Source organism: Cydia splendana, chromosome 14, assembly GCF_910591565.1.
Source record: "Cydia splendana chromosome 14, ilCydSple1.2, whole genome shotgun sequence".
NCBI classification, from domain to species: Eukaryota; Metazoa; Arthropoda; class Insecta; order Lepidoptera; family Tortricidae; genus Cydia; species Cydia splendana.
The window spans coordinates 3707665-3819221 of NC_085973.1; the positions used below are offsets into that span (position 1 = coordinate 3707665).

The 111557-nt window shown below is 38.8% G+C and overlaps 6 protein-coding genes and 1 long non-coding RNA gene across 9 annotated transcripts; 2 read left to right on the forward strand and 5 right to left on the reverse strand.

Moving 5' to 3' along the window:
• Positions 1 to 2599: 2599 nt before the first annotated feature.
• LOC134797044 (zinc finger and BTB domain-containing protein 17-like) lies at positions 2600 to 9418 on the reverse strand. 3 transcript variants are annotated; one of them, XM_063769261.1, is made up of 6 exons: positions 9299 to 9418; positions 8286 to 9176; positions 7025 to 7142; positions 6161 to 6761; positions 4022 to 4188; positions 2601 to 3165 (listed from the first exon to the last, which is right to left on the reverse strand). In XM_063769261.1, exons 2-6 carry the CDS (start codon positions 9163 to 9165, stop codon positions 2667 to 2669), a joined length of 2265 nt encoding a protein of 754 aa, XP_063625331.1. In that variant the 5' UTR covers positions 9166 to 9176; positions 9299 to 9418; the 3' UTR covers positions 2601 to 2666. The 3 variants fall into 3 exon arrangements, with proteins under 3 accessions (XP_063625332.1, XP_063625331.1, XP_063625330.1); XM_063769262.1 differs by having other exon boundaries at positions 2600 to 3165; positions 7025 to 7139; positions 8286 to 9412; XM_063769260.1 differs by having other exon boundaries at positions 8286 to 9412.
• A 1289-nt stretch (positions 9419 to 10707) lies between these two features.
• Positions 10708 to 12426, forward strand: LOC134796937 (trypsin-3-like; the record flags this gene model as incomplete). The annotated part of the gene is made up of 3 exons (XM_063769131.1): positions 10708 to 10814; positions 11345 to 11579; positions 12340 to 12426. Coding segments are annotated over 3 exons (429 nt in total), but the record flags the coding sequence as incomplete, so codon positions are not given.
• Positions 12427 to 12846: 420 nt separating this feature from the next.
• Positions 12847 to 14060, forward strand: LOC134796855 (uncharacterized). The gene is made up of 2 exons (XM_063769063.1): positions 12847 to 13012; positions 13783 to 14060. The coding sequence occupies exons 1-2, from the start codon at positions 12863 to 12865 to the stop codon at positions 14053 to 14055; spliced, it is 423 nt and encodes a 140-aa protein (XP_063625133.1). The 5' UTR covers positions 12847 to 12862; the 3' UTR covers positions 14056 to 14060.
• Positions 14061 to 14547: 487 nt separating this feature from the next.
• On the reverse strand, positions 14548 to 19370 carry LOC134797051 (chymotrypsin-2-like). The gene is made up of 5 exons (XM_063769271.1): positions 19208 to 19370; positions 16810 to 17047; positions 16084 to 16318; positions 15442 to 15627; positions 14548 to 14735 (listed from the first exon to the last, which is right to left on the reverse strand). Exons 1-5 carry the CDS (start codon positions 19257 to 19259, stop codon positions 14589 to 14591), a joined length of 858 nt encoding a protein of 285 aa, XP_063625341.1. The 5' UTR covers positions 19260 to 19370; the 3' UTR covers positions 14548 to 14588.
• Positions 19371 to 21372: 2002 nt separating this feature from the next.
• LOC134797076 (anaphase-promoting complex subunit 1) lies at positions 21373 to 66663 on the reverse strand. Its single transcript, XM_063769299.1, has 26 exons — positions 66500 to 66663; positions 65917 to 66112; positions 65060 to 65377; positions 62904 to 64240; positions 62306 to 62498; positions 61779 to 61939; positions 59770 to 60492; positions 58485 to 58620; positions 57073 to 57246; positions 55012 to 55168; positions 53990 to 54142; positions 53391 to 53628; positions 52674 to 52836; positions 51599 to 51778; positions 50048 to 50218; positions 47816 to 48031; positions 46738 to 46861; positions 43765 to 43966; positions 35254 to 35388; positions 33589 to 33722; positions 33115 to 33220; positions 26400 to 26542; positions 24211 to 24385; positions 23298 to 23437; positions 22771 to 22873; positions 21373 to 21833 (listed from the first exon to the last, which is right to left on the reverse strand). Exons 1-26 carry the CDS (start codon positions 66521 to 66523, stop codon positions 21405 to 21407), a joined length of 6231 nt encoding a protein of 2076 aa, XP_063625369.1. The 5' UTR covers positions 66524 to 66663; the 3' UTR covers positions 21373 to 21404.
• A 4068-nt stretch (positions 66664 to 70731) lies between these two features.
• LOC134797049 (uncharacterized) lies at positions 70732 to 102004 on the reverse strand. The gene is made up of 4 exons (XM_063769268.1): positions 101757 to 102004; positions 76526 to 76660; positions 75280 to 75361; positions 70732 to 75136 (listed from the first exon to the last, which is right to left on the reverse strand). The coding sequence occupies exons 2-4, from the start codon at positions 76648 to 76650 to the stop codon at positions 73748 to 73750; spliced, it is 1596 nt and encodes a 531-aa protein (XP_063625338.1). The 5' UTR covers positions 76651 to 76660; positions 101757 to 102004; the 3' UTR covers positions 70732 to 73747.
• LOC134796856 (uncharacterized) lies at positions 77647 to 78478 on the reverse strand. Its single transcript, XR_010145013.1, has 2 exons — positions 78222 to 78478; positions 77647 to 78185 (listed from the first exon to the last, which is right to left on the reverse strand). It is a non-coding gene; the product is annotated as an uncharacterized LOC134796856 (long non-coding RNA).
• Positions 102005 to 111557: the final 9553 nt, after the last annotated feature.

A 111557-nucleotide genomic window follows, 5' to 3' on the forward strand; every position in this document is an offset into this window, starting at 1 on the left:
TTTATATGAATAAAATGTATTTTTTATAATTTTCTAAAAATAATTTATGTAGCTAGTCTTATGTTCAAAAACATGTTATTTGTAATGTTTATTAAAGTTCTAAAAGCCTTACAATTAAAAAAAGTTTTTGTTTTTTTAATACATATATAAATTAGTTCCCAAATCGTCATTACCGTACATGCAGTGTCATTACCGTCTATAAAAGAGTCATTACCATACCATGGTTGTCATCACCATCTTGCGTTTTAATTTTCCGAAAGCGATAACTTCAAATATAAGCCACAAATGATTGTATAAATACCATAAATATCCTCCATATATAGCCCCCTATTACTTTACCCAGGTAGAATCGTGTTAAATTAAACATTAAAAAAAATATATTTTTTGTATGGTGAAATTTTTTGTGATGAAATCCACCCAAGAACGGTCTATAAAAGGAAATAAGCATTAGGGTGGTATTCCACTTGTCCAATTTCTTTGTCCAATATCATTGCGTCTCTCTCTCATTAAGCAAAATGTTAGGCGCAATACACATTGGACAAATAAATTAAAACATTCATTGCCACTAAGTGCTACAGGTAACGCTTGCGGGTGCTTACGGCTTTTCGCCGTATGTAGCGCGTAGTCGCTACGAACAGTGTACCCGACTGTCGGGTTCTTGGCCCTGAAATTGGATAGGAGGAATACCACCGTTAGATGTACTAAAGCGTAAGTGTAATGATTTAGACAGACATACCATTTTTCAGGCCGTGGCCTTCCATTTTAAAAAGCCGGCCAAGATCATGTCGGGCCATGCTACTCAGTGTAAGGTGCCGTAGTTATCCTTCTAGCCATAGATAATTATAAGTAAGGAATACCTATATATAGCCAGAACTTCTACCTAAATAGGCTGCCTTGAACATTACGCAAAAGCAAAAGGGAGTAAGTACTGAGAAGGAATAAAGACTTATTGCGATAACTCAAAAACAGCTTAACCGACCATGCATGTGCGCTCTAGGTTTTATATTCACGAAGTTTTTGGACCCATCGTGGTATCGTTCAAAAGTTAGGGTACCACAATTTTTTTCTTTCAGAGCGATTATTTCCGAAAATATTTACTTCATCAAAAAATAGTTTTAAAAAACCGTCCTTCGTTTTAAAAGACGTAATTATCCAACGACACCAAAAATCCCCCATAATTACATTCTTTTAAAGTCCATTTCCTGAATTACTCGATTAAACTTTACGAACCAATACAGGCATCGTCGACGTTGGGGTCAAAACCGCCAGGCTAAAGTGGGACTGGGCAGGCCATGTACGACGTATGCACCCACAGAGGTGGGCTAAACTAGCCACGGAGAGGGTGCCACAATGTAAACGCCGGCAGGGTCGGCCTAAGAGGAGATGGCGGGACGACATGGTCGCATTTCTCAGCAACTGGACGGATGCTGCAGTTAATCGGGAAGATTGGAAGTCTAGGGCGGAGGCCTTTGCCCAGCAGTGGGACACTATATAGGCTTATAAAATAAACTTTACGTGTGTAAGAAAAATAATAAACAATATATTTGAAAACGTTTATTAAAAACAAAAAAGTATCCTACGAAGAATCAACTTTGTACATAAAACTTTTAAAGTTTTAACAAGTAATAAATACATATATTCAAAAACATTACTTTAGTCCACAGATTTAATCTTAAACTATAAATAATAGATCTACTATTATTAATCGTAACAAATGAAAAATAGTTTTTTTTTAAGTTTTTTAACTTGTAAATAAAAAGGTATGGCAACATTTTAGAAACTCTGCCATCTAAACAAATAAGTAACGAAAGTATACGAAACAACAAAAAAATAAAACAAATATTAAATAGAATGTGCACCTTGCACAAAATAAAAGAAATATAAAGAAGTCTTTGAAATCACATTCTGCCAATACACTCTTAAATTACGTAACCAAATAGGTACCCGTTTTAATAATACTTCATGATTTCAGTCTCAATCTCTCTAAAATACCTACCTAAATAAAAAAATCATAATACCAACTTAATTTTGCGGGTGGTAAAACTCGGAACTAATCTTACACCATAGTGATCTTGAAACCACCGCCCCACGCTAGCGCCACGAGAGAGAACGATATAACTTTGCTCTAGCGGTGTTTCTATGAACTATCCTTATCTAGTTCCTAGATGGCGCTAGTTACCTGTTGTGCTTACAAATTTTTAAATCCTAATTGTAAATAATAAATACTGAAGGACTGATGTTTAACTTTAACTTGATAACATGAAATATTTTGGCTTAATAATCAACTACATATAGGTATTGTACTTATTAATAACCTAGTACCTAGTATATCTTCCAATCGTAATAAGTAATAACGTTTTGTTTGTTTGGAGTCTTGAATATTTTCGCCAAATACATATCATAAGATTTGTTATAAAAAAAGGCTAAATAAATACTAATTCTGAGATAACTTGGATAATCATAGGTATAAAAATAAGATCTACTCTATTGCGGCAAAACATATTTGATACATATTTCCTATCTTGATAAGTACGCTGTTTTGCAGTAACAGGGCAGAAATATACAATACAGGAATAGTAGTACCTACACCTCTTATTCTAATTTATTCCTCTGACTATAATATCCCAATTGTAACTCTAGAAACCTATTTCTTTCATAGGACCAGCCTACTTCGGCCACAACTTCTTAGCGGGTGGTATCTCAACATTATGCACCATAGAGCAATGCTTTTTCAACTCCGTATACTTCCTAAACTTCGAATCACAGATCAGACAGTCAACAATCATCTTCCTAACATTATGTATCGACCACTCATGGTCCCACTTTTCTTTTAAAGTTTTGAAATAGTTGCAGCAGAATCGGCATTTGAATTTGTTTAGAGTGTTCGCGTGCGCGCATTTGATGTGTTTGTTTAGCATCGATTCGAAGTGAAACATTTTGTGGCAGAATTGGCAGGGGATCGGTTCGTTTTTGTTGTGGTATTCCATGTGCTGTATTATCATACGCTTAGAGTTGAATTTGCGGCCACAGAGGTCGCACTGGAGGTAGGTTGTGCCGTGGATTTTTTTGTGTTTGGAGAAGTTGCTGGAGTCGCTGAAGGATTTGTCGCAGAATGTGCACTTGTAGATGGTTAGTTTGGCGTGCTCGCGGAGGTGGGCTTTGTACCTGAAAATAATAACTTGTTTATTGCGACTACCCATAAATCCCTATTAATCTTATAAATGCGTTAAGGGTCAGTTCCAATAAACATAATAGGGAATATTACGCAAAAATCTGCATATTGGGCGCTACTACAGACACATACTAAGGGCACTCTTGCACATTTGAGCGAAAAAGATGCAGATAACAAAATTTCGATTTTCGCGTTTCTCGGTAGGCCCTATGGCCCTATGTAAACAAACCGCCTTGTTGCGTCAAAGTCATAGTGATAACCTGTCAAAAAACTGTATGTGTATAAGTTAATCTATAGTTTACAATGTGCTAGTGCTGCACTCTGGTGGCAAAACATTGCAGTAATATCCCCTATGGCTGACTGAGCCGACGCATTGACCCGTTTCGACATTGATCCACGTCCCTCAAATATGCAACTTTCTTAATACTTTAAAATTTAACGAACTTTTTAACGGTGATGCAATTGATGCAACCGACCCTGACTCCGTCTATCTGTCTGATTGTCGGTTACATTTACACACTTAAAATTTGGCACGAAATTTGTTTAATTCCTGAGAAGTGTTTAATAAACATAAAATCGTTTCATCATAAAATCATGCCGTAAAGGTGTGAAAAGTGGGTTGAATTTACCAGTGGCGTAGCTAGGCGTGGGCGAAGTGGGCCGTCGCCCACGGCCTCGCGCCCCAAGGGGGGCCTCGCGCGAGGCCCTTTCGGGCACAGTGAAACAAAAGGGCCTCGCAGATGTGATTTCGTCCACGTCTAGATTAGTTCACGCTACGCCACAGGAATTTACCATGGAAATGCTAATTCTAGGCTGTACGGCTAGTAATATTGTATATACGAATATTACCTGTCAACTTTAGTGAAGGTCTCCGCCTGGCAGACCTCGCACTGTATGTTGAGGGTCCCATTCCTGCTGACGGGTATCTTGTCCAGGGTGCTCTTAATGATGTGCTCGATCAGGTGACGTTTCAAGTCGCCGATGCGGTCGAAGATCTTTAGGCAGACGTCGCATACCTGAAGAAGATTGTCAAATGTGATCATCAGGCCATTCGAACGTGAAGGTCTCATTTTGAAATCGAGTTTTATGAGCTGAGTGTAGAGGGACCCGTGCGCGTTGGAGGGTCTGCCGTCTTGTGGCTTTACCTATTCGGACTAATATGTGCATAAATGTACATTGCCAAAGCAAGTGTTACCATCTACCGTTCTCGTCGGTACGTTTCCTTGTGCATAGTAGGTGCTGTTCAAAAGCGCTGGTGGCCTAGCGGTAAGAGCGTGCGACTTTCAATCCGGAGGTCGCGGGTTCAAACCCCGGCTCGTACCAATGAGTTTTTCGGAACTTATGTACGAAACATCATTTGATATTTGCCAGTCGCTTTTCGGTGAAGGAAAACATCGTGAGGAAACCGGACAAATCCCAATAAGGCCTAGTTTCCCCTTTGGGTTGGAAGGTCAGATTGCAGTCGCTTTCGTAAAAACTAGTGCCTACGTCAAATCATGGGATAAGTTGTCAAGCGGACCCCAAGCTCTCATGAGCCGTGGCAAAAATGCCGGGATAACGCGAAGAAGAAGAAGAGTAGGTTCTGCCATCTTGTGGGCTACATCGGAAGCATAAACGACACATTTACGCCTTGCGCCAAAAATCTGACGTCTCCTATGCTGCCCCCTATAGTTCATGCACGGAGCCTAGACGTTAGGAAAGTCGTAAGAGTTTAACATTTACCATCGTCAACACTGCAAATTCCACGACGCCATTTTCTATAGCTCTGACTAGACGCCGACGAGCGCGCGCACCCGAGCTGCATACATCGCTGTCATCGCCATTATTAGTAGCTCGGTACACGTCAAATGTCATCGGCCCACTGTTACTTTTTACACTGTGCCAATGTTCCAACGTGTTAGTACTTTTCAGTGACTAAACTTTAATTATTTTTTATCTTATCATTAACGCGTTTTGATATTAGGATAATTGGGAAAACATGTTTCATATCAATAGGTTGAATAACTCTTTATCATGTGATAAAAAAAAACAGATATCAGTGAACCTGTACGGTCAACTCGTTTGTTCGCAGTTGTTCCTTTGTGATTTTAAAACAAAACACAGACTGACAGACAAACACACTATAAGAGCTTATTTTTATAAGCGGCTGGGCTATAACCACGAACATCGAAAATCGAAGTTTCCTTTACGACCCTCTCTATCGCTGGACTGTAAGAGCGACAGAGATGCAAATAGACGAAATTTCGATTTCGAAGTTCACGGTAGTCAGCGTCTGGACTTTAACGCAGTGGTCTAATCGGTAATCATGTCAACAAACGACCTTAAGTTTTAGTTTAGAAATTAGTTTTGTACTTATGTCATTTCGGACGCGATATAGCGTCTAGTAAGATTCAATCCATACATATACATATACAAACGGTGTATTCCCGTTTGTCCCCGCCCCAGTGCGGGCTGAAATTGGGGTCTTATTAGAGCGGTTTCGCATTACGTTCGATCCGGATCCGATCCGAACCCGTGAAAATATGGTCCGTAGTGGCCGTAGAACTATTTCTATGGTAAGTTACGCACCGCGCATGTTGAATGACGGAAAGAAATCGGATGACGGAGATCGAATCTAGTGCATAACTTACCATAGAAAGAGTTCTACGGCTACTACGGACCATATTTTCACGGGTTCGGATCGGATTCGGATCGGACGTAGTGCGAAACCGCTCTTATTGACATAGAAACCGAAGTTGTTACTATGGTTTATTTTTTTATTATAATAGGTTTTCCCAGCATTGTTATGCGGAACCTATGAATTTTGAGTTATGATTTTAAAAAAAGTATGGAGCACGAACAAACAATCAGTATTTCAAGAACCGCAAAATAATTTAAATGTCAATGAGAGCCAAAATTCAGCCCACAGTATGATTTATATATGAAGAGAATATTCCCATCTGTGCCCGCGGGGACAAATGGGAATACACTATACAAATAAACTCATACCTTATTACACTTCCTGTACTGCCTCGTCTTCCCCTTCGATCCAAAAATCTCGTTCGACATAACTTTAGCTATAACAGAATCCGCCCTCCGAATATCTTCATCCTTCACACTGTTCACTTCATGAACTTCATCCGACTTCAACTCCAAATCAGACTTCAAATCCAAATCCGACTTCTCCGTAACATCCGACTTCAATTGAATAATATCAGATTCACAAGAATCGTCATCCAAAACACTTAAAGTATCAAAATCAGATTGATTATGCTCTCTCTCGTGCTCTTTCAGATCATTTCTTCTATTGCTTTTAAAGTTGCAATGCTCACACATGAAAATACAATGCGCTTTGGCTACATGCGTCCTCAGTCCGTCTGGTTTTGAGTAAGTCTTTGAGCAATACACGCAGCCGTGTTTGCGAGAATGGATCTTATTGTGTGCACGTAAGGTGAATTTTGAGGCGAACACTTTGTGGCACTTGCTGCATTCTAGGTCCGGGTCGCCGTGCGACATGCAGTGTTGTTCGAATTTCTTTTGCGATTTGATGTTTTTGCCGCACTCGGTGCAGAGGAATTTGATTTCGCCGACTGTTCTGCCGTCGTAGGTCCTGAAAAAAAAATTTTACAATCTGCTTACTACAAAAAACAACACTAAGCGCCACTTGCACCATTTCACTAAACCGGGGTTAGCCGGTTTAACCTGGAGTTACCATATGGTTACCAGTACATTTTGACACTGGGTTAACGGTTTAACAGGTTAACCCTGGGTTAGTGGGATGGTCGCCATCGCCGACGTGTTCTGCCAAATCCTCGTTTTTAGCTGGGCTGCGGCTCTAACCTCAACCTACACCTGAGTTTGGTAGCTAAATACCTGGGGCTAATGTGGTCTCCAACCATATGCTGCCGGAACTCTATGATCTGGTCGAAGATCTGTTTGCATTTGTCGCACTGATATTTCTTCTGACTTGGGTTTCCGTAGTCAGGCTCTTCTGAAAATTAGATGCCAAGATTTATGCCAAGGCCAAGAATAGAAAAGAATGTAGAAGAACGTAGGGGCTCCAGTGCCCGACACAGCTCCAATAATCGACATTATCAATCATAATGTCATAGCAATAAAGATGACAGCAAGGTGTCGTATATAATGGTCTTAACATGTCGATTATTGGGGTGTTTACGCTAATAATTAATAATGTTTATTTCTAAAACACAGGTGATATAAAATTGTCTTAATAGGTATACATATATAGAACTCTGTGCTTTACCTATTGACTTACAAAACAAGTGGCGCCATCTAGTAGATTTGAGAGTGAGTGAAAAGAAAAGGTGGGTACAATTTAAAAAGGCAGCCAAAAGCCAAAACATGTACGGAACCGAGACGACATAATGTCACGGCATAACAGCGGCACAACAACGAGTAACAACGCGACTTCATGTCAAAGTCACTACATCTATATGAAAACAACGAGCAATGCGGCTTTATCAATTCAATTCATTTATTCAAAAGACAACAATGGCCCATAATGGTTAGTAACAATTAAGATTAACAGTTTATTAGGTTTTATATGGAGATTGACAGTTTTTATTATTAACTTGTCTATGTTTTAAATAAACGATAGGAATACGTGCTTGGCCTGCTTGCACGAGTCGCTTAAGAGATTCAGTTATATCAAGAGAGAGGGTGCTGCCATCTATACAAACAGGGAACAAATCAATTGATTTTATGATTTTTTTAAATCAGTCAAGCTAATATATGTGTACTTTTACGACCACATAATCAAATCAAAGGGTAGTTAGGGTAGTAGTTTTCCATATACATACTTAAAATAGTTCAGCAAGCAATGTATTCATCATCAATAAAATTTAGGATGATAGATTGTTTTCATTCAGTTGTTTTTCTCCTATAATAACACAAAGTATAATATGTAACCAGCTTGTAATATAGACTTTATAACCTTTTAATTAACCTATATTTTGAATTGAATTTAATAGAAACTTGAAAATCAAATGGACCAAAAGCAACAATGGAAAACTTGTGATAAAAAAAATTAAGTGTTTACACTCTTTTGTTATATTATAACACTAACATTATCTGGCAGATCCGTTTTGAAAATGGTTAGAAAACATTCACTTACCATACACAACTTGTGAATTAACCTCCTCCTTCACCGAACACACCAAAAAAGGATCATTCATAGCAATCTTCTGTATGGTCTGACCATAATGAGAATCATGACCGAGAAACAATATGGTCTTCCGCTGCTTTGTAGATGACTGAATGTCCGATGACATCAATTGCTTCAACGCTCCATTCTCACTCGGTATACCAATATATTTCCTTTCCTCTCTAACTCTATTCTCCTTCTCCTGTAGAATCTCTTCAGGTAATTGGGAGAGAAACACACCACACTCAAACTCATCTTCTTCATATAAATTGAAGTTAGGATCTGTTGTGTTCTGCTGAGCACTTGATTCACTAACTTGAACTTTCCTGAACTTTTTATGTTCAAATTCATCTGTCGGGTATGTTGGAGGCTCTTTATTATAATTATACACATTTTGGGTGATGTACGTGTTGTGTTGTTCAACAGTTATGTGGTTAGTTCTAGTGTTGTGATAAATTGAGTAATGCCCTTGCTGATTTGTGTCATAGTGATTATACACAAATGGACTCCTAGCTGGATCTATCCATACTTGACTCTGATTATAAGCATCAGCTATCTGGTTTCCAGACTCATCCACCAACACAGATATTAGGTCATTATCATTATACTCAGTAGGAACATTTTCCTTTGTTTTGTGGCATAGATTCATATCATAACTGTCTATTAACTTCACATTACAGAAACCTGTATAAATACACATTTCATTCCCTTCGGTATCAGGAGAGGAAATATTCAGCTCAATAAATACATTATCGGAGACTTCACAATTGGTTTCCAAAGTAGTGCACTTTTTTGGCAGCAACAGTACAGGGTAACCTTCCGAATTCATAGTGGCGGTACCTTGGTCCATCTTTCAGAAACCTAGGTAATCAGAATAAAAACATATCGTGAACTACCGCGATTTACTTAATTTTCCTAATTGAAGGTGTTTTAAAGAATATTTTTGCAATTTATATAGTAAAATGCAGGTAAATTTCACTTACCACGTGTCTGGACGGCGCTTCGCTCGAAGGGGTAGATGAAGAAGAGATGAGCTTTTGAATTTCGAATGGAAGGTAGGATAAACTGAGCTACCCTCGTATTTCGTCATTTTGTTTAAATACATCATTGCCACTTCAGCCGTCACAAGTTCCAGTTTAATTAGTCTGCCATAAAATAATGAAATAACCGTCTTAACACCTTAATATTTTTTTTAGAATTTAAAACAACATATGTTTTTATAATTTTGAATTTCACTTCATCGTTTACATCGGTCCCGAACAAAACACATTTTCGTTCTGTAGTTAGATTTGCGAATTGCATCCTTATTACTATGCAATATGTATTGTTATGGTCGTAACACTCGTAAATGACCGGCACTGGCATGAACTTCTGACATTTGACTTTCGTTTAGAAATTTAAACGTCAAACTAAATCGATCACTACCATCGAAATGTAAAGATTCTAAAGTCTACCGTCAAAAATAAGATACAAAATAAAACTAAACGAATGTTATTTTTTATCAATTTCCATGTATTTCAAAAGGTGATTTTATAAGGGCAATCGTCCGAGTTATGGGAGCATCGACCAAATGTTTTATAAAACACCTTTTGACCTAAAAACAAAAAGGAATGATTCAAATTAGACGCAGCGCTAATTATCGGATTGAGACAACAATAACTGTTTACTTTTGAAGGACGCAAAGATAATCAGTAATCACAGGTAACGAGATAGTGGTAAAAATGTCCCTTGATATAAATAGCCGATGAAGTTATGGTTCATCATAACAGTGCTTGGAGTTAACCAAACAACAACCATGAATCCCTCAGTGTATCTATTGGTCCTAAGTCTTCTAGGATTATCTATGGGTAAGTTTCTTGATTTAATTTTAAACCATTGCATCAATGACTCATTGTGGTCCAAGGAAACCACTAATCGATTTCAAAGCTCATATGACGTTTATTGTGGCACTTTTCCACTTTACACTTTGTGTAGAGTTAGCTTATATGGACAGGGACCAACCCTGAAATCCCGAAAAAAAATTTACCCTCCCATAGAAAATGGCCCAGACAAAATGAATGAAACAGCCAAATTTTTTTGTCGCGTTTTCGGGGTTACTCCCATAGTAAAACTTGCTCAATAGAATCCCAAAACCTCCCTGGCAACCGGAATGCAGTTATTTTTTAGCCATCCTGTATATCTGGTTCTAGTGTATTGACTGTCTTCGTTTTTAGGTCTGCCGGTCGAAGACTCCTTCGACCTTCAGGACTCCTATTCATCTGGGCGGTACAACCCTCAGGACTTCTACGCCTCCTGGCGTGTCCCCGCGGAGTCTGCTGGACGTATAGTGGGCGGTTCGGAGGCGCCCGAGAAATTTGCCCCGCACATGGTGGCGCTTATGACCGGCTCCCAGGTTAAGAGCTTCCTCTGCGGAGCATCTGTGGTCAAGGATGACGTTGTCGTGACTGCAGCGCATTGTATTGAGGCGGTGATATCGTGGTGGACGGGAGAGCTACTAGAGTGAGTACTTGAAAAATACCATAAATGCTTTACCTGACTTTTATAATCAGCAGCTGAACCAACCACCAACTGAGGAATATGCCGTGCCCCGGACGCCAGGCGATCGCCATTATTTAGGCGAAATTGAACTTTACGGAGTCCTGCGTAAGTCCCTATTGCATTGGCGAAGCTGACGGCTGTAGCCGTCGTTGGCGTCCGTGGCAAGACTATCCGATGACGGCAACAGCCATCTGTGGCTGTCAAAAAGTTCAAAATAGTTGCGCGTAGGTAATTTTAAACAACTCACCCGCATAGCAACTTCTGCTGCTGACTGTATGTCGATGGTAAATAAACATATATCACGCCCGATGGCAAACGGTTAACCTAGCTCATGGACGCTTAACTATTGTAACTGCAAAGGTGTGACGACGTACGTGTTGTCGAAAAACTATTATAACCCCCTTTTTTCGAGAATCATTCCACAGCCGAAATATTCTAATAGGAATAGTTATGAAGAAAACTCACGCAACATTTTCCCTTTTTCCTTACAGGACATTCCACGGCCAGATCGGAAGCAACGCACTAAGTCACGGATACGAAGAGATCCGTTTCTCAGGACACCTGATCCATCCGGCCTGGGACCGCATCAACATCAAGTACGACCTGGGCGCTCTATGGTTGACCGAGCCGTTGTCGAAAAATTCTCCAGCAAGACCCATTGCGCTGAGCTTTAAGAAGATCGGTGGAGGCGAGCGCCTGACTGTTACGGGATGGGGAAGACTATCGGTAAGTCTTCTTCTCCCTGCCTTTATCCCACGTTATGTGGGGTCGGCACAACATGTTTTTCTCTTCCATTCTCCTCTGTCTTTCGTCACCTCAGCACTCACTCCTTTCTTCCTCATATCCTCTTTTACACAATCCATTGAATTAACGTCCTAAATAAATTAAGTTGTAGCAGTTGAACATGTAGATCCAACTGCTGTGGTCATGCTTTAAGCCATTCGCTCTTTTTGAAGTTTGTAGGTACAAACTGGCCACGTACCCGTGACTTAGGCATTTATAACAGTGGATGCGAGTCGCACGTAGCTCCAATGTTTTCGCGAGGCAACGATATGCGCGTATTATAGCGACATCCCGCTCGCACATCGGAGCGACGTTAGAATCGCATCCAGTGTGTGATAATACCTTATACCTACTGGACATAATCGTGTACCTAACTAGCTATAGTATTATAGTGGTATCAAGACTTGAAAGACTTAACTGATCGCTGTTTGACGCGGTAAACTTGGTAAAATACGCGTCCTCAAAAAGGTATCATTGTCAGTTCAATGTCTGTTTACTCTAATTCTGGGAGTAAAGTTTGTATTACCTAAGTATGAAGATGCACTTGAGTTTCTACTAGAATAAGACAAGATACAAGATCTATTAAGGTCTTACGAGTAATGATGTTCATAAATAAAGATTGTTTCACTGATTAGTCTGATAAACAGTGGGACTACTTTTTTTCCAATCAATATGAGACGATGAAACTTGGGTGTCCTTATAGGATGATGTGCTAGTCGTCGACCCTGGCAATCCTGGCGATAACACGGTAAGATTCAGATCCACACCAGCAAAGGAATTAATAATATAACTACTACTGCTACTTAGACACCAAGACTGGTGTGGCCGCATGTACTTGTAGCGGAGTGAGCCTCGCCTGGTAAAAGTGGTAAGGCAGTGTGAAACACCACGCTGCGTTCTAAGAATCAAATAGCGTAGCCTAGCTCGGAAAGCGGTTAAGTTAAAATTAGGACTAGGCCATGTCTGCCGACAACTAGATGGCTAAAGGGCTAAAATATGAAGAGAGAGCACCACAATTTAAACCGAGAAGCCGGCAAACGGTGGACCGCGATGCCAAGATATCTTAGCGTTTTTGAAGAGACCGGTCTTTACGAAGTGTGAGGACGAAATTAAACACGACGGCAGGCATTTGCTCAGCTGCGATGGGAATGGGACACAGTAGGCTCATAATAAATAAAAAGAAATAACTGTTGCAGGCTTGGGCAGAGCTGCCCGACAGTCTTCAAATGCTGCAAATATATTCTCTGACTCACGCCGAGTGCGAGGAAGAGATGCAGAGGGCTCAAGACGAGCTTGGTTACGCCGGTCCGGCCGTGGCTGAGAACGTCGAGATCTGTACGACGCACCCGCTTGGCGAAGGCCAAGGAATGTGCAATGTAAGTATTTCAACTGGGTCTCTATTGTTTCCCAAATAGTTTTAAGTCATAATGTATTGTTTGTCCGAATTTTCGTTAGTCATAATTGGTTAGTCTCAGAAACGCGTAACTTTTTAAGATTGCCATAAAACAAACCTAACCTATCTACAGAATAACCTTATGAAAATCCTGAAAAGTTACCGGTTTCAGTTTTATGACTAACGATAATATGACAAACAATACATTATGACTTAAAACTTTATGGGAAACAAAGGGACCCCATTTCAACTTTATAAGTACACCTGTTTGACCGCGACCACGACCAAAACCTGTGTCGAAACGTCGGTAAATAAAGGTAATAAAATAAATTCGCGATAGACCCGTCTATTTGAGGGAAAATACGAAGGTTGTTGTTGTACTTTACAACTTCGCACGCACGGGTTAACAAATTATACACCTGAACCTTCCTCAAGAATCACTCTATTGATAGTGAAAACCGCATGACAATCCGTTCAGTAGTTTTTGAGTTTATCGCGAACATACAAACACACAGACAGACGCGGCAAGGGACTTTGTTTTATAGGGTGTGATATTGGGCAAATTAAGAGGTATAGGAGTTAGTACAGGAAACTTACTGCTAAGAGGGATAAGGAACATCTTTCTCTGTCCATCTCAGTCTCAACAGGAAATGTCCTGCAAAAGGATAGATGTAATAACCAAAATTCTCATCACATCTCATCAAATAATTAATCAGAAACCTAGATATAATACAAAATGCTTTATGATTTCAGGGTGACTCAGGCAGCGCTGTATGGTTGGACAAGAAAATCATAAACAAGTGTACGAAGGGAGAGAAGTGTGTGGATGGTAATTGTGAAAAGTGTGAGCAGCGAGAAAAGTGCGAGGAGGAAAAGTGCGAAGGAGTTAAGAGGGTGGTGGTGGGTGCGGTGTCCTGGGGGTTCCCGTGCGCGCGTGGCTACCCCGACGCTCACGCCAGGATTAGCGGGTTCAAGGAGTTCTTGGGACCCATTCTGGGGTTGTCTGAGAGTGAATACGACGAATAGAACTGTAATTTTGAACTTCTTGGCAATTATTATTGTCATCTTGATGGTTGGGTGTTACTTTTTTGTTTTTCTTCCCACTGTCAGAATATAACTGTAATAAGCAGTCATCGTACATTTTATAGCATTTTTGGTGCAGCGGAGTGGTGTTAACGGAATTGGTATAGATAATTATTCCAACTGAAATGAATGGTAAATTAAGGTTAATATTAACGTAATTAACGCTAATTAATCATTAGGGTTGAAATTGCTACCACTCCGCTGCACCGAAAATGCTATAAAATTTACGATGTCTGGTAATAAGTAGCTAGTCAATTTTGTTATAATCCTTTGTTTTGTTTTTTGTTGCAGTAATAAAAAAAAGTAAACGAACTATATTTTTTTTATAATTATACCCATTTCATAATATAAAGCTGAAAATATTTTGACGATGACCAGACCGAAAAAAAATGCGCAAGATAGGTAGGAATGATTTGTAATACCATGTACACACGTGTTATTTAAAATTGAACCGTATTATTAAGCCACTAAGGTTATTACACGGCATTCTCAAATATCCAGTGCCTATACGCGCTGACACGTACGAACATGTCGGGTGCGCCGACCGCGCAAGGGAAGCCCCACGAGACGATACCGATCTGCTGCTGGGTGTCTGTGCGCACCAGCGCGCTGCCGGAGTCGCCCTGAAACAAAATAAGGTTATAGGGTTATTTTTAAATAAGTATAATTTAAAAAGGGTGAAGGTGGCGTATTTAAACGTTTGGCGGACTTAGGTAAGCCTCGCCATAGCGGCTCAAAACTGAGCTCAATAAACCTTAAGAAGAGCGCAACGCAATTATTCAACGAATCTTCCGAAAACGAATCAATAGAGTCCCTCGACTCTCTCAATAGGATGAACTCACATTACAATTACCGTGTCCGTGAGAGTGGAAGGTGCAGATCTCGAGGATGGGATTAACGGGAGGTGTCCTCACAATTGTATAGCAACTCGAACTCTATGGATGCTTTCTCTGCTTCATCTACGCTTGGCTTCTTTCGAGTGCCTAACTGACGCCCAATCGTCCCCAAATAAACGATAGAAACGACAGCGGTGGGGTGAGAACCGCAACAGCTTTCAAAGCTGAAAGGCGGAAAAAGCCCCAAACTCTCCAGAATGGAGGGTGTCGAAAGAACCCCATCATCATCTTTAGAGTGTAACCAAAGGAAAGCTAAGAAAGACCTTACAATGCAATTGCCGTGACCGTGAGAGTGGAAGTTGCAGATATCGAGCATCATAATCAACGGGAGGTTGTCCTGTTGCTCGAACTCCGTGGCGTCTAGCTCTGCTACTTACACGCTTGGGTTCTTTAGAGTGTAACCGAAGGAAATATAAGGAAAAAAAGAACTTACGTTGCAATTGCCGTGTCCTTCAGAGTGGAAGGTGCAGATCTCGAGAACAGGGTCAACGGGAGGTGCGTCCGTGTTGTACAGTTCCTTCCACTCTATCGCTGCTTTCGCTGCTTCATCCACACAGAGCTGGTTGTCGATGGTTTCCGTGTACAGCTCCAGGAGCACGGTGGAGATAGCGCCTCCTGCCTGTGGAAGTTTAATTTAGTGTTATATTTAAATTATTGAGGATTTTGTTGGAAAATAAATCTGTCAGTTCGTGTCTACCTAATCCCTGCTATAACAGTTAATTTTACAATACATATTGTGTACAATACGTATTGTGCCGGGCGCCTGCGTCGCCCTAATGTCAAATAGTTGGGCGGAGCCTTACGTTCGGGGTGTGCTTCGCGCGCTCCAGAGCCGGACGTCTTCTCGTGGCAAAGTCGAAATGAGCAAATAAAATAATTCTGATTCTGATTCTGAGTCTTAATAATTATCTCTTGAGGAATGGGAAATCTACCTGACAGATTGTCAATTCTAGTAGGTACCTACTTTTCCTTGTGTCCCGTTGCCCCGTCTAATGGACAAACAGCAGTATATCACCCAGCAAGTTCGAAAAGCAAAAAAGGCGACATACCTACCGGCTGGGTTATAAAAACTTACCCGGATCCTGCCCCATCCCGCGACCCTAGCGGCAACACCAGCGCCGGCCTCATCGAACGCCAGCGCCACAGGCCTCACGGTGCTCGAGAAGACGATGTCCGTCGTCGTCACCAGCAAACCTATGTCATTCTTGATGACGTTCGACACGTAGTGCTGGTGGGTGACGTTGCGCTCCAGGGCGTACGTCTGCCCGCCGAGGTTCCAGCGGTTGGTGCCCACGGTCACGCGGAGAGAGCTGGAAAGATGAATTACCTTAACTTAACAGTAGGTAAAGTTGACGAAATATATACCTAGTGCGCCGATCTTGTTCAAACTTGTTCGAGAGATCGGCTAATTTTATATTTCGTCAGCCTTATCTACAGTGTGCAGATTTTATTCTCATCTTCGGTGCCCTATTGATTCCCCGAGAAAAAATACGCCGATTTTCGTTTCGCAGACGATTCGCCGACGGGTCCTTTGGCAGAGTAACGTTCGGTAGGATTTCATTACGCACAGTACCTAATCATTTGCAAAAGTAGTCATTAGGCAGAGCATTGATACACAGATTTATCTTTCGTAGAACGATAGTTAGGTACAGTCTAAAATTCAGATTTAAGTATAACATTTGGAATATTATAAGCATTGGTCCAAAACTACCTAAATACCCACGGTATATTTTTTCCCTAGCCTATTTATTTTATTTTTTGGAGCAAAGCAGGCACATTTTACGGTAGGTATTATACATACGTAGCCAGACTTCCAAAGCTAAAGGCAGCTTCAATACAGTGCGCGGCCGTGAGCACGTGCCTCGGCCCAATGACGGAGCCCCCGCACATGAAGGAGCGGATGAGCAGCCCCTGAGACATAGCCACCATGTAGGGCACGCTGCCTTCTGGGGCTTGGGAGCCGCCCACGATCCGGGCGCTCGAGTCCGTGTGGTCGAAGAAGATGGACAAGTCATCTGGAGTTTGGAGGCGGGGGAGTGCTGGAAAGAGAAAGGATTTGTCAAAAGCAGCAGGGGGATTGTTTCGCTTCTCACGTGGATAGGTAAGGTTGAAATATAAAGTGAGCCGATCTCTCGAACAAGTCTGAACAACATCTGCTCACTTTATATTTCGGCAACTTTACCTACTTTGGGCTCTTCGGTGACTTGGAGCTTTACCGCTAAGATGTATCTTACATTTACTGAGAATGTTAAAGAAGTAATCCAGTTATGTGCCGGTATTATTAGGTACGGTGTATTTTGGCAAAGGCTGGACGAGAGCAGGGGTTAGCCCCACAGACAGTCGTGTACCTCTACAACAGGTAATAAATCATAGTGTTAAAGAACACCTTATGTGTTCTGTGTGAAGAAGTAGGGGTATTGTACCTATGATATTCAGGCTGTGTGTTTTATGAGTAAATATATATTATTACAATTTATATCTTGTTAGTGCAAAACCCCGTTTGTTGGTAAATAAAATTGTTGACGTCGTGCGTGTTACTTATGATAACGAAATATTTCAAAGATTATCAATGAAATACTAATTTGGGTTTATTGCGTTTCTATCAGCAGCTAATTAATCGTCAGTGTTATCTATTGATTATGATTACACGACAGCGTAACAAAAATCAAGCGCGATTATAACTGTGATTTGTAAATTTAAATTATAAATAAATAAACACTTAGGTAATAATTTTGGGGCCGCGTGATTGTGTTTTTGCTTCCAAGTCACGTGCTCATCTTAATATATGTACCTTGGCACCTAAATTGTGTAAAAGTGCTTAAAGATCTGTAGACATATAGATATAGAAAATTTTTAGACACACCCTGTCGCGAAAAAGTGGTGACAGATCTGTAACTTTTGCTTGTAATGTAGTTTTAGAACACATTTTTGATGCGACTAATAGTTGATGCTTAATGCAATTTACTCGTGCCCTTTACGTATACTCATAAGAGCTGGCGCGAGATTTGTACTGAACTGTCTACATTTTCACAAAAAAAATCGCACTAACTTTCGTGCAACGACCTAATATGGGCAGGGTTTTATAACCGCGAAAATCGAAGTTCGCAAATTGCGGGCGTCTTTCTCTGTCACTCTAATTACGCCTTCATTGGAGTAAAAGAGAAAGATCCCCGCAATTTGCGAATTTCGGTTTTCCCCCGGAGCCCCCCAGTACGTCGCAAGGCTCACGCGAACGGCGTCATTCCTCGTAGGCGTACGGGGTTCAAAATAATGGCTGAATTTACTCAATAGGGGTCATCCATTAATTACATCACACGTTTAGGGGGAGGGAGGGGGTCAAGAAAATGTGACATGTTGTGACAAGGGGGAGGGGGGAGTCATAAACTTAGTTACGTCACTTTAACTTCATCAGTAACCGAAAATGTATTTAAATTATTTTATACGCTAATTATCATTTAAATAACAAGGTTTTGAAACGATAATCATTTTTATTCGTTTAATTTTATTTCTCAATCAGTTTTGGGTTATAAAATTACTAATATTTCTTTTGTCAAAAATATTTTGATAAAATATTAAATAAATATTTGCCGATTTCGTTGAAGAAATGTGACGTCACACCAGGGGGGAGGGGTTAGCCAAATGTGACCAAGTGTGACAAGGAGGGGGGGGAGGGGTAAAAAAACCTAGAAATTCGTGTGACGTAATTAATGGATGACCCCATAGGAAGTAATTTTCTTTAATTATCTTTCGATGTCAGATAACAAGTTCACCCTATGTGTATAAGCTACGTGTTTATAAACTTTACTTTATAGAGTACTAGCGACCCGCCCCGGCTTCGCACGGGTTAGCAAATTATACACCTAAACCTTCCTCAAAAATCACTCTAATGATAGGTAAAAGCCGCATGAAAATCCGTTCAGTAGTTTTTGAGTTTTTCGCGAACATAGAAACAAACACACAAACAGACAGACGCGGCGGGGGACTTTTATAAGGTGTAGTGATAAATGGGTAGAGTTAGACCAAGACAAGTCTGCAACGATTTTGATAGCACACGCAGTGCATGTTATTTTAAATGTTAAATTCTAAGAAATTGTGACGCGTAAATAGGTAACACTTGCACTGCGAGTGCTATCAAAATCGTTGCAGACTTCTCTTCGTCTAACTCTATGATTTTAAATAATGAATCAAACTGCACTTACCAAAACTCCCAACGAAGAGAGATATCAGCAAAACTCCAATTTTGTACGCCATTATGCCTCCTGAATTCTACCCGCGTCTGTTTTGGGGCGACGCGACCCCGCCATTTATAACTTTCGATATCTAATTATATCTGGCGATAATCCAAATAGTTGATTTGTAATCAATGACATGACTTTATTAAGTTTTTATCTTTTTCTTAATGGAAAGTATAGAAAATTATTAGCAAATAAGTGTCGTCATATGTGGCGTTCCATGCCTAAAGGGTCCTTATTCTCCATGTCCAGGACGCTTCTTTGATGGAAAGCCGCATTTGTTAAGTTATCCATTTAAACTATGTAATAACTTGAATGTTGTTCAAATAGAACCCAAAACTGGAAAATGCAACTCTCTCAGTGATTTATTAATCGATTTACAGTACATCTGGTGCTACATTACGGCACCCTATGCTATAATGAGCACATTACGTAACTTCGTCGAAAATTTAAAGGGCCATAAGCGTTGTACAATACACGTGCGCATAGGTAATTCGCTATTTCTCGCACTTGTATCGTAAGTAACTATTATATATGTAATTATGGTGTGCTATGTATACAAACGGTGTATTCCTATCTGTCCCCGCCTCATATGGCGGCGGTCAAGTGGGGCGGGGACTAATGGGAACACATACGAATAGTAAGTATATGGTAGTAAACCTCTTAACCTTTTGAACACTACAGACGGCAATTGACGTAAACGCAAAATCGTGACAACGACCCCACTTTTAGGTTGGCATTATTTATTCACAAAACTAAATTTTACCCCCGTAGCGTCAGTGGCACGGCAAATGGATGCGCCGTTTGGCGTTCAAAAGGTTAAACGAACAGATCTAGCCTATGGCGGTCTTCACATTGGATGCGGATTAGCACGCTCCTCTGGTATGCGAGAAGGACATCGCTAATACCGTGCTTAGTGTTGTCGCACTCACACACCGGAGCGTCTTGTAGATTCGCATCAAGGCGCGTATGTTATTTTGATCACTAACATCAGAATACAACTATGGAACATCTGTGTACAGGAATAGTACTTAGTACAGACTTAGAGCGTTTTCACATTGTCCGATCCCATATCGGATGTCGGAAGACGCCTATGAAAAAGAAACAGCTGCAGGAGAGTGCCATTGGCGTTAAGTCCGGCTTTTTTGTGTTGTCTATAGTTTTTTAGTAATAATGCTTTATTAAATGTATAAATAAATACAGAGAAACACATATTTCTTACATTTTACTTCCTTCCGACATCCGATATCGGATCGGACAGTGTGGAAACGCTCTTAGTACGATTTATTTGTATAAAATGGAGTTCAAAAACAATATTTATTTCATACGCTTTATTCATATTTAAAAGCGTTTCAGTGATTTATAGTAAAATACTGTACACGATTTTGCTTTGTGCGCAAAAAACATACCCTTTTTGTAGTGACAAGACCGGCTTTCATTTAATTCTTGAACCTTTTGACCACTATATGTAGGTAATTGTTTAATACAATTGTATTAAAAATTAATGAGATTCGATACATTTTCAACAGATAAGCAATTACATTTCTGCTTTAAAACTTAACTAATTGAATAAAAGTAACTTATTCATAAAATATTACAAATACAACGACCAACAAAAGTAATCCATTTTTTTTAAATGTTTGAAAACAGTGGTACAGTCAGTCAACATCACAATCCAATCTCGTAACAATCTATCATCTCAGCATAGACTCAATTTTATAAACCGCCTCAACACTCAAACTTAACCCCTCCATCACCATAACACCCTCCAACTCACAATCCGCTCCTTTCAACACGTTCCGCGGCAAATCGTGAAAGATCAAAAACGCGCATAGAATCTTTTTTATATCGTCATCCGTGCTCGATATCTTTCTAGTACTAGGTAGTCCTAAGTACTTTTTTAAATAGGGTGTAATTTTGTGTTCCCACTGTTCCCAGCTGTCGAATATGTGTGCGACTTTCTGTTTGATGGCCAAGGTGAACTCGCTGGACATGAGCGGTTCGCTCTGGTCTCGGCCGTCGATTCTCATGTCGTTGAGGGGAGAGGAACGCCTTGACTTGCCAAGTCGTTGATGGATCAAAATGAAAACAGTTTGAAAATGGTGGTAAATACAATCAAAACCAATAATGACACAGCCTTTCAATTTATATTTTACATGTTTTATCACCTAAACATCGACTCAATTTTATAAACCGCCTCAACACTCAAACTTAACCCCTCCATCGCCATAACACCCTCCAACTCACAATCCGCTCCTTTCAACACGTTCCGCGGCAAATCGTGAAAGATCAAAAACGCACATAGAATCTTTTTTATATCGTCATCCGTGCTCGATATCTTTCTAGTACTAGGTAGTCCTAAGTACTTCTTTAAATAGGGGGTAATTTTATGTTCCCAGCTGTCAAATATGTGTGCGACTTTCTGTTTGATGGCCAAGGTGAACTCGCTGGACATGAGCGGTTCGCTCTGGTCTTGGCCGTCGATCTTCATGTCGTTGAGGGCGCGCTTGTTGTGAGCTTCTATTTGGGAGAGGAGGAGCTTCACCTGCCAAATGTGGTAGGTGGAGGGGTCGGATTTCATTGTTTTTATTATCTGAAAGGAAATACGTGGCTTTATTTGGGGCATTATCTATGAAAAGGGACCTTATTGTCGATGGCGCTTACGCCGCACAGCGTCGCGCGGCATTGTAGTTATATCGGAACTACGTTAATAATGGCGTAAGCGCCATCAACAATAAGGTCCCTTTTCATAGAAAACGTTACATTTTGTGATGGTTCAAGCGGATTTAGAGGTATCTTAAAACGATTTCGATCGAACTTGCTATATGGGGGTTTTCGGAGGCGAATCGATCTAGCGAGGTCTTATCTCTGGGAAAAAGCGCATTTTTGAGTTTTTATATGTTTTCCGAGCAAAGCTGGTCTCCCAGGTACTATAGAATTAACTGACAACAGTTACAAAAGTAACTACAATTCATAAATAGAGTGATATTACTATAACGAGGTCATTTCGCTGATTAGGCAGTTTAATATAATAGCAGTTTATTATAATAAGCCTTAATAAAAATTAAAATAAGTTGCAAAATTGCTGAGAGTAGGCAGTCTGTCAGTCAGTGAGATATTTTATGATATGCAATAAATGATTATGATTATGATTATTTTATTTCGCCGCGAAAATGGTCGACAATACTAATTTATCTAATTCGTTATACTGCTTTAATTTTTACATAGATTTTTAAAAAAAGGAGATTGGACACGATTGAAAAACGTTGTGTATACAATATTAAATCGTTTACAAATACGCAATACACATTGTTGTAAATTCCAGGCTTTGGGAGCAATATTTCGAAAGGTCCAGTCACCACCCGGGATTGTTATGCGATTTAGGGTTCTTGCTAAATTGGAAATTCTATAGCGCAAGTATGGAACAACCAATTTAGTTAGGACCCTAAATGGCGCGACAATCGCGGAGCGTTATGGTACATTGTGAAACCATTTATTTACTTATTTTTACGATAAAAATGGCAACTTACCTTCAAGAATGTGGTCCATATGGGTAACGCGCAGAGTATGTCTTTCACAACACACTCGTACGTCACCATACTGAGACTCTGCACGTATTCGCGCTCCTCGCGGCTAGAACAACATTATTTATTTAAACATTTTTTATGACGTATTGAGAGTGATGCAAAAGGAGGTCAAAATTAGATCAATTTGAAAAGTTGCCGCCGAATGCCGTTTCTCACGTTCTAATAACCCTTTGGCCGCTTCCGACAAGGTTCACGTTGAAGCGCCACGCAGGATAGGCGTGGCGTCTACAGGGTTAAAATAATATATCAACGATTTCTAGGCCAGAAAAAAAACAACAGGTTGCACTCCGGAAGTGCCGGCAGAAGTGAAAACTCAAAGTGTAACAGTTTTTCGATCAGGTCACGTGTCCGTCTTACGAAGCGTCTTACGTCTTACGCTGTCGCGAATTTACATTTTTTCCCCATCTCAAAAAGTGCTCAGCGCCGCTAAAGAAGTTTTCACTTCAAAAAGTCTTAAACCGTAAACCTACCTGTAAGTCCTACAGATGCACTGCTTAGGCAAAAAGCTTTCGTTCTTCAATCCTTTCCGTTTCTTCTGTATGAGCAGACAGTCTGCACATATGGACGACGTACTGTCTTTGGAAAGGTAGTGCTTTACGAAGTTGCGGACCTGGGGACAAAGATTATTAGATCAAGGGACTGCGATAGGTAAATTTAATGTTGTTTGAAATTCACGGTAGATGGCGTTACCCTAACTGTGGATCGCGCTATCCTTTGACCCCTATGGATTTTTAAAGACCTGAATATAATAATTTCTTGGGGTAATAGTACATAGACAGTGTCCTTAGTAGCCTTACCACGACTGCCTTTGCCTTATCAGTGTCATACTGACATATTCGCTAACGTCTGCGTAACTTACTTTCTATACATCTCGCTCGCACTAATATACCAGTACGAGCGACATGCATAGAAAATAGTTACGCTCACGCTAGCGAATATGTCAGTGTCAAACGGGCGGTAAGGCTACAGATAGGTAAAAACATCGCACACTAGTCGCAAACACATATTATAAATCGTGATAACAACATTTGAACACAGAAATTATAAGTTTAAAGAATATTGTACCTTATCATCATTGGTGAAGAGTTCAATATTCTCCGGCGCGACGGACCAGATGTTGGTGTTGTCCAGGGTCAGGGTCGGCGCCAGGATGGAGAGGAACCCGTGTGGGTCATCCAGGTAGGAGAGACAACCAGCGGGCTCAGCACGGTTCCATTTTTATCGACTATCACTATGCGCGTCCCTTTCGCACTTACATACTTGTTAGAACGTGACAGGCATGGTGACAAGGGATAAAAACGCGACCGTGCTAAGCCGCCAGCTCGCTGCTTTATATCGATGCACGGTATACTCTAGTAATGTTATGTTTAAACAATATTGTACCTTGTCATCATTGGTGAAGAGTTCAATATTCTCCGGCGTGACGGACCAGATGTTGGTGTTGTCCAGGGTCAGGGTCTGCGCCAGGATGGAGAGGAACCCGTGGGGGTCGTCCAGGTAGGAGAGACAACCAGCTCGCTGTTTTATGTCGATGCACCAGGTGTATTCTAGGAGTGTTCTGGAAAAAAAAGAGAATTAATTTAACACTTTCAGTGCCAAGCGCCCCATTTCCAATACAAAATGAAGACTCATACGTGTTATTGCCAATGAATGCTTATTTCAACTAGTCGCAAAGTCTTCCCAGCGGAGGCCGAAGCCCGACCGGTAGGGCCGAAGGCGCGAGGCCGAAAGCCGCGCTACAGGAAATAAGTGCTCTTCTTCGTGTTAGGGGCTATATAAGGCTCCAAAGCCTATGTATCACTGCGACCATCCCTGATCTATTGTGATCGCCATCTACTACAACTCTCGATCCAAACCTGCAACTAACAACAAACAGCTGCAGGATCTTTTTGACCTCGAGAGACTTTAACTCCTCCGGGCGCAATATGTGTCCGCCCAGGATTAAGTCACGAGTACGCATTAGGCAAGGGCGCTCTGTGATGATGTGCAAGGGCGTCTCCTCTGCCTCCATGCAGAGTCTGCACCGCCCTATGTCACGTTTCCCGATAGTGTGCATGTGCTTATTTAGGCCGCAATGCCCGGTAAGCACCCTTACCAAGTTGCGCAGTTGGTTCCTAGACAGCGCTAAGGCGTTCGAAGACGCCTTTTTGCTGAAGGCCTTGATAAGCGCTTTGCATAGTTCAAACCTGTTGTTTCTCTCCAGAGTTGAATGGTTTTGTAGTGACAGTAGATCTTTAGGGTGAGCCGCGTTAGGCTTTTGGTAGTACCACAATACGGCTCAGGGCTGTAGTTCTTCCCCTTAGCAGGGGCTAAGGGGCTCGCGCGAGTTCGTCGGCCTTTTCGTTTCCTACGATACCCGCATGCCCCGGAACCCAACGTAGAACAACCTTGTTCCTGGCTCCAAGGTTGTTCATTAGTTGCCTGCAGTTCTCAACCAGCCTCGATGTGGTGACATCAGAGGTTAGGGCTAAGAGTGCCGCCTGGCTATCCGAATGGATATAGATAGTGTGGTTGCCGTAGTTGCTTTGCAGATTGATTGACGCACATTCTAGAATGGCGTATACCTCTGCCTGGAATATAGAGCAAAAACGTCCTAGGTTTAAAGCTTATGCTTTCCTAGGCACTTCACCATATACTCCGCAGCCTACTTAGATCCGGATTTGGAGCCATAAGTGCTCGCTCGCGGACTATTTCTTACTAGCAAAAGTAAAACTGCACTCAATTCAACTGGTCCCAATTTCGATCTCGCTGGAATGTTATGGGCCAGTACCTGGGGTCATTGACCCTGACCTCCCTTTGTGTGTCTAGTTTCAATGATGATGGTGCTTTCGCGATCTATCACCCGGTAATATTTCACTAATAACTGACTTTTACACCGTCAGGTGACAACCAAAACTCACAAATTACCACCACAAGTTCATAGCCATAGTGAACTATATTAGTACTGAGATAAGGTTGATTTTTGTTTAATTATTTTTTAGTAAATAGAGTTTTGATTCACCTGACGACATATACTCATTTCAACTGGTCCCAATTTCGATCTCGCTGGAATGTTATAGGCTAGTACCGGGGGTCATTCACCCTGACCTCCCTTAGTGTGTCTAGTTCAGGTATGATGCAGGGCGCCTTCATCTCACAAACGGCGCCTTCGAGATCTATCACCCGGTAATATTTCAGTAATAACTGGCTTTGAATATACTCACTTCAAACTAGTCCCAATTTCGATCTCGCTGGAATGTTATGGGCCAGTACTTAGTGTCATTCACCCTGACTTCCCTTAGTGTGTCTAGTTCAGGTATGATGCAGGGCGCCTTCATCTCACAAACGGCGCCTTCGAGATCTATCACCCGGTAATATTTCAGTAATAACTGGCTTTGAATATACTCACTTCAACTGGTCCCAATTGCGATTTCGCTGGAATGTTATGGGCCAGTACCGGGGGTCATTAACCCGGACCTCCCTTAGTGTGTCTAGTTCAGGTATGATGCAGGGCGCCTTCATCTCACAAACGGCGCCTTCGAGATCTATCACCCGGTAATATTTCAGTAATAACTGGCTTTGAATATACTCACTTCAACTGGTCCCAATTGCGATCTCGCTGGAATGTTATGGGCCAGTACCGGGGGTCATTAACCCGGACCTCCCTTAGTGTGTCTAATTCAGGTATGATGCAGGGCGCCTTCATTTCGCGAACGGCGCCTTTGAGATCGATCACCTGTAAATATCCAAGTTTTTTCTCAACATAGTCTATCGAACACCCTAAAGTCATGCGCTTTTGTTTAGTTGCGCCTTAATATGTAGTACAAAGGCGAACTTATCCCTAAGAGGTATCTCTTCCAGACTTAAAATACGTGGTCACCACAATTAAGGTGCGTTCAGATCTGGCTAAAATCCTTCAAATAGGGGGTATTATTGAAATGATAATACTTATACAATACCGCGGACTGAACAACAGGGTTTTTAACTCGCTCCTATTCAAAAATAGTTTAAAGTGGTTTAAAGTGAACTGTTTACCATGTAATTTATATCAAATTAAACCGCAAAAAACAGTGAATGTGTATTTGGTAAAATTAGTGCACACAGAAGTTTGATTGAAGTACAATTAGCAAAAACATAAAACAAAACAAAAGTGCGCGCGAATCTAACTATCATCTCAACAAAACGCGTAAGAGATAAGAAATTCTGCGGCGCTTCCGCCTTTCTGGACTTGATGTACGCCACAGCAACTAGCTGCTAGTTCCTAGAAAAATTGGGCGATTTCCGAGAACTGACCAGCTGTGTGTTGAACTTTACGCAAGCTACACTATTTTGTGAATTTTATTCGTTGATGTTGATAAATGAATAAAATTGATCCCACAGGATCAAAAAACACAAAGAACATGATATGTGTTAAATGTTCATTAACCATCGCAAATAAAGAATACCTAAAATGCTCTATATGTATGAAAATTTACGATATAGCATGCGTTAACGTCGGAGACAAACGCTATTATTTAATGGACGCCGAGCACAAGAAGTCTTGGAAATGTCCAGATTGTAATAAACAGTCGAAGGCCAATACGGGTTCCGCTGTTAGCCAAAATAAGACCCCTGCGATTGGAAAACCGAACCTGCGTAATTATCGCCCGCTTTCTCTTTCATCTACGTCTCCAAATACGACTGGCTCCTCCGAACAGTCCGAACTGATCTCTGAGCTGCGCTTGTTCCGTGAAGAAATGGAAAAGATGCGAGTCGAAATGCACGAGTTCAATTCAGTTATTACCGGCCTTCGCGATTCAGTTAAAGAATGCAAGGAACGCATTGACGATTTGTCGGCGCGAATGGACATAGTTGAACGTCAGCAGAGTGAGAGGGTTTCCAGTGACACTGCAGATTTAGACCGCGAAATCGCCAACCTCAAACTTGATCTCAATGACCGCGATCAAGAGCTCCTCGGAAACGACCTGGAAATTGCTGGTATTCCAGAACAAAACAACGAGCAATGCGTACATTTAGCCCTCACCGTAGCTAATAAGCTTGGAGTCACCATCGAAGAACGCGATATCGTCAGAGCGGAACGAGTAGGACCCATACGACGCGAACAGGAAGTCGTTGCAGGCGCTCGGCCGCGGCCGCGGCCGCTCGTGGTGCGGATGACGCGCCGCGCGCCGCGAGACCAGTTGCTGAGTGCTGCACGAGTGCGCCGTAACGTCACAGCAGAAGGCATGGGGTTGTGTGAGCCCGCGCACCGATTCTATATCAACGAACGGTTTACCCGATACAATCGCCAACTTTTCCATAAAACCCGCGAGGAAGCTTCGCGGGCTCACTGGAAGTACGTGTGGACGCGCGATGGATTGATTTTTGCCCGCAAAGAAGATGGAACTTCTCGCCAACGCTTGCGTACTGAATCGGATCTACTTAAAGTTTTTGGCCATTATCAGTGTTAGTTCTACATATCGCATTCGACTGGCGTCATGTTACTATGCTTAAAATTTATATTACGAACAATAAGTATGTACAACTCAGCATCTCTTATACCATACAATTTAAGTTTATAAAAAAATCGTTGCTCAGTATAGGGCTGTTAAATCCAGGTTCACTTGGCACACGACATGACGAATTCTTAGTAGCTATGGAACGTCATCCAGTAGATATCATGGCTATTAATGAGACGTGGCTTCGGGAGGGCGAGGAGGCGCGCCGCCCGGCTACCGGCGGCGTCGGGTTCTACCTCAAGCGTGGCATAAACGCGCGCCTGCTCGCGCACCCGATAGCGCCTTCTATTGAACAAATGTGGCTAAGTATCACTGTTAATGGAATTAAGCTAGCTATTGGCACCGCATACAGGCCGCCGTGGCAAAATCCAGATATTTTTATCAGCGCTTTAAGCGACTCTGTCTCTCATTTTTCTTCTTTCGACCATGTTGTTCTGATGGGAGACTTCAACATAGATATGTCAAAAAACCAGGACTCAAATACTAAAAAAATAAACGAATTTTTGTATTGTCATAATCTTAGTCAATATATAAACCAATCCACCCATTTTACAGACCACAGCGAAACATTGATAGATGTTATAATATATGCTCTAGCGTTAAGGTTAGCGATATATGTGTAAATTTTATTCCAGATCTAAGTAGTCATGCGTTTATATCATGTAAGTTGAACATAACAAAGGCTAAAAACCCGCCAAGATGTATAGTTTACCGTCCAATCAAAAACATAGATCTAGATAGTTTTAATTCTGATGTTAATAATATTAAAAGGGAGAATGTTTTATCAGACGATGTTAATCAATCCGTAGTTACTTTTAACGCTTTTTTGCTAAATTTGTTTGACCGATATGCACCTTTAAAACGCATTGTATTAAAGGAACGGTCGTTTCCATGGATAACATATAATATTAAAAAACTAATGGCAAAACGAGACGAAGCACACGCAAAGTACAAACTGAGCGGCCTAGATACTCACAAAGTATATTATAAAGACATGAAAAAGGTGGTCATTGATGCCATATATAATGAGAAATCTGCATATTTCAATGAGTACATTACATCTCAAGTAAAAAATCCTCGCGCTTTATGGAAACACGTTAAAAAAAACATAGCTGACTTTAATAAAAAAGATTCTGAAATACCACAGCATTTATTAGACCCCAATGGCATAAATGACTTCTTTCTTGATGTTCCTGGCAAAAACAAAACTAGAATATCCGACTTAACATATTTCGAATTCAATAGACACAGTGATGCATGCTTTAAACTGCGGCCAGTAACAGAAACTGCTATCGATAAAATAATACGCTCAATTAGTACCCAGGCCCAGGGAAATGATTGCATATCCCTCGATATGTTATTAATGACCTTGCCACGCACGTTGACTACTATTACAGCTATTGTTAACCAGTCGATTATGACGGGCGTTTTCCCTGAAGCATGGAAAAGTGCTGTGATAAGACCTATTCCTAAAGTCACTTCACCAACTAATTTCAAAGATCTGCGTCCTATAAGTATTCTTCCTCTTATGTCTAAAATATTAGAGAAAACAGTATGTACGCAACTAGTAGAATATCTTGAAGGACAAAATATCATCCCCTCCAATCAATCGGGATTTCGAAAAAACCACAGTACAACAACTGCCCTTCTCGATGTTGTAGATGATATCCTCACTGCCCAAGATAGCGGAAAAGCTTCAATTCTTGTTTTACTGGATTTCTCGCGCGCCTTTGATACTATTAATGTTACTCTATTGCTATCAAAATTAACATACTATGGATTTGACCCTAAAACGGTAAACTGGTTTGCTTCTTATCTTGGTGAGCGCACTCAAAGGGTAGAATTAAGCAACTCACAGGGCGTATCAATGGTGTCAGAAAAGTCTATGGTCACCAGAGGCGTTCCCCAGGGATCAATTATGGGCCCTATTTTATTTCTAGTATACAGCGCAGACTTAACATACAAAATCAATCATTGTAAATATCACCTATACGCAGATGACTTACAAATGTACACTTCTTTCAAGCGTGAAGACACTCATTCGGCTGTCGAAAAAAAATAACCAAGATCTCAGTCAGATTGCACTCTGGTCTGAAAAAATAGTTTAGTTATAAATCCCCTAAAATCAAAGTTCATTGTAATCGGTACAAAACTTCAAATAATGAATACAATATCTCAAAATCCGCAGGTCCATATTTTAAATGAGATCATAACTCGTGTATCTGAAGCTTGGGGTACTAATAGACGAAAGGCTTCAATTCGAAAAATACGTCCTAGAGAATATCAGAAATTGTTTTTATCGCCTTACAGTTTTATATAAGATCCGTGAACACCTTAACATAGATATGCGTATTAAGCTTTGTGATTCACTTATCCTGTCAAAGCTCAATTATGCTGACACAGTAATAGGAGGGTGTCTATTGTCGCGTACAAAAATGCAAATACAGAGACTACAAAATGCCTGCGCCAGATTTTGCTTTTCGATACCAAAGCGTGCCCATGTTACACCATTCTTAAACAATAGTAAACTGCTTAAAATGGACGCACGCAGAACGCTACACCTTGCTTCCTTATTGTTTGGAATTATAAACAGCAAAAAACCCTCTTATCTCTTTGACAAGCTTACATTTTCTAGAATGCACGAAAGACAAGCCTCCCGTCTCATCTGCCCGCGACACAGTTTGACTAGCTTTCGTGGCAGCTTCCGGTATGCTGCCACGCGATGCTGGAACAACATTCCTCCGCCAATAAGAAATGCTGGTTCACTTTTTTCATTTAAAAGCAAATTAAAACTTCATCTTCTCACTAACCAAAATTCCCACTCCTAGTCACCTGTGTCTATTATTTAAATAATTGGCCAAGCACGAAGTCAAGACTACGGTGTTTAGAGCACCGTTCCCTTTCTCTATACGCCTTACTAACTCTATGTGCTCTATTGTGAAAAAAAAAAACACAACGACAGTGAAGAACGGAATTCTTAATTTGAATTTTTTCAGATAAACTGCAATAATAAATATGATTCTTACTGGGCACATTGAGATAGTCAATTGGTTGGAAAGCCCGTTCGAAATTTAAACTTATTTGCAATATAATAAGGTTGTATTTTGTAGATCTCTCTCATACTTATAGTAGGCTATTCAGAAAAAAAAAATATCCCACAAAAATAAGCAAGCAGAATTAAACTTTGTATCAAAGACATAAGTCATAAATTTCAATGCCAAAGTTTTAACTAAGGATCTTTCTCGCTAAAACTACTTCCTAATATGAAATGACCAGTGTAAGCATCAGTTAGCTAGCCCTAAGCAACCAAAGATCAGGCTGCAGTTGAAAAACTAATAAAGATAAAGTTAAGCTGATAATTTTCCCGCCGTCTCCATGCTTCTTTAAGTTGGGTATTGACTGGTCAGCTGCCTGTTAGCTATAGTTTTCGCGAAAATCGCCAGGACAGAGGTGAAAATTTTTGTATGAAAACTTGCAACTTTAAATGCATTTTTTATCGAAACTATTGCACTCTAAAATGAAGTCAAAATCAGTCCATCGACTCAATTTTTTGCAAGCTTTCTAATGGTACCCCACACGATTCTTACAAATAAAAAATAATTCAAGCTACTCCTCTCAACCCCCTAAATTTCCCCCTAAAATCAGAAATAAGCAGTTTTGACTTATTCACAGTGTTAGTGATGGTACTTGCCATAACTATTCCAAATTTTAGGTACCTACATCAAACGGTCTTTGAGAAAAACGCATTTAACCGATTTGCAAGACCGAAGTGATCCCATAAGAGCACCGTGAACAAAGTTTTGTACGGTGCTCTAAAAAGTTAGTTTATGCTGCGTAGGTAATTAAACTTTCCATTCATCGCTTGTTTACATGTTTTTTTAGAATAGTTGTGTTTATTGCTGGATATTAATTTTAAGACTACTTGCTCCGCATTGTGTTTTATATTGTTCTTAATATTTTTATTTCTAAATTTAAGGATTAAGTTTTAAGTTTAAGGAACCACTGAAAATCAGCGTCGTTGCACTATGTCTTATAGGTATTTAATATCTGTTAATCTTAAGATTGTTGTGTCAAATAAATTCTTTTCATTTCATTTCATTTCATTTCAAATGTTCTGCCGCCAGAGTGCAGCACTAAGCTAGCTAGTAAACCATAGAGTAACTTATACATACTGTGCCTTAAACTGTTTTCAGGGTTCCGTACCCAAAGGGTAAAACGGGACCCTATTACTTAGACTCCGCTGTCCGTCCGTCTGTCCGTCCGTCCGTCCGTCTGTCACCAGGCTGTATCTCACGAACCGTGATAGCTAGTTGAAATTTTCACAGATGATGTATTTCTGTTGCCGCTATAACAACAAATACTAAAACCAGAATAAAATAAAGATTTAAGTGGGGCTCCCATACAACAAACGTGATTTTTGACCGAAGTTAAGCAACGTCGGGCGGGGTCAGTACTTGGATGGGTGACCGTTTTTTATTGCCGTTTTTTGCATTAAGGTACAGAACCCTTCGTGCGCGAGTCCGACTCGCACTTGTTTGACAAGTTTTCACAGACAATAAACTATGACATTGATGCATCAAGGCGGTTTGTTAACAAGGGCCTACCGGGAAACGCGAAAAACGAAATTTAGTTGTCTGCCTCTTTATCGCTCGAATATGCAAGAGTGATAGAGGTTAGATAACGAAATTTCGAATTTCTTGTTTCGCGGTAGACCCCCAGATTGTGATTGATTGTGGTAGTGGCGCCCCCTGCGCAGAGTTTTGCGTAATATGTCCTATTCGAAATATTGTCATAGTGTCCATGAGCGTACCTGTATATGTGCGTAGCATAGTTTCCCTGTGCTCAAGTCTCGTGGTAAAATGAGACGGGGCTCCACGGCCAACACGTAGAGGTGCCTGAACGCTTGCAGGTGATATCTGGAACAAAAGTTTTGATGATAGTAAATAATTTTGGAAGGCAGAGGATTAAAATAGGTTCAATTGGTGATAGTGAGTGCTCTGTTTTAAGACTCGATACAGTTTTGCCATTTCATGTTCACGATGTATTGCCATTTTGGTAGAAGCGTTTCGTCAGTAGGTACAGTGCGGGTGCCAGACTTAGACCATCATTTGTGACTTTTGTATTGCTTTAAGTCAATGGGTCCCATACAGACATTTGATCCTCAAAACAAACCTGATCGACTGATATCATTCATAAAAAAAAATCAAAAAACTTATTATAGATATCTTGAACGTTACGTTATACTTACTTAACTTGAAGGCATCTTTCTACAAATTTTCAATACCTGTTGTCTTCACTGTGGGTGGGGAACTTGGGGAAGAACGCCGCCACGAGCGCGCCGATGGCCTCTGGTGCCGTACTCAATGTGCCCCGGCCTCCTCCCAAGAATAAGAGGCCTATTGTGCAGTGGACTGCCATCTGGAATTATGAGTAAATATGACTTTGAATGACGTAAATCATTTGTTGCAGTGCAGTCAATTTCGCCAGAAATCCTTGGAAAGTTGAGTTATGTTATAGAGAGCCACTCAGTAACAAAAGAGTGTATATTTTCCATTTTCGAAATAGTAACCTTTGCTTTTTTTCTAGTATTTTCGAGAACTTTCCTATTTTTCGGAACAACTTGCACAATGAATGAATGTTTAAGGTCACACGACCGAAGGGAGTGTTTTAAATCAACACGAGTTGTCCAATCCAATCCAATCGCACTAAAAATAAAATTAAATTTCTCAAACATGCAATGAAATAAATAAATAACAAAATCCACGAAACCCAAGTTTTATTTATAGAAAAAACTAAAAGTAAACTACACCCAAAATATAACCAACACGTACCTATATCATTATCACGCGTATGTTTTACACGAGTCGTGTATTTTTACTACCCGTATATTCTCATGTATCTTTGATTTTTTCGCCTTGTATCCGTCTGACTGACGTTTTCGTTACTTAAGTTTACATAGTCTTTCACGTTGATATCATGTTTCACATACATCGTTGCTTTATGCATGGAGTAAATAAGTATAATTTCCACAGTGTTGACGAATTTGTAGTTACATTCATTTAAAATATGCCACAAAACTGTTTCTAATAAACTGTAAGCCATTTTTCTTAGTTTTTCAACAAATAAAATTGCCATATACATACTTCGTCTTTGACTTGGCGGCAGAGGCAGCAAGTTATTAAAATCAATTCTGCTTACGCTGCCAATTCCAACACCTACGATTACAATTAATATTAATTTCATTATTTCGTCGGAACTCATATTAAAGTCAAAAAATCAACAACGCACCATAAATCCAATAAAACAGAATGAATATTTTTCAACTTTACCTCCATAACAATTTAAAAAATATAACTACGCGTGTTTGAGTAGACCTTTTTACCGCTAACGTTTAGATAAAATATTTTAAATGTTTTTATTTGTGTAGTTAAATTTATAATTTTAAATTATAAAATTATAGAATGTATTATTTATTAAGTTCATGTTGATTTTATACAAATAAAACTGCAAATTATAGCAAACATTGTTTTTTGTTTTTTTTTTATAGGCGTAGTGGCAGAGTGTCATTACGAACCATAAAGCAAATACTGCCTCTAGTTTTTTGTAATGGATGAATACCACGATGCTGTGTCACAAATATCTGTGAAATGAAAATTAAAAAAGAGGACTTTGCCGGCCTAGGCCTGCAAGATGTGTATGAAATTCCATTAACGACCTTTTGTCCTAGCCGCACCTGAAACGTCATACTTCGCAGCCTATTATAAGGAACATAACATCAATATTTCATTGCATGTTTGAGAAAATTAAATAAAACCCTTTAAATTTTCGACATAGGCACGTAATGTACCTACTAATTATCGCACTAGTGCGGTAAAGTAGCAGCATATGTAGTTATGAACTGTAATGAATATTATAGTTGAGTTAAAACGATTTTCATAATGATTGTTACCTGCCCGCCGTGTGTGAGCGCGGGCGCGGGCTTGTGCGCGGAGGGCTGCTGCGCGGCGGGGGGAGGCGCGGCCACGCGCGCGCGCAGGCGCCGGCAGTAGCGCAGCACCGAGATGTCACCGCGGCCCGCCATTATCTAAAAAAAATCGGTCAAGTGCGAGTCGGACTCGTCCACCGAGGGTTCCGTACTTTTTTAGTATTTGTTGTTATAGCGACTTTGAGATACACAATAATGCATAATCAAAGAGCGACTCTTATGCTGGATTGAAGTTATCTGGATAGTAGGTACCTACGCATCACGTTAGGGCAAAAAGAACAAGGCATTGCGGTACGATCAGTTTTAATAAATAATTCTGGGCGCTAAGCGTTGCATTGGTTGCCATGCACATGGCCTTGAGAGGCCCAAGGTTGCGCCGATACAAACTATTTGAAACGTTCGTTAAATAAAATCGTAAGTAAAAAGTATGCGCATATTAAATTAAAAATGTATATTGGTACCTAGATATATAATTATAACGCGGTATTGTCTTAGATTTATTATCAAATAGAAAAGACCATGACCATTTTGTGTCAAAAAGGAAAGGCCAACACTTACAACAAATACCTAAATACCTATGGAAGTGTCTCCTTAGACAGTTTACACACTCTTGCGGTTTCAGTATGTGGGTATAGTGTCATAAGCGCTTAATACCTAATCCCAATTTCAAGTGAAATAATCAGTTATCAGGCAAGTCGGTGCCACACGGGGTTAATGACCTCAATCATTCTGCTGATACGGATATGCAGTGGGCATTCCGGGATTCGTGTTATATTTTATATTAGGTACTTCCTACTACAATGTTTCTGATTTTAATAAATTAATGAAATATTTTTATATTACAGTACCCATAATAAATATATTAATGAACGTGGGTGAAGGTTCTAAAATAAACACTAAGCAAATAAATTTAAAATCACAACATGCGAACGTAATGGTCCGAGGAATATAAATAAACATATTTTCTAATAGAAATGGGTTAACAACGAATTCCTTATCATTAAACTCGAAAAGGATACACGACTCAAACAATAGAAAATCTCACAGTGACCTTCGACAAGCCAGGTAGTCGGGTAAATGGTTATTTATCAGTTTAGATAAGTATATTTTGAACAACACTATACTTATTTAAACTTTCACAATGTATTCATGTATTTAAGTTTTAAGATTTACCTCCGAAGTCCGAAGAGGACGGCGTTGACGGCGGCGACGGGGCAACGCCGTCCTCGAAACGTCGGAGGTAAATCTTGAATGACTTATAATTTATACGGAAAATTGAAACAATACGGTTAAAGTGTATCAATGATTTAGGAAAGTTAGGTAAGGTAGGTACCTATTGAATTTGTTATGATATCAAACATCAGAGGGACTACCATAACGAGCGAAATTTAAAGAAATTTCGATGTCGATGATAGGGCCTCCCGAATCAGAAATTAGGTTAGTTTAATTTGTATACCTACCTACTTATTATATGTTTAGTAAGAGGACGTTCAAAAAGTAACCTTGACCTTCTTGAGGGGTCGATTTTTTTTATATTGAAAATTAAAAAAGAATTGTAAGTGTAATTAGGATTTCTTTTTAGAAAACAATCAACTTGTAACTTTCGAGTTCATTTCATTATGCTCAGCTCAACTCACCGAAAAATCTAGGTATCGGAATAATCTCAATGCCCCTTTTACTCCATTAAATAAAGAAAAAATATTCTTGTTCATTAATTGTTCTGGTTCTTGCCAATCCATTCAAACTATTAACCGATTTCTTAACCCTTATTTTGGCATTGTAACACCCGTGATACATGGAACTTTAAAAAATCTAGCATGTTCACTTTATTATCTAATAAAATATTTTTCCATTAATATGTCGAGCTACCCTCCTTTATTATAGAAAAAAATAATGGACACAAGTGTCATTGTAAATTAATTAGTAATAATCAACATGGCGCCGCGGAAACAACAGATTTCGTTTCGCACTGAAAGTTTGGCACTTATTTCTTAGATAAGTAGGTACTTATATATTTTTCCATAATCTACATTTTGATGCATTTACTATCTGTTAGGGCATAAATATTTACATTGTGGTCTAATCTAAAAACATTTAATACACAGAATATTTACATGAAACTGTTATGTAGTATATTTGATACATTGCCAAGAACTCAGAAGTCATATCAAAAGGATTGTATTACATTGAATACATTGCCAAGTTGTCATCAAAATAGGTTTACTACGCCGTAGCCTGTAGCGCGGAAAAATATGTTTATGGCAAAAAATGCTTCCTAAGTATATTTTTTTTTTACTTTTTAATTATTTGTTTACTTTTCCTATTTTACACAACTTTTTGTTGGCGACTTTTTTGTAACTTTACGGGATCAAATTTTTCTTCCATGAATGTGTTCAGGTATTCGTAGATATAATTTATATTTACAGGTGTAATAGTCATCTGATGCTTTAGATTGGGTTTAATTAGCAATAAATGATGATTTCTGCTGCATTACATGTTTTATTTTTATTTAAACCCACATTTTTCTTCTAAATAGTATGTCGAGGGATTGGCATTGTATCAAATATGATACATATGATTTTCCGAAACTGGAAAATATTGGATTTTTTCTTTATTTTTTAATAGTCTAGTATGCTCAATAGGTGACCAAAACTAAAAAAAATACATATTTAAGATATTTTGATCCCTGCAAAGATAAAGGTTAACGATCTGTCTGGCCTAGTGGGTAGTGAGTAGTGACGCTGCCTATGAAGCCGAAGGTCCTGGGTTCGAATCCCGGTAAGGGCATTTATTAGTATAATAAGCACAGATATTTGTTCCTGAGTCATGTATGTTTTCTATGTATTTAAGTATTTGTATATTATATGTATCGTTGTCTGAGTAGGTACCCACAAAACAAGCCTTCTTGAGCTTACCGTGGGACTTAGTCAATTTGTGTAAGAATGTCCCTATAATATTTATTTATTAAAAATTTAGTTCATGTTAAAAATTTGCATTTTCGTACAAAAGGCAGTAACACAATTTATTTCATAGTATTTTAAAATTCAAAAACACTATACTCCTATTTGCTCTAAAAACAAATATTTACAGGCATATAACGTGCTTAATAATTTTCCGAATGAATATACAACGTATGTACCTACTTAATAGTTAGTTAATGTTTTAAATTTGACGTAAGTCGCAGGTATCAATAAAGCCTAAGATACAATTGTAAGTTTAACTTACGTAATTAGGGACAAAGGTATTTGGTAGAATGCGATAACAATATTTATATCTCATTCTGTAGTATAGCTGTGTCCCTATTTACGTAAGTAAAACTTACAAGTGTATCATAAGCCTAAGGATCGGTCTTTCGCGGTCCACCACTAACCGACTCCAGTTTCATTTCAAACCGTGCATGCTGTTCCTGTCGCCCCTATTAGAAAGAAGTCTGGTTAGAATAGGAGGGCACATGTCGGCACCACAGAATAACTAATAGTACTACCGTACAGAAAATTCACTCGTTCACAAAAGTCACATTTAGGTATAAAATTATACCTATACTCGCCGCCTGCAAGCAAAATTGAAACTTATATACCTACGTAACCGCGCACGAACCGTGAATCTTCCTTGCGCGTCGCAGTTTTATGACCGAGCTGTGAGCGTCGGCACAGGGTTGAAACTTGACAAGTTTTTGTACCTATACCTACCGATTTATTATTTTTAAGATTAATATGTACGAATACTACGAATTACAAACGTTGATTCTGTAAACATATTTTTTTTATCCGGAGATAGTATGTCTGATTCTTACGGAAGTAGGTAGGTAGGTATGCCACAGCCGTATTCCTTTGAAAATATATTGGCCAGTTCCTAATATTGTTTTGGGCAACCAATAATCATTTTAAATTGGTCTAAAGCGCTTTAGTTTTATGCAAACAAAACGAATTAGTTATCGAATTTGATTACTTAGTATTTATGTTATGTTTTAAAGTTTAAATTCACCTTTCAATATCGTCCGGAATTTAATAAAATGTTATTTCTACTTCCTTCACTTCCTTGTTCTTCAGACATCCGTAAACAGTACAATAACAACAATATCTTTTTCTCAAAAATGGACGGCAAAGTCGACTTTGCCGTTTAAAAAATAGGTTGCGAAGCGCGTAGTTTATGGTCAGTTAAAAATTAAAAAGTTAAAAACATTGCAGTCTCGATTTTGGGACTGCAATGTTGCATACAAATTCCATTATTTGTCGAGTTCCAAACTTTTTAAAAGTTGAAATGGCCATATCAAATGAAGGCACAGGCCCATTAAACAGCCAAACAGATGATTAGTACCGCGACTATTTAGCTGTCTCAAATAGGTTGGCGTATTTTCGGCAGAAAAATACACTTCTATTTTTTTATTAAAAAAATAAAAAGGCGGCAAAGCTAATTTTTTCAATTGTTTTTACTTTTTTCTGTGAAAATATATACGTAAGAAAGTTGCTTTTGTAAAATATTTCTATGATATTTATATTTCTTGCACCATTTTTGAGAAAAGCACTATATATGACTCGGCTGGAAGGCTACTTGCTGGCTTCGGATTCAATTAAACGGACTCCCAAGGTCGTCCGTTTAAAACGAATCCTCAGCCTGCAAGTAGCTACTTCCGAGCCTCGACAATAATGTACTATTATACGGATTAGATCGAGATATAGGTTTCGAAGCCATTGTGTATTTTCAATTTTGCGCGAGCGCCACATCGTGCGAGCCGAGCGGCAGCCCACTGCCATACGCCGGCCCGCGCGGCGCGCCGGCCAAATGTATGTACCTAAACTGCGTAGTGACACCCCCCTGACGGCACGCATGACTGGCGTTCTCGCCTATGTATGTACCTAGTTGTATAGTAGTTTACTTACGCACACAGACGCACCTTATAAATCTGAGTGTGCAGTTTTGGTCGCTGTGCAGACGCGGCCTTGAGAGGCTGCGCAAGGTTGCTCAGGCGGCGATACGAACAATTTGAAATCGAAAATAAGCACATATTAAATTAAATATAAATACAAACCTATAGACATAATACGCCGTATTGTCAGTTCAATACTATTACCACTAAAGGACTAATAATATAATCATATAATCGAGTGATATTGATCACTCGTAATATTCGTATTACAAGTGATCAATATCACTTAAGATTCTTAATTTCGCTCATCTATTTCATAAATAGCATGTCATCGTTTTGAGAACCGGTCTGGTATAGTAGGTAACCCTGCCTATGAAGCCGATGGTCCCGGGTTCAAATCCTGTAAGGGCATCTATTTGTGTGACGAGCACAAATATTTGTTCCTAAGTTTTGGGTGTTACGTACGTATATGTATTTTAGTATTTATAAAAACATATTTATATATTAAATACTGAGGTCTTATTGCTGTACTGTGGGATTTGACTTGGTCAATTTGTTAAATGGTGTTCTATCTAAGATATATAATTTTCAACAGACTGTCGAGTAACAAAATCATGCGCCATAAATGTGCTCAACATTAATAAATCGGCCCGTACTCCCCGTCGCGTGAGTCGCGTCGTAGTCATGAGTGCAGTAAGTAATTGTCGGAGTCCGTCCGTCAAAAAAGTTCGTCTGAATACCAGCGAGCCCAGCGGTAGGCAGGCCCCGCGACCCGCGAACACCGAATATTGCATGGGCATCTTTCTCTTTTACTCATCGTAATTAGAGTGGCATCAGTCCTACCAAGCTATTTTATAAGTGTTATTTAAACGTCAAACTTCTATTAAATTATGAATTAAAAAAAACCCTTGCACAGTCTGTGCTATCAAAATCCCTGTCAATTTAGCTTGGTCTAACTCTTGAAGTCTTACAAACTTCGATTTTCGCGGTTAAAGCCGATCGTTGTTTACAACTTAAGGAAATTAATAAACTAGTGGCGCTGTGAGCAACGTGGTTTCCGGTAGGCCCTCTGTAGACCTCGCGAGCATAGCTTTAAACTGAATAAAAAAATAACGCTACGCCGTTTAGAATAATTTGGAAAAACTAAATTACCAAAAAGTTAAATAAAATATTGTATGCTTTGCACTCGCTTGATAACAATACAAAATTTACGGTTGAGAATGTCTTTAGGCATTAAGTCCGCCATTTGTACTTTATTTCTGCAATAAAGTTTAAAAAAAGAAATAAAAATAAAATAATATAAAATTTAAGTGTAAAAAAATTACAAAAAGTTCACACACTTTACTGGGGATCGAACTAGATACCTCTATGCATCAAAGCAATTGTTTGCCAACTGCGCCAATATAGCACTTAGCTAAAGATACGAAATTTGGCTACTTATTCTCGAGTACTACATACCTACTTATCTAAATACCACCTACACCAGCGTTACTAATTTTTACATTTTTGCCAAACACTGTAAATATCTCTCAAAAAGAAAAAAAAAACTCTTATTATATTGATACGACTATTTGTTTCCACCATTTTGAAAAAAAATTCAATAATTGAATCGAAAAAGAACTATTTTATTCTAGATTTTGGTCACAAAATTTGATAAGAATCAGTTGAGAATTGAACCGAGGAGAACGTCCGAACATACGAAATTTGGCCCGAGTTAATACGGAGACCTTAGCAAACGCTTCGGTCAATAAAGGAGTAAAATGCGCGTTTGACTTGGACACCAAGCGAAATAAAAACTTGCATTATGTTTAAAAACAAAGCATTCATGTGTTTTGAAAGACATCGCCCTGTGATGTGAGTTTATTAATTTGTATTTTAACGTCAGGCAGGCCTACTTTAAAATAACTAGGTACTCATTTAAATTAGGTATGTTTATTCACCGATCCATTTTTTTACATTTTATACTAAGTACTTAAATTCCGAAATTTATAACTCAAATGTAATTATTCTAATCTAAATCAAACTTCACATCAAAAACGTAGGAAAAAAAAGAAACCCACACTCGTTTCGTTTTGGAATGATTAGGTACTAGAAACGTAGGTCTTACTAGAATCGTGGTGGCTCCATCTAGTGACATTATTCAATATTACTTCGACAGCTCGACATAATTGTCCTGCGCTGTTGCTCATAACGTAGCCAGTCGCAATATAATTGTGGTTTCAAATTTTGTAAATTATTGCATTGAATTCGTGTTGTTATTAATGTTTGTATTTCATTTATAATGATTTTAATTTATGACACTTTAAATATCTCTTAATCCATCTTAATATGTAGTATAAAAATTTCATAATGGCTGATTGTGACATTTAGCGCCATCTATGATATCGATTTGAGAATAATTATAACGCCTTCGGGATGGGAGGGCATGGTAATAGGGTTCCGTGATTAGCCTTTGGGTACGGAACCCTAAAAAACATGGTAAAATTTGGCAAACCAATTTTGTTAATAAAGGGTGCGATATTAGTTTTTCCATTACGCATAATTTTCTCTTTTGTGTGATGTACGTCCGAATAAATTACTCAATCTTATTATGGTCGACCGACTACAGTTCCGATTTTGTACCAATTTTGGTCTACAAGACAATAATCAAAGACAACCATTAGCATCACGCACCACAGACACTTTTTGCCCCTACTTCGAATCACACCCATCCCGACCCCATTCATTTAGAAAAAATCTTTACAGCCCAAAGTAGAAATCAGCATCCGAGACTTAATCGCCATCTATCGGCAAATTGAATCACTAGTTTTGAGCGACTTACCATTCCCGCCGACAGAAGACACACGCACAGACAAGCTTCTAACGTGGACCGTCCAGCCAACTCCGCTATACTCTTCCCCCGGACCGTAAAGAGAAGCCTCGTGTAGTGTAATGCTTGCTCAACAACATTTTATCGTCCCGACTTCGAATCATAGTCGTTCTAACGCCATTCATTTAGGAAAAATCTTAATAGCGCGAACAGAGATATATATAACTCCGTATAAGATAAATAAAGTCTAAGAAAAAAACGTGCCTCGGACGGCCAAGGAAAAGTCATTCTCGAATAGATGGCGCCATTACCTTTGGCCTATTCTCGGCTAGATGGCGTTAACGACACCGTTTGGTATTTAACAATTTTAACACATATCAGTGAAAGAACATGGGTCAGTATGGAACAATAAAAAATAAGAATCATTTATCCGTAAACATATTTTGATTATTTTATACATTTTCAATTTTATTTTAAGTTTTAATCGTGTGTCGATAGATGGCAGTAAATGTACCGTGACTACAAAATTGACAATGACAGGACCCCTCTATACTATCTATTCTCTTTGGCGCGAAGTAGAAATGAACGTCCAAGGGTTAACCGCCATCTATCGGTAAGTTAACTTAGCCAACTCCGCTATACTCTTCCCCCGGACCGTAAGGAGAAGTCTAGTTTAGTGTAATGCTTGCACTTCGAATCATACCCGTTCTAACGCAATTCATTTAGGAAAAAATTTAATAGCGCGAAGTAGAAATGAACGTCCAAGAGTTAAGCGCCATCTATCGGTAAATTAACTTACCATTCCCGCAGACAGAAGACACACGCACAGACATGCTTCCAACGTAGACCGTCCAGCCAACTCCGCTATACTCTTCCCCCGGACCGTAAGGAGGAGTCTCGTGTAGTGTAATGTGGCGTCTCTGGCGTCCTCGTCGCCGGATCCGGCGAACCGGAGGCCGAGCGCGAAGCACGCGCCGGCTACGATGTTGCAGTATGCTTGGCTGATAAAAAAAATTATAGATGTAGTGCATAACAGGAATGTTGCCAACATCCGCATCCGCATCCGCAACCGCGGAACTTCCACATTCTTTTCAACATCCGCATAAAATCGATGCGGAGCTTATGTGGATGCGGATGTCGAACAAGTCGGTACAGGAACGTCTTAGCGGCGGCGTAAGTGCTAGGTAATTTCGTCATTACATATAACGAAATCGTCTAGATCCAGAAAAGTCGGCCAAGTTACTGTTTATTAAATATAACGCACCTATATTCTTGCTCAAATACTAAACGTTTCGTTTTTTTTTTAATAAAAAAATACTAAATATGTTTATTATATTTGACGTTTTCTAAGTACCTAATCTTGACATCCGCATCCGCATCCGCGGATGTGAATCTTTAAATATTCGCATCCGCATCCGCGGATGTCAAAAAATCTGCACCCGCAGCATCCCTGGTGCATAGGTTTCCATCGTATTTTCTAGGAACATTTTATTGTAAAGGGGTCCACTGATTACCAGTCCGCCGGACGATATTGGCCTGCCAGTTAAACGCAAAAGATGACAGTTCCGAAAAACTGATAGGCTGATATCGTCCGGCGAACTGGTAATCTGTGGGGGCCCCTTTAGGTGACTAGTTATTGAAAGTTGGCCACTTATTGAAATAGTGAATAGAATCAGGCGTTACTTTGAGGAAATCTATATTAATTAAAACGAAAATATTACTTTGCTAATCCGCGAAAAGATAACGTGCTAGTCAATCAGTGCTAACCCGTTATACTTACTTGCGTATTTTTACATGCAATTAATATTCCCACCCTCCCACCGCAAAAATAAATATAACAAACCACCACCAAAAGAATAATCCTCGACACGTGTTTCGCCTCTCTACGAGGCATCCTCAGGAGTTCTTGACGGTCTGACGCCCGGCAACGGAATGACCTGTCTAGAATGGTCGGCCATATTTATACCTTGACCACTCCCCCTACTGTGCAAGTGTGAGTGAGATGGGAAAATTCGTAATAACGGCGATGACGCAACATTCAATTGTTCGTTAAGAATCATGCCCCTATTGTTGTACCTAATTATTTCCAGTTGTTCCAGAACACCCAAACGCAATCCCTTTTCGCAAACATGTAAAATATCTAGTGTCCGACCGAAACATGTTTTTTTGCCGAAACCGAAACCGAATGTTCGGCTTGGCTCTAATTTCGGCCGAAACCGAAACCGAAACCGAACCTTTTGTAGACTTGTTAAAATCGTTGAAAAAATGTCATAAAACCGCTTTTACACACATATTATGGGGCTGTCAACACCCAATGTCCTTGAAATTGATGATACTTAAGCAGTTTTTTAAGAAAATTACTAGAGTTAGACCAAGATAATTCTGCAACGATTTTGATAACACACGCAGTGCAAGTGTTATTTTAAACGTCAAAACTTCTGTGAAATTGTGACGTATAGATAACATTTGCACTAGTTGCACTGCATATGCTATCAAAATAATTGTAGAACTTTCTTGGTCTAACTCTATTCATTCACCATTCAAGCCAACATGTAGATACAGGGTCAACCAAAAACGCGAGCGCAGCGAGCGCGAATTTTTTGTTGACAATATCGCAAGGCCGGGTTCTTCACCTGGAACCTTCAAGATCTTCACCTGGGCCTAAACGTCCGAAGTGCCCCAGTGAGGCGAACTTTCATGCGAAGTCAAAGCCGTGCTTCAGGCTGCAGGATAAGTAGTTGAGCACAGACTCCAACCAATGTCAAATTCCGGGATTACGCGAGGAAGATGATGAGTTTTCTTATCATTCTTTTCCCCAGACCCAGTAACATACGACAGTGCTATCTCATTTACTCCAATACAATTGTATCTGAGTAGATGAGTGTCTAATTAGACAGTGTGCGCGTTATAGGTATTAACAGCCTCTTAAGACTGCATCGACCGTCTATATAGTGGTGCCCTCATTAGTGGAATTGTGTTTTATAATAAACCAATTCATTACTGTACCTATACATGAATCAGTATATGTAGGTACATATTAATATTGTTGTCCTACTTATTCCCCAACTTTTGGTCTTTGTCACATAGTTTAGTTTCATAGTACGAAGTACCATTTCGTAAGTTTCGGCCCGGCCGAAAGGTTCGGCCGTTTTTTGGCCGAAACCGAAACTACAGCCGAAACATGATTTTTTGGCCGAACCTGGCCGAAACCGAAACCGAAACCGAACCTTCGGTCGGACACTAAAAATATCAAAAGAATGATTCTCAGATAAAGTGTGACCTGTATCTAATAAGTGCTTTGCAAAATTGGACTTCTCTGGATGGTTATGTCTATATGACGCAACAGGCTCTTTATACCTAGTAGTGAAATTACGGCCCGTTTACCCCACATACACCTTATTGCAATCGTCAACAACTCCTGAGGATGCCTCGTAGAGAGGCGAAACACGTGTCGAGGATTATTCTTTTGGTGGTGGTTTGTTATATTTATTTGCGTATTTATTTTTGCGGTGGGAGGGTGGGAATATTAATTGCATGTAAAAATACGCAAGTAAGTATAACGGGTTAGCACTGATTGACTAGCACGTTATCTTTTCGCGGATTAGCAAAGTAATATTTTCGTTTTAATCACTTATTGAAAGCTTATTACTAAAATGAATTCTGTTTATAGGTGAATAGAATTCATTTTTTAGTATAGGGTGGCCAGTTATTGACCGGTGGCCAGTAATTAACGATTTACTCAACTTCCTTCTAATTAAGATTAGGTACTTACTTCATAGCTTCATAATCAATGTTCTCATCGGTGGGCTTGACGAAACAGTAAGGTCTGATGGTAGAAGGCACCTGGTTCTCGATCCACTCTTCGCTGGCTTCTATGCTGTCCCACATTATTAGGCCTGGTAACAAAAACAAAAAAAAATCAGCACGTATGGTTACATATTAATATACATATAGAGAAGACAGTAAAAAGCATTTCTTCTTTTTACTCGACAATGGCAAAGCCAAAAGGTCGTCGCGATGTAGGAATCGCGACGACCTGTCCAGCGCCATCTAGCGGACAATCGAGTCACCCTACCTCTAGCGATGACCCTCAGCATGAGCAGGCGTGTCTCAACTCCGCAATTTCGTCGCTTTAGCAGACAATTGAGTCAGCTACGTACGTACCTCGGGCAGGGGTGCGAAACTCATGACTTCGGTCAAACTCGGCTCCGCTCGGCTCAGCATTGCTCCGAGCAATTATTAGGGTTGGCACCACTTGACTTCCTTTTGCGTGCACGACCACAGATAAGATAATCACTTGATTTTTGACAACCCTAAATAGCCGAAAGGGATAGTGCCATATATTAGAAAGGGACAGCATGATTCGACCCTGAACCGCTGTCAAACTTCGTCTTTGTAGGAAGTTTCCTTTCTGTACGGTAGTACTATTAATTATTCTGTGCCTCGGGCTATGATTCTCAGCATGAGCAGATCAGGGCGCACGAAGTCCAGCAGGTAGGCGGTGGTGGGCGGCGCCAGCCGAGCGGCCGACAAATCACTCTCACTACTTAAAGATTCTAAGTCGACACTTCGTTAGCGCGATGTAGGAATCGCGACGACCTGTCCAGCGCCATCTAGCGGACAATTGAGTCAGTAAGTATACCTCTAGCAATAATTCTCAGCATGAGCAGATCAGGATGCACGAAGTCGAGCAGGTAGGCGGTGATGGGCGACGCCAGCCAGGCGGCGATGACCTCTCGACAATTACTCTCACTACTTAAAGATTCTACGTCGACACCTCGTTAGCGCGATGTAGAAATCGCGTAGACTTGTTCCGCACCATCTAGCAGACAATTGAGTCAGCCACGTACCTCGTGCTATGATTCTCAGCATGAGCAGGTCAGGGCGTACAAAGTCGAGCAGGTAGGCGGTGGTGGGCGGTGCCAGCCAACCGGCGATGGCCTCGTTGTTGGAACGCAGGTAAATGAGGCCGAGCGCTAAAGTGGCGCCCGGTGACGTCACGTCCAGGTTCACGCCGGAGCCGGAGCGAATGGACGAGCTTTGTTTGAATTTGTCGCGTTGGGAACCTAAAAAATAAAACATATGGTATAGTCGTTCGATTTGTAGCTGGCTCCGAACGGCCAATACTTTGTCTATTGTTAAGTAAAACGGCACGTGCTTCTACCTGAATCGGTCACTTCAACCGGTTATTGAATTACAACTCCTATGGAAATTCAAATAAGATTCAAAATAAACAAATGTAAAAATAATTTGCCACTTCTTGTGGTCCCTTTACGGTTACTGAGTGCCGGCGAGACGAGCGCTACAGAACCAGTCTAAAATGTGTCATCGAGATGCGTAACAAAGGCGCGTTATCGGAGAGCGCACCTACACTGGTTTTTTTGAGCGTCGGACTATCCCGCGCTCAGGTGCCAATTAGAATTTATACGACTCTTTTTTTGCAGGTAATGGCACGTGCGGTTTTGCTTAACAATAGACAAAGGATTAGCCGTTCGGGGCCAGCTACAAATCTAACAACTCTAACGAGAACCACCTGCCGGGCTAGCACATGATTGGCGCGACAGTATCTCGCGGCGAGATGACTACCCGTCCCTCTTTAATTAATATTGTTATAAAAAGACGGTTAGTTTATCTCGCCGCGAGATATTGTCGCGCCAATCATGTGCTAGCCTTACAGAGGCGAGGAAGCAAGTATTTTCTCGCTCATGAAAACATACACCTGAAAACGGGAATATATGTGTAGCTAAACTTCAAACTGGGGTAAATCCATTCGACCCTCTCAGCAAATATCTACCCTATTACCTTTTCTTAATACCAAAATCGCATAATCTGACAGATGGATTTACCCGAGTTTGAAGTTAAGCGACTCATATGTACTTGTTCTAACAGTCGATTAAAAAAAAAACTTATCACTTGATGACTCCTGGCGGCGTAGCACGGTCGCGTTTTTATCGCTTGTCACCATGCCTGTCACGTTCTAACAAGTATGTAAGTGCGCAAGGGACGCGCATAGTGATGCAAGATAAAAATGGAACCATGCTGCGCCCCCTGGCTTCAAACTAATCGCTTGCGTGATACTGTCCAAAGTTTCTTGTCTCGAGGTACATCCAGACCTAGTGAATGCACTGCCAAGAGTGTATGAATGTTTGCTGTAGAAGTGTAGATTTATTACGTGAATATATAGTATATATAGCATAAAGTGTGCTTATTGGATGTGTAATCTAAAGCAAACATGCGCGGTGAATTCGCTAGATTGCCCTGTTTATCAAACGCTTGTAACTTGTAATACAAGTGGAAGTCCCTTTCTAACAAAAGCTGTCAAAAAGGGACTTTCACAAGTCAATAAATTCTTCATTATACTAGACTTGTATCGACCGGGATATGAACCGTGATTACGTGGTTATCCGTGAACATAGACTAGGAATCCTCTAGACGGAGCTTAGAGCAACTATTTCATGAAACCGATGCTGCCAAAAATACGGGGGGTGCGGGGGACGAGGTGAGCGAGTCCCGTGCCGTGATTGGTCCGTTCAAAGACACGGACGTCACACAAAGACACTTGACTCGAAAATGGAGTAAAACTACCGCGATATAATTTCATTGTTTTTACCTTTAATTCCGACGTTTCAGCTGAGTTGCACCAGCTGTGGTCACGGAAAGACTGACGTCCCAACAAATGTCAACGCACCACACCACACCACACCACAGCTGGTGCAACTCAGCTGAAACGTCGGAATTAAAGGTAAAAACAATGAAATTATATCGCGGTAGACCCGTTTGTGTAATTAAATATGTGTACAAAACGCGAGAGTTTAAAGTGTTATATGGAGTAAAACTACCGTATATTTGTGGCAGAGGGGGTAGCGCTACTATGCTCAGTCTGGAGGATGTCTTGTCTTGCCCGTGAACAAGATGCATGTAACTGCGTCGATATATCGGGAGCTCGAAAACAATACAAAAGGTAATCACTGTTCATATCCCGGTCGATATAAGTCTAGTGAAACTGACCGTGAATCATTCAAAAATGTTCTTCATTATAATCAATTAATCAATGTTTGAGTTATTCACTTTGTTTTACATACCTGGCTTGCTAACCCTCTCGCCGCCGAGCATGTATGTCCTCAGGGCTGTAGCGTGTTGTGGTTGCGCGTCTTTGCCGGCGCGTACGCAGACTAGCCCCAGGGCTAGACCGGCGGCAAGGGCGTAACCTTCACGTTCGGCGCAGGATTCTGGTTCAGGGCCCGGTGGTTTGCCTGCCAATGTTCAATACATTATGTTGTTACACCACAGAATAAATAATAGTACTACCGTACAGAAAGGAAACTTCCTACAAAACCGAAGTTTGACAGCAGTTCAGGGTGGAATCATGCCGTCCCTTTCTAATATATGGCACTATCCCTTTCGGCTATTTAGGGTTGTCAAAATTCAACCCATTATCTTATCTGTCGTGCACGCAAAGGGACGTCAAGTTGTGTCAACCCTAAAATTGCGCAATGCTGAGCCGAGCGGAGCCGAGTTTGGCCGAAGTCAGGAGTTTCGCACCCCTAGTTATACTAACAATTTTATTATTGACCGAGCGTTAGCGAAGGTCGCCATTTCAGCTTGGGCAAAAATGCTTTCGTATGTTGTTCTCCTCTCTCACATCTCTCAACCGATTCGCGTGAAATTTTGCGAGCAGGTTCGGTAGTTAGATAGAATTATTCTGTTAAGTGACATCAGGGTCTATGACAATAGACAATTTTGAGTTCACTGTGATAATGACTCAATGTAAGTTTTTTTACTACATATTACATTTTTCAAGCTTATGAAGCTAAGCTGAAGATTCGCGAGGTCTACAGCTCACAGAGCCACTAGTTTATTGAGTATTAGAATTATGTAATTGTATATGTCATCATACACAAAATATATAATCAATTCCCTGGCGTTTCTTAATCTTAAAATGTTATGCTGTTCTTAAAATCGTCATAGCAGTCGTTTTTGAGGTTTATGGGTTTCATAGAATTTTGAATACGTGCCAATTTCCAATTACAGCACTTGTGCCAAATGTGCATGTTGGGTTCCTTGGTACACTAGATCCAATCCCAGTAATGCAGATACTAATATTCCGGGCTGAATGTCTAATTCCACGTGTGTTGAAGTAATATGTTCCCTATTTAATGAAGAATACGTACCAATTTCCATTAACAGCACTTGTGCCAAATGATTATGTTGGGTCCCTTAGTACACTAGACCCAATCCCAGTAAAGCGGAAACTAATATTCCGTGGTGTATATCTAATTCCACATGTGTTGAAGTAATATAGTCCTTATTTTGTGAAGAATACGTTTCCATTAACAGCAGTTGTGCCAGATGAGCATGTTGTGTCCCTTGGTACACAAGACCCAATCCCAATAATGCAGATACTAATATTCCGGGCTGAATGTCTAATTCCACGTGTGTTGAAGTAATATGTTCCCTATTTAATGAAGAATACGTACCAATTTCCATTAACAGCACTTGTGCCAAATGTGCATGTTGTGTCCCTTGGTACACAAGACCCAATCCCAATAATGCCGATACTAATATTCCATGTTGTATGTCTAATTCCACATATGTTGAAGTAATAAGTACTTTATTCAGTGAAGAATACGTACCAATTTCCATTAACAGCACTTGTGCCAAATGTGCATGTTGGGTCCCTTGGTACACTAGACCCAATCCCAATAATGCAGATACTAATATTCCATGTTGTATGTCTAATTCCACGTGCGTTGGAGGTAATAAGGCTTCAAGATGGATACTCATCATCTTCGTGGCTTGGAGGTCCATGGTACCTGAGGACGAAGAATTAACATTCCAGATTAATTGAAAATATTGGTAGTATTTCAGAGCTTTTTATAAGCTTTTATTTAACTTTCCCTATTAGCGCCACTTGCACCATTTCACTAACCCGGGGTTAACCGGTTAAACCTAGAGTTACCATGGTTACCAGTACAATTTGACACCGGGTTAACGGTTTAACCCTTTAACCCCGGGCTAGTAGGATGGTGCAAGTGGCGCTTAGTATGCTAGTTAGTGTGGGTTAAATCTTCGAAACTAAATTTGATACACTTTTCGATTTCCGATTGAGCTGCATACATATGTATATCAGATGACAATGCAATATTATGATGACATGGAGCTGATCTGATGATGGAGACAGGAGGTGGCCAAGGGAACTCTGTGATAAAACAACGCAAACTAATTGTGGTTGGGGTTGTTAGAATTGTTTTGATAAGGACGATGAGTATTAGTTGCATGTAGAAAGAAAAGTACAGTCAGCGATGAAAGCTTGTACCAAAAATGAAATATTTGCCAAAAACATATTTTATTTCATTTTATTTTATTGACTGTATAAAGTCATGTACATTTTATAATTAAGGTGTTACATAGGCCCCGTGCATGAACTATAGGGGGCAGCATAGGAGCCGTCAGATTTTTGGCGCGAGGCGTAAATGTGTCGTTTATGCTTCCGATGTAGCCCACAAGATGGCAGAAACTACTATGCACAAGGAAACGTACCGACGAGAATGGTAGATGGTAGCACTTGCTTTGGCAATGTACATGTGCACATTATGCTTCCAATTCAGGCCACAAGATGGCAGACACTCCAACGCGCACGGTTCCTATATTAAACCTTAGTAATCTAGGCTAATCATTATATTTAAGTGGCAGAAAGAATGAACTTACCTCTATAAGTAGCAGCGATGCCCAAAAGCAGCCCCACACTAATCATCTCATTGCAGCGGACAAGGTATTCATACATGTTCATGAAGGGCATATCTTTGAGGTGCCCGTTCAACCCTAAAGCCATCAGGAAACCAGCGTGCTCAGTTGACATTTCCTGAGTGCCCTGTAAAAATAATAAAAACCAAGTGTGAGTCGGACTCGGACACTGAGGGTTCCGTACTTTTAGTATTTGTTGTTATAACGGCAACAGAAATACATCATCTGAAAATTTCAACTGTCTATCACTGTTCATGAGATAAAGCCTGGTGACGGACAGACAGACGGACAGTGGAGTCTTAGTAATAGGGTTCTGTTAAACCTGGACTACCTGGAGTTACCATGGTTACCAGTACAATTCGACACTGGGTTTAACGGTTTAACCGGTTAACCCCGGGTTAGTGGGATGGTGCAAGCGGCGCTAACTGTTGTATAACATTAGTAAATAGTGCTTACCCTTAACTGTTTACACGACAACGATTTCACTCACTTGAATTTTTAGTAGATATGGGCGACATGTTTTGGGCCCGTCGGGGGTCCTTCCTCAGGCTCGAGTGCTCGCGGCGGCTGCACTTTGTTCGCTCAGTGCACTAGCGACTAAAAATTCAAGTGAGTGAAACCGCTGTCGTCTAAACAGTTTAAAATATGTCTCGCGAAAGTTCAATTTCGATTAGAGCTTACCCTAGGTTTATTATACACCACCCAACTAGAATCAATGCTAGTCCCAGTCATAGGTACAAGGGCTAGTCCAGCCGCGACGCCGTTATGGAAGTTCGGCCACAGCAGCGTGTGCGGGCCGGGCTCGGCGCCGGCGATGGTGGCGGCGCGGGGGGGAGGGGCTCGTCCGGACACGCACAGCGCGGGGAGGGTTAGAGGCTCTGTCGGTGCGCAGGGCAGGCTGCGGAGGGTTAACATGCCTCTGGAACGAACCATACAAGAGAAATTTACAGGTGAATTTCAAATCATTATCAAATTTTTAAATTCTAACAAAATAAAAGAAATGCAACTCTGTTCCGCTTGAAAATAGTTTAAAACAGGCAATTAATATTTTGGGTAATTGTTATAATTTGTATTGTGTTGTGTGTAATATTATGTATACTGTGTGGACCATTGCAGTCTGTGAGTAAATAAATGATTATGATTATAAGGAATGCATACTCTACCAAATAAATACTTAAAAGTTTATCTAACTTACAACGGAACAAAATTCATCGAAGGACTTAGATTCCACCAGAAAACTAACTAAATGATTATCAAATTCAAAATAGATAGAATAGTACCTAGCAACAGGCAGCGCCATAGTCCTTGTGCTGATGGCGAATAGATGCTTCTCTTGCTCCTCAATAAAGTCGTGGTCTGACACCTCTGGACGCTGTGTCAAGTCAATGGTTACAGGAATAGAAGACTGGAGGAGGTTGAATACTTCCGCCATTCTGTGAAAACATACTTGTTAAATAAAATAATATCAAACATAGATAGCGCCGCTAATTGGAGTATCATAAATACCTACTAAATTAAAAATGCAATACCATTATTGCATTTTTAATGTATAAATCGTTCAAATCCATATTTAAATTGCTATTATATTTCTACAAAATGTTTTATTTTATTTGTCCAGTTATTGCAAGGCGCTCATAACATAACAAATAAATATATACTTTATATCATGTAATAATATTTTTTGTACGTAATAAATGTCTAATGTCGAAATAAAAAATACATACAGTTTTTGAACATCCAAACTGTTTGGTGGTGTCGTATGGATTACGGTCAGGTTTGACGACTTTCTGTTGCCGTGACATAACGCGCTCCGATTGGCGTTTGGAGTCACGTGATATTGGGCATTATTTTAAATATTTTTGATTATTTTTACTTAATTTGTTACGCATATTTACACTTGCAAAATATGATTTTCAGCATTCTAATATTCCATGCTATGGTAAAAACATAACATGTTATATATTCGCGATTCATGTCAACATCCCTATTGAACATCTACCTTAGAACAAATATCACTTTGAGGTCAATCTCGAAATCGGGAAATAATCAGGTGTTCCGTGGAAAACATCTATATATCGACGTATAAGCCTTAATAAAAACTAGCGACCCGCCCGGCTTCGCACAGGTTACACAAAACCTTAACAAATTACACACGTAAACCTTCCTCAAAAATCACTCTATTGATAGGTGAAAACCGCATGAAAATCCGTTCTGTTGTTTTCAAGTTTATCGCGTACATACATACATACAAACAGACAGACGCGGCGGGTGACTTTGTTTTATAAGGCGTAGTGATGAATACCTGTGATCCCTAGGATATAGCAGGCTCAGGAGTTTAGTGTTAAGATGTTCCATGCCGGTGTTAGTATCACTGTCTTCATTCTTCGACTGAGGCTCCTCTGAGGGCGCACCGTTTAGAGAGTATGCCGTCTCTTTCTCCAGGACCTCTAGGGCGAGTGCTGTGAAAGAATTGCAAATGTTTTAGAAAAGTACATGCAAGGTGAAGTTGGAACCTATATGATTAGTGAATTTTAAGATGTTGTATAAAAGTTAAATTTCATAAAACTTTAACTATTATACGTATAAAGCATTTATTACAATATAAACCACAAAATACAAAAACACATGCATTTCGACACATTGATAGATCTAAAATTCACCTTATAAAATAAATTACAATTAAATAAAAACTAAATTACAACTAACACAAATAGTCCCCCAGATCCGATCCCTGCGGAAGGGTGCCCATAATGCTGGCTCCAATCCCCCGCTGAATGGCAACTCCGATTCTTTGGCCAAGGAATAAGCCAGCCCTAGGATCTCTGGTGGTGTCAAGGAGCATCTTCTTTAAATCTTTATACAAACTAAGCGCATCCTGACACCAAGGTCCCAAAGTCTCAACCGCAAACGCCGCAAATATTAAGATTGATCTTCAACAATGCGATATTTTGTCACAAACATACATAAATTTGTGTAAATATATTTGTAACTCGCCCATGTGGAGGCCCGGGTTGCATGTGCGAACAGCATGTTTAACCCTTTGAACCCTAAGCAGGGGTGCGAAACTCCTCCCTTCGGGCAAACTCCGCTCCGTTCGGGTAATGGATGGATGCATTAATGGATGCCCCCTAAATTGCGTATACATGCCTATACTTACATTCTATATATTCGTGCTTATGTTTATGCTCCTTAGCCAAGTCCTCCCTCATGGCCAGCGCGCAGGCCTGCGGCGGCCACGCGGCCGGCGGCGCGGACTTGCAGCGCGCGCACACGCTCAGTAAAGCTAGGGCCAGCGCGGGGGGAGGTTGTCTAGGTCTCGGGGGGTTAGACCTGTGAAATATACTTGCCAATACTTACATTCCATATATTCGTGCTTATGTTTATGCTCCTTAGCCAAGTCCTCCCTCATGGCCAGCGCGCAGGCCTGCGGCGGCCGCGCGGCCGGCGGCGCGGACTTGCAGCGCGCGCACACGCTCAGTAAAGCTAGGGCCAGCGCGGGGGGAGGTTGTCTAGGTCTCGGGGGGTTAGACCTGTGAAATATACTTGCCAATACTTACATTCCATATATTCGTGCTTATGTTTATGCTCCTTAGCCAAGTCCTCCCTCATGGCCAGCGCGCAGGCCTGCGGCGGCCACGCGGCCGGCGGCGCGGACTTGCAGCGCGCGCACACGCTCAGTAATGCTAGGGCGAGCGCGGGGGGGAGGTTGTCTAGGTCTCGGGGGGTTAGACCTGTGAAAATATACTTGCCAATACTTACATTCCATATATTCGTGCTTGTGTTTATGCTCCTTAGCCAAGTCCTCCCTCATGGCGAGCGCGCAGGCCTGCGGCGGCCACGCGGCCGGCGGCGCGGACTTGCAGCGCGCGCACACGCTCAGTAAAGCTAGGGCCAGCGCGGGGGGAGGTTGTCTAGGTCTCGGGGGGTTAGACCTGTGAAAATATACTTGCCAATACTTACATTTCATATATTCGTGCTTATGTTTATGCTCCTTAGCCAAGTCCTCCCTCATGGCGAGCGCGCAGGCCTGCGGCGGCCACGCGGCCGGCGGCGCGGACTTGCAGCGCGCGCACACGCTCAGTAAAGCTAGGGCCAGCGCGGGGGGAGGTTGTCTAGGTCTCGGGGGGTTAGACCTGTGAAAATATACTTGCCAATACTTATATTCCATATATGCGTGCTTATGTTTATGCTCCTTAGCCAAGTCCTCCCTCATGGCGAGCGCGCAGGCCTGCGGCGGCCACGCGGCCGGCGGCGCGGACTTGCAGCGCGCGCACACACTCAGTAATGCTAGGGCGAGCGCGGGGGGGAGGTTGTCTAGGTCCCGGGGGGTTAGACCTGTGAAAATATACTTGCCGATACTTACATTCCATATATTCGTGCTTGTGTTTATGCTCCTTAGCCAAGTCCTCCCTCATGGCCAGCGCGCAGGCCTGCGGCGGCCACGCGGCCGGCGGCGCGGACTTGCAGCGCGCGCACACGCTCAGTAATGCCAGGGCCAGCGCGGGGGGGAGGTTGTCTAGGTCGCGGGGGGTTAGACCTGTGAAAAATAAACAGATTTCAAGTAGATACTACTTAATTTTCTAGAAATATCAAGCACAAACGTCTGCGAACGATACTATTAAGCTTAGAAACAAATAAACAGTGGAAAAATTCACTGTCTTGGGTGGGACTTGAACCCAACGACCACCGGATCGCTAGCCCGGTGCTCTTCCACCGGTGCGGTGCGGTTCCTTCTCAGAACTTGGGTAGCCGTTTAGGAAGTATAACACTCTTACGGTATATGTCGCTGGGGCCTCCCTAAGAAGAGGGGAGACACTCCCTGACTTCGGGCAAACTCGGCTCCGTTCGGCTCAGCATTGCTCCGAGCAATTATTAGGGTTGACACAACTTGACGTCCCTTTGCGTGCACGACCACAGATAAGATAATTACTTGAATTTTGACAACCCTAAATAGTCGAAAGGGTTAGTGCCATACGTTAGAAGGGGATATCATGATTCGACCCTGAATCGCTGTCAAACTTCGGTTTTGTAGGAAGTGTTCTTTCTGTACGGTAGTACTATTACTTATTCTGTGCCCTAAGGCTCATATAATGATGGAAATATTCGAGGCATTGGGTAAGGTCTTGGCAGATCAAATGGAAAAGCACCGGACTAGTGATCTGGTGGTCATGGTTTCGAGTCCCATGCCAGACAGTGAATATTACCACTTGTAATTTGTTAGATACTACTTTTCAAAACTTATGTAGATACCAATTGTGTATGACTAAAACCAAAGAGAATTTGAAATAGAGAGTTACTGTCATGGTAAATGATGTAGCTACAGTACGTTTACTGCCGTCTTTCGACAGACGATTAAAACTGTTAGAACTGCATTTGACTTTGATCATTATTCTTTCACTGATATGTGTTAACTTGTTAAATATTAATATTAACGCCATCTACTCGAGAGTAGGCTGAAGATTATGGTGCAATTGCTCGAAAAGATTGCACCATACCTTTGGCCTATAGTCGAGTAGATGGCGTTAATATTAATATTTAATAAGTTAACACATATTCGTGAAAGAATAAGGATCAAATAGTGAATTGATTTTAATTAATAAGGATCAAAGTCAAATGGCGATCTAACAGTTTTAATCTTCTGTCGAAAGATGGCAGTAAATTTACAGTGGCTACATAATATACTTTGACGATCCGCCTCTATACACTCTACTCTTTTTGCTACGGTGAACCAATTCAAGATACCAATTGTATATGACTAAAACTAAACTGATATACCTCTTTCGACCATGGCGAGTACTGCCTGGTAATGTGTGTTTCCACGGCGCGGGCGAGGAGTGCTGGCCGCCATACTGTCTCGCCGCGAAATGGTTTGGACACCGCAGTTTCGCCCGTTGCCGACTATTGACAGTATCTAAAACAACAACAAAGTTAGAAAACTGACACAACTGAAATTCTTCCTTTTGAGCTTTGCCAATTTTGACTTTACGCAGGTAATAAAATACAGACAGTGCGCACATTATAGGCCTACCTCTGAAGGAGCCTTATTCACGGCTAAAGGATCATGAAGATATAGAATTGTGACATTGATAATGATTTAAACATCTAATCTAATACCTTTAAGGGGCTACCCCACGCCAATGACCTTCGATCTGTATCCCTTAGTTTTCTAATGTTTTTTTTAGCTTATCATATTAACAGCAACGGCTTTAAGCAATATAGTATCCCATATTTACTTTAAATTTCATTGTCTTCGAGATATTTGGCATCAAAATTGAACAATTTTAAGCTAAAAAACTGGTTTTCTGGCCATAACTTTTGTGTTAATTAGTTTAAAATTAAAAACTTGGACACATTTTTCGAGACGTCAAAGACGAACCCAAATATGTATATTTCGAACATGTAAGATCCTTAACAGCAAACTAGATACGAAAAAAGTGTTTTATTTTTACTGTTTAAAAAATTCATACAAAAATAAGTATTCATTTCTTTCAAAATCTGGTGGACCAAAACGGAGATAAAAGATTGAAGAACCGATAACCGTTTGTCTTATAATTCTATCTGTAGTGCAAAAAAAGGAGATACGATTCAAAACTTGTCAAAAATCGATGAAAATCTCGGGTAGCTCCTTAAACGAGCAATTCTTGTTTATTTATGTATCTATTTCGGGTATCTCGGAAACGGCCCTAATGATTTCGAAGAAATTTGCTATATGGGGGTTTTCGGGGACGATAAATCGATCTAGCTAGGTCTTATCTCTGGGAAAACGCGCATTTTTGAGTTTGCATGTTTTCCGAGCAAAGCTCGGTCTCCCGGATATTGATCTTTAAACGCGTTCAAATAACCAATTATTCTTTGAGAGCCCATTAATACAATAGCAACTATTAGCACGCGGTTTTGTCACATATGCATGGTAGATTTAAATGAAACACAATATGTAAAATCAAATTTTTTTTTTTAATATTGCTAACCGACATAAAGAGACGAACACTACGAACATTTCTTTATGCAATCAAAAAGCTTACCTTATTTATTTATCGTATGGCATATGTACATAGCTTACCTCAATAAGATCCTTAGACATCTCATTAACATCCATCAAATACGGATAATATCCGACATCCACATCCTTCATCATCGAGTTCAAATAGCTGAATATACTCGGCGGCTCACTATTAAAGTAATTCGGCTGCGACAATTTCGTAACAACACCCTCCGTCATCTGCGAGTCGTCAATATTGTAATCTATACTGAAATCCGTCGGGAAATCCAGCCAATAATGATTAACGTAACCATCCAAACGTAAATCTTTAGCTATTTGATACAAAAATGCCGATAAAGGCTTTAAATCACTAAATAATAAAGTATTCAACTTTATTTCTTCATATATTAAGTGAAATGCGTATAATACTTGTACAGTGTAAGGGAAAAGGAGCGCGTTCGTGTTAAACTGCGCTTGCTTTTCTGTTTCTTTCCTTTTTAACCGTCTTTTGGAGTCTCCTGAAGGTAAAGTCATATTCAAGATGGCTGACAGCGAATTGCCAACGGCTTTGTGCAGTTTTGAATTTAGAAGATACTCCCAGTCTTCTGTGGTTCCGTCGCTGGAGGTCCTTTGTTTTTTGGTGGCGACCTCTTGCTCTGGTTCGTCGCAGTGTGACTGGGAGAGATTCTCGACGTCGTAGCCGACGAGAGAGAGTAGTAGGTTGGAGAACATGGACCATTCTTGTTGCGGGGTCAGATCTTGTGTGCCAGGCGCGTTGCGGACGCCGTACCATTTTATGATCACCTGAAACTCAAAATATGTAGTAACACTCAGGTACAATTTTATCTGGACATTTTTATTTAACTTGCACTTTAAAGCGCGACTTAAGTCGTGTTGCAGTAACGTCTAACCGTTACATTCCTGACAAAATGTATGGGATTTGACATTGACCGTCAGTTTTGTAACGATTACTAACCGGCCGTTAAAGGTGCACAGTTAAGTGAAAATGCCCATCTATATCAATTTTACTTTGTATTTCGAAATTAATAGAATATAGGATATCGATTTTCCATCACCACTTTGATTGCACGGGGCTAGCCCTGGGGCCCTTTTCTCGAACGAAAAAGAGTTCAATACTATTAAGGCGTTATTCATAAACGCGTTGCTGGCCTGAATTAGCTATGAATCGTTTGTCTTTATCTGTCATTTTTAGGGTTCCGTACCCAAAGGGTAAAACGGGACCCTATTACTAAGACTCCGCTGTCCGTCCGTCCGTCTGTCTGTCACCAGGCTGTATCTCACGAACCGTGATAGCTAGACAGTTGAAATTTTCACAGATGATGTATTTCTGTTACCGCTATAACAACAAATACTAAAAACAGAATAAAATAAAGATTTAAGTGGGGCTCCCATACAACAAACGTGATTTTTGACCGAAGTTAAGCAACGTCGGGCGGGGTCAGTACTTGGATGGGTGACCGTTTTTATAGATAATGGTACGGAACCCTTCGTTTGCGAGTCCGACTCGCACTTGGCCGGTTTTTACTTATGTATTTGTAAGAAAGGGATAAATAAAACATACATTTAACTAAATCAGGCCCGTAAAGTTTTATGAATGGGGGTAAGTATATTGTCATGGCAACCCATCAGGGGCCCATTTCTCGAACGGTATTAGACTAATATTACTACGCTTCGGTCAATTAGTGTGTTGTCATAGCAACCCATACGATTTGACAGTTTGTGGACTAATAATATTAGACTTATACCGTTCGAGAAATGGGCCCCTGGTGTATGTGTGTGTCTGACTACCTGAGAATGGTAATTTCAAGTAAAGGCCCTTTATCTATTATTTGACTAATATCATTGTATTGTATCATAGAGGTAACGTCATAGAGGTAACGTCATAGCCACTAAGTAAAAAATTAAAAATGGCGGCCAAATAAATTTACTAAGTGTAAATCATAACTAGCTTTTTTTTACCGTTGATAATCCGTTGGATCTTCAAGATGGGCAGTCAGCCACTAAGTGGAAAATTGAAAATGGCGGCCATATAAATTTACTAAATTAATAAATAACTAGCTTTTTCTTACCTGCATAGTGATATCGTTGGGCAGTAAAGCCTGCAACGCGCATAGACAGTATTCCAACAGTCTTGAACAGGCGACCACGGGCAGGGAGATACGGTACATCGAGCCGTTGTCAAATACTAGAGTTGCTCGGGCCCCGCATGCGTCCGTTATACCCTTTAGGCCTGTGGAAACATTTAATAATAACTAAGTTACTTCAGATTATCTAAATTAAAATAATTAGTAAATTACTTTAAAAAGAATCGAACATTCAAAAGTGAACCTTATCTAAGCTAACCTAGAGTCTCTTTTTCCACTCTAGCGCTGAGTCGTCAAAGGTTTCGTTACTTTGTAAAGGTAGTAGGGTGCTTCGACGTTCATTCAAAAGTGAACCTTATCAACACTAACCGATAGTATCTTTCTCCACTCTCGACGCGGACACTTGAGGTACAGGCGACAACAAATGTAGCGCCGAGTCGTCAAAACTTTCGTTACCTTGTAAAGGTAGCAGGGTGCTTCATCATTCAAAAGTGAACCTTATCAACACTTACCTAGAGTCTCTTTCTCCACTCTCGACGAGGACACATGAGGTACGGGCGACAACAAATGTAGCGCCGAGTCGTCAAAGGTTTCGTTACACCGTGACGGTAGCAAGCTGCTTCGCCTCGGGAACGGCGATTGGAATGCTGAGCGTTTCGTGTATGGTGAGTCTATTAGGCGTGCTAGGACGCCACCTACATGGACCTGGAAGAAACAAGTAAATTATTTGATATAGTACAGTTTTTTTATATAGACGACTTTTTGAAGGTCCTTTAAAAATATAGGACCTTTTCAGTAGTCTGTTTGTGTGTCGACATTTTAAATTCAGACAATAACCCTAATACTAAAGAGGCATTGCATTTTCAATAGTGACATCAGTGAGTTGTTTAATTTGACATTTTGGATTGTAGCATTTTTAAATTTCAACACATATTTTTAAGAGAATAAAATTAAATGTCTACATATAATGGATCTGTGGTCAGAAATAATAATCAAAAGTCAGAAGTCGGGCACACTAAACGTAACAAATCTCATGAAACTGGTGACCAAAATTGTCAGATTTAGAAACTATGTATTTTTAAATACTATCAAGCCTAAATGATTGCTTACCTTCCCAACAACATGATTCCCACTCTGCAAAATAATATTCCCCGATTCATCTATCAGTGCAATCATGTTCAAATGGTCCAACACAACAGCATCTTTCGCCAAAACCGTCGAAATCGTGCCCACAATCAGATTCGTCTTACACAACTGTCCGTGCGAATGGCTTTTCTGAAGTCTCAATATCTGTAGCTTACTTGCACCTGCTACTTTTACCATGAAGCATAAATATTCATGCCCGACTAAATCTGTATGTAAAAACGTATTCATATCTGTTGCGTTTTCTATAGGATCTCTCCGGATAGTCTGGCTGTCGGTCCAAATGTGATCGAGGCAGATATCCGGATATAAAGGCAAAGTCGGTGGTGTTTGGATGTTGTTCGCCATCATGGATGTAGAAGATGCTTGTCCGATAGAGTGGTGAGGCGATAAGCCTTGCTGGTGAAACACATTTGCTAACGGACTCTCCAGTCTTGATCTGGACGGGGTACCAAGGCGTTTCGAATGAAACGGACTGCCGGTTAAAGGATTAGTTGTGTTCCGGCCTATGTTGCTATGCATCGGGCTCCCAAAGTCAACCGATTGGCTGAAAACTGTTGTAGTTGAATTCAAATTCGGGCACATTGACAAGCACTCATCTCGAGTTGTTTTCCGGATTTTCCAGAGAGAATGAGTCGCTAGTTTACAGTCGTATAGTAGGATTATACTTGGATCTGAGCTCACGAATATTATCTGCAAGTCTCCATCGTTATAATACTGAAGGCCGTGTGATGGCGATTTCATTAATATAGGGCAAACTTCATCTAAAGGATGGCTCAGTGAAAAGCAAGTAGGTAAAGGCACATCGTGATCGTAGCCCGAAATCGATTCTTGTCTTAACTTCGCGCTCATATTCCCAAAGGTTTTCGATTTGGAAAACGTACTATTATAAGACTCGTTTAGTTTTGAGAATGACGTTGGCAGCATTGAGTTCTGCATTAACTGTGTCGCTTCTTTCTCGAAAAGCACTCCATATTTCATCGGCCATACTTTTTTCACTTGAAACGGAATACTAGTCATATATTCTCTGCCATCCGTGGCATACACTCTTAAACACTTATTGTCTATGAGTAAAATCGAAGGCATGACGGTTGTAGTGAGATGCGCTGTGGAGTCTTCGATCTTGATATTTTTTTTAACATCTCCGATCTGTGAGTTCAGTGCGTCTAGGAGCATGGTATTGTTTATGGCGACGTGGAAATCTGCAAAGGTGGCGTGCTGGATCGGATTGTCTATGGTGTAACAGGAGATAGTTTCTCTGTGCTCTGCAGATGAGAGTTTCGTGGCCGGTGTAGAAATTAGACCTGAAAGAATAGATTGGGTTTAATATTAATATACTCAACTTGTACTATGCATAAAGGGGCCCACTGATTAACAGGACGGTATCGGCCTGTCAGTTGTTCGAAACTGTCAAAATTTTGTTCTAACTGACAGGCCGATACCGTCCGGCGGACTGTTAATCAGTCGGCAGGAAGAAGTTGACAACTCGATACACAAAACTGAAGAAATTTGAACCTTATGTAATTCTATTTTAAGTTCAAGTTTCTTCTGTTTTGTGTCCCACCGTATACCGTATAGTCTCCTCAGTCCCAATTTCTTTATTACATTTGACTGCCAAAGACGTCAACTGACGCGCGTGGCTACAACCCAATACTAACCTTCGTACATTGCAACAAGGCTCACAATGACGCGCCGCACACTAAAGGCGTGGCGTTCAAAGGGTTAAGGACTTCACATACCTTTGAATGTGAATTTCTTTGCTGATGGTATTTTGGGATGTGTCCATATTATTATTGTGTGGAAAGAAAATCAGTACAGAGAAAAATGAATCTAAAACATAATTCTATTAACAAAAGCGCGGATATTTCAGATATTGGAATAAGTACTGGCTTTTTTTTGGCTTTGTTGACATTAGTGTAAGTACAGAAGTTGCGGGAAGTTTCCATAAAGTTGGAAAAGTACTCAAATCTTTAAGGAAATTTTCACGGAAAGCACGGAAAGAAATTTGATTCCCATACAAAAATATCAGAAGCTTACGAAATTTTTCCATGTGGAAACTTCAGAATTTTGAAAACTTTCCAACGGCACAGTAGTAATTGTAACATGACAACATTAAGATTTACCTTTAGACCACACTGCTGTACACCCCTTAACATACAACTCCTCCTCGTAACAACAATCAGTCTTCGGATTGAACTTCTTCTTTCTTGGAGCACCCTGGCCATTATCCAACTTAAACCGCCTTGAGATATTACTTGAGCTGTTCGCACTGCTAGCTCTAGACGGGCCAGGGGCTGATTCCGTATCCATCCGTTTCACTCCGGACATTTCCGACTTGATGGATATGTTGAAGTCTTGTTTGAGACGGCTTGTCGGTTGGAATGAGTCAGACATACCCTCTTCTTTGGTGTCTTTGGAGCTCTGTGGGTCTTCTTCGAAATCTGAAAGTGTATGATGTATATAAAAGCAAACAGGCTACATTCAATTGTATTCATTTGATCTATTTTGAGGATCTTCAACTGGACAAGTACATGTCGCAACCATTTTAATATGTTCAAGTCTTATGGGAGTTATATAGTTTGACCAAGGGCTGTCTCATTTCAAACATAATCATAGAGAATCGTAGTTTTTGTCTTACGCTAGTACTAGCACCCAAAAGAAAGCGCTGAGTACTTATAGTTTTTTTATTCTTAATTACTGACAAATTTCGTTTGCCAGACTATAGTTGAAAATCGTACATAATAAAAAATACAACAAGGGCAGGCGTGGATCACTCTGCGATTTCGTTGCTTTGCAACAGGTAGCTAAAAGTACATCTGTTCCACACCAATTTTGGTGGCTAGCCATAAGCCACGCGTGGCGCTGTCGCCATCTAGCCGCCATATCTATCCTGATCGTAACAGACGTTTTTTGTTAGAGAGTGAGTCTTCTGTACCTAGTACTATTATTTATTCTGTGGCAAGGGTAGAAAATTACGCACCATCCTTAGCATTATAATACACCTCCCGAACACACCACCACTCCCGCTCCTCCTTGGTCTCAAGCAAGCTTTCATCTTTGATGGCAAAGTTGGTCAACTTATACAGCAGCGAGTTCTCTGAAGTCGAGGAATTGGCCTTCCCATAGATTTGTTCTGGATGCTTTGCTAGCACGGTCCGACCATGCGGCACAAACTCCTAAGTACACAGATATAGCGTTACAAAACAGGCAAGTCCACAAAGAATGAGCCGCCTTGCAAGGATATTCACGAGGCAGCTTGGGCTGTGAATAGGGACGTGCCGTGCTAACGTGCATAAAACTACGATACTTCGGGCGAAGACTTTCCTAAAGGACAGAGCGCTTTGCGCTGCAACACGCAGCAATATCCTCGTAAGACGGCCTGTTCTTTGTGGACCTTAAATTACGAACATTTTGATATATTCTCCTGTAAAAAACGACGAACAGATGCATTTTCTAAAGGACTATTGTTAAAACCGTTATTCTAACTTGAATGAGGAGTAAAATCAGAAATAAAACTGTAATTATAGGAATGTTTTGTTTTACTAAAACAAAATATAACCTACCAACGGTTCAGATGCCGCGATCATTGTATTGTCATCCAGATTTGAAGCGATTACTTAAACTACACGGGGCTGTAAGCATAAATCACACTTATTATTAATAACAACACGACTAAATAAGAATTAGTTTTTATCACCGAAATCCGTAACAAACCAACGAACTCGGTTTTGACAAAATTGATTTGACGCAGCTTTTTTTTTTTACAATTATGGCCTGGATGCGAGTCTTTTAAGCCATATTTATGAGACGTTTTTGCTGTCTAGCGCGATAATATTTTTTGTAAATTTGCTTCCTTTTGTTTTTAATTTTTTACTTATGATATTGAGAACAAAACACATTGAATATTGAGGTGTAGCTATAGTTCGTTATTGTCGTAGAAAGAACTTTATTAAATAAAAGCTTTCACAGACGGGATTACCGGACCGCAACCATGGTCCGGTCAGCATATCTCTTTCTCGCTCTCACTTACAGCTGCGTCCTTAAATGGACGTACGACCTTACATACGATCGGTCAGTTCTTAGACCGGACCAAGGCCGCGGTCCGGTACGCCCGTGTGTTATAACTATAACTAATTATTATGCGGTATTTTTCACTCATACTTACTGCATTTTTTCTGATAAGGCGGACAGTAAAGTATAACATAACTAATTATACTCTCTGAACATCCTTTATTGGTCTCTTTCAACAACAGTCTATCTGCGTCTACGACTAGTGTTGTACTCTTATATCGATAAGTTATCGGTTTTTAACATTTGAACATACCTTAGAACATACTTTGTCTGTACATATTATTTTGTTATTTCATTATACAGGGTGGAAAGGCACGACGATCCTTTCCGCAAAAGGGGGATTGTTTAGCCTAAGCTCTATATTTTCTCCATAGAAACTATGTTAATATGGGCAACCGTTTCTAAATTATGGCCTTTTAAACATCCATGCAAAAAACTACTTTGTTCTAACCCTAACAGGTGACAGGGTCAATGAACTTACTTGTAAACAATCAGTATACGAGAGGAAATTATGCTAATTTGTTGCCATCTAACCATTCTTAGGTCTGCTTACAACACGGTAAGAATCGTTGCAGGATTTTCGCTTTCTTAGTGGTTCCACTTGTTCAATACTTGAATGAAGTAGTTATATTATTCCTTAATATTAATAATACTAACCACAACATTGTTTACGACAGTTCAAATTGTGACATTGACAACCACTCAAAAGTACGCAATCGTCTTATAAATATCTCTGGTTTCCTTGACTGGTAAAAAGGTTTTAGTTTCTTAACACGTTTCACAAAATTATTTTCGAATAATTATTATTAGTTTCTAATTAGAAACTATCTAAAATAATAAAAGAGTCTTACATTTACTTAGTATCACTTGTAACTAATTCTGGAGGCTCTACAGATGAAATTAAAAGACGAATTGCTATTACAAGATCTGCCATGGAGAAGTTGAAGAGGATATGGCAGGACAGAAATATCACCAAAGCCACCAATGTTCAATTAGTGCGGTCTCTAGTATTCCCTACATTACTGTATGGTGCTGAGACGTGGACAGTGAAGGAGCGAGAGAGACAAAGAATCGACGCACTCGAAATGTGGTGTTGGAGACGAATGCTGCGAGTATCTTGGACACAACACCGTACAAACGCCTCCATACTTGAAGAACTTAAGGTGAAAGAGAGGCTCTCAGCTACGGTCAAAGCGCGTATCCTCAGCCTCAGATACTTCGGACATGTGACGCGACGTGGAGAGCAGGCCATGGAGAGACTTGTTGTCCAGGGACGGGTCAATGGCTGTAGGTCAAGAGGACGTTCCCCAATGCGTTGGACGGATCAGATAAAAGCCCTTACCAACACCCCACTTAACACATGTGCCAGAGAAGCATCTGCCAGGGAGAACTGGCGTAGAATCGTTCGTCGTTTAACGTGACCACGACTGCTCTGCCAAGAGTAATTCGACGGAGAAGAAGAAAATAATAAAAAATTACAAGTACGAGGGGCGTTCAAAATATTCTCGGTATTGATATCTTACAACCTCTTCTTAAATTTCTTTCGTTACTGGCCGCTAAGGTTTATTCATTGACATTAAAAAAAAATATAATTGGAACCGAGATGTTCTTTTGTTTTTCTGCAATTGCTGAACAAACATGAACATCATGTGCGAATTGACAATGTTAACTAAATTAGAACATCAATGCGTCATAAGATTCTCGACAAAACAGGGTAAAAATCAAAAAACCATAAAAGAGGAAATGGATTGTGTTTACCGTGAGTCTGCTCCTTCTCTATCTACCATTCAAAAGTGGTCAAGCGAATTTAAACGTGGAAGGGAGAGTATTGAAGATGACCCTAGACCTGGTCGGCCTGTAGTAGCTACTTCACAAGAAAATATTGATAAAGTGGAAAAACTTATATTGGAAGATGGTCGAGTGAAGGTAAAATCTATAGCTCAAGTAACCAATCTTTCTATTGGTATCGTACATGATATTATCCATGACCATCTTAATATGTCAAAAGTAAGTGCAAGATGGGTTCCGCGAATGCTGACTCGGCTTCAAAAAGACATGCGTGTAGCGTGTTGTTTCGATGTTATTGACCTGTGCGGTGAAAATCCTAATGAGGTGCTGCAAAGAATAGTTACTGGAGATGAAACCTGGGTTCATCATTATGACCCAGAGAGTAAACAAGAGTCCATGCAGTGGCACATTAAGGGTTCAGCTCATCCCAAAAAGTTCAAGGTCGTCCCTTCAGCTGGCAAGGTCATGGCCACGATATTTTGGGATTGTGAAGGAATATTACTAATCGATTATAAAGAAAAAGGTGTAAATATCACACGACAGTACTACGCTAACATTCTACGTCAATTAAAGGATGCAATCAAAGAAAAGAGGCGAGGAAAGTTAACCAAAGGTGTTCTGCTTCTGTGTGACAACGCCCCCGTCCATACTGCTCATATTGCCAAGGCAGCTATTGTTGAATGTGGGTTTGAAACTGTTACTCACCCACCGTATAGTCCGGACTTAGCCCCCAGCGACTTCTTTTTGTTCCCCAATCTTAAAAAGGATCTGCGTGGAATTTTTTTTTCTGACGATGAAGCATTGAAGGCTGCAGTGGAGGAGCATTTTTACACCAAAGATAAAAAATATTTTTATGAGGGATTAAAAAAAAAAATTGATCGATCTTTTAAGGGGATTAACATAGGGGGGGAGTATATTGAAAAATAAAAATATCAAACTTTTCGTACTTGTTTGTTTTCATTCTCATACCGAGAATATTTTGAACACCCCTCGTAGGTTGTGTTTGATGCACCAAATGAACTTGCAAAAATGAAATACTAAGCATAAATCAAGAATAAATACTTCTTAAATATCTAACTATCAAACCTTCTTACGTCAAACAAGACGTCTGATATTTGAAATTAAATTGTCACTGAACTTATCTAATGTCATATTCTTCAAATAAAAATGCCGTTGTTAGATGCTCGTGGTTATTTCAATTTGTGGGGCTGTGTAAAAGATATGGTGTACCAAACGGAATGTGAAACTGCGGACGAAATGAGACATTAAAGGCTAATTGCTGCTTTTGACAATCTGCGGAGGCAAAATGACGAAGAGCATACACTATCGCATGGGCAATGTGCGCGGGCTCGGGTGCGGGCTGCGGCGTACATTATAAGACACGGAGCTACATTTGAACACCGTATGTGAAGAGAAGATAGTGTTAAATATTGGCAAAAAGTAATTATCTAAGAAAGTAATAAAATTGTTTGTAATATTTTTGCATTCATTTGATTTATTTGTCATTTATGCGTCATTCATACATCATTGCGATTCTGTCAACGATCGGAAAAAAGCGTAAAGTCCCGAGCTTTCCCGACGGAGATCCTTAATCTAGCCGTCATGTGCACATGCTATAGGGTTATCACCACAGTTAAAAAGTAGAAAATTTGGTATTTTTATTTTTTACTCAATTAACGATTCTTACCATTACTAATCTGCTCTGTATCACTTAAACGACCTAATACTTCCGGGAAGGATCGTAGTGCCTTTCCACCCTGTATAATATAAAAAAAATCATTAAATTTTAAATAAACTCTTAACTCATTATTTGATATAGATCCATATTACCAGTTTGAATAGCATTAGATATAATTATGTAGTTTGTACTGCAATCGTACGTTATGTATCTTAATCGATTATGTATAGGAGCAAGGTGATTAATTAAACAACCATATAATATGAATAAACTTTATTTCTACAATAAAAGGATATAATAATTATCGAACCACATTCTCCAGTAACAAAACATTCAACAATATATACTTTGGAACCAAATACACTTTGGGTGCCGACTTTATTATGCCCTATGGCCTAACTAATAAAAAATATGGATCAGTGTTTCTCAAACATTTAACAACGAAACAATTGTATTCATCTCGCAACCAAGTTGCGAGGTGAATAATATAATTTTAATTACTAATTAATGAAAACTGATTGCGAGCGATGGCTTAAAATTAACAAAAATTCGATTATATCACTTCTATAAACCATCCATTGCGATAAATAGAAGTAAGTTTAGCAATGGAGGCATCTAAATGAAATTTGAAAAACAGATCTCTTAGCACCAATACGATAATGGACTTAGTGCGTCAAAAGGTACTTCTGACTAATTAATTAATTTACACTTAACGAGTCCATTACTATTACTTCCCTACCTCCTTACACGATCGATCCTGAACAAGTGTGAATCGCCCGACCGCAGACTGGCCCCATTTCAACTTTTCTTAACTCTAGTGCGGTAAAATAAGGCTTCGTCTTACACAAGGCAATCATTTTTTCATAAGACATTCAGTAATTGTGATGTTAGATTTATACTGACCAAGCCAAATTTTAAATCTCATTTAGGAACCTTTAAAAAGCTCACCAATTTTCAATTAAAACGTAACAATCCATAAATCTTTATATAAAAAATCAACAAATAAATTTAAGCTCCGCGAAGAGTACATGGTTTTTAAAACAAAAATGCAACAAGCTACATTTAATAAAAAATGGACATTTGCAATGTCATATAACTATGGTTTTTTACATATAAATATGATAGATACTATAATATACCACTTACTTATATCATTTAATATTATACAGTACCTACCTAGCTATACTATGCTAAATACATTTGGTCTTTGGATGAGCATGTCACATTATGGCGCGTGTCTATGTCTGTAACTTTAAAAAATATAAGTGCACTTTTGAATTTAGTACTTGATTATTTCAATACAAATTCTAGACTAGACCTGCAACAGAAGCTCATGGCCTCAGGAAACTCCATAGGCGACAGAATAAATCACAGAAAAAGTAAGTCCATCACAAATAAATAAGAAAAAGAAAACAATTTGAGAAACACTGTTCCGAAAGTAAGCTAGTGACAATGGTGTGAACTTAAAATTGGTTAAAATAACTTAAATTACAAAGTTGTAATATATTTTTTTGTTTCATGACACACATGAAGTTTTTGAGTTTCAGGTACCTAAAGGGTTACAATTATTTTGTATATTTACTAAACAATGAAGAGTTAATAAAATGAGAATGTTATTTTAAATAGGTATTAGTATGTAAAATGTAGATATCTCCATTTATTAAACAATAATTTCTAAAAGAGAACGAGTGAAAGTAAAAATTGATAAGAGAAACATAATTATCATCTAACTCTTAGAAAAGGTTTATCACAAGTGCTAAATTGCGAGTTTTACTCACAAATAAATTTGGCCGGGCTGTAAGGCCTTTAGGATAACTCTAGCGTTCAACTAAACGTTATTAACGTTTCCATAAATTTCTGATTACCAAGGGAAAGAATCGTCATAGTACACATCCTAATGTCAAAGGGAGAGAACAATATATTTTATTTACTATCGATAATCAACGCAGCACGTCAAATAAAAATACGTAATAAAATTAATAAGATGGAAGCCATTCTTTCATTTGATATGGGAGGTGATTTTTGAATTTCGATCGCTCGATTTCGTCAATCAAAAATGTGTGGAAAACGGCGAAATGCTAATTTTTGAAATATGAGCGTTAGAAATTTGGAATCTATATAGTGGTATTGACCACTCGTTATCAATTCTATTAGTAGAATTTAAATGCCTAGTAGTGGAGATATTATTGAACGAAATTCAAAAATATTCCAGTTATCGATGTTTTTTCGTCGAGTACTCGGTACGATTTCGATTTCCCACTCATGCTACGTTTCAAATATAATTTAAATACTAGTTATACTGTTTTATTCTATTTAATTGTATGTACTTTACCTGATGCAGAATATTTATTTAAGTGGAATACATTTATTTAATAACACTAGTCCCTTAAAATATTTAAGGCACCTAATTATAGTATTAAAAATTTATCAAAAAAAAATGCCATTCATCTTATTGTCACGCTGTGTCAGTTATCGACTAACGATAAAATATTTTAGTATCTCCGTTTGATATTAGAATTTTTTGCTATGACCATTCCGCACCTTGCTGATTACTAACAAAAACCCAATAAAAGGGCCGATGTTTCTAGTATCTTGATTAATTTTACACGCAATAAAATCGTCTGTATAAAAAATAAATTTCTGAAACCTGCACGACGTGCTAACCGAAATTTAACACCCTTTAAAAATGCAATGCAGTCTATGCATGTGGTGTCTTGGTATTCATTTTTAAATCTAAATTAAGGCGATTTAAATAAACTAATGTTATATGAAAACAAATAATGAGGTTGTATATACTTACATAATGACTTATGTTTGGCATTCATAACTTATAGTAAATTGTGATGAATACATGAAAATACCACGCTCCGTTTAGATAAATCACGTTCTGTCTCGGAACGTGTTATTTCATAAATATACTCTATCTTGGGGATTACTTTTGTATTCCTTAAAACGTATAAGATTATGCCTTCTTTTTTATTTTGTGTGATATCAATAATTACCTATCTATCACCCTTTATACCTAATAAAGCAGAACGTAGCAGCCTAAATGCCGTACTCAACTAAAGTATACATATATAGATTTTTATTTCCATATAAATAAAATCTATAATCTACTTTATAAAAACTACAATTAAAAGTGTACAATAATATTAATCTTTATGCGTATGTAAAAGTAGATCTATATATAAATATTATCTGATTATAAAGTAAATAATTTTTGGAATATCTTTTTAAGGCTAGTGGTGTTGGTATGTTATACCTTGGAAGCGTGTTAGCCCTGGTTGGCGGCCATAATGTTTTCGATGGACGCCTCTTCTATTTTGGACGTGCTCGCTGCGACTTCGGCCAGCGTGGCCAGTGCCAGCAAGTCGACGTTGCCAGGAGATTTACGCATTTCCATGTTTTGGACGCCGCAAGGCGCTTCCGTGGCGATTTTGAATTCAGGGCTGATGTTATGAGCTTCCTTTAAATCTACGCTAGAAATCAAACTGTTAATCTCGAGCCTTGTGATGCTGATTTTCCTTGGTTTTCGTTTCTGACTGCCTATGACGTTTTGGCGCCAGGACTCGGCCGTCTCCCACCGGTCGCTCGGGTAAGGCCTAGGAACGGAGTTAACTATGTGGGAGCTCTCGAACGATTTCGGTTTCACATTATTAGTCTTCTTCTTGCGTTTGTTCTCGCGTTTCTTTTGCTGGAACTTTTCTAAACTAAGTGAGGGCAACGCTTTAATTTTCGCATCTAAATCAAAATCTGCAGCCTTAAAAGGTTTGTTTAAGTTATTGTCTGCTTTGGGTGCTTCGGTTTCATCGGGTTTAAATTCGCTTTCGGCCGGTGTTTCGTTAGGTGACATACTTTGTTTCGTATCGTAAGCTACGAACTCTTCGCTGCGCGGGTTACCAGGCTCCCAACTACACGAGGCGTTGTAGTTTTCGTCTGGCATCTTGTCGGAGTAATCTCTTTTCTGCCTCTTGTTAACTATCAGCCCACCTCCAGCCATGAACTCCTGGTACCTCTTCCCTTTGCACGATCTGTCAGATCTCATATTCTTTTCGTCTTCGGACCAATGTTGCTGGTAGCTGTACTCGTCGTCTCTAGAGTACCGTTTTTCAACAATCTGATCGATGACATCCTGATTAGTGAGTTGGTCATTTGTAGCGCTGTAATAAAGGCGACCTTTTTGGTCATCGAACTCTTCGAAAATCTTAGATGTTTCCGAGAGTGCATCTTGCAGCATCTCCTCTCGGGTGAAACCTTTCATATCCGCCTCTATAATAGTATGAGATCTGTCGTTTGAGATCGTGTTTATTTTATAAGAAGGAGGTGAGTAGTAAGGGTTTGGAGTTTTGTTTTCAGTCTTGGCGGCTAGGAGGCTGCTCAGGCCTCCCATCTGGGCTTCGTCGGCCAGTTTTCCGGGAGTGAACATGGATAGGGTTTTAGGGTCGGTTTCGAAGGCATGGTCGGTAACAGGCTTCTTGTTGAGGTCGACCTTGGTGGAGTTGTTGTTGGTTTTCTCTAGCTCGACCTCGTGGTATTCTATGTCAGGGGAGTCACTTGCCTTCTCGTTGGTCTCTCTGGGTCGGGAGGTGTGGGTGCGGAGCGGCGGGGCGGGGAGCTTGTACCATTTGAAGTCAGGGTTGGCGCTGAAGAAAGCGTCTTTGTACTGGAACCAATACAACGCAAAAATTAAAGTCTTAAATAACTAAAACATCTATTTAACAAAACCACTTGATATTGTTCAGAAATCACGTTGAATTAATAGTTTTTTCTCTACACGTTTACCAATTCACAAGTTATGAAAATTACCTGTTTAGCAAGACCTGTATAGCAGGCTTTCTCTTCTTTATCCAAATTGGCCCACCATTCTCCAAGAATCTTCGTAATGGATCTGCAATTAGAAGCGCATATTATTGCATAATAAATTTAAACCAATTATAAAGTAAGTTTACTATGGATAGGCCTTTCTCATTACCAGTGATCGTTAATTTTCCAGCAATTTTGGTGCAGAATAGTAAAAATAAAGGATTTTCTTCAATTTTTTTCTATGGAGAGGATTGGTTAAGGTTAATATTACTGTTATTAACCCTAATTATCTATTCCACCTAGAGTAGGGCATACAGATGCTTTTAACCAACAATGCTGCACCAAAATTGCTGGAAAATTAAAGATCACTGCTCATTACCTCAACCCTCTACCGTATCAAAAATATAATAATATTTATTTCTTAGATTAGCTGCTACAGTTAAGACGAAATGGTTTCACAGAATGTTAACAAACATAATGCCAATATTTTTCTTCCATGTTCTAAAGTGGGACAATGTAATATGTTTACATTGTTTCTTCGTATATACTTACATTATGTTTAAACAAAATGTGAGTCACAATCATGAAACATCTATATCTATAATATACATTTACATTTATTGAATCCTCTATGAATGGGGATTCCCAGAGAGTTTTTCCCCTTATAGAGCTTCAACTTCTTACCTATAATGTGACGTAATTTAATAATTATTCCCCTGTTATTAAACGTAATTTGATTTAATTGTAATTTCACATTTATTCAATTGTAATTTGGTGTAATTTAATGTTATATAATTGTGTTATTTGATTTATTTATTAGCTAAGTTGACATTTGTTTTCCAAGAGTTTTCCACAAATAAAATAAACTTCAACATTTGTTCAGCAAAAACAAGCCACAAGGGCACTTTTACACGTCAACATTGAATTTACATACAAGCAAAAAATAATAATACATCAACAATTATAAAGTACAACTAACTGCAACTACCAATTCAAACTAACGTATTACCATAACTTAAAGAAGTATAGGGTCTCCAAGAGTCAAAATCCTGTATAATTAACACATTCATTTAAGAGAAAAGAAACAGCTTCAACAGTGTCCTGCTCTAGCCTCGTAAGACGCAGGGTAATTTTGGCGCTTTTGAATTTGGAACTTTCTTTTATTTCTATAAGAGTTCAAAACTCTAATTTAATTTGTACTTGTACAAGTACACGGGGACTTACGAGGCTAGCATGATCACTAACTCACCTGTTCTCGAGATTAGGGTATTTGTCGCGCACGACGCTCCGGTGACGTTTGCAGAATATGAGGAACGCGTTCATCGGCCGGCGCGCGTGGTGCGCCGGCTCGCTGTCGCCGTCCTGCTCTAACATGGTTCACTACCTGAAACAAAAACATGAATATCGTTACTACAGGCAACAAAGCTTTTGCTTTATAATTAACAATTAGAAACGCGTACGCCTTGATAAAACGATTGTTATTTGATACCACTCTACTGTATAATCCTCTTTATTAGTAATTTATATTACAAATGTCATATTTTCATAGAAATTCTACACTTTGTTTTGGTCCGACTCTACGAAAATTTACAAATAATTCGATATCGATATAATAGTGTTGCGAAAAATGGGTAACTACCGAAAAATATATTTGTTATGAAAATCTCACATATCCAGATAAAGCAAAGCTACCGTACTGACTCAAGATTGTATATTTACATGTGTTATCGCTATCAATAACACGGTATCAAGTACGTTCCTTTGCCAAGTGCAAAATAATTCGTCACGTGATAACAGCGATATAAGGTCGATGACACGCGTTTTGTATTGTCCCCGTTGCTTTGTTGTTGGTTAAATGCAGCGGCGTAGCGTATGTGTTTGCCGCCCGGGGCCGATCAGAAATTTGCCGCCCCGTTTATGATCAACATTTAGTGGTCAGACATGACAAAGTTCGGTAAAAATTTAAAAATATTTTTTTCTTTCTTGGCTGGCTATCATTTATTGAGAACTGAGTGAAATTACTTGGCATTGGCAATTACAAAACAAAAAAAACTTACCTACTTAAAAACCAGAATCAGAATGCTTTATTTGTAAAACATGTACACAATAGGTCTTAGGTAGTTATTATGTTATATACATTTGAACACTATGTTTTGCCAGTTGGCATACAAATGTCTAAGAGAACGACAATCTAATTCAATATTGCAAAATGTTATAACTTATAAAATAAATTAATTAAAATGACATTTAAAATTAACATACCTACAATTAAAATAGGTAGAGTTCAAATACAATTATGTTTTATTATAAAAAGTATAAAAATTATGCAATCCTTGTAATCAAAGAGATGCCTGCTGTAGATTTTTGTGAAATTGCCACGTTTTCGCAGGTTCAACTTTAATTAGCCAAACTCTACTCTCGCTAATTGGGGACACTATTTTCTGAAAAACTTCTCATTACACCTTTCAACATAAGTTCATAGTGTTAATTGCTGCTCTGGCTTCTTTATTTGTTATCAAGCTAATAGTAAAATAAATACTGACCGATAGCTGACAGATAGTGAATAAAAATAACGAACACAGCTGTGTTACTTAGAAAGTTTAATAAATGCGTCCATTCCTTGCACGAGTTGCACGTGTACAACTTGTGCAAAGCACAAACAATAGATAGAAGACCCAAACATTTCTTTTGTTTTTTATTGCTATGAGTTCGGGAGAATCCAAGTAACACGTCATTATAAATTTTGCTAATTACGATTTACGGAGTCTGCTCTTTGAAATTCGAGTATAAATAAGTAACTACTATCAATAGCTCACAGGGAATTAACATTTTGTTCGAGTTACGGAGTCGAAATAATTCTATATTTACCGCGTTTTTTCGATTTAAGTACTTATTTTAAGTACTCGTACCTACTGAGAAGATATACGTCAATGACTGAGAATTACGACTTAACGAGGTTCGGGTTATCGAGATTACACTGTATTTCCAAAATAAAATGGATTCATATTATGTACGTACCTATTACTAATTACTCGGTAGATCGGTACCTAACTAAGGTAGATAACCATGTATACCTAGTTTACGCACATACGCCTAAAACTTTCAAACTAGAAATATAATTACATTTAAATTACTCAACATTCAAATACAATAAAAATAATTAGGTAGTTACCTTTCGACAATAATTCAATAATAATTCGCAAATCGAATCTATTATTTTATAAGCTTTTATTTACTTTCACCTGACCGTTGTCTGTAATCAAATTTTGCAAGTTAAGTTAAGAAAAGTACAGTCGGCGATAAAAGCTTGTACCAAAAATGAAATTTTTGCCAAAAACTTATTTTCCGTAGGTAACTTTGCACTAGTTGCACTGTTCTCCAAATCGAAACAAATGACGAACTTCAAATTTGTTTGTTGTCATTACTGTCTCAGTGAACAGTTGATATAAGTTCGAGAAATAAAAAACCCACATATTCCAAAATAAGGTTTAAAGTTATAAAAATAAGGAGTATAATATAGTAAAACAGACCCTTAAGCTCTTTCGTCCGTTCGTGTGTAAGCTCGGCGGGCGCTCGGAACGCCGCGCTCCGGCCGGCAGCGATCTCGACATCCGCACCGCTGCCTCGCGACTTTCGCGCCATCGGTACGATTTGAAACGTGATTTCTTAATTTTTTATTTTTTAAATTCCGTGTTTGCCGCCCCCGCTTATGTGCCGCCCGGGGCTATGGCCCCCCTAGCCCCCCCCACGCTACGCCTCTGGTTAAATGGTTGCAGAGCTAGAAAATTGTGAAATATCAGCTTTGAAAGACAGTACCATCAGCCTTAGCAAGTCTTTAAGGTCGCCATACAGATATGCAAGTCGCGTTAAGTTTCCAAAAGTTGGAAATGTTCTCGGAAATTACAGGAAGTTTTCACAGGAATCAAAGGAATGTTTCATTTTTGAAATGGAACGTTTCGATTCCCATACAAAAATATGAGAAGATTCCAATTTTTAGGGTTCCGTAGCCAAATGGCAAAAAACGGAACCCTTATGGATTCGTCATGTCTGTCTGTCTGTCCGTCCGCATGTCACAGCCACTTTTTTCCGAAACTATAAGAACTATACTGTTGAAACTTGGTAAGTAGATGAATTCTGTGAACCGCATCATGCACTGAGAGAAAAATCACCACCAGGAATTAATAAACAGTTCTGTACTGGGGGAAAAAACACTGAGAGAAAAATCACCACCAGGAATTAATAAACAGTTCTGTACTGGGGGAAAAAATGAAGTTTTAGTAGTAATCATGGAAGTTTCACTATTTCTGTAAAATTTATTTATTTCTACAAACAGCTCAGTAATACTAAATCTAATTTCAGCAAACAGACTTTAGTAAATGGAGCATTAAACAAAGTTCAGTATTTGTTACAATCCATTTTTATTACTACTAAAATTCTCCGATTTTTACTAGTAAAGTTTGTGATTTTTGGAAAAAAGCATCTGTGATTTCAAGTTATGATTTTAGTAAATGTCTCACTTACATAGTTTTGTAATATCTAAAAAACGAGTTCGCGGGAATAACATTACCCCATTTAAAATAACAATTCAGTTGTTACTATAGCGACATTACAAAGTTTACTGGTATTTAGTAGATAGACTTGTTGTGTTTATGTTCATTGTTGTACCAATCACTAAACGAGTTTTGTAATACCAACACAGCTACTTGCTACGTTCATTTGGTTAGAGTTAGTATTGTGTCGGATGTCGGGCGGGCGTGTCTCGTGTCTTCTTTGTTTTAAACATACTTAAGTTAAATAATAAATTTAGGATATATTGTGGGCCATGGACATATTAACCCGCGACCTACTGTGTAGTTGGGGTCTACAGGAATATATTGTTCTGCAACTTCGAGCTAGCTGTTGTTATTCTAGTGATAATGACATCAAAGGTAAATCTAAACTGTTTGCAATTCCAACCTCCCTAGCACAGGTGCGCCGCGAGAGCATGTTGCGCGCGTAATAACTACTAGTCTCTTTCTGACTGTATGAATAAGAAAGGAATGGGTAGAATATCTCGACAGGCTTTTATAGTGCCTCTTTAGTACAGAGATATACTACCAAATGCTTTTTTATTCATACAGACAGAAATAGAGACGGGTAGCTACCACGCGCGCGACATGCTCTCGCGGCGCCCGTTTGCTAGGGGCGGAGGAATTGCAAACAGTTTAGTTTTTGCCTGTGACGTCATTATCTCTAGAATAACAACAGCTAGCTTGGAATCGCAGTACAGTTTAGTAAAACCTATGACGTCATCGTCTCCGATATTGCTAAAGCACGCTTAGAATTACAAAACGGTTAGTTTTCACCCATGACGTCATCACCTCCGATATTGCTAAAGCACCTCTCGGAATAACAAAACGAAATTTCTGAAATTACTCTAGCATACTTCAAATTACAAATATAGAAGTTGTATTTCCTACTAAATGGAAATTGCAAAAGTCAATTTGTTCCTATTAGTTGACTCTCCTTGTCCCCGGATTAAGTTTTATTTTTGTAATTCTAAGTGTGTTTTTGTTAGTTTTTTCTCTCAGTGTGGTCTAATAAAACATGGTCTTCCATTCCCAGAGTGACACGCGATTACGTCACAATAACATTGCCACTTTATTTCAACATAACATGTTACATGGGTACATTATACCTATGGTTAATAAGTTAAAATATTTCTTTATAATTTTATAATTTTCATTTATATGTATTTTAGCTTAAATTTTACAATAACACGTCATTTTTAATTACTCGTTAGCAATATCTTCCGATTCACGAAAGAAATTTCAGCCTTTCGGGTAATTCTGTTTATACTACTGGCAACACAGGATAGCGCTGTGGACATTTGACAATTCGGATCTAGATAACTTCATGCCCTGACCGTCATCCTTGTCGAACGCGTGTTAATTGTTATTTCCTTCTCGCTCAGTGTCAGCAGTCGCAGAGTTTTCCAAACTTTTCACGTCGTAAGCTTGGTAATTAATGTGTCATACAACTCATCTGGACAGCTCTACTGTGTTTTGTGCTGCCGGACTTTCAAAACCAAATTTGGATTTGCAAGTCACGCTCGCGCCCATGCTCGCAATAGTTAAGTAAACCCCTTTTAATAATAAGTAATACTCATAATAAATAAATAAAAACTTGTCAGGATGTCGCCGTCGACGGATACGTCTGGGAGGACATCATCATCATCATCATCATCATCAATTAATGTGTAACTGTGAATTAGTTTTTTAAACGTTTGTCTTGTATAGATAAATAAAGTTTAATTTAATACATTAGATTTGTTTTATTTTACTATGTTTCTACATGAATAACTTAAAATTAATGCCGTTAAAATAATTTTCACCGTTGGTTAAAATTCTCCCACATTTCAAAGTTTGAGAACCTGTAAACAGCATGATGACGTAGGCGCGTGTCAGTTAGGTCATACGCGAATCTCGGAATGGAGTACCAGGCGGAGTATATTATTATACCATGAACCGCATTAAGATTTTCACACAAAAATAGAAAAAAAACGATAAATTTTGGGGGTTCCCCATACTTTAAGAACTGAAACGCAAAATTTTTTTTTTCATCAAACCCATACGTCTGGGATATCTATGGATGGATAGGTCTTCAAAAATGATTTTCTAAACTGAATAGATTGCGCGAGACACTTCCAAAGTGGTAAAATGTGTCCCCCCCCCTGTAACTTCTAAAATAAGAGAATGATAAAACTAAAAAAAATATATGATGTACATTACCATGCAAACTTCCACCGAAAATTGGTTCGAACGAGATCTAGTAAGTAGTTTTTTTTTAATACGTCATAAATCGTAAACCGCAATTTTATTATGTTACTTGCTGCTACGGAACCCTTCATGGGCGAGTCCGACTCGCACTTGGCCGCTTTTTTTTCCAAGTGGAGATTTTACAATTTTGGAAAGTTTCTGACACACCAGTAGATCGGCAAACGTGTAAGAAAAATAGCCAACCTTAGTAAAAATCGTTAGTTTTAAGAACCTCCAAGAGCTGTAAATTATGGTTTCCGTGAACTAAGAACTCTTTTAAAAGTTCATTGAACCATGAACTAACATTACGAGTAAAACAGTTTATTATAAGTTATACCAATTACGAACTGGACTAATTTTAAATGTTATGGTAAATAAAATTTTGGCAAAGGATCGACAAATAGGTTAAAGCAAGATGACTCGAACGGCTATTAACGAGCCAAAAATGCGTGTCATATAGTTAATTATACCTAAACTAGGTTTTAATATTTTCAAAAGCAAAAATAGTTATTTACAAATTAATTATATCTCGGTCAGATTATACGAGTACGGCGAGTACCTAATATAGGTAGAGTCAGGTTAAGTTAACTCTGCACCGTGTTTGATAACACACGAGTGTGGCAGTGTCATCATAAAAGTCAAACTTCTATGAAATTATATCGTTTAAAATAACACTTGCACACTCTGTGCTATCAAACTCGGTGCAGATGAAGAGTTAGCTTAGCCTGACTTTAACACCCAAAATGGAAGTTTAAAGTTGTTGAATTTTTTTTTAGATATTTAGTTTAGACAAGCGATATCTAACCGAAATTAATCAATACTGAAGTAAAATACATGACGTCTGTAAATGAAACTATTATAGTAAGTTTAAGAGACTATAATTAAATAACGATACATAAAGTACAAACTTATATAACCTAGTGGCCGAAATTGGAACTAACAGCGCGCCATACAAAATTCACCTGTTAGTTATAACAGTAGCGACACTTCACTTGCTTAAGTAACTTTGTCGTAACAAAGGTTACAAAGTTCGTTTACCCACAGGTATATTATCACGTTGAAAACTTTCACAGCACGCCTTCGCGGATGTGACGCGACACAAATTCTTTTATTTTATAGTTACTATTCAAATGAGACAATTAGAGGTTGATAAGGTATGTAAATATCATTAATTTACAATTACTGGACATATTTTGCTATGTCCCAGACTTCACTAACAGAATAGGAAAACAAAATAGAATTCTGATCGATAAAAAACGAACCAATCACGCGATCGTAATTCTTTATGTATTGTGTCATACTTAATATTATCGACATTACCGTCACCGGAAATTCTTGCCCCATAAGGGGCATAAGAATCTTAGCATTAAGATCTTGTTGTTAAAATAATAATTACATACAAATTGAACGAAGTAAGAGCAATTTAACTGTTAATCTTGAACGGTAAGCAATAAGCAAGGATAAAGAAACAACGCCATCTACCTTCCGCCCGCAAACTAATTTCAATTTCCTCAACATCACGTTCTGTGCCACATAACTCGCGACCACATTCTTGCGGATTGACCTTAATATAGTGTTGCGCTTCCTATCGACAAGTTTACCGATTTTTCGTTACCGTGTCGACTCTATGTCAATGTACAAAGTCAACAAATCAAATTATTATACATTAAATATTTTGATTTGTGTTTTTAAGTAGTCATACTAAGTACTATAAAAATTATAAACTGAAATATGTACATATCTATACCTACTAAAGAAAATGTAACTTACTCCATGGTATAATAATATACTCCGCCTGGTACTCTATTCCCGTCTTTTCTAGGTCACCTAACTGACACAAGCCTACGTCATCATGCGACAGCGCTATATGATAATATGCGATAGCGCTATATATAGCGGCCATGTTATTGTGACGTAGGCCTGTGTCACTCTGGGAATAGAAGACCATGTTTTATTAGACCATGACTTACTCCACGCCGGCTAACGCCCCTGAAGCCTGAACCTCTACCTCTATGCTACTCTTCGGCAGTACATGACGCTGTTTCTCGAGTATAATAAAAAGTAATTTAAGAAAATGTAGGTGTTTTTAACTTGGTTTTGTTTAGACTGTAGTATACATTATGACATCTATTTCAGTTCAATGTCAAGGTTTTAAAATAAATGAAACGATTAAACTGCTCTAACGCCCTTGTTAGCTTTTCAAGGGAATCTAGTTTTCGTTGATATTTTCGTCGTCGACAAGACTCTAGCTAGCCAGTGGAAAATATATGTATAAGTCTGCGAAAAGAGAAGAGTCGGGGAATATGAGGGAACCAATATATCCTACGACCCTTCTCTTTCCGCGCAGATACTACAATTAAAATATAAATTAAATGTTACGGAGAATAATGAGGTTCACACAATTAATGACTATAAAGTGTTCTTAACAGTGTAATAAAATACATGTATATTTTTTCTAAGCATAATCAATTAGCTATTTTATTATGTTTATGAAACATCAGATATTTACCTCCACAACATTTAAGATTTACTGAAAGTTTACTTTAAAATTTAAATACTCAATATAATCTTGTTCGTAAGCAATTGTCACATAATTAAAGCCTTTTGTCTTTATTTATAAAATACTAATTGAATTTGAATGTCAAAGCGACCTATAATATAAAGTATAATAAACGGACGGCATAAGAGCAAGGTTGAACTACAAGCAAACGTGATTTTTTCTTAGTTCAAATTTGTATGGGGCAGCCGTACAGGTACCATACAACTCAATCATGTTTATGGAACATCTTATTTCAAGTTGTACATACTTTGGGTATTTTATTTCGTGCTCTTTCGATCCCAATAGAAGAAAAAGTATCCCAAAATGTCTATATTTTCGATCCATTCATTCCGTTACCGGTCTCCGAAAAATGTTAACGGAACCGAAACAAAAATCTTGGGTCACTATGTAAGATTGAAAGAGGTCCCAAATGTTAACAATAACATTTTATTAACGTTAATTACAACTGCACATCTTAAGTTTTCCATTTCTCGCCCAAATTTCACCTGCTCCCCATAAACTCCAGAACCTTGACCCACAGCCGAAGTGTGCCGAGGCTGGGCCGGCCGACGGCCCATGAAAGTGAAAACGGCGCTCGCGCAGAGCTTTCGACGTCCGCCCGGCGACGGTGCATAATTGGGTTATGTAAATCGCGCATCCTTATAAACAAGTTTATTTAGATTTAAGTTTTTAACTAATTTGATTTTTACAGTTATAGACATAGTTCGTTTTTTTTAGCATTAGAAAGAAGGTAAGCGATCTTAACACGTCTTCTAATTGAAAAACGCTTTTTTTTAATCAGTAACTATTACTTATGAAAGCAGAAGAATATAAATGATCGTATTAGATTCATAATTGTTACGTATTTGCTGTGACTTATTTTTAAAACGTGTTTTTCAATTAAAAGACACATCTAGATTGTTTACCTTATTTCTAATGCTAAAAAAAACGAACTATAAAGGTTGTACCAATTGTATAAAAGTACATTTTTTTATGGTGTGGTGAATAGATTCAGGTAAAGTGTTACAACATTCTTTTTAATTCAGTAACTGACGAGTTGACGACAGGAAGCGAAAAGCGAAGTAAATGTCTCTCTCTACTCTACCGTGTCTAACGTATACTATCGGCCCGATTCGAACTTTAAGATACGTCAATTAATAGATCTAGAAACGATATGCATTAGATGTGTCAGTGTCAAAAGTGACGTATTTGTTTGAAGAAACGTCACATTTGACACTGACATATCTAATCCATATCGTTTCTAGTTCTATTAATTGACGTATCTTAAAGTTAGAATCGGGCCGTAATGTCGGCAGTTACTAAATTAAGTAACATGTGTGAAAACTTTGGACAGATTATGAAGTGATGAAGTGTGGAAGTGTTACTATAACAGTCACATTTTTATAGGAATTTTACGTGTATTATAAGTATTATAACATTCCCACACTGCCATTGCAAAGTTAGCTTAGTCCGCTCTATCATGTTTTGACTATTTTTTAGGGTTCCGTACCCAAAGGGTAAAAACGGGACCCTATTACTAAGACTCCGCTGTCCGTCTGTCTGTCACCAGGCTGTATCTCATGAACCGTGATAGCTAGGCAGTTGAAATTTTCACAGACTATGTATTTCTGTCGCCGCTATAACAACAAATAGTAAACACAAAAAAAAAACAACAAACGTTATTTTTTTGTCGTTTTTTGCGTAATGGTACGGAACCCTTCGTGCGCGAGTCCGACTCGCACTTGGCCGGTTTTTTTTATAATGCGAAGGTGACGCGCAATCGTAACAGGCGGCGGAAACTTTTATTGTCTCACGGTATGTATTTTGATTCTCTCTCATTCCTTTTGTTTAAATCGAAAGAGATGTTGATTTCATATTATTCTCTGTCTATTTAGCTTGCACCAATAATGAAACAGGTACGAGCGAGATGCACTGCGGATAGCGAAAAATTTGTTTTTGTGTTTTTTAACCTTCACAACACTTTGCGGTTAAATTTATTTGTATACCGTTCCTCAAGAACTATGACACTCGGCGCGATTCGGGAAATGAATTAGAGATTCACTAGATATGAAATAGTAAAGATATATTCTTTACTATTTCATATCTAATGAATCTCTAATACATTTCCCGAATCGCGGCGCCAGCTGCCATAACCATAAGGTACCTTTTGCCGTGGAACGTCACATATCTTTACTATATCGTATCTAGTTAATCTCTAATTCATTTCCCGAATCGAGCCGTATGACACTGTTTAGGTTATTCATAAAAACCACAGACTGCACGGTACCTACAGTCAATGACTATTATTTCCTTTGGGAAAACTTTGTATTCTTCTAACTTCGTCACAGGTAAGTACGTACCGGTTCAAAACAATACTTATATTATAATCAATTAGTACGTAACCTACAGACATTCTGCCAGCCCAGCCGTCATAACGGTTATGATAATCGACGTGTTGCCTCCCTGTCACACTTACGTACGAATTTACAAGTGCGACAGAGAGGCAACACGTCGAACGTGGTTCGCGGTAGGCGATTGCGATTCGCACGTCGCCGTCGCTCCGATGTTTGAGCGAGACAACGGTATGCGCGTATTATAGCGACATCCCGCTCAAATCTTGTGTGATAACCGCCTAAACTGACAATTCTTTTTTCTTTGACTGCAAGAGATCCTTTAAATGGATAAGTTCGCTTTTGTACTTAATTTTTCCTTATATTCGTTGTAAGTTACTTTTAATATGTGTTTTTGTACAATAAAGTACTTAACTACTACTACAATTTTATTCATGTGTGATCGACTATTATATTTTTAAATAGTGATGCGCCATTATCGATTTTAACCGAAAAATATGCAATTTGTTTTTTTTTTATAAATTATGATATAGTAGGCAAAGGAGCATCGCCTAATAGGAAGCAGTTACAGTCGCTTATGGATACCCGTAAAACCTGAAGCGTTGTAAGTGCGTTGCCGGAATTTTAGATGGGAGCACGGTCTTCTCTTTATACAACATTAGGTTTTATGAAGTGTATAACAATTACTTTTAGGTGGTTACAGCAGAGAATAAATTGTCCAAGTCCAAACTGTACTGTACAGTCACCTGCAAAAATATGTTACGCAACGAAGGCCGCATAAATATCTGTATTATTTGTAGCGCAGTAAGAGCGCATCACATATTATTGCGGCTTTCGCTGTCTAACATATTATTGCTGATGACTGTACATTGTACCTATGTAGATCAAATATTGCTATCTTGAAATTGCGATAAAAACAAGCAAGATTAAGCAAAAAACCAGACAAAGACAGTGTTTGAAATGTGTTTGACCTTAACATTGATACCGTATCAACGGTGCTGCGGGCAAGTTTCAGGCCGTGACGATATGGAATCGATAACTAGGTACAGGTACAGAATAAGTAAAAGTAGGTACTACCGTATAGAAAATAAACTTCCTACAAAACAGAAGGTTGACAGCGATTCAGGGACGAACCATGTTCCTTTTTAAGGGGCTACCCGAGGTTTTCATCGATTTTTGACAAGTTTTGAATTGTATCTCCTTTTTTTGCACTACAGATAGAATTATAAGACAAACGGTTATTGGTTTTTCAATCTTTTATCTCCGGTTTTGTCCACCGGATTTTGAGAAAAATTAATACTTATTTTTTTATGAATTTTTAAAACATTGTTTAAAAAAACACTTTTTTCGTATCTAGTTTGCAGTGAAGGATCTTACATGAACGAAATCTACATATTTGGGTTCCTCTTTGACGTCTCGAAAAACGTGTCCTGGGTTTTAATTTTAAACTAATTAACACAAAAGTTATGGCCAGAAAACCAGTTTTTTAGCCTAAAATTGTTCAGCTTTGATGCCAAATATCTCGACGACAATGAACTTTGAAGTAAATATGGGATACTATATTGCTTAAAGCAGTTGCTGTTAACACATTCAACACCAAGAACCCGACTGTCGGGTACACTGTTCGTAGCGACTACGCGCTACATACGACGAAACCGTGGCTACGCGCTACGAGCGTAACCCGTAGCACTTAGTGGTATTGAATGTGTTAATATAATAAGCTACAAAAAACATTAGAAAACTAAGGGATCCAGATCGAAGGTCATTGGCGTGGGGTAGCCCCTTAATGTATGGCACTATCCCTTTCGGCTATTTAAGGTGGTCAAAATTCGAGTCATTATCTTATCTGTGGTCGTGCACGTAAAGGGACGTTAACTTGTGCCAACCCTACACTGAGAAAAAAAATCGTTTAAAACAATTGAAATTACATTAACGTTTAACTGTCCAAGTGTCTATAATAAATATTAATGTCCGACCGAAACATGTTTTTTTGCCGAAACCGAATGTTCGGCTTGGCTCTAATTTCGGCCGAAACCGAAACCGAAACCGAACCTTTTGTAGACTTGTTAAAATCGTTGAAAAATGTCATAAAACCGCTTTTACACACATATTATGGGGCTGTCAACACCCAATGTCCTTGAAATTGATGTTACTTAAGCAGTTTTTTAAGAAAATTACTAGAGTTAGACCAAGATAATTCTGCAACGATTTTGATAACACACGCAGTGCAAGTGTTATTTTAAACGTCAAAACTTCTGTGAAATTGTGACGTATAGATAACATTTGCACTAGTTGCACTGCATATGCTATCAAAATAATTGTAGAACTTTCTTGGTCTAACTCTATTCATTCACCAATCAAGCCAATATGTAGATACAGGGTCAACCAACAACGCGAGCGCAGCGAGCGCGAATTTTTTGTTGACAATATCGCAAGGCCGGGTACCGATCTTCACCTGGGCCTAAACGTCCGAAGTGCCCCAGTGAGGCGAACTTTCATGCGAAGTCAAAGCCGTGCTTCAGGCTGCAGGATAAGTAGTTGAGCACAGACTCCAACCAATGTCAAATTCCGGGATTACGCGAGGAAGATGATGAGTTTTCTTATCATTCTTTTCCCCAGACCCAGTAACATACGACAGTGCTATCTCATTTACTCCGATACAATTGTATCTGAGTAGATGAGTGTCTAATTAGACAGTGTGCGCGTTATAGGTATTAACAGCCTCTTAAGACTGCATCGACCGTCTATATAGTGGCGCCCTCATTAGTGGAATTGTGTTTTATAATAAACCAATTCATTTCTGTACCTATACATGAATCAGTATATGTAGGTACATATTAATATTGTTGTCCTACTTATTCCCCAACTTTTGGTCTTTGTCACATAGTTTAGTTTCATAGTACGAAGTACCATTTCGTAAGTTTCGGCCCGGCCGAAAGGTTCGGCCGTATTTTGGCCGAAACCGAAACTACAGCCGAAACATGATTTTTTGGCCGAACCTGGCCGAAACCGAAACCGAAACCGAACCTTCGGTCGGACACTAATAAATATCCACACACGACAACGCCACATTGCAGGCTAGCATGCACTGTGCACTGGGCCCAAGACAGAGCAGCTTGGAGAGCACTGGTGAAAAGTGTCCACATTCGTCACGTCCCTCAGCCATGAGGATACGACAAAGAAGAAGAATAAATACCTATCTTTTAAATTTAAACAAATGTGTCCCATAATGGTAACCATATAATCGGTGATATTGCATTAAGGTTCCACAGAGATTCTTTGGCTTTCTTCAGTATCTTTTTTCAGGCCACTGATAACTAAAATCTTCACTACAATATATCTTTCATATGAAGTAATTTATTCAAGAATTCAGCGGGCTGTTCCCCATTGCTTTAAGAATTCAGCTATAAAATTTTAATTGCTTTATGTAATGTGACCAAAACACGCAATGTCCCAGATACTACATATGATGGAACCACACGTGGTATTTGCCTGTTGAACTGGCTGTGATCAATAATAACGGATAATAACGAATTGATTAAAGTGTCAAAAGGGCCTCTACGTGTCAGTACGTGTTGGCTTCGGCTCCGCGCACGCCTCCCAAATGTCCGAAACACCTTTGTTTCGTGATGGGCAAAACATTTATAGTGTACCTAATAGAGCAGCATTTCCCAAACTATGGCTCGCGAACGCGACCTATTGGTGGGTCACGAGCGAAGTCTGAGTGGGCCCTTATACATAAAACGACAAGCCGACCGATCGAGTTAACAGCCGGTCCATTAATGGTCCCTATACACGGTGGCTAAAAAATAAGTGCATTCCCGTTGCCAGGGAGGTTTTGGGATTATACTGAGCAACTTTTACTATGGGAATTATGGGATCAACCCCGAAATCGCGAAAAAAAAGTTGGCTGTTTCATACATTTTGACCGGTCCATTTTCTATGGGAGGGTAATTTTTTTTCGCGATTTCGGGGTTGGTCCCATAGTAAAAGTTGCTCAGTATAATCCCAAAACCTCCCTGGCCACAGCCACAAAATTCACTTGGGCTGATACAGCTTCATAAATATCGTTATGAGTATAAAACCTTTTGAGGTAGCATCACCTGTCGAATTTGACAGAATCCTGCTGGCAAGGTCAAGGTCGAATGCAGAGGCCGTGTGTGCGATTGCTGTTAGCGTGCGAAATCGACACGACGAGGTCAAATCTTGTTTTAAAACACATCATTGACTGAGCGTTTCTTTTATTTTTTTTGGCATTTTTATATATTGTGACCTTTTTTGCCACTTATGTGTTATTTTTTTGCCACTTTTGTGTTATTTCTAGTAGGGTTCGCGAGCCCTTTTCATCCTTATAGGAGAAAAAAAGTGTCCTAACATTTCCATACATTTTTCAAACTGTCCTTTTTGTTACCGCCATACAAAGTATATCCCTTCGAGTGGCATTGTCCTCCTCGAGGTCTCTACGGTAAGTGGCGGTGGCCGCGAGACGGACAGACATAACAAGCCGGTTGAATGGCGCAGCCATTTTGGAAAAATATACGTCAAGTGGCGGGGCCTCAACGGGTGATCATCGCGAATTTGGCGCGTGTTAGAAATATGACCGTTTCCCAAAAAAAATCTATAAATGAGATATACAAACTATATATCACTGAATTCAGCATAAAATGGGTTATTTGATTGTATACCAATGAATTCTATTCTATTTATGTGAATTATGCTAGACTTGTTCTAATCTCATATTACCAATTTTTTTCTACTTTCATGTAAAAATACGTATAGTTACGAAATAAAACAATTGATTGTAGAAAAAGCAGTCTTTATGACAAAACAGTACATTTAACACGATTCACACAGTTTATTTCACTTTTTATCAGTGCGTATTACGTTTGAATGTTCGCGGCTCGACGACGGTCGGCGCGTAGTGGGCGAGGTGGGGCAGGAACATCACGTCATTTCTAACAAACTTTGTTTTACGCGGGAATTCGAACGTTAGGGAATACCATCCTTGTTTATTGACGAATGCATCTTGCAAGAGTGAGCAAGCAAGGCATAGTTTTCACGGTTTTATTTTAGGCGCGAAATGCAGCGTCGCACAGAGGCCGCGAGACGGTCTCTGCCAATTACGGGCTTGTTATGACCGAACCTTCTCGCGGCCTCTGCCACGCCGAGGCATATTTAAAAAATTGGCCGCGCCATTTGTCCTACCGTTCAACCGGAGGTGCTGCCACCCGAAGGGATATGGGGAAATGGTAACACAAGAGGAAAAAAACTCTGAGACATTTTTTTATCCCATTAGGACTTAGGATCGAAAGAGCTCATGATTCTGAGTAGAAATAACACAAAAGTAGCAAAAAAGGTCACAATATATAAAAATGGCAAATAAAAGAAACGCTCGACTATACTCTGTATCTTTAGGGATTTAAATAAAAGTAAACAAATATTTTGTACATTTTCGGGTACTTAGTTATAACATTTATTGGTTAAAAACCAACCAAATACAAAACCGCCTGGATCTGTCACTGAACGACCTGACTTTAACGTGCATTATTTGACCGTGTACTTAATGTTTTCATCTACTCTCAACTGGCTTAAGGACTTTAAGGAGCCATTTGAGGGTAGATTTTGTTTACTTTAATTTAAATACCTAAAGATACAGACTATAATGTTACAGTTTTTAACGAATATTTGTCTAAAAGTTTAATACAGCAAATTTTGCCAGTATCCAACTTAGTTCCACAGGAAGCTCAAGTTACGTTTGTTAAGACCGATAATTATAATAGGAAATTTGATAGATATGCACTACAATTTCATGTTTTTTCCATAAAAATAATTAATAATAATAATAATAATTTTAGCGCATTATGACTAAAAGACCATTCTTTTAGTCATAATGCGCTAGGAACAACTTTCACTTCCAGAGTAAGGTTTTATCTTATACCTACCTATGTACAATCTATACTAGATAAGATATATACGTATATGTAGTCTAGGCATATGTATTAGCATTAATAAACCATACCTACATAGAATAGACATGACTCATTGGTAAACAAACAAGTAGCGACGAGTGTAATTCAAAAACCGATAACGATGTCACATCACTACTCTCGATAAGAAATGCACATAGGTATGTATACTTGGTCAAGCAAATCTTGTCAATAGAAAAAGGCGGCAAATTTAAAAAATGTAGGTGGGAAGGCTTAACGTCCCAAAGAAAATTTGAATTTCGCGCCTTTTTCTACTGACAAGATTTGCTTGACCAAGTATAGTTACTTTACTAAGATAAAGCATTATAGTCAGAAACCATATTACATAGAATAGACATGACTCACTCACCGGTAAACAAACAAGTAGCGACGAGTTTAATTCAAAAACCGATAACGTTGTCACATCACTACTCTCGATAAGAAATGCACATATGTAGTTACTTTACTAAGATAAAGGATTATAGTCGGATAATTAATATCTTTTTTTTTCACATCCTGATAAGTAAAAAAAGTCTTATCTGTTTCGAATGCTTATCTAGAATGTTTATCTATATAGGAATGAAGAAAAAAAGGGGCAATACAATTATTTTTTAAATGCAATGTTTACTAACAGGCCAATACGAAAGTGCATTTGACTTCAAAACAATATGGATTAGTATTGGAATCATACCTATCAATTAAATGTCATTCGCGCGGGCATCTCACTCGCTAGGCTCCGTCACACAGGCGCGTTTAGCGGGCGGCGCGTGAGCGGGGGCGAGCAAAACGCGCCTGTGTGACGGAGCCTTTACATATAAAACGCTCACGCCCCGCCCGGAAAACGTGCCTGTGTGACAGAACCTTAAATCGCATGCACGGAACGGACAAGTCCGAGCGAAATGACCGCGTGAATGACAGCTAACTGAAGTGATTAATATGATTCAAATATCGTTTTGATGTCACGTGCACGTTAGAATTGGGCTGTTAACCTTTTTTTTTCACTGTCTAAAGTTGTTGTTTGTTATGAAAAGGGACGAAAACAATCTAAAACAAGTTCGTCCCATTGTTTACAAACTTTTGGCAGACGATATCGCACAGCGCGCAAAAAAACATCGCGATGACGTCACAATCTGTCATTACACCCATCAATCAGCGCTACACCAGTTTTAAAGATGAAAAACGTCACAATAATGGCGTACAAACGAATTTGAAACTTAATACTTTCTCTTATAGTGCCAAATTGGTTGTAGTCTTGATTTTAGATATGACACGACTTTCTGGGTTATTTGTATGGTTTTGACTTTGTGTTTAATGTATGACCTCGGGGTGATGTGTCATAATGTTGTTACAAGGTTATTGTATATTTTATGCCGTGTTCCTATTTTAGCAGAGATTTGTAATTATTATATCACCGAAGATCAACAATATCTGCAAATTGAAATAATATTTTGCCAGAAACATGGTTACACGAGATGTTTAACACAAAGTAAAAAACCGTCCAAGTGCGAGTCGGACTCGCGTACGAAGGGTTCCGTACCATTACGCAAAAAACGACATAAAAATAACGTTTGTTGTATGGGAGCCCCACTTAAATATTTATTATATTTGTTATCATAGCGGCAACAGAAATATCACGGTTCATGAGATACAGCCTGGTGCCAGACAGACAGTCGGACAGACGGACAGTGGAGTCTTAATAGTAATAGGGTCCGTTTTTACCCTTTGGGTACGGAACCCTAAAAAGCACGCGCTCGCTTGTATAAATGTAAACTGCTGCTAGTAAAACGGTTATTTGAGTATAAGTCCCTTAATTTATATTAACCACCTACTTCGTTAATGTAACATTAATGACAGCATTTTTGCAAACATTTCCGGTTTACAGCCATTTATCAGAAGGAAACTAGTTATCGAATTCAACGAGTGTTATTATTACTTAGAATTACTTTTTGAATCTACATACAGTTAAAATAAAGTTTTAACATAAATATGAAGTCATACTACTTCATTGTAGAAAGCTAGAAACATCCAAGGGATGGGATAAAAACCGGTAATTGACAACGAGGATCACGCGCAAAGCTTATAAAACGATAGTGCTGTAATCGTTTAAAAACATGTCGATTAGTATACGAAATTTAACGGAACGTATACCACTGACTACAGATTTTTATTATTATTTTATCTTATAACCCTGACAATTGTAATCATTGAAGTATAGTCTGCGGGTTTTAAACCTTAGTAAAAAAACATCGGAGTTGCATGGCAACAAATAGTAAAGCTGGCAACGATGCCTATAACGAGTACAGACATTAAGTTAATTGAAGGTCGATCGTTATAAATTCTGTGTTTATTGCTAATTATTTTAAGTTCCCACCCCTGGGTACAATGCAACACATTCCATACGCAAGTAGCCATTGGGTATGGTAAATACAATACTATAGAAATATACCTAGTCTTTTTGCAATCCGAACTGTTTACGCACACATGTAACGTGGGAGACACCTATTTAGAATTACATAGACAAAAATACCTAACAGTGATATGAAAATTATACTTATTACGATTTTTTGACTGGAATGGCGCGACGCGATGAATAGAATGTTTTATTCATAAACAATATTAGATTTATAATACCATAACGTCGTAACCTCATTAAATATACGCTTGCAAATTAATAGTTTATTTAAATTTGCATATTTAATGTAAAAAAACTAGCGTTAAACCCTATTTATTCATAGTCTAGGTACTCTAGGTCATTGACTACTGCATACACGGGGTATACATAATTAGAAAACAAACTGAGAATATAAGATAAACCAAACCAGGGCAATAAAAATATTATCGCTGCTGGGTACGAGGCTTTCATCAACGCCGAATAGCTACACGTTTTGGTTGTTTGCATTTATAAGGGCTTCTACAAAAACTGTTGTCGTACTAGTTAATCCTTTCCAAAAAAAAAAACCTATAATAATTATAATTTCAGTCAGCAAATTGCATTTATTAAAGTAACGCGTTATATCTGCAGATCCGCAAACCGCTTCAGTGTGAGAGGGACAGCGCTATGCATGTACACTCAATTGCAAAAGTAATGGATGTAATTCATTCAAGTGAGTATGCACTTTTGCAGCTCGCACACCGCGGCCTACGGATCTGCAACCAATGTGAAGACACCTAAAGTTTCCTTGTAGGTAAGCAAAGTACTTTCTTATAGTAACTAAGGTTAAACCATTAAACGGACGATGTGCTTAATTGCTAACAGCGTGTCAGAAAGAAAACAGTTTAAAATAAATATCATCCAATGATGATATTTATTTTAAATTGTAGTTCATTCTCATCCCAACACATCCCATTCGTTCAGTCTTTGTTTGGCAATCGACCGAACCGAATGGAACGAAGCAAACGTATCAATGTGCAGAAATTTTATACCAAGTGCTAAATAAAATATAGTCCAAAATACAATGACAAAAGTTTAAACCTATTAAAAGGAATGCAGGAAAATTCTGAGTAGTTGATAACGAAACGGGTATACACGATAGCGGTTATTCATTAGTGATATTTGATTATATTTTACGGCCTATTTTAATTGCTAGCGTGTTTGCAGGAAGGGGAATATTATTTGTAATTTGTATTATTGTCAAAAACATTTCAAACGACGACCGGTCTGGCCTGGTGGGTAGTGACCCTGCCTATGAAGCCGATGGTCCCGGGTTCGAATCCTGGTAAGGGCATTTATTTGTATGATGATACAGATATTTGTTCCTGAGTCATGGTTGTTTTCTATGTATTTAAGTATTTATATATTATATATATCGTTGTCTGAGTACCCACAACACAAGCCTTCTTGAGCTTACTGTGGGGCTTAGTCAATTTGTGTAAAAAAAAATGTCCTATAATATTTATTTATTATTATTTATTATTTTATTTATTTAGTGTGTTTTTAAAGTTGAAATATACATTACAAATAGTAGAAGCAGCATAAATTATATCATAATATCATATCACTGTTTTTCTTAAAAATTGACATTGAACACTCTATGACGAATTTCATTTAAGCATGGTAGGTATTACTTAGTAAGATTTTTTTTGTATACTTCAATTGCAATTCTTTTTTTTTTGCAAAATTTCAGTAATTATATTTTGTTAGTTTTACTTTTTGATTTTGACAGTTTTTTCTTTTTTTGAATGACTGACGTGATTAAAAATCGACAATAAGTTAAACAATGGTATTGCCAAATAAAGTTGAAAGTAATCGGTTTGACAAGTTAATCCCTTACAAGCGCAATGGAAAGCGTAAACAGTTTAATCAGAACAGTTGCAGACATATCCGGCTATTTATAAAGGCAAGTTGTTTGTAAGTAACGCTCGTTCGACGCAAATTAACGTTTTTGAAATAAATGGCTATTAGCTTCAATAACTAGCTCATCATGTTTACATTCTAGAAGTACACAAATTATTAAAAATGTTAAATCAAAATGCTAAAAATGTGTCTAAAGGACTGGCGTTATTCATAAACGCCTATAAGTCTAACAAGCCCTTGCTAATTATTTGTCCTTTTTCGTCATTTTAATATTAGTGTTTGTTAGAAAGGGACAACATTTACCAAAGGTTGGCTTTTACAAATACGGGGGTAAATATCTAACTCTTTTTATTACACGACTGCCCAAAAAAAGAGTGTACCTATTTGTATTGTTTATAAAGCTTCTTTAGGACCTCTAAAAAACTGTCACTAGACTAAACAAAACAGTCACAAGTCACAACACAATACCGTCAATTTGTGAATGTCTGTCTAAGAATCCTAAAAGACTATGGCTCAAAGATATGATAGATACTAAAATTATACCCGCATCATTTCAAAGAACGAAGAAACATTTAGAGCACAAATATTTAGCGAGTAATTTCAATTCCACAACACGTATTGTTAGTAAACCGTCTTATTTCTCGCCGTTCATAATGTGCGTGTACACAAGTCTTGCAGACTATACAGGATTCTTGCTTGTTTTTGCATCGCCAAATACCATAAGGTTAAGAGTATTAGCATAGTCATTATTGTAGAAAAATATGTTATTATTGTTTAATGTAAATGGCGACCTACAGAGAGGCCAAGTTTTCAGAAAGAGGATGAATAATGAGCGTAATGTTTTGGAAGGGAATGAGAAGACCGCAATATTTTTCGTAGTGGCATTTGTGTAAGTGACTGCATCACCTTGGTTGACGATATTAAGGAACGAGATGGAACATAAAGATTTCCGCAAAATGAGTTGTATATGCATGATAAGTTACAAATAAGATTTAGCGGCATCTAATATTCGTAAATCATAGATGTATTGCGGCACGTAGCACGGAAATCTGATAATACCGGAGGCTTATATAATAAAGACTGACATAATATCTACTTGTAAAGACAGTCGAAATGCCTTTCCACAAGGATTTTAGGTAGATAGGTCTAAGTATCGTATCAAGAGGCTGGCGACAGCAGTCTCGGGAAGGAGTGAATGAGTAGGTATTAAACTGAACAGCACTCATCAATAGCTTTGGCTGTTATTTAAAAAGATTAAATGGGTAGCAATAGCTACGTAAAACATATTTTTTTGTGTTAAAAGTGCCATATTAATAGTATTAAATTCGATTACCCTCATCATGACCCTCGCTCCGGGTCGTTCCTTATGCAAAGGTTGTCCATCGCGGTTCAACGTGGCAACGCAGCGAGTGTGATGAGCTCCTTTGCATCTGGAGGGGCTCGGAACGAATTTTGTGAATAGTTTTTGTGTTGTTAGCAGTGGCGGCGCGTCAAACATATCCATAGGCAAGCCGGGGCTAATTTGGCTTACATATTTCCTTTACAACTCTGCTCAAATGTCCAAAAACAGGCAAGCCGGTGGGAATCGGCTTTTATGGACGCGCCGCCACTGGTTGTTAGTTGTTAGTTTAGGTGAAGACATTTGTAATTTTGTATGTAGATTGTAAGATTTTTGAATTTATATTTTGAATGATAAATATTTAATAAAATTACAATTCGATTTTAGTTTTAACATAATGACGCTTTAATTTTTTTAATATTATCCAATGTTTGTTCACGTGTTATAATATAACAAATGGCGAACTTAGCAAGTATTCATTAAACCGTATTGATAAACGACATGATTCACTGTAGGTAGGTATGAAAATGTTATTGTTAACTCCACATTTAAACAGATTGGGTCAAACTGCACAAACTGTGCGAAGCATGTTGTTTAATATAAAATAGTTTAATTTATTCATAAAAACATTTTGCTTGAGAAACTCGAGTCTAGGTCAGGGTATAATTTGGTCTGAATAGTGCCTCGTTGAGCGTCTAAAACTGATGTTAATTATTAGCCTGATGCCTATTATTCAGTTTAAAAGATCATATAATAAAATTCGAGATAAAAACAGGAGTACCTATCTTGAATCTCTGGACTACCTATGATGAATCATGTCATGGGAGTTGATCTACCTTTTATTATTGTTAAATTATGACTGTTATAAAAACTCTGCAATAAAAAACTGCCGATTACATGGTTTTAATTGGTTAAAACCCGAAATTATGAGACATATTTATTTATATTCGTAAATCTTCTAAGAGTCTACAAAGGCACTCCATTTTAGCTACGAAAATATGGATAGGAATTAAGTTGAAGACTCCATTAAGTAACTACGTGGAACCTAAGAAAAAAATATTCAAATGGTGTCTACAAGTCGAGTACCTAATCGATACTGATTAAAGTTCCACGGTATGGGGTCAATATCTAGGTCAGGAATGCCGAGGTAGGGTAGGGGGGTCTTGTCATTTCAATTTCCAATAGAGCGCTCTATCAATATGCCTAGCCTAATCCAACGGACCACTGCAAACGGAATCACATTTCGTAGAATAGAAAGAGGTAGGTACGAAGATCTAATAATCTAACTAGGCACCTTTCTTGTTTACACTAAGAAAGGAGGCATAATTAAAAGTACCTATGTAAATATTTATTTATTCTATTCTTGCTTATATCAACGTAAATAATAATCAGACTGGACATGAAAACTATTCCGCCTACAAGACATGGTTTTGGTAATAAGTATTCCTATTAGGTTTCGACTTTTATTTGATTGACGATTTTCGACCTAACATCAATGTTATAAATGCATTACGAAGAAACAAAGTCACTATTGTATTTTAAATCTACGTTAGAGACTGCCTTTTTAAAGTATTGATTGAAGAAGCCACTTCACGATGTTATAAAAAATGGCATTGATTTACTAAGTTTTTCTTCTTGCACGTGTCAAGTTACGTAGTCGCCAGTTGCTTTAAATTTAAATATAGATGGCGCTATCGATTTGTCGATATAAATGTTGAAACAAAAAAACCGATAATAGGCAGCAATTAAAACGTGGCACGTCACTAGTAGTGACTCACTACACATGTCAAGTAAAGAGAAAATAATAGGTTTGTTGTTTTCAGTGTTGTCACATCTTCCAATTTTTAGGTAGATCTACCTATTTTACCTGCGTCCTACCTATCTACCACCTTCGACGTCAAATCTACCTATTTTTATCAATATATTACGGTATAAGCAATTTTCCTCCATGCGTGTAACAAAACGTTACTTACGCGGCAAATTTGAAAAATGTAGGCGCGAAGGGATATCGTCTCATAGAAAATTTGAATTTCGTGCCTTTTTCTACAGACAAGATTTGCTTGATTTGCTTTTTCATAAATATTTTTAATACATTTTTAATAATTGTACTCTGACAAGCTAGCGTTTCAGTAGAAAAATGGGGCAAATTTAAAAATATAAGCAACAAGGATCGAGATTTCATACAAATTTTGAATTTCGCGCCTTTTTTTTCTGACTAAAGCTAAGTAGGTAGATCTACCTATTTTTCATTTTAAATTCTACCTATTTCTACCAATTTTTGCATCGTGTTCTACCACTTAGACAAAATTGTATGTGACAACACTGGTTGTTTTATTAAGTATTCGTTTCGTATTAGAAAGCATTATTTGTATTGTCAACTGTAAATACGAGTTTAGTTTCCTCTAATGAAGTAATAGCTATACGAAATACAAATAGGTAAGTAGGTATTGTATGTGATGTTAGGTCGCCAGAATGGCTATATTAGCGACAACATCAAGCAAGCTACCTATGTGGGGAAGTACCCACACATACAACAATTGATCAAATGATTACGCACGCCCACTATTACAGAGATGATTAGCATATGCCTATTTAGTCGTGTTTGTCAAGATATACCACAAACCTCTAAAATATAATTAATTCGACTCCACTCGATAAAAATTGGAAAGTTAGAAGTTAGCTGACGTGTAGGTAGTTACATAGTCTAATAAAAAAACTCCTTTTGTGACATTGTTACGACACTTACAACATAATGTATAACATAATCGAGTTTGATATAGCGTTATTTTTAGCACGGCACCGTACCGTATGCAGTGTTATTTAATGTTTCATACAAAACAACACTTTCTATACGCGATTCCTATTTTAGGGGACGAATTATTCGGTTGCTATGCGCGGTACGAATATAGGTATTTGGCACTTCAAACGCTTTATAGCACCTACATAATGAATGGAACAGAAAGTGAGATTCACTGCTCGTTTCGGCTTGGAACGTGATTTTTGCTGCAATATTTTCAAGGGCATTGCAAATTGCCAACAACCCAAAGACGCGTATGAAAAACACCGCACATACAAAAGAAACGCTATCTCCCACACTAATCATGAATGAAACGAGCAACCGCACACACTTTCCAATAACTCCCAATTAGAAATAATCCAATAATATCAACAAGGAAATAAAAGAAAATACTTACAAACTCGACAGCCACGATACGTGTTTAATAATCACATACATGACGTCATTTGACGCAACACAAAACTCGAAATATTGAGTAAAATGTATAATAACCGCGTTGAAAACAACACCAACGTAAACTAAACACAATACTTTACTAAATACGAAGATAATGTTATGTCATTACGAGCGATTTAGGACATTTTATAATATTTATTTGTGTCCGACTCCGGTTTTGACAAGATGGTTGCGCACCGACTGTTTTGCTTTGCTTGTCAGCTGATATGCTGTACTTCAAACTGGGTAGACACATTTTTTTGCTCTTTCGAACGCGTGATCGCGTCGCGCTTGTGCGAGTGAGATGACAAACGTTACCGGGCAAAAGACTTGAAAGAGAACTGTAATGTCATTTTCTTGTTGCATTTTCATTGCAAAATGTAATGCGAATGAAAAATTGCACAGGAATGGTTTGTTGTGTATGTGATGAATAAGAAAAGTCGATGGAATTTGTGGTCCGTCATTTCTATTTCACAATAACAAGTAATCGTTTATCAGTAGTCTTATATTTGGGCGTGACATAAAGCGATGTTTTTCACTACTACTAGCGCCACCTGTTGGTGAGTAGCCGGATTACTTAGTATTCTGCTAGACCAAGAATTATAAACACCAGAATGCTCTTTTACCAAGAATATAATTATTTTTTTAAGTTAGAAATTATTTCAAATACATTCCAACTCTTTCTATTATAATTAAAATTAACATAATGACTTTAATCGGTTGCAATAAACTTTGTAGTTGTGTTATAGTTTTTATATGGAACCCTAGATGGCGATAGCAGTCACAAATAAGATCAGAGTGAATAAAATATTAGAAGAAAAAGTTACAGCAGATGATGAAAGTTTGGTGAAGTTGGGATTGATATGATATTATTTTTGGAAGATACTTTTTCATATTCATTGTCAGCAATATTCCACGGAATAAGAATTCGTTTCTCATGTAAATGTTCTTCAGGACTGATTTATTAGGCCTGAAATGGTTTGAACTTCTTCAAAAGTTATATCTTTGAAATATTTTTGGATTTGTGAACTTTTGTTTTGGTTGGAGTCTGCACTTGTAAAAGTAGTCTAGTTTCCATGTGATTTTTTTCATTACATTTAGCCTTGATATAAAAATTACATAGGTACTTACAAATAAATTAAATTAGCGACCCGCCCCGGCTTCGTACGGGTTACACAAAATCTTAACAAATTAAGTCAAATTATACACCTAAATCTTTCTCAAGAATCACTAGGTAAGGTAAAATGGCATGAAAATCCGTTCAGTAGTTTTTGAGTTTATCGCGAACATACATACATACAAACAGACAGACGCGGCGGGTGACTTTGTTTTATAATAGTGATAGATTATGATCATAGATGTTCCATTTCCATTCCATGAAGAATCACAAAATTTCAATCTCCGCATTCTCCTGTTTGAAGCAAAAGCAAACGATAGAATCGGAATACCACTTCGACCTAGTCCAAATTCCAGCTCAAAATTAGTGTAAACAAAGCGTAAAAAAACAGCGTGGCTGTTCAAAACTACACTGACTGTTTTGTTAGACTGAAACCAGAATAAGTCTGACCTATGATTCTTCTTCTTTGTCGGTCCCTCATCTCAATAGGGTATTTTCCTACTTTGTTATATCTGTCAAAACGATTAGCTAATATGGAATTTATATGAAACATTACATCGTGACGTCACGGTCAACTCACCTAATTTTTTTATATTTCTATCCGATTTATTAAATAGAACTTGTGTTTAAAAATAACTCCTACCTGTATTTTTCTAATAATTATCTGGTGCTTTATTTCATGCATGGTGTAAAATCATTTATTTTAAATACAGTATAATACCCTATTACTGAGGATCGTAACTGTGGATGTGATTTGTCTTCATCGGTCCTGATCTCCCGTAGCCCTCACCGCTTGATGGTGTTTGCCAGAAGTGGCCTTTTTGCCCGACCAAGTTAAAAAGTTTTTAACTTGGTCGGACCATCAGATGGGCCCTGAGGTCTTTCGCCTTCCACTTTTCCGAGTACGCTCACTTTTTCCATTCTTTCATCACCTCTACGCATAACATGGCCAAAGTAAGAAAGCAACCGGTGTTGGCATATGGGGCGTTATCTATGAAAAGGCACCTTATTGTCGATGGCGCTTACGCCGCACAGCGTCGCGCGGCATTGTATTTATATCGGAGCATCGTTAATAATGGCGTAAGCGCCATCGACAATAAGGTATTTTTAGGGTTCCGTACCCAAAAAACGGGACCCTATTACGGGACTTAGACTCCGCTGTGCGTCCGTCCGTCCGTCCGTCTGTCACCAGGCTGTATCTCACGAACCGTGATAGCTAGACAGTTGTAATTTTCACAGATGATGTATTTCTGTTGCCGCTATAACAACAAATACTAAAAAGTACAGAAACCTCGGTGGGCGAGTCCGAATCGCACTTGTCCGGTTTTTCACAGATTACGATAATAGCAAGAGAAGTAGTTTTTTATGGAGGCAAACGAGCAGACGAATGTCCTTATGGCAAACATTTACCGTCCCCCATGGACACCGGCAACATCAGAGGGGTTGCGAGTGCGTTGCCGGTATTTAAAATGGAAGTAGGTACGCGCTTTACTTGAAGATCGTATCGGACTGGAAATATCACGGGCAACGTTCATTCCGCAGTTTAACTCTGCGAGGAAGAAAGTGGACTATTTGTAAAGATTGTTAGGTTAGGTTAGGTTAGGTTGAAGACTCAAATACCTATAAAGCAGGTTTAGTCTTTTTTTGTGGATCTTCCATATAAAGCATTAAAAATATACGTATTTTTCAACAAGAGTGTTCGATAATGAAAAGGTTGAACACTCCTGAACCACAGGGATTTGCCAACAGGGGCCCATTTCTTGAACGGTATTAGTCTAATATTAATAGTGTGTTGCCATGATAACCCATACGAATTAACAGTTCGTGGACTAATAATATTAGTCTAATACCGTTCGAGAAATGGGCCCCTGTCGAGTAAAAAAACGTTTCTTGAATAGTTAGGACCTGCATTCGCCCCCAGTTCGCAAATTGGTCCAATCAAGGACGGCACTCGTTTCCAGTTACACTTCAAATTAAAATAAGACCAATTCGTGCCCGGGACTTTCGAAATTGGTGCTAAAATTTTAGGGCTGTCCCTTATCTTGGCATTGTCAGCTTTTTGCGTCGGTGTTTTATTTGATTTGTTGAGCTTCTAGTTTATTTTTGTACCTTTTCGCTTTTCCTGTGAGATAAATGTGCCTACGCTTTCTACACTTTATACGCCTACTTACTAAGTAGCCTTTCTCATAGTGCCATCCGACATCCGATGTCATTGGCGGGTGAAAAAAATTCAGTCTGGCTTTCGTTCACCGTTAATAGTTTGGCCCCGTAGACAACATGCCAATCGCTAACGCTCCGTAGCGATCGAAACGCAACTGTCACTGTCGCACTAATTTGAAAGAGTGATAGAGAGACACAAAGCGTTTCGTTGTCGAAGTGATAGCGATTGTCACCTTGGCTAGGCCGGGTGCGGAAAGACAAGATTCGTGGAATGTATTGGGCCCCACACATTCCACGACTCTTCTCTTTCCGCACAGACTCTACCATATTATTTGTACGGACTCTATAGCTTTTACCTGGGGCCTATTTCTCGAACGGTATTAGACTAATATTATTAGTCCACACACTGTCAAATCGTATGCATTACCATGGTAACACACTAATAATATTAGACTAATACCGTTCGAGAAATGGGCCCCTGATAGAACCAGACCACCCCGTGCATCCGCTAAGTAAAACAAACTGTTCAATTAATCCTATTTATTCCAACATCCATTTTACAACGTGCTATTCTTTACAAGGTTTTTACATTAATCTTACAGCTTAGTTTAAAACATCTACGTCGATTTATACAATTGTAACTGGAAATATATTTGGCATTAAATTTACAGCACAGTTCCATTGTCGTTTAAACTTAGTTAGTTCTAAAGGACAGAATAGACGTTTAATTTCTACCGCATACAAACTTGGTGGACTAATTATACACATATTTATATATGTATTTTCTTAATAATGACAAAATGCAACTAGTGAACAAATCAAAAAAATTTTTTTTATGATTACACGAGAGAATTTGTGACGGGTACCGCCGTGGCCGGGTACGCTGAAGACGCGGGTTCGATTCCCGCCTCGGCCACCGGTGGACTTGGTAACTTTTTCTTTGGTGTATGATATCTATTTTAGTTTATAATGACATAATGATCGAAAACTTACAGTTTTTGAACGAATCTACGTCACAAAACTGAAAACCGTCGGGATAGGTTTTGGACAAACTAAGTAACAATTCCATTGTTCTTAAAGTTAAGTTCCGGGTACAGGTCATTCATAGTTTAAATTCTTTCTGTGTATGACCTAGGGCGCAAAATTGTAACGAACACATAAACACTAATGTAACAACCACATAATGTCGACCACTTTTCATGGAGGTGAAACACGACATGAAAATTGACTGCATTAAGACCTTTTATTACAAACATATTATCCTGACTAGACTCGTAAGAATAACAATTTATTCATTCAATTCAATTGAATTCGTAGCACGACATGTTCAATCAGTATTCTATTTAAAGAATGGCTGGTTTATCGCTCATCATTTTTATAAGCAATTTCTGTCCATGCATTGAACAAAACCCGTTTTGCTCACTGTTTTCGGACACCAGTGTGCTTTTTTGAGCGCTGAGAAAAAAAACATAAAGAACCCCGTACCAAAAATATGGAAAATGTGGTTTCAGTTAAATATTCTGAGATTTTGATATAATATAGATTTTAACGTCCTGAACAAAAGTCTCTATGGGGGCTACCACTGTTGCCGAGTCCCTTTCAGAGTTACGACTGATTTTGTACCCTCAAAGAAATCGACTCTAGTAGGTACCAATTCGCACCTTGTCACAGTGACAGTAATATCAGAAATATGACACCTCCAGCGTCTTTTTCAAGTGCGAAATAAATCGTTTCATAAATATTCTACGAAGTTCTTATTACAACAACATACAGATCATTGGAACATATTTTTGTGCATTTTAATGCACCCATATTTTTACAGTAGACTGTACCAGACAAAACAAACTATTAATAACGGATAAAATGAAAGAAAAATAGTGTTACTCGTTAAATCTTATCTACATATATTTACATATTTTCATAGATACACATGTACACTTTTAAACTCGGTTTATTAAGGGTTCATTTCTGTTCGCACAGTCAAGTATGTGGTTTAATAATGCAGTACTTGGGTATTTCACTTTTTCCTGATGTCGTGCATAACCAAGGTACCATACGACACTGGCAACATGAGCACAACAACCAATAGTTCTGGCCAATGGTTCTGGCCCCGGTTTTGCATTTACAGTAATAGGCCAAGATAGGCTCTCCTTCCGGAATTTCGTTTTGGAACGCTATCCATAATTGACGTTTAACTGCATTTCGAAATTATATTCACATTATTATCAATAAATATTATGTTATTTATTAATAATCTACGAAGTGCACATGACGCATGTTTGAAGTTGACATTGCAGTCATTTTATCTTTCGTCAAATGGCCAGCTTATCGCAAATATCGCAATATAGGTTCAATCTAATGTCAATTGTTTAAATAAATAGTTGGTAATTGCATCTAATTAATGATTTGTTATCTGATACAAAATCAGTCGTAACTCTGAAAGGGACTCGGCGACAGTGGTAGCCCCCATAGAGACTTTTGTTCAGGACGTTAAAATCTATATTATATCAAAATCTCAGAATATTTAACTGAAACAACATTTTCCATACTTTTGGTACGGGGTTCTTTATCAATAACTCAAAATTTACAATCCTTAAATTTATTCTCATTTCAAAACATAATCTCCTTGCGAAGTCGTATAATTACAGCATCCTTTGCGCGTCGAAAACTCAAATTAAAAGCTCCCTTATTCCAAAAGCAAACTGCTAAAGTAAACTTCACGTAGCGAAGTTTGCGTACGCCATTATTTTCTAACTTTGTTACAAACATGCTTTACACATTAATTACAAGGTATTAAAAGGAGCTCGTGGATTTGCAAAATGTGCTCTAGCACTAGTACATTAGGTATGTCCAGATTTTGGAGAAAGATAAGTAAGAGTGACGGAAAGCGCGGCGCATATGTGTTTTAAAGAACAAATATGCTACTAACAATATTTAGTTTAACAAAGTGGGGTGTTTCAAGCGGGTCTATTCTCTTTTTCTATACTATACTGATAGAAAGTAGAATTAGAAGCACTCGCTTTGTCACTTTCTAGTGTGTCTTCCTGTTTAATAAGGTACTTACCTGCTATAATATCTTAAGCACAAAACAATATGCGACACATTTTGCGTCCAAATAATTTATGGTGACAGTTATTTTTGCCCGCTTGCGTGTGCATATTATTTTTTCAGCCGTATACAGTATACACGTACGATATATGTACCTACGTTTAAAAAAAGAATTTGATTTCTGACATCGTGGCTTGTCGCAGTGACAAAATTATGAGATCCTTAGAGGCTATCTTTTGTCTCCGTGGCAATATGAAGTGGCACAGAAAACAAATTCTTTGTTCGTGTAACCATTCCCTGTATTTCTAATGTCCGTCATTCACCACAGAAACAACCGCCAAACAGAAAAGAGTCTTTCTCTTAAAACAAAAGGCTTTTATAGCGAGTAAACCATAACTACGAGTAGGTCCTATTGCCTATTGCCTGCCTGCGTTCATTTACTATTCATTGGCGTTTGGATTTACGAAGCACTTTGACCACTTTTCGGATAGGGCAGCCGGTAAATTGACTATCACATTTGCATGTTAAGTTGCGTCCAGGTCTAGCGAACGCGAACGATACGAATGTTTGCTGTAGACTGCGCGCTTTAAACGAGCCTTGAATGAGTTGCACAAATTAGGGGCGCAACTTAAGTCATGTATTCACTATAAACATTTTGTTTAGAATCTCGGTTTCAGAAACAGATATCCACGTGTTTCTGAAACAAACAGTTACGGTAAAAACTATTGTTTATCGCCAAGTTCATTGTATCTCAGTATCACACTATGTGTGCTGAAACATTGTTTCTGTAAACATCTGCATAGTGTTTCAGAAACCAACATTGTTTATAGTGAATACGCACCTTTAAAGGAACCATCTGCTCGCAGTCGCGGTGCATTCGATACGTTTGGACGCAACTTTTGAGATTACGAATTCCACATCACGTCAAAAACAACATTCACATTATTGGCTATGCGCGAAACTGTTGTGGGAGAAACACAAGCAATACCCCCCTCCCCCTCCTCTTGGCCATAGGCCATATGAACTGCCCCTCTCTAGCCTTAGAGCATTTAATAACCGGAGTCGCCTTTAAGAGCTTACCCTCTGCCGAAAACCTTGCATTTGTGCAAACTTTTATATGGACTGATGTTTATCTGACATAGCTATTCGTACGTCACGTACAAATCATTTACAAATAGTAGCCATACATTTGACGTGCCCCTCCCCCGCAAAAATCGGCAGACTGTTTTGTACAGAAAATGACAGCTAAGGCGTCTCCAGTTACTAAATGCTCGAAGTCCCTAGCCCATCAGCTAGCGACGCCCTTGAGTGTTAGGTATATTGTTTTACAGATGTACAAAAAAAAAATGCAACATACTATAACTACGTATGGGTATAATAGGTCAAGATATACTTATGGAGTCTTTTTTTATAATGTTCACTCTCGCCTGCGGGTCACATCCTAAAAATCGCTTTCTTTTTTGACCTTATACAACTGCAAAATACTACTTTACTTAAGTGCATAATATGTATTTTCATCTCACAGATTATAATCTTAACTTAATTCGTAGGTATTACAACTAACTTATTATTATAATTAATTTATTATATAGCCTATCCCAGTACCTAATTACGTATGTACAGTTAAGTTAGCTTAATATTGCTTTAAAGTTAGTTAGCTAAGGAGTCACAACCACAAGGGAATGCCTATAATACAAGGAGCTTTGGAAATGGCTCTATTCAGCAAGCGCCGGATCAATATGGCGATTGAATTGTTTAAGGGCTTAAACACAAATACATAAATACACGCTCGAGAGCAAATTCTGGTTCTAATGTATGGTATTACATGAGCAGACTATCTGAAACCTAAGGGATTCAAAGCACTGCCCTTTAGCGCTTGAGCTCCATCATCCGACACTTTCGACGTGGCCGAAAAAGCTATTGAGTAGGCACAAGGGGCCCATTTCTCGAACGGTATTAGACTATTATTATTAGTGTGTTGCCATGGTAACCCATACGATTTGACAGTTCGTGGACTAATCATATTAGTCTAATACCGTTCGAGAAATGGGCCAAGGTAGCTGTTGAGGGGCGCCCGGGCCTCCTAAAAAATAAGATACTAAGACATGACATCTGTTATTTAATACATTACAACTCGCGCTCGCACGTTTCTGCACATGAACCCGGAACCGTGCTACGTAATAACGTTTATGTGTACAGCAGCAGAAGTTGCTAAGCGGGAGAGGTGTTCAAAATTACCTTGGCACACTCTTATTCTCTTAATAATAAAGTCGCGTCAAAATCGTTTTGAACACCTCGCCCGCTTAGCAACTTTTGCTGCTGACTGTACAAGGTTATTAATTATCCTTTAGTTAGGGCCTTGCATGTAATTGAAAATGGAAGCAGCCTTTTAGAGTCGGTGAAATTTCAAAATTATTAGTCTATTTATTACCCTTAATATTTTCTATCGAGAGTACAAGAGAGAGTTGAAGCATCTGTTTTTATTGCGATACTCTTACTTATTTAGAACATGGAAGTATTGTCAAATGCATATAGGTACATAAATATGTATTATAAAATTGATAAATTATTAAGACAAAACCATTTTACCTTGGTGTGCATTCATTTAAGACTGAGGGTGAGTTTGATGTTCAAGGTTCTCGATCTTATCGAGATAAACTTTTTTGAAATAAACATATTAGTTTTCAGAGATACATATATCTAAAAAAATCACATCATCTCATCCATCCATTCCAATGACTAGTAATCCAAACATTAATTATCACATGGAAATACACTATGCTTTGGCAGACCTAAAGATAATTACAAAATATCTGTCATTACTACGAAATGACTGGTAAAGCTCGAAAATTTAGAAGAACCACGCAAAAATCAAGCAATTTCAAACCTTATTGACAAGGCAGTAAGACGCTTGACGTACGAAATTGCTGTGGTTCTACTATTACAATTAAACTTAGGAGTTTAACCCTAAAAGGGACACAAGGAAACATGTTGGTGCGTTACGCAACCCAAATAACATCCGTAGATATTAATTTTGTCTGAGAAATATTTGAAAGTGTTTAAATATTTCACATTTATAATAAATACTACGTACATATAATATTTAGTATACGAATTCGCATATTGACATAGGTACTCCAGAGCTATCGGTCCTTCAGTGGATTTGATAAGTAGGTACCGTACCGATATCTCGTACCGTACTTATTCGTACTCTGACGATAGCATAAACAATAGGAAAAGACTAGCTTTGGATTATGTTCGTTGGTGTATGTATGATGAGGAACCACAAGACCTTCGTTCCGTGTAAAATTGTAAACAGATCGAGATTTCCGTATTCACTATCTTCCAATATAAAACGAAAGTGCTGAACAAACGAGTTTAAATTGAAATTGTATTTTTGTCCGGAAATAGATCCAGGGCCTATTTATCGAACGATAT

Excerpts from the sequence above, each read along its gene's own strand:
- LOC134797076 (XM_063769299.1), bottom strand. The coding sequence starts at position 66,523 with ATGATCGCGGCATCTGAACCGTTG. Across the intron at positions 58,621-59,769 it reads TGTCTAAGGATCTTATTGAG|ATACTGTCAATAGTCGGCAA; the intron begins GTAAGCTATGTA and ends TTGTTGTTTTAG. Across the intron at positions 57,247-58,484 it reads ACTCGCCATGGTCGAAAGAG|GTCTAACCCCCCGCGACCTA; the intron begins GTATATCAGTTT and ends TATTTTTCACAG.
- LOC134797051 (XM_063769271.1), bottom strand. The coding sequence starts at position 19,259 with ATGGCGTACAAAATTGGAGTTTTGCTGATATCTCTCTTCGTTGGGAGT. Across the intron at positions 17,048-19,207 it reads TCTCTTCGTTGGGAGTTTTG|CACTCCCCCGCCTCCAAACT; the intron begins GTAAGTGCAGTT and ends TTCTCTTTCCAG. Across the intron at positions 15,628-16,083 it reads CGGGATGGGGCAGGATCCGG|GCAGGAGGCGCTATCTCCAC; the intron begins GTAAGTTTTTAT and ends AAACTTCCACAG.
- LOC134797044 (XM_063769261.1), bottom strand. The coding sequence starts at position 9,165 with ATGGACCAAGGTACCGCCACTATGAATTCGGAAGGTTACCCTGTACTG. Across the intron at positions 7,143-8,285 it reads TAATTCACAAGTTGTGTATG|AAGAGCCTGACTACGGAAAC; the intron begins GTAAGTGAATGT and ends TCTAATTTTCAG. Across the intron at positions 4,189-6,160 it reads AGTACAGGAAGTGTAATAAG|GTATGCGACGTCTGCCTAAA; the intron begins GTATGAGTTTAT and ends AATCTTCTTCAG.
- LOC134797049 (XM_063769268.1), bottom strand. The coding sequence starts at position 76,650 with ATGTTAGAGCAGGACGGCGACAGCGAGCCGGCGCACCACGCGCGCCGG. Across the intron at positions 75,362-76,525 it reads TACCCTAATCTCGAGAACAG|ATCCATTACGAAGATTCTTG; the intron begins GTGAGTTAGTGA and ends TTCTAATTGCAG. Across the intron at positions 75,137-75,279 it reads ATACAGGTCTTGCTAAACAG|TACAAAGACGCTTTCTTCAG; the intron begins GTAATTTTCATA and ends TATTGGTTCCAG.
- LOC134796855 (XM_063769063.1), top strand. The coding sequence starts at position 12,863 with ATGCTGCAAATATATTCTCTGACTCACGCCGAGTGCGAGGAAGAGATG. Across the intron at positions 13,013-13,782 it reads AAGGCCAAGGAATGTGCAAT|GGTGACTCAGGCAGCGCTGT; the intron begins GTAAGTATTTCA and ends TTATGATTTCAG.